Raw genomic sequence first — 144,179 nt, 5'->3', positions numbered from 1 at the left:
GGCATCACTCGCCCCCTTCACACCTCCACCGATCCCCCTCAACTCCACTCACGGTGTCTTCAACAGCCTGGTTGGGCACTGGAACAGTATCCCGGACAGTGCCGGATTAAGCTCGTGCGGGTCCTGTAGCTTATATTATAAAGGTGCCCAGAATAAATGAAAAAAACACAATTATAAAGCACGAAGTTTTTAACTTGCATAGTAAAGTAATTGTAATTTTACTATAGTAATAGAGCAAGTACAGAATCACTGAACGGGGATTTATAGGGTGAGATCATTTAGCGCGGGGCGCTTGAAAGTGCAGGGCCCACAGCTAATGATTATTTTGTTCCGAGGATAATCCGGCACTGATCACGGATTGAGTATGAGGAGCAGTGATGAGATTTAAAGTATTTTTTAACATGTTATTAAAATGTTATGTTTAATAGAAAATATAATGTTGTTTGTCTCTTAGCTGTGATTCGTAAAAACACTGTTGTTACTCAATGGTCTTTCGGTAAAGTCACGTAGAAAAAATAAACAAAATAATAGAATACGACGTTTCGATTGCAACTCAAGCAGTCGTCATCAGGTGAAACTAAACTTGAGAGAGAGAGACCAAACACAGACAGGGAGACACAAAGATCCCCCGTATAGCCTGAACAGACTGTAGGGGCAAGTGCTGTTAGCGAGCACCTGTGAAGGCCGGAACAGTACACGAGGGGGTGGGTGGCCAGCACCACGCCCGACCGCCTTTGTCTCCCTAGTGGCGATGTTTACACACCGCACCAGGTACTCATTTGAGGCTGAGTCGACCTAGGGGAGGCCCGGGACCGGTTCAGATAATCGTCACTGGTGTTGGCCGTGAGCGGGAATCGAACCCGGGTCGCCAGGTTCATAGCGCAGCGTAGCGCTAACAGCTGCACCACCGCTCCCCACACACAGGGAGACACAAGCAGAGAAGGACGGTGATCAACCAGGCAAAGTATTATTTGTTGTGTTGGCCGACTCAATGAGTTGCATTACATTTCTAAGTTTGCTGAGTTTGATCCTCTTTCTATCAGCTTGTACCCTCTGTAAATTTCACCCCCACTATCTCGCCCGTTACGGCAGCCCCTCCGCTCCCACTCCCCCTCGGAGTAGCCGAGGGATTAGCCGGGGTATGCTTGCTCTGCGATCTTACATTTACTTGCAAATCCCACCACAAACGTATATAGTGTAACCTTTGGTTGCAGTAGCTCTCTCGCTACATTTCTTCCTGTCTCAGCAGTCCGCCTGCTGTATTATTTCACCTGAAGACGATTGCTTGTGTTGTGACCACGTGTATACTGTTTACTACAGTACTATGGTGTTGTGACCACGTGTATACTGTTTAATATAGTACTATAGTGTTGTGACCACGTGTATACTGTTTACTATAGTACTATAGTGTTTTGACCACGTGTATACTGTTTACTATAGTACTATAGTGTTGGGACCACGTGTATACTGTTTACTACAGTACTATAGTGTTGTGACCACGTGTATACTGTTTACTATAGTACTATAGTGTTGGGACCACGTGTATACTGTTTACTACAGTACTATAGTGTTGTGACCACGTGTATACTGTTTACTATAGTACTATAGTGTTGGGACCACGTATATAATGTTTACTACAGTACTATAGTGTTGTGACCACGTGTATACTGTTTACTATAGTACTATAGTGTTGTGACCATGTGTATACTGTTTACTATAGTACTATAGTGTTGTGACCACGTCTATACTGTTTACTACAGTACTATAGTGTTGTGACCACGTGCATACTGTTTACTATAGTACTGTAGTGTTGTGACCACGTGTATACTGTATACTACAGTACTATAGTGTTGTGACCACGTGTATACTGTTTACTATAGTACTATAGTGTTGGGACCACGTGTATACTGTTTACTACAGTACTATAGTGTTGTGACCACGTGTATACTGTTTACTATAGTACTATAGTGTTGTGACCATGTGTATACTGTTTACTATAGTACTATAGTGTTGTGACCACGTCTATACTGTTTACTACAGTACTATAGTGTTGTGACCACGTGCATACTGTTTACTATAGTACTGTAGTGTTGTGACCACGTGTATACTGTATACTACAGTACTATAGTGTTGTGACCACGTGTATACTGTTTACTATAGTACTATAGTGTTGGGACCACGTGTATACTGTTTACTACAGTACTATAGTGTTGTGACCACGTGTATACTGTTTCCTATAGTACTATAGTGTTGTGACCATGTGTATACTGTTTACTATAGTACTATAGTGTTGTGACCACGTCTATACTGTTTACTACAGTACTATAGTGTTGTGACCACGTGCATACTGTTTACTATAGTACTGTAGTGTTGTGACCACGTGTATACTGTATACTACAGTACTATAGTGTTGTGACCACGTGTATACTGTTTACTATAGTACTATAGTGTTGGGACCACGTGTATACTGTTTACTACAGTACTATAGTGTTGTGACCACGTGTATACTGTTTACTATAGTACTATAGTGTTGTGACCACGTGTATACTGTTTACTATAGTACTATAGTGTTGTGACCACGTGTATACTGTTTACTATAGTACTATAGTGTTGGGACCACGTGTATACTGTTTACTACAGTACTATAGTGTTGTGACCACGTGTATACTGTTTCCTATAGTACTATAGTGTTGTGACCATGTGTATACTGTTTACTATGGTACTATAGTGTTGTGACCACGTGTATACTGTTTACTACAGTACTATAGTGTTGAGACCAAGTGTATACTGTTTACTATAGTACTGTAGAGTTGTGACCACGTGTATACTGTTTACTATAGTACTATAGTGTTGGGACCACGTGTATACTGTTTACTACAGTACTATAGTGTTGTGACCACGTGTATACTGTTTACTATAGTACTATAGTGTTGGGACCACGTGTATACTGTTTACTACAGTACTATAGTGTTGTGACCACGTGTATACTGTTTACTATAGTACTATAGTTTTGTGACCACGTCTATACTGTTTACTATAGTACTATAGTGTTGTGACCACGTGTATACTGTTTACTATAGTACTATAATGTTGTGACCACGTGTATACTGTTTACTACAGTTCTATAGTGGTGTGACCACGCGTGTACTGTTTACTATAGTACTATAGTGTTGTGACCACGTGTACACTGTTTGCTACAGTACTATAGTGTTGTGACCACGTGTGTAATTTTTACTACAGTACTATAGTGTTGTGATCACGTGTGTAATGTTTACTACAGTACTATAGTGTTGTGACCACGTGTATACTGTTTACTACAGTACTATAGTGTTGTGACCACGTGTATACTGTTTACTATAGTACTATAGTGTGACCACGTGTATACTGTTTACTACAGTACTATAGTGTTGTGACCACGTCTATACTGTTTACTATAGTACTATAGTGTTGTGACCACGTGTATACTGTTTACTATAGTACTATAATGTTGTGACCACGTGTATACTGTTTACTACAGTTCTATAGTGGTGTGACCACGTGTGTACTGTTTACTATAGTACTATAGTGTTGTGACCACGTGTACACTGTTTGCTACAGTACTATAGTGTTGTGACCACGTGTGTAATGTTTACTACAGTACTATAGTGTTGTGATCACGTGTGTAATGTTTACTACAGTACTATAGTGTTGTGACCACGTGTATACTGTTTACTACAGTACTATAGTGTTGTGACCACGTGTATACTGTTTACTATAGTACTATAGTGTGACCACGTGTATACTGTTTACTACAGTACTATAGTGTTGTGACCACGTGTATACTGTTTACTACAGTACTATAGTGTTGTGACCACGTGTATACTGTTTACTACAGTACTATAGTGTTGTGACCACGTGTATACTGTTTACTACAGTACTATAGTGTTGTGACCACGTGTATACTGTTTACTACAGTACTATAGTGTTGTGACCACGTCTATACTGTTTACTACAGTACTATAGTGTTGTGACCACGTGTATACTGTTTACTATAGTACTATAGTGTTGTGACCACGTGTATATTGTTTACTACAGTACTATAGTGTTGTGACCACGTGTATACTGTTTACTATAGTACTATAGTGTTGTGACCACGTGTTTACTGTTTACTATAGTACTATAGTGTTGTGACCACGTGTACACTGTTTACTACAGTACTATAGTGTTGTGACCACGTGTGTAATGTTTACTACATTACTATAGTGTTGGGACCACGTGTATACTGTTTACTACAGTACTATAGTGTTGTGACCACGTGTATACTGTTTCCTATAGTACTATAGTGTTGTGACCATGTGTATACTGTTTACTATAGTACTATAGTGTTGTGACCACGTGTATACTGTTTACTACAGTACTATGGTGTTGTGACCACGTGTATACTGTTTACTATAGTACTATAGTGTTGTGACCATGTGTATACTGTTTACTATAGTACTATAGTGTTGTGACCACGTCTATACTGTTTACTACAGTACTATAGTGTTGTGACCACGTGCATACTGTTTACTATAGTACTGTAGTGTTGTGACCACGTGTATACTGTATACTACAGTACTATAGTGTTGTGACCACGTGTATACTGTTTACTATAGTACTATAGTGTTGGGACCACGTGTATACTGTTTACTACAGTACTATAGTGTTGTGACCACGTGTATACTGTTTGCTATAGTACTATAGTGTTGTGACCATGTGTATACTGTTTACTATAGTACTATAGTGTTGTGACCACGTCTATACTGTTTACTACAGTACTATAGTGTTGTGACCACGTGCATACTGTTTACTATAGTACTGTAGTGTTGTGACCACGTGTATACTGTATACTACAGTACTATAGTCTTGTGACCACGTGTATACTGTTTACTATAGTACTATAGTGTTGGGACCACGTGTATACTGTTTACTACAGTACTATAGTGTTGTGACCACGTGTATACTGTTTCCTATAGTACTATAGTGTTGTGACCATGTGTATACTGTTTACTATAGTACTATAGTGTTGTGACCACGTCTATACTGTTTACTACAGTACTATAGTGTTGTGACCACGTGCATACTGTTTACTATAGTACTGTAGTGTTGTGACCACGTGTATACTGTATACTACAGTACTATAGTCTTGTGACCACGTGTATACTGTTTACTATAGTACTATAGTGTTGGGACCACGTGTATACTGTTTACTACAGTACTATAGTGTTGTGACCACGTGTATACTGTTTACTATAGTACTATAGTGTTGTGACCACGTGTATACTGTTTACTATAGTACTATAGTGTTGTGACCACGTGTATACTGTTTACTATAGTACTATAGTGTTGTGACCACGTGTATACTGTTTACTACAGTACTATAGTGTTGTGACCAAGTGTATACTGTTTACTATAGTACTGTAGTGTTGTGACCACGTGTATACTGTTTACTATAGTACTATAGTGTTGGGACCACGTGTATACTGTTTACTATAGTACTATAGTGTTGGGACCACGTGTATACTGTTTACTACAGTACTATAGTGTTGTGACCACGTGTATACTGTTTACTATAGTACTATAGTATTGTGACCACATCTATACTGTTTACTATAGTACTATAGTGTTGTGACCACGTGTATACTGTTTACTATAGTACTATAATGTTGTGACCACGTGTATACTGTTTACTACAGTACTATAGTGGTGTGACCACGTGTGTACTGTTTACTATAGTACTATAGTGTTGTGTCCACGTGTACACTGTTTGCTACAGTACTATAGTGTTGTGACCACGTGTGTAATGTTTGCTACAGTACTATAGTGTTGTGATCACGTGTGTAATGTTTACTACAGTACTATAGTGTTGTGACCACGTGTATACTGTTTACTACAGTACTATAGTGTTGTGACCACGTGTGTACTGTTTACTATAGTACTATAGTGTGACCACGTGTATACTGTTTACTACAGTACTATAGTGTTGTGACCACGTGTATACTCTTTACTACAGTACTATAGTGTTGTGACCAAGTGTGTACTGTTTACTACAGTACTATAGTGTTGTGACCACGTGTATACTGTTTACTATAGTACTGTACTGTTGTGACCACGTGAATACTGTATTTGCTATAGTACTATAGTGTTGTGACCACGTGTATACTGTTTACTACAGTACTATAGTGTTGTGACCACGTGTGTACTGTTTACTACAGTACTATAGTGTTGTGACCACGTGTATACTGTTTACTATAGTACTATAGTGTTGTGACCACGTGTATACTGCGGGATTGTGGGTAATCGTCTCCCATGCTCGGTCTCAGTCGGTGTGCCTCACTCGTATAGTCAACATCCGTGCGAACCTATCTTGTTTACTATAGTACTATAGTGTTGTGACCACGTGTATACTGTTTACTACAGTACTGTAGTGTTGTGAATACGTGTGTGTGCGTAAAGCATTTTTTTATTTTGTGTCCATGTGTAGTGACTGTTCTTTAGTAACTGTACTGCAAGTGAAAGTCGTCCTACACAATAACCATCCTCTATCTCGTCTCCCTCACACCAGCCACGATTAAATGTAATTAATAAATTTGATTACTTTATATTAAATAATAAAAATATAAAAAGGTATTTTGTATTAATATTTTTTATATGAATACGGTATTTTTGGTTTGTGGAACGAATCATCTGAGTTTCCATTATTTCTTATGGGGGAAATTCGCTTTGATATACGAGTGCTTTAAATTAAGAGCACGTTTCTGGAAGGAATTATGCTCGCAATCCAAGGTTTCACTTTATTAGTTATTTTTCTATCTACGTGATTTTACCGAAAGATACCAAAGAGTATGCTGTTGTTAGTTTAAATGTTTGGTAAGTAAGACTTAGTCTGTGCTGCTCTCCAGTTGCCTGGATAAAAAGTGGCCCAAGTTTTTCCCAATCCTGGCCTCCTGGCTCAAAAACGTAAAAAACAAACTCGCAAGTCTGTCCCCAGGGTCACAACGCACTCACAGACACGGAGCAGGGAGATTCAGCTAATGACGCCGTTGATGTTTTTCGTAACTTTTGCAGAGAGCGATGAGAATGAGGATGAGGACCGGAAGGAGGAAGATTTCCCGGGCGCTGCAGAGAAAGAAAGGTGGAGGTCTCGGCCGAGCACCGAGTCCCTGGGCTCGTATGGCCGCGGCGCGGAGACGAAAGCGGCGGGCGCAGGGGAGGGGAAACAGCCCCGGCACCAAGCAGAGCTGTGCTCCTCACCTGAAGAATCCAGCTCCACTCAGGCCATCGCTCCCACTGGGGCCATCGCCTCCACCTCCACTCGGGCCATTGCCTCCATCTCTACTCAGGCCATCGCCTCCCCCACTGATATCAACTCCACCTCCAATGCTTCCATCGCCTCCACCTCCACTCGGGCCATCGCCTCCACCTCCACTCGGGCCATCGCCTCCACCTCCACTCGGGCCATCGCCTCCACCTCCACTCGGGCCATTGCCTCCATCTCTACTCGGGCCATCGCCTCCACCGCTGCCATCGCCTCCCCCGCTGCCATCGCCTCCACCTCCACTCAGGCCATCGCCTCCATCTCTACTCAGGCCATCGCCTCCCCCACTGATATCAACTCCACCTCCAATGCTTCCATCGCCTCCACCTCCACTCGGGCCATCGCCTCCACCTCCACTCGGGCCATCGCCTCCACCTCCACTCGGGCCATCGCCTCCACCTCTACTCAGGCCATCGCCTCCACCTCTACTCAGGCCATCGCCTCCACCTCCACTCAGGCCATCGTCTCCATCTCTACTCAGGCCATCGCCTCCCCCACTGATATCAACTCCACCTCCACTGCTTCCATCGCCTCCACCTCCACTCAGGCCATCGCCTCCACCTCCACTCGGGCCATCTTCTCCACCTCCACTCGGGCCATCGCCTCCACCTCTACTCAGGCCATCGCCTCCACCTCCACTCAGGCCATCGCCTCCACCTCTACTCAGGCCATCGCCTCCACCTCCACTCAGGCAATCGCCTCTACCTCCACTCGGGCCATCGCCTCCACCTCTACTCAGGCCATCGCCTCCACCTCTACTCAGGCCATCGCCTCCATCTCTACTCAGGCCATCGCCTCCACCTCTACTCATGCCATCGTCTCCACCTCAACTCAGGCCATCGCCTCCACCTCTACTCAGGCCATCGCCTCCACCTCCACTCAGGACATCGTCTCCATCTCTACTCAGGCCATCGCCTCCCCCACTGATATCAACTCCACCTCCACTGCTTCCATCGCCTCCACCTCCACTCAGGCCATCGCCTCCACCTCCACTCGGGCCATCTTCTCCACCTCCACTCGGGCCATCGCCTCCACCTCTACTCAGGCCATCGCCTCCACCTCCACTCAGGCCATCGCCTCCACCTCTACTCAGGCCATCGCCTCCACCTCCACTCAGGCAATCGCCTCTACCTCCACTCATGCCATCGTCTCAACCTCAACTCAGGCCATCGCCTCCACCTCCACTCAGGCCATCGCCTCCACCTCTACTCAGGCCATCGCCTCCATCTCTACTCAGGCCATCGCTACCACCTCTACTCATGCCATCGTCTCCACCTCAACTCAGGCCATCGCCTCTACCTCTACTCAGGCCATCGCCTCCACCTCTACTCAGGCCATCGTCTCCACCTCTACTCAGGCAATCGCCTCCACCTCCACTCGGGCCATCGCCTCCACCTCTACTCAGGCCATCGCCTCCATCTCCACTCAGGCAATCGCCTCCACCTCCACTCGGGCCATCGCCTCCACCTCTACTCGGGCCATCGCCTCCACCTCTACTCAGGCCATCGTCTCCACCTCAACTCAGGCCATCGCCTCCACCTCTACTCAGGCCATCGCCTCTACCTCTACTCAGGCCATCGCCTCCATCTCTACTCAGGACATCGCCCCCACTGCTGCCATCGCCTACACCTCCAATCGGGCCATCGGCTCCACTGCTGCCATCGCCTCCATCTCTACTCAGGCCATTGCCTCCACCACTGATATCAACTCTACCCCCACTGCTGACATCGACTCCACCTTCACTCCTGCCATTGCCTCAACCTTCACTTCTGCCATCGCCTCCACTGCCACTATCGCCACCACCGCCACTCGCACCATCACCTCCACCCATGAGTAATCAAGCTAACCCCCAGGATTGGGAGCTCCCTGCTTTCCACCTGCCTCCACCTCCACCAGAGCCCTGGGCTCCTCCACCCCACCGTGATACCAGACCGGGCCCGGCACACGAGTCTTTTGCTCCCTGTTCTTCACGGCAGCGTTACCGCAAGTCCCGCAACAGCCGCCTTCCTCCCCGCCTCCGCAAACCTCCTCTCGAATCCTCAACTCCACTGCTGCCATCGCCTCCATCTCTACTCAGGCCATTGCCTCCACCACTGATATCAACTCTACCCCCACTGCTGACATCGACTCCACCTTCACTCCTGCCATTGCCTCAACCTCCACTTCTGCCATCGCTTCCACTGCCACTATCGCCACCACCGCCACTCGCACCATCACCTCCACCCATGAGTAATCAAGCTAAACCCCAGGATTGGGAGCTCCCTGCTTTCCACCTGCCTCCACCTCCACCAGAGCCCTGGGTTCTTCCACGCCACCGTGATACCAGACCGGGCCCGGCACACGAGTCTTTTGCTCCCTATTCTTCACGGCAGCGTTACCGCAAGTCCCGCAACAGCCGCCTTCCTCCCCGCCTCCGCAAACCTCCTCTCGAATCCTCAACTCCATCCGCATTGATTCGTCCCATCCACCCGGACCGAGAGCACCTTCCCCCCGGCCTCGCTCCACCTGCAGGGCAGCGGATCCCCCCCCAGCCCAGGTGCAACGGCCGGGGTCCCGCGTACGGAGTCCCAGGTGCCCCTTCTGCCTGGCACCACTCCCACGAGTCGCGCTTCACGCGGCGTCCCGCCCTCCTCCCCACGCCTCCACCGGATCAGTGGATTCCTCCCCACCTTCGTCCCAGCCGAGCGGCTCCTGCTCCACACTGGGCCACCCGTCCCACTTTTGTTCCGTGCCGCTCCACAGATTTCCATGACAGACATCATCATCCGCCCCTTGTCCAACCCACACCACTGCATCACCATAGCCCGGCGACATTCACGGACTGCTCACACACGTGACTCCTGCTGGTCGGGTGACCGTGATGAACTATATGTGTCGCGTTGATGGCCATGTGATGGACATTGCTTTGAGTGGCAGAGCAGGTGGTTGTCATGATTAATACATTTGTGTTGTTATTGGACACTGCAGTGTGCGTGTGAGTTGCTGTGCGGTGCAACAGAGCACGTATTTGGTGTCGATCTTCGCGTGTGTGTGATTGTGTGGAGCGGTAGTGTCATGGTTAACGCTACACCGCGCTTCGAAACCCAGGTTTGACCCGAGTTAGCTTTCCGCACACGGCCACAGCCGGTGCAAGCAGTTGCGCAACTCGGTTGCACACAACTGAAGTCACTCTACACGTGGAAGTCCCTGCAACCAATTTGCTTGGCGATTGGTGGCCAGAACCACGAGCGATCCACACAGCACAGGGTGCTGGTCAGTCTGACCAACCACCCATTTCACCTGACTTTCCACAAAATCACCATTAATGTTCCTTTCCCAGGCAGTGACACCAACTCTGCCAAAGTGTGTTAGGAACTAATGCTGTGTATGTTCGGCAGAAACTCTGCACGATTCTGCTGATAAGACACTTAATTTCGAAACCATTTGAGAATGTCGTATTTATAATAAACGTGCACCATTTTTTAGCTGCTTGCCGCCCCTGTACATAGTACCTCTGTATTGATTACAAGTCCTGTGTGCTCACCATTATACCATGGCATGTGCCTAGGTGGCACTACCGGATGGCTCCCATCCATAGCTGCCAGGCCATCGGCCAGCGCGATAAATATTCGACGCCAACCAACAAATATTTATTCCCACGAGGGGTGACGGGAACCGAACCAGGGATGTCCAGAGCAATCAACTCGTTAATGCGGGAGACTTGAATAGTTCCCGGCGCGTGACACAGTAACGCTGTTCGGCTGGCGACAGCACTCTGCTGCCGTATGCAACAACACACTCCACCCCGTTGACAACCTGGGACAGAACCGCGCCAATGCTGGTGTTGGTTGCGTCAGTATCAAGGACGCACGGCATGGCAAAGTCAGAGTAGCGGAGGGGAATTGCGAAGCGCAACAAATGCGGCTTCCTCCTCCCCCCAATGAAACCTCTGACCCATAACCGTCAAGGCGTGGAGAGGTTTTGCGAAGGTAGCGAACCCAGTGACAAACCGGCGATAATAAGACGCAAAACCAATAAAACTCTGCACCTGCATCATCAACGTGGGGGTCGGCCACGTCCGAACACACGTGGTTTTGTCGGGATCTATCGCAATGCCCGATTTACTGACAATATGACCGAGATACCGCACGGATTTCTGAAGGGGGTAACACTTCTGCGGCTTGAATTTGAGATGGGCCGCTCGCATTTTAAGAAAGACAGCGCGTAACCAATCAAGATGTTCTTTGAACGTACGGCTGAAGACGATGACATCGTCGAGGTATTGTAAGCATGAGTCCCATTGAAGTCCAGCCAGCACCAGCTCCATCAGTCATTGGAACGTAGCCGGTGCTGCGTGGAGTCCCATGGGAAGCTGATTTAATTCAAACAGGCCTTGAGGTGTTCGAAAAGCCGTTTGGGTTTAGAGGCCTCATTTAGTGGCAAATGCCAAAATCCGGACAGGAGATCAAGGGTGGAGAAGTTCTGTGCTCCCGCCAGAGCGTCCAGGGAATCGTCCATCCGAGGGAGAGGATACGCGTCAGCCACCGATATCTTATGAAGCTTCCTAAAGTCGACACACAACTGCAAGCTACCATCGTGCTTCTTAATGTGGTGGGTAATTGTCAGGCGTAATACGCCGCCACCACTACTGGAAAATATGTAGCTGCAGTCAGGGCCCAACAGGCGGCAATAGCGGGTCCGGCCTGTACCAAGTAGGACTCGTAGGTAAGGCAATTTGGAGGGCGGTTTGGAACCGGAGGTGGACACCCCAGGCCCCCAGTGGGGGCTGGGGGATTGCGCCGACATCCCCGGGGCCAGTGGGTCGTCGTCCTCTTCATCTGGAGACCTGGTACGTATTGTTCGCCTAGTCTCCATAATCTATAGTTAATTAACTAACGTTTGGCCACTTCCAACACCAGTTGTAGTGGGCTCAAATGGAGACTCAGGCTTCTATAGGAGACAACACGTTTATTTAACATTAACACGCTAAAACTAGATTCAAAGTTTTCGTGACTGCAGGAATTACTCTTTGGTTTTTTCGGTTAAGTCACGTTGACAGAAAAAAAATTAAATAATAGAATACGCCGTTTTTCTAGTGTCGCTCCTATAATTTTGTTGACGGACAAATGGGCACAATAGCTTAGTGTTTGTGTATGTATATGTTATGTTTTTAAGAGAAGACAAGTTTGTAAATATATTTTTGCCCCGGGAAATGCTGGGTACTTCCCGCTGGTACTGATATTAAAATATATATTTTAAACTGTGCCAAAATCAATCAAAACGAACAACAGTAGATCAGAATTAAATCTACAATGCTTGATATTTTATCATCCGCATAGGCGAGTGATGGTCAGGATGTTGTGTATGTGTAGTCACATAGAATTGGTCACTACGTAGCATAGCGCTGGCTGCTGGCAGGGAAGGGGATCTGCAGAGTGAAGCAGCCCTGATTGACAGCAGACCACGTGATAGACCTGAGAAGGATCTCGGGTAGGACACGTCGAGATCCTGCTAGTAGATTCTAGAAGGGGAGCGTGGCCGGAGGGGAGCGAGGCCGCGCTAAGAGGATTAAAGGGGACCCCGAGCAGGGGATGAGGGCCATCGTTTGGAGTGGGATCGCCGTCGTCGTCGTCGTCGTTGCTGTTGAAGATTGTCGCCTTCGCCGCTGTCGTCATCCACTTGATAATTGTGCTGCTAGCAGTAGTTGCCTGTCTTAGTTCAGCGCCGTCAGTGTCAGATGGCGAGCGTTGTGTTGTAGGCTAGCCACGAGTGAGAGTTGCGTTTAAGCGAGGGACAGAGCGTTGTATTACAGCAGAGAGTGTGTAACAGTATGCTCGGTGTGTAATTAAAGAATTGCCTCGAAGAAGTTACGTCTCCAAGTTAGTCACTATATATTTTTTCATGGGCATGGCTAGAGTTGTCACCTGTCCAGGAATTACCATTTGTGTTTAGGTGGTGGGTATTCATTCTTACGAGATATAGCACCCGCATTGTGTCGTTTACTGTGTAGTTCTGATAATTCTAGACTGAGTGCTGACTGAGAAATCTGTCCAGGCTTGGTCTACAGTCAAAAATGTGGCAATCTCATAGCAGCACCCTCCTGCGTCTCCAGTGTGAATATGCTGTAGAGTAAGTTTTCAACGCAGCGTATGTTTGCATGCTGAACTTCTTTCGCACCGTACGCGGGCAACCATGCTTATTGGCGGTGCGGGGGAATAACAAATTGAACAAAAAGAACAGGGACACAACTTGAAAACATAGAAGTGCATTTATACGTGGGGCGGTTGTTGAAGGGGGAGAGGGATGAAAATTATTAAGAGAGGCGTATCAGGGCAGAGCACAGTGCTGATTGGAATCTGAACTTAAATCATGAAACGTAACAAAGCCATTTTCCTAAAGCAGAACGTTTTTTAATCAGTGGATATGACCTGCAACAACAGATGCATCACAAACATGGCCATTGACGAAGACAATGGAACCAATGTTGAGAAGTGCACAAGGAAGCATAGAGATGCACATGCTAGGAATTAAACTGAGAATGGAAGACGGACACGTCAATTGGACATCATATGCAAATTAAAGGCATAATTTTAGTTTAGAAAGGTGGGGTGAGGCAGGACACACAACTTGAAGAGATGACGGCCAGTGGTCGTGACTAACGTGGGAATGGGAGCTAAAGGAGGGAACACAACCAATAGAGCGTCCACTGCGAAGATGGATCGAATAAATCAACCGGTGGGCAGTAGCCAGACAGATTTTTGCATTGCAAATCCGCAAGAGATGGTGATGGCTTCGGACAGAAGTGGAGAAATCACGGCTGGAGATGGTGACGGCTGCATAAGCAGCTTTGGAAAACATTTACACGATATCACCTTCAAAAACAACCATTCACTAAAACACATTTTCATTAAATGTGTATTCAGAAAGATAAACTAAAACAGTACAGGAATTATATCGTCTTTATTTTGCAAATTTTACAATAAAGGGTATTTTTTTCATTGCACTAGTTTAAGATAAAAACATTTTTTGCCGAAATAATGACATTAATAGGCACATTAATTGAAAGTGCAATTTTAAATAAACCGTGTAATTATTCGATAGTTTTGGTTAGAGTCTGTGCCTGTGTTAGAGTGCCAGAAAAAGTCCTGGCAAGGATTATTCAACATCACCTTGCCAGGCATGCTGAGAAGAGGATTGGGGAGCCCCATTGTGGTTTCAGGCCAGGGCAGCCACAGATGCCACATCTTCCTTCCGTTTGCTACAGCAGAGGAGTGTTGAATTCCGACAGGACTTACAGCTCTGCTTTATTGACCTGGTCAATGCCTATGATACCATCAATAGGTCTGGACTCTGGGTTGTTCTTCATGCTTTCGGAGTCTCTGACTCTCTGCTCACAATAATTAAGGACTTCCATGATATTGAGCAGGGCCGAGTAAAGCTACTTGGCCGGAAGACAAAGCTATTCCCCGTTAACCTTGGGATTCGACAGTAATGTCCTCCGGCTCCGTACACTGTTTAAAATATTTTTGGTCCACGTCGTTCGAGAAACCTTCCATGTCCGTACCGGAGCAATCTATATCTGATATAGATACAATGGGAGGCGGATTGATGCCCGGGTGCGCTTGAGAGCTTGCTCCCGATTTGTCATCCATGTTACGTATGCGAATGATCTAGACCTGGAGCGTGCCACTAGACAGGGGTGGGGAACGTCCGGCCGGCCGGCCATGAGGCCTGCGAAATCATTTGGTCTGGCCCTGCCAAGGCAACCGCAGGCGGGACTCGAAATTCAATCAATCTTGGAGCAAACCTGGAAAAGCAGTTGCGAGTAGCAACATCATCAATACCAGCTAACATCATCAATGCCAGCTAATATCTCCACACGCCTCACCAAAGAGAAGCAGTTCCAGCCATCGCATTAGGGGTGAGTTAACTAAATGTTTGACCAAATATAATAGGCTCATTTTTAAGTTGATGATTTTGTATGGCCCGCGAATGATGTTATAAATATCCAAATGGCCCTTGGCACAAAAAAGGTTCCCCACCCCTGCACTAAGAGGTGGGGTCTTAACCATCAGCCCCACCAAAACTAAGCACCTGCCTCGCTATGTTGTGCCATTAAACAAGGGGTGGGCAATTTTTTTTACTCGCGGGCCACAATGGGTTCTAAAATTTGACAGAGGGGCCGGGCAAGGAACAGATGGATGGAGTGTTTGTGTGAACTAATATAAATGACATGTAAAAATCATTACATGAAAGGATTTGGCCTTTAACAGGTAGCAAAGCATTTATTTGCAAGGCAATTTAACAAATTGCACGAACATGAACAATACAAAAACATGTCGTAACGTGACTGATCAAACATCATGAAAACATCTGAGGCCTGCGCCCAAACCAATTACCACATTCCCGGTCAAAGTGCTCCATCTAATGGGGAAATGAGGGCATTACAGGTGAAAGGTAAAATTTAATTTAATAATATTTGGACAAGTTCGGGGGGCCGGATTAAAAAGCCCAGCCCATGTCTGCATTAAACCCTCCACCCCTTAACTCCCCATTGGTAATGGGGCAGTTGTAAATTGGATGGTTTTCCACATCTGGATAGTGTGCTTATGACCAACTCCGGTTTGACAGAAGAGGTCTCACTCCGAATCAGTCGAGCGGCATTATCTTTTCATCGGTTGCATGACGCTGTGTGGAAGCTACCTGATATCTGTCGCTCCACAGCAGTCTTCGGATCTTCTCGGCCACGGTCATGCCCTTCCTTCTCGATGCTTGCCAAACGTGGACCCCCCTAATGGAACATCTTCGCCGGTAATAAACATTCAGGATGGCCTTCCTACGATCCATCCTGTGTTTAACCAGGCTGGATTGTGTGAGCTCACAATCCTTTACAGATCTGGACAAAGTCCCATCGGTAAGCGCCTCCAGCAGGTAATGCTACATTGGCTGGGTCATGTACCACGCCTCCCTAACCACTACATTAAAGGGGTCTAAACAGGCGCGGCACGGGCTAGAGAAGAGATTAAATGATGTGGTACAAGAGGATGTGGAACTGAATTGACTTGCGAATGACTGGTACCAGCAGTGTAAAGAGCGGCCTATGTGGAGGAGACTCATGATGGACGATACTGGGCAGTTGGAGGTAGTCGCCCTCCAGCAACAACAGAGGGCAGCAGAGAGACGCTCACAACAACGAGCAGAGCCTCAGGCGGGTAAAACACATCAAGTTGGCACAGTAGGGGAGGCACAGCTTACACATCTGCCACTCATCTCAGTCAAACCATGGCAGCTGGATCTGACCCGTGATCACGTGGCCATAAAGTGCACTTAGCCTGGCACAAGTGCCGTGGCAACGTCACCGCCACTTAGTGGCGTTTGTTGTCCGTGTGTGTGTGTGCAATTGTGGTGACTCATTTCGCCCCTTAAGACAAGCCAGCATCAGGATGCAAGGTATTTGAACATAAAATGTTTTTATAAATTTGTATGTATTTTATGTTTCACACAACGATCCCGACAGTCCTCGACTTATGAACTCAATTAGTTCCTGGGACCCGTTCGTGAGTCAAACGGTTTGTAAGTGGGAACACAATAATGTACACACGTGCGCGCACGCACACACGAGCACAAACACTGGAAGCGCGAGGATGACACAACTCGTGGAGGATCGCTCCGCTGAAAAAAGAATAGATCCTCGGTTCAGTTTGCAAGTGCGAGTTCGCGTTGTAATTCTCAATGTTAAAACATGTTTCATGGTAGCTGGTTCCTAAGTGCGGAAATTCGTAAGTCGAGTGTTCGTAAGTCGATGCCTGCATGTATGTGTAATGTTTATTTGTTACTGTAAACGGAAAAATCCGTGTAGCCAGTAACCCAGCTAGTTTCGGTGGAAACAGCTGGAACCCACTAACAGAGTTAATGTTGTGGTGGAGAGAAACCCAGCCAGTAAGGAAACTCGAGGCATAGATTATTGTAATAGTAGTATGACTTACATTGCTATAGCAGCGTTGATGAAAAATACTTGAATAACACATTTAGCATTATCTTATTGCAATATATTAAAGTGTAATGGCAAATTAAAACGACGCGAAACAATTTAGCAATCCTGTACAGCGATACACGTAATCAAATTAAGTTAATTGCAAACGCTGAAACACGTACATATTAGTGAACATATCGTGGATAGAAGAAACTGATTAAACAAAATATCCATACAATTAAAACATCAATGAAGCAGGTTGCTGGAATGGATGCTCCAGGCGCCACTCTACGCGTGAGTGGTGCCAGTGGACTGAGAGGCCGTGCCAGGAGTCGCTGTCGCTGGCTGCTCAATGACCACCACCCTCTCGGCCGCTGCAGGGAGGGCGCGGCGCTGAGCCTTGAACTTCAGCTTCCCGTCTTCAGTCAAGCAGCAGCTCACGCTCTGCGGGTCCACGTCCCTGGGCAGCTGCGTCTCCCTGTGGAACTCCTGGCAGCTGTGGCTGTAGCTGCCGCTGCTGACTTCTCCGCTCTTCACCTCGCGCCGTCCGGCCACCACCAGCTTGTCTCCAGACACCTTCACGGCCAGGTCCTGTGGGGAGAAGTCCTGCACGTCCAGGGACGCGACAAACCCGCCTCCCTGCTCCTGTGGATCTTCAATCTGGAACCCACTGCTCACGGCCGGCTGCTGCAGCAGTGCGTCTCCGAGGCTGCCCGGAGCCCGCGTGTGGCTGCTGAGCTGATCGACTCCACGGAAGATTCTCTCCATCCTCTCAATCTCGCTCCTCATGTCTCGCTGCAGCTGCTGGAAGAGACTTTCACCGCGGGGGTTCCAGACCGGCCAGCCTGGCCAGACGTTCCTCTCCTTCACGTGCATCGCAGGAAAGTAAACACTCAGGGCCATGCTTGTTGATGTGCTAGTTTAGAGAAGACGTCACACAGCTGAACCCCAGGTTTGAGTCACTGCTATTTGCTGTGGATGAGGGAAGCCCTGGGAGCAGCTGCGTCATTCTGGACGCTTCTGGCTCCCCTGGAATCTGCTCGTAGCTACTGCCAGGGCGATAAAAGCAGCTCCTGTAGCTGCACTGGCAGAACATCGGCAGAGGAAGGAGCAGCGCTCACAGCGCTAACAGGTGAAGCGAGCGTCACTGTGAAGCACATCAACAAGCAAGCATAAGATGTCCTTAATTAACGCTAAGACACATATTAATCAAAAACGCTAAGACACCTATTAGCAACATCAGTAAGGATGAGCGTTTTTTGCTTTCTCAATTAAAAAAGAGAGAGGACATCGTCATCATCTCAGCCGACAAGGGCAATTTCACTGTCCTCATGGAAAAAAAAAAACACATACAATAACAAAATTCAGGACCTACTGAATGATGGTAGATTTACCAAAATCAATAGAGATCCCACCAACCGCCTTGTTACAAAAACCAACAATATCATCACTGATTCAACATCTTTAATCGAACCAACCAAGCGGCTTTCCTTAAAACCCTCTGCTGCTAGACCACCCAGACTTTATGGCTTACCAAAAATCATAAAGAAGATACACCCCTTCATCCTATCGTCTTCATTATTGACTCACTCACCTACAAACGGGCCCCATTTCTGTCTCAGACCTTACAACCATTCACTGGTAAGACCACCTCAGCTGTACTTAAATCAGCTCACTTGGTATCGTTAATTAATGACATCTCACTATTTCCAGGTGATTTGCTTGTCAGTTTCGATCTAGTATCGTTGTTTACTAAAGTTCCTGTGCCTTACACCATTGCAATCATTGACGATTTGGTCCAACAAGGATTGAATGCTGATGTACCAGCCCTGGTTGGACACTGCCTCACCAACACTTACTTCACCTCGAATGGAACACTATACAAAGAAGTTGAAGCTACCCCAATGGGTTCGCCCTTATCTCCAGTTGAAGCCAATTTTTAATGGAAACATATTTTGAGACAGATGCCATCCAGGCATCCACCCTACGTCCTTGTCTAAGAGGTACATAGATGACACGTTCCTCATCTGGCCACATGGCCTACCAGCTTTGGGCCAATTCTTCAACCACATCAATTCCATACACCCAGCGATCAAATTCACCATGGAGGTGGAAAAGGATGGCAAATTACCATTCTTGGATGTTTTCATCGTACAGAGACCAGATGGCTCAATGGGACAATCTGTCTACAGGAAAGCCACCCATACGAATGCCTAATAAAACCTGACTCCCACCACCATCCATCCCAGAAGAATTCTCTCATCAAAACTCTACACCATAGAGCTCGATGTATTTCCGACCATCACCACCTAGCCAGTGAACTGGAACACGTACACCAAGCCCTCAAAATGAATGGATATTCAGAATACACAATCCGAAAAGCTATCACCCCAACTGTTGGGAAAGAACCATCTCAGGAACCAATCAAAACCATCACCTTGCCATATATAGCAGGGGTCACCAAAAATATTTCTAAACTCATGAGGAAACACAAGATCCAGGTTCGATTCAACACAGTACATACAATTTGTGATCTGATCCCATCTGTGAAGGATGTGATCCCTGACATGCAATACCCCGGCGTCTAAAAACTAAGCTGTGTCTGCGGCAGTAGTTACATTGGGGAAATTAAGTGACATGTTTCGGACTATGTTCGTGAACATAAGCCAGATCTGAAACACGGTAGGACCAATACCTCAGCCGTGGCTGATCATTGTTTTAATGCTGTGGGCATACACGAAATTGATTTTTCCAAGACGAAGGTACTCTGCAAACCCACTGCCTATCAGCAAAGATTCGTTCATGAAGCAATGCAGATGTGTAAACACAGACACAATTTCAACCGAGAAGATGGGTACAAACTGAGCAATCATTGGAAGGACATTGTTAACCAGTTTAAGTCATAACGGGCCATTATGTTCCCAGCCTACCACCTTCCAATATTAGTTGTTTTTTTCGGCTCTCTGAGTTTTTTACATTAACAGATGTCATTTCTCACTAACACAGCTACCTCGTGTGCCATCCTCGAGGCTGCTGCTTCAGGATCTCCCATTAACATACTAATCTCTCACATTAACATAGCCACCTTGGCGCACTCGCCGTGAAGGAGTCTCGGCGATCTTGCATTGACATGCTAATTTCTGCCTGGCAGCCCTGTGATTGGTGGAAAGCCCACCACCGCCGCGGTCGCTACCCACCACTTGCAATGGCATTGGCTGCTGACATTTGGGCTATGCCCTTTTCAAAGCTTTATAAGCAGTTGTCTTTAGCAGCTAACCCCACTTTTCCTGATGACGACCGCTCATGTTGCGATTGAAACGTCGTGAAATTTTTATTATTTTTTTGGTTATTTTTTCTCTCTACGTGACTTTACCGAAAGACCCAAACAATATGAATTCCTGCAGACATGAACGCTTTAAGTCAAGGTTGATTAAATGGCAAGTATTGGAGATTTAATTCTGATACAATTATGTTCGTTTTTATTGATTTTGGTGCAGTTTATAATAATTATTTTTATATCAGTATTTACGTAACTACACTCATTTCCATTCGGCTGTACTCAGCTCACCATTCCTTTGAACTAATAAAAAACTTCTGCTTAACAATTATTAAACATCCTCAGTTGTGTGTCATTAGGTTCAGTATACAAACTGGACTAACAACATTTGGTTTTATGCAACAAAAACTTTATTTCAAAATGTATTTTTAAAAAAGTGTACTGACGAAAGCAACAAATTTGACGTTCTAAATTATATTGTACGTGTACTGCATACAATGTTAACAGTAAGAGCTCAAAGCAGGAACGTACATGTTCACCAAATAACTATATTCGTGTGTAAACAATAAATTGCTTACAATATTGTACTTAATGTTGCCCGGTGAAATGAAACATTCTAAATCTAATGAGTCGCATTGTAAATAACATCCTACAGGCTGTTAATATTACTGTTTAGATACGACACATTACATGTCTTTAACATTCTCATGAAGACAAATTACAAAATGCATGACATTGTATCACACTGAATTCCAGCACGAATACTGTTAAATAGTTAGACTACTGGAATGGATGCTCCAGGCACCACTCTACGCGTGAGTGGTGCCAGTGGACTGAGAGGCCGTGCCAGGAGTCGCTGTTGCTGGCTGCTCAATGACCACCACCCTCTCGGCCGCTGCAGGGAGGGCGCGGCGCTGAGCCTTGAACTTCAGCTTCCCGTCTTCAGTCAAGCAGCAGCTCACGCTCTGCGGGTCCACGTCCCTGAGCAGCTGCGTCTCCCTGTGGAACTCTTGGCAGCTGTGGCTGTAGCTGCCGCTGCTGACTTCTCCGCTCTTCACCTCGCGCCGTCCGGCCACCACCAGCTTGTCTCCAGACACCTTCACGGCCAGGTCCTGTGGGGAGAAGTCCTGCACGTCCAGGCTGGCCGGTCTGGAACCCCCGCGGTGAAAGTCTCTTCCAGCAGCTGCAGCGAGACATGAGGAGCGAGATCGAGAGGATGGAGAGAATCTTCCGTGGAGTCGATCAGCTCAGCAGCCACACGCGGGCCCCGGGCAGCCACGGAGACGCACTGCTGCAGCAGCCGGCCGTGAGCAGTGGGTTCCAGATTGAAGATCCACAGGAGCAGGGAGGCGGGTTTGTCGCGTCCCTGGACGTGCAGGACTTCTCCCCACAGGACCTGGCCGTGAAGGTGTCTGGAGACAAGCTGGTGGTGGCCGGACGGCGCGAGGTGAAGAGCGGAGAAGTCAGCAGCGGCAGCTACAGCCACAGCTGCCAGGAGTTCCACAGGGAGACGCAGCTGCCCAGGGACGTGGACCCGCAGAGCGTGAGCTGCTGCTTGACTGAAGACGGGAAGCTGAAGTTCAAGGCTCAGCGCCGCGCCCTCCCTGCAGCGGCCGAGAGGGTGGTGGTCATTGAGCAGCCAGCGACAGCGACTCCTGGCACGGCCTCTCAGTCCACTGGCACCACTCACGCGTAGAGTGGTGCCTGGAGCATCCATTCCAGTAGTCTAACTATTTAACAGTATTCGTGCTGGAATTCAGTGTGATACAATGTCATGCATTTTGTAATTTGTCTTCATGAGAATGTTAAAGACATGTAATGTGTCGTATCTAAACAGTAATATTAACAGCCTGTAGGATGTTATTTACAATGCGACTCATTAGATTTAGAATGTTTCATTTCACCAGGCAACATTAAGTACAATATTGTAAGCAATTTATTGTTTACACACGAATATAGTTATCTGGTGTACATGTACGTTCCTGCTTTGAGCTCTTACTGTTAACATTGTATGCAGTACACGTACAATATAATTTAGAACGTTTAATTTGTTGCTTTCGTCAGTACACTTTTTAAAAAATACATTTTGAAATAAAGTTTTTGTTGCATAAAACCAAATGTTGTTAGTCCAGTTTGTATACTGAACCTAATGACACACAACTGAGGATGTTTAATAATTGTTAAGCAGAAGTTTTTTATTAGTTCAAAGGAATGGTGAGCTGAGTACAGCCGAATGTAAACGAGTGTAGTTACGTAAATACTGATATAAAAATAATTATTTGAAACTGCGCCAAAATCAATAAAAACTAACATAATTGTATCAGAATTAAATCTCCAATACTTGACATTTAATCAACCTTGATTCAAAGCTTTCATGACTGCAGGAATTCATATTGTTTGGGTCTTTAGGTAAAGTCACGTAGAGAGAAAAAATAAGAAAACATAATAAAAATATCACGACGTTTCAATCGCAACACGAGCGGTCGTCATCAGGAAAAGTGGGGTTAGCTGCTAAAAACAACTGCTTATAAAGGTATAAAGGTTTGAAAAGGGCGTGGCCCAAATGTCAGCAGCCAATGCCAATGCAAGTGGTGGGTAGCGACCGCGGCGGTGGTGGGCTTTCCACCAATCACAGGGCTGCCAGGCAGAAATTAGCATGTCAATGCAAGATCGCCGAGACTCCTTCACGGCGAGTGCGCCAAGGTGGCTATGTTAATGTGAGAGATTAGCATGTTAATGGGAGATCCTGAAGCAGCAGCCTCGAGGATGGCACACGAGGTAGCTGTGTTAGTGAGAAATGACATCTGTTAATGTAAAAAATCAGAGAGCCGAAAAAAACAACTAATATCAGAAGGTGGTAGGCTGGGAACATCATGGCCCGTCATGACTTAAACTGGTTAATAACGTCCTTCCAATGATTGCTCAGTTTGTACCAAAGTCGGTTGAAATTGTGTCTGTGTTAACCCATCTGGAAGGCTTCATTAACGAATCTTTGCTGATAAGCAGTGGGTTTGCAGAGTAACTTCGTCTTGGAAAAATCAATTTCGTGTATGCCCACAGCATTAAAACAATGATCAGCCATGGCTGAGGTATTGGTCCTACCGTGTTTCAGATCTGCCTTATGTTCACGAACACGGTCCGAGACATGTCACTTAGTTTCCCCAATGTAACTACTGCCGCAGACGCAGCTTAGTTTTTAGACGTCGGGGTATTGCATGTCAGGGATCACATCCTTCACAGATGGGATCAGATCACAAATGTTATGTACTGTGTTGAATCGAACCTGGATCTTGTGTTTGCTCATGATTTTGGAAATATTTTTGGTGACCCCTGCTATGTATGGCAAGGTGATGGTTTTGATTGGGTCCTCAGATGGTTCCTTCCCAATGGTTGGGATGATAGCTTTTCGGATTGTGTAGTCTAAATATCCATTCATCTTGAGGCCTTGGTGTACGTGTTCCAGTTCACTGGCTAGGCGGTGATGGTCGGAAATACATCGAGCTCTATGGTGTAGAGTTATGATGAGAGAATTCTTCTGGGATGGATGGTGGTGGGAGTCAGGTTTTGTTAGGCATTCATATGGGTGGCTTTCCTGTAGACAGAGTGTACCATTGAGCCATCTGGTCTCTGTACGATTAAAACATCCAAGAATGTTAATTTGCCATCCTTTTCCATCTCCATCGTGTATCTGATCGCTGGGTGTATGGAATTGATGTGGTTGAAAAATTGGCCCAGATCTGGTAGGCCATGTGGCCAGATGACGAACGTGTCATCTATGTACCTCTTAGACAAAGACGTAGGGTGGATGCCTGGATGGCATCTGTCTCAAAACATTTTTCCATGAAAACATTGGCTACAACTGGAGATAAGGGCGAATCCATTGGGGTAGCTTCAACTTGTTTGTACAATGTTCCATTCCAGGTGAAGTAAGTGTTGGGCAGTGTCTAACCAGGGCCGGTACATCAGCATTCAATCCTTGTTGGACCACATCTTCAATGATTGTAATGGTGTCAGGCACAGGAACTTTGGTAAACAACGATACTAGATCGAAAGTGACAAGCAAATCACCTGGAGATAGTGAGATGTCCTTAATTAACGATACCAAGTGAGCTGATTTAAGTACAGCTGAGGTGGTCTTACCAGTGAATGGTTGTAAGGTCTCAGACAGAAATCGGGCCAGTTTGTGGGTGGGTGAGTTAATGATGAAGATGATAGAACGAAGTGGTGTATCTTCTTTATGGATTTTTGGTAAGCCATAAAATCTGTGTGGTCTAGCAGCAGAGGGTTTTAAGGAAAGCCGCTTGGTTGGTTCGATTAAAGATGTTGAATCAGTGATGATATTGTTGGTTTTTGTAACAAGGCGGTTGGTGGGATCTCTATTGACTTTGGTATAGCTACAATCATTCAGTAGGTCCTGAATTTTGTTATTGTATGTGTTTTTTTTTCCATGATGACAGTGACATCGCTCTTGTCGGCTGAGAGGATGACGATGTCCTCTCTCTTTTTTAATTGAGGAAGCTCAAAGCGCTCATCCTTACTGATGTTGCTAATAGGTGTTTTAGCGTTTTTGATTAATGTGTCTTAGCGTTAATTAAGGACATCTCATGCTTCCATGTTGATGTGCTTCACAGTGAGGCTCGCTTCAGCTGTTAGCGCTGCTCCCTGCTCTTCCGATGTTCTGCCAGTGCAGCTACAGGAGCTGCTTTTATAGCCCTGGCAGTAGCTACGAGCAGATGCCAGGGGCAGCCAGAAGAATCCAGAATGACGCAGCTGCTCCCAGGGGCTTCCTCCATCCGCACAGAATCAAGAGCGTGACTCGTGTCTCGGGCTGCAGTCTGTGAGCAGTTTACTGCCATGGAATTTGCTCTGCACTGATAATTCACTATGTAACACGATTTTTGTTCCTGGGTAGTAAGTGTTATTTTCTAATTGCTTATGCCTCAAAACTATATAAAATGGGTATTATTATTCCCCATAAACTTTGCTTTTGTGACCAGGACTTTACGTGAAGGAATGACACAAATGCACACCACGTTTTCTCATTGACAATATGTACATTTCAAAATATCACTGTCCTGGTGTACTATAGTGTATTAAAGTTGTGTCTTGCCTGCTTGTTTCCAATGGAAATATCATTTTTAGTTTAGAGAAGGCGTCACACAGCTGAACCCCAGGTTTGAGTCACTGCTATTTTCTGTGGATGAGGGAAGCCCTGGGAGCAGCTGCGTCATTCTGGACGCTTCTGGCTCCCCCTGGCATCTGCTCATAGCTACTGCCAGGGCTATAAAAGCAGCTCCTGTAGCTGCACTGGCAGAACATCGGCGGAGGAGGGAGCACCGCTCACAGCTGAAGCGAGCCTCACTGTGAAGCACATCAACAAGCATGGCCCTCAGTGTTTACTTCCCTGCGATGCACGTGATGGAGAGGAGCGTCTGGCCAGGCTGGCCGGTCTGGAACCCCCGCGGTGAAAGTATTTTCCAGCAGCTGCAGCGAGACATGAGGAGCGAGATCGAGAGGATGGAGAGAATCTTCCGTGGAGTCGATCAGCTCAGCAGCCACACGCGGGCTCCGGGCAGCCTCTGAGACGCACTGCTGCAGCAGCCGGCCGTGAGCAGTGGGTTCCAGATTGAAGATCCACAGGAGCAGGGAGGCGGGTTTGTCGCGTCCCTGGACGTGCAGGACTTCTCCCCACAGGACCTGGCCGTGAAGGTGTCTGGAGACAAGCTGGTGGTGGCCGGACGGCGCGAGGTGAAGAGCGGAGAAGTCAGCAGCGGCAGCTACAGTCACAGCTGCCAGGAGTTCCACAGGGAGACGCAGCTGCCCAGGGACGTGGACCCGCAGAGCGTGAGCTGCTGCTTGACTGAAGACGGGAAGCTGAAGTTCAAGGCTCAGCGCCGCGCCCTCCCTGCAGCGGCCGAGAGGGTGGTGGTCATTGTGCAGCCAGCGACAGCGACTCCTGGCACGGCCTCTCAGTCCACTGGCACCACTCACGCGTAGAGTGGCGCCTGGAGCATCCATTCCAGCAACCTGCTTCATTGATGTTTTAATTGCATGGATATTTTGTTAAATCAGTTTCTTCTATTCACGATATGTTCAGTAATATTTACGTGTTTCAGCGTTCACATTCAACTTCACTGGATTAAGTGTATCGCTGTAAAGGATTGTCAAATCGTATCGCATCGTTTTAATTTGCCATTACACGTTCATATATTGCAATAAGATAATGATAAATGTTATATTCAAGTATTTTTCATCATTACACATGACTATTTTCTACAGTCTAATTTTCGAACTACTATAATACTATACTGTTTGTTTGAATGGTAATGATTTTTGTAATAAAATGCCTTTCAATTTCCTGCAACATTTGCAACTGTTCTTTTTTCTACATTGTGTTTGTTTCATCGTTACTGTGGACCAGAGTTCTGGAGACAGAATTCCCCAAAACTAAGACAACCGGTAACGCGGCCTCATTGCTCCCTGTCCATGACAACTCCCAAGGTGCAGGGCTCACGCCGTCGGCCCTGCCGAGTCACTCCGCACTCAGAATTTGGGATTGGCTTGCAATGATCTAAGATCAATCTTACAACTTCACATTTCACTTGTATCATCCTTCAATTGGTAGTAAATCCTTCGCTAAGGAATTGGCCCTCAAATCGTGGGGACAAGCGTACCACAGAAAAAATTAGTTTCCATTTAATGTTTGCGACACAGAGAATGTAAATAGTTACATGACAACATCGCTGCTGTAGCAGTGTAAGTCACGCTGCTATTAAAATATTCTATGTCTCGAGTTTCCTGGCTGGCTGCTGGCTGTGCTTCTCTCCACCCCAACAATAACTCCGTTGTTAGTGGGTGCAGGAGACAATAGGGACACCAACAAGGTGGGAATAACCAGAACAGTATTTGAAGACTGACACGGTTAATTTAAAAATGCACTTTCAATGTATGCGCCAATTAACGTCATTTTTTTTGACAAAATAACTTGTTTTATCCTAGAGAATTAGAAACTAAACCTTAAGATATTAAACTAGTGCAATTAAAGTGTACGATTAATTATAAAGTCAGAAAAATAAATAAATGATCTAATTCATATACTATATTCTTGGTTCTTTCGGTGAAGTCACGTAGAAGGGAAACAATAAAGTTATATTTTTCGATTTGAAGCTTTCGTGACTGCAAGGATTCATCTTCTTTGGTTCTTTCGGTAAAGTCACGTAGAATGAGAATAAAATAATAAAAAAACACAATAAAATTCTCACGACGTTTTGGCCACAACGCAAGCGGCCGTCTTCAGGTGAAAGGTAAAGAACTGTCGGGACGACAGAGCTTCAATGAACGATGTTAAGATTCGTAGCGACTTTTAAGCTGGTTGGGAGAAGTGAGGCACCTTGACAAAGGGGTTTACATATCAATAGCTGAGGGATTAGCTTGTGACTGGTCACGGAAATGGCTATGTTAAAGTCAAAACCTACACATCGACAGAGGCAACTAGTAATTTAGCATTGAAATAGATAATGGATTCGCTTGTGACTGGTCACAGGAATGGCTATGTTAAAGTCAAAACATACACATCCACAGAGGCAACTAGTAATTTAGCATTGAAATAGCTAAGGGATTAGCTTGTGCAAATAGCTGAGGGATTAGCTTGTGACTGGTGACAGAAATGGCTATGTTAAAGTAAAGACCTACACATCCACAGAGGCAACTAGTAATTTAGCATTGAAATAGCTAAGGGATTAGCTTGTGACTGGTCACAGAATTAGATGTTAAAGTAAAGGCCTACACATCCACAGAGCTTCAATGAACGCTGTTAAAATTCGTAGCGACTATTAAGCTGGTTGGGAGAAGTGAGGCACCTTGACAAAGGGGTTTACATATCAAATAGCTGAGGGATTAGCTTGTGACTGGTCACGGAAATGGCTATGTTAAAGTCAAAACCTACACATCCACAGAGGCAACTAGTAATTTAGCATTGAAATAGCTAAGGGATTAGCTTGTGCAAATAGCTGAGGGATTAGCTTTTGGGTCAGAGGTAGCCGCATTGCACTGGGGCCGTCCATAAATGACGTCACGCACGTGGGGGGGGGGGGGGGGGTCAGACATTTGTGACGATGTGTGACGATGAGGGGGGGGGGGGTTGAGAAATATGACGTCACCTTAAATAAATATAGACAACACGTTCTACTTAATTAAATAGACTTTTTAACAAATCTTTTCTCCCATAACATCAGAGTGCAGCGCCACATTAAATATGCACTACAATGACAATAGTTCAAAGCGATTTGAAGCATGTTTTATATTTTGGGGGGGGGGGGGGGGGGGCGGAGCACAGCTTTGTGACGTCATATTTGAGGGGGGGGTCTGACTTTTTGTGACGCCGCGTGACGATGGGGGGGGGGGAGGGTCAAAAATCGTCCAAAATCGCGTGACGTCATTTATGGACGGCCTCCACAGCGTGAAATAGCGCAACAAACCGAACCCGCGTACAGCGAGGGAAGCCCTGGCTGGTTTATCATTCATTAATCTCCAGTTCAGTCACAAACAAATCTCTTAGAGCCGAAGGGAAATTTAGTTTTTCAGGTCCATACAGCTTACTAGAGCCGTTTCAAAACGGGCAAAACAATGTTTTGTGTTTCTCCCCTTGTGATGGGACTTTGTAAGATGAACGTTGAGATTTGTAAGGGGCACGGGGTGACCAATTTGGCCCCGCGGTGTGGTAGCGGGTAGTTTGTGATAAACTACCTCAGGGCGTGACGACCCTGCCTTACGCGAGTCCCAGGCACAGCTGGCCCGGCTGTCAGTAGCTGGTAAGGGCCCCTCCCAGGGTTACGCAGTTTTCTCACTGCCTTGTGAGTGTCTCGGGAGAGTCAATGGCTAAGGGAGTAAACCCCGACAGAAAATCAGGAGTGGGGCCCCTCAGGCGGTTTTGTGACGCACTGCGGCACATTCCCGGCAGCCCCTGCAGCCAAACTGGTACCAAACGTCGTGCTACGCACTCCTTTGGACATCACCGGCAAGGCCGAGGGGGGATCCTGACGCATGGGTAACCCAGGATTTCCAGAATAACCTGCCCGGGCTTTGCACTAACAAGAGGTGCAAAAATGGGGAGAGGACACTCCTCGGCCACCTAATCGTGGCCAAGAAACACGGATGGCAGCAGTCACGGGTTATAAGCTCATTTTATATTGGCGTAAAAAATGGGCGCCACGGGTTTCCATCGTCGGTGGGAGGGGTCATTGCACCCCAATGGATAGCTACCGCCACCCGCCTCAGGCTGGGCAGCCCCCGGCCAATAAGGTCCTTTCCCGCCACGGCTCACCTGCTCCAATGGGGCTTGGACCTTACGGTTCATCACCAGACAAGTGGGCTGCAAAACTTGCACCAGACAAAAGCAAAACAAAACGAAAGAAGGTTCCAGCCCTTCATTTTGCAAGCTGGAATGTACGCACAATGTGTTCTGGACTCTCCGAAGATCTATTGCAGATTGAGGACATCCGCAAGACTGGAGTTATCGACAGGGAGTTGGCGAGACTCCATGTCGATATTGCAGCACTGCAGGAGACCCGGCTTGCTGGCAGTGGCTCACTACGAGAGAGTGACTACACTTTCTACTGGCAAGGAAAACAGCAGAACGAACCAAGGCAACATGGTGTTGGGTTCGCTGTCAAAAACACACTCCTTGGCATGATAGAACCACCGACTGCAGGCTCCGAGCGGATTCTACTCATGAGATTGCTCACTGCTTCTGGCCATGTAAACATCCTGAGTGTCAACGCCCCAACACTCTACTCACCTCCGGAGATTCATGACCAATTCTATGAAGAGCTTCACAATATTATTCGCAAAATCCCCAGCTCTGAGCACATGTTTCTGTTGGGAGACTTCAATGCAAGGGTTGGGGCTGACCATGACGCGTGGCCCGCATGCCTTGGCTATCATGGCATTGGAAAGATAAATTCCAGTGGCCAAAGACTACTGGAGCTTTGTTCATACCACAATCTCTGTATCACAAACTCAATCTTTCTCACAAAACCATGCCATAAAGTATCATGGAGACATCCAAGGTCTCTTAATTGGCACCAACTGGACCTCGTCATCACCCGACGAGCCCTCCTCAACTCGGTACTCATCACACGCAGCTACCACAGTGCAGTCTGTGACACCGACCACTCGCTGGTATCCAGCAAGGTCAGACTACGCCCCAAAAAGATACACAGACTCAAACAAAAGCGCTACCTACGCATCAACTCTGCCAAGACATCCCTCCCAGAGCTCCCTCGATTTTCCAACACAGCCTTGAGCAGTCCCTACACGACACACCAGATGGAAGCGTGGAGACAAAGTGGGCATACATCAGAGACGCCATCTTTAATGCAGCCATCAATAGCTTCGGCAAGCAGACAAGGCAGAACACAGACTGGTTTGAGGAACACCTGGCTATATTGGAACCCATCCTCCAAGCCAAACGCATGGCGCTCTTGAAGTACAAGCAAGTCCCAAGTACAGGATCGTTAAGGGCACTGAAAGCTGCTCGCAGTGCAGCTCAAACGACCGCCAGACGCTGTGCCAACGACTACTGGGTGAATCTGAGTAGTAGGATCCAACTCGCCTCTGACACTGGCAATATCCGTGCCATGTATGAAGGCATCAAGACAGCCTTTGGTCCAAACATCAGGAGGACTGCCCCCCTTAAATCCAGCACAGGGGCCATCATCACTAATAAACAAGAGCAAATGGCCAGGTGGGTAGAACACTACTCAGAGCTCTACTCACGAGACAACGGTGTAGTAGCTTTAGAACACTTGAGTCTTAAACTGAGGAATAGGGAAGGGGAGTTGTCCCATATCTGGGGCCCCCTCATGAATGCCACTCCAGAGACCCTGAGTTTACTTGACTAAACTGGAAATTAGACTGACTCCCCTCCCTCCCACACACGATAATTCACACCCGCTTAACCAGCCCCATGCATAACCAGCCCCATGCATAACCAGCCCCATGCATAACCAGCCCCATGCATAAGCAGCCCCATGCATAACCAGCCCCATGCATAACCAGCCCCATGCATAACCAGCCCCATGCATAAGCAGCCCCATGCATAAGCAGCCCCATGCATAACCAGCCCCATGCATAACCAGCCCCATGCTTAACCAGCTCCATACACAACCAGCTGCTTCCTGACGTATGTACGAAAAAAACTCACTAACTTGTAAGATTCTTTCATGATTGAAATTATAATTTTGGATGGTCGGTGACATTGTATGCTTGTGCGAGGCAGGACACTAAGTGCATGGCTATGAATAACAGACGTGTCATAACATTCCGCCACCGCAAAGATTGTTCCATTGCAGCAGTTACAGCAAATGATCAGATTCCACTTCAAGAAATCTAATCAGGCACCAATGCTGCTGCGTACCCTGTTTGCAGTAGGTACAACGGAGAAGTGTCATCTCCATGGGTCTCATCACACTGGTTTGGCCTCAAACAGTTACCATTTAAAGATATTGGTCCAAGATTATCAGTAACATTGGGTAAGCATTATTTTTGTCCGTAGATATTTTTTCTAGATGTTTACTTTGAGAGCAGCTGTAAGCAGTGGAGAAGTTCCATAGCCGACTCAGCCAAGCGGATTAAAGAAAAACGTGAGAGAACCCATCGGCATCAACACCAGTAACGGCACAACACAAGTCCCATTCAGCAGACGAGCAACTCTTGCCGACAGTGCGATCGATGCTTCCGCTCAAGTTGCTGGGCTCTTCCCACCAGCGTGCAGGAAAATGCTACGAGCAGCTCTTCTCGGCAGTCATCATCGTTTGCGATGGCCAATCCGAAGATTTTTTTTTCAGCAATCAAATCCCGCTTGTCTAACTTTTCACCCTTAACTGCTGAAACATATCTATCAAACAGAGCATTGCACGCTAGTTGCCACTCGGTCGTGGTGATATCGCAACGGCACTTATGTCAGTCTGAGTGCACTCTGCAAACCGTGCATATAGACAACACAACAAAGATATTTATGGAGCGGAGGGAGCTCACTGGACAGGAACATGGGATGGATTGCCTCCATACCAGATGTTGTGGTTAATGGGAGGATGAATGGCAATTATGACTTCACACAATTACAATGCACCCATCAACTATTTACAATGTTCAGATTTTATTTCACAATAAATATAAAAGTGGCGTATCCAAAACATTTACATGTGCATTTCAATAATATTTCAGATGCACGTGGAAATCCAAAGGAAACAGGGACATAGTTCACCTTTACAAAGCAGCCTCCACTGTCACATCATGAGCTGCCTTAAATTATTTGAGGAAAATCGCATGTGAAGAGGAAATATTTCTGTATGTCTTCCATGGCCTGGGTTTGATATAATTTTCAAAATGCCTCCTCCAAACAATGATTTGAAGTTGGTGATATTCATTTTCCATTTTATGAGATGCTGTTGTCCCATTTATTAAAAAAAAAACATTCATTCACTTTATCATAAATGATTCTGGTTGGGTCCTTCAAAACTGACAACTCTTTTTGCATACAATTTTATTTTCAAAGGTACAAAAAAGGTACGTTTTGCATTGTTGTCACTTTATATATATAATATTCTGATAAATTATAACACGTTTTCAACAACATGCTGCATTTACACGCACGACGAGAAAACAATGTACCATCAACAAATAAAGGTGTTAAAAACTGACAAACACTTAACATTTCCGACCACGAATTCTCTCCAAATAGGCAACAGATCCTCGAAGGCCACAGCAGCAACGCAGTTTCAATCGGTACTTTTGTCAATGCATCCCAAGGCCACTCCCGTTCGTCCAAACAGCAGCAGGGACCGCCCCCACTCGGTGCTGCCCAGGCTGGACAGCAAGCGCATGTCTCCCTCCTCTCCCAGCAAGGCGGCCAGCTCATCGGCCTCCGCGCGGCCGCCACCGCCGCCAGCCCCACGCAGGAGCCGCAGATCCGGCAGGAGGGGGAACTCGGCCAGCCCCAGACGGCGCAGGCGGCGCGCGGCCGCTCGGTAGCACCTCCACGGCTGTGGCTCGACCAACAGGAAGGTGGCGGTGCGCGCGGCGGCCGCGAGGAAACGCCGCAGGCCGGCATCGCCGTGGTGCAGGTGAATCCACATCGTCACCGACATGCACAGGCACAGGTCAAAGCGCGCCCGGCCGTGGCGTCGCAGGAAGGCGTCCAGCGCGGCGTCTCGTGCTGCGGTGTCCATGAAGTCAAACGTCTCGTAGGCGATGACCTCCGGGTGAGGATTGTCGCCCCGTGCACGCTCCACCAGATCGGCGTCCAGGTCGCACGCCAGCACAGACAGCGGCAGCACGCGGGCAACCTGCCCAGAGCGTCCACCCTCGGGCTGGTCCAGCCCCGTCAGGTGCCGATACACAGCCACCGTCAGCTCCTGCGAGAAAACACGAGGACACCGGTGGCGGGTTTGTTTCTTTGCTGGAGAATGTCGTAAAAAAACAGACGTGATGCGAGGATGGAGTACTTCATTATTCATAATGAAAATAAGTTAATACCTCAGTGGGCTTTGCCCGGTAGGATGGGGATGGTTTAGTTTTATTTGTATGTGTTTGGGTGATGTGTTTACCTCTCTTGCACTTTGCACTACTATCATGTTTTGTATTTTTTGTTGTTGTAACGTTCTTACCCTCCTTCTACTGGACGTCTGCGAAAAAGAGCTTTATCGCTCATCGCATTCCTCCAGTATGAATATTTTGATTCTGGCCACAGTATTAGATGCAACTTTATTCAATACAAACCTATGACGCAGTGATTCTAGGTCAAAAAATCCAACGAGACCAAGTTCGATGTTCAGCTACTGACATGAATGCAACTTTAAATATCTAATAAACGCCTCAAACCGGTGATATGTCTGAACCAGTCCTTGACACGCACCTTCAGCAACCTTGATTGCCAAAACCACCCGTGACCAACATGGCATGGCATAGGCCTTCATCCAGCAGTTAATTGACAAAAAGTCTGGAGCTAATGATGAATTTCCATGACTCACGTGTTTGATGAACAACGCGCATATGGGGTAGTGTATTCCATCTGTGGGAGAAAGGTGAAAATGCATTTTTGTAAACATGTCTCAGGCCCATGGCCACCCGCACTACCCCACTGTGACTAGTACACCCCTACACTACCACACAGTGACTAGTACACTACCACACTACCACACAGTGACTAGTACACTACCACACAGTGACTAGTACACTACCACACAGTGACTAGTACACTACCACACTACCACACAATGACTAGTACACCCCCACACTACCACACAGTGACTAGTACACTACCACACTACCACACAGTGACTAGTACACCTTAACACTACCACACAGTGACTAGTACACCTCAACACTACCACACAGTGACTAGTACACTACCACACTACCACACAGTGACTAGTACACCCCCACACTACCACACAGTGACTAGTACACCTCAACACTACCACACAGTGACTAGTACACTACCACACTACCACAGTGACTAGTACACTACCACACAGTGACTAGTACACTACCACACTACCACACAGTGACTAGTACACTACCACACTACCCTACAGTGAATAGTACACTACCACACTACCACACAGTGACTAGTACACCCCCACACAACCACACAGTGACTAGTATACTACCACACTACCCTACAGTGAATAGTACACTACCACACTACCACACAGTGACTAGTACACCCCCACACTACCACACAGTGACTAGTATACTACCACACTACCCTACAGTGACTTGTACACCCCCACACTACCACACAGTGACTAGTACACCCCCACACTACCACACAGTGACTAGTACACCCCCACACTACCACACAGTGACTAGTACACCCCCACACTACCACACAGTGACTAGTACACTACCACACAGTGACTAGTACACCCCCACACTACCACACAGTGACTAGTACACCACCACACAGTGACTAGTACACCAACACACTACCACACAGTGACTAGTACACCCCCACACTACCACACAGTGACTAGTACACCCCCACACTACCACAGTGACTAGTACACTACCACACAGTGACTAGTACACTACCACACTACCACACAGTGACTAGTACACCAACACACTACCACACAGTGACTAGTACACTACCACGCTACCACAGGGACTAGTACACTACCACACTACCACAGTGACTATTACACTACCACACTACCACAGTGACTAGTACACTACCACACAGTGACTAGTACACCCCCACACTACCACACAGTGACTAGTACACCCCCACACTACCTCACAGTGAATAGTACACCCCCACACTACCACACAGTGACTAGTACACTACCACACTACCACAAAGTGACTAGTACACCCCCACACAGTGACTAGTACACTACCACACTACCACACAGTGACTAGTACACTACCACACTACCACACAGTGACTAGTACACTACCACACTACCACACAGTGACTAGTACACTACCACACAGTGACTAGTACACCCCCACACTACCACACAGTGACTAGTACACTACTACACTACCACACAGTGACTAGTACACCCCGACACTACCACACAGTGACTAGTACACGCACACACTACCACACAGTGACTAGTACACCCCCACACTACCGCACAGTGACTAGTACACCCCCACACTACCACACAGTGACTAGTACACAACCACACTACTACACAGTGACTAGTACACTACCACACTACCACACAGTGACTAGTACACCCCCATACTACTACACAGTGACTAGTACACTACCACACTATCACACAGTGACTAGTACACTAACACACTACACAGTGACTAGTACACTACCACACTACCTCACAGTGACTAGTACACTAACACACTACCATAGTGACTAGTACACCCCCACACAGTGACTAGTACACTACCACACAGTGACTAGTACACTACCACACTACCACAGTGACTAGTAAACTACCACACAGTGACTAGTACACTACCACACTACCACACAGTGACTAGTACACTACCACACTACCACAGTGACTAGTACACTACCATAGTGACTAGTACACCCCCACACAGTGACTAGTACACTACCACACAGTGACTAGTACACTACCGCAGTGACTAGTACACTACCACACAGTGACTAGTACACTACCACACAGTGACTAGTACACTACCACACTACCACAGTGACTAGTACACTACCACACTACCATAGTGACTAGTACACCCCCACACAGTGACTAGTACTATACCACACTACTACACAGTGACTAGTACACTACCACACAGTGACTAGTACACTACCACACTACTACACAGTGACTAGTACACTACCACACTACTACACAGTGACTAGTACACTACCACACTACCACACAGTGACTAGTACACCCCCACACTACTACACAATGACTAGTACACTACCACACTATCACACAGTGACTAGTACACTAACACACTACTACACAGTGACTAGTACACTACCACACTACCTCACAGTGACTAGTACACTAACACACTACCATAGTGACTAGTACACCCCCACACAGTGACTAGTACACTACCACACAGTGACTAGTACACTACCACACTACCACAGTGACTAGTACACTACCACACAGTGACTAGTACACTACCACACTACCACACAGTGACTAGTACACTACCACACTACCACACAGTGACTAGTACACTACCACACAGTGACTAGTACACTACCACACAGTGACTAGTACACTACCACACTACCACAGTGAGTAGTACACTACCATAGTGACTAGTACACCCCCACACAGTGACTATTACACTACCACACAGTGACTAGTACACTACCACACAGTGACTAGTACACTACCACACTACCACACAGTGACTAGTACACTACCACACAGTGACTAGTACACTACCACACTACCACAGTGACTAGTACACTACCACACTACCATAGTGACTAGTACACCCCCACAGAGTGACTAGTACACTACCACACAGTGACTAGTACACTACCACACTACTACACAGTGACTAGTACACTACCACACAGTGACTAGTACACTACCACACTACTACACAGTGACTAGTACACTACCACACAGTGACTAGTACACTACCACACTACCACACAGTGACTAGTACACCCCCACACTACCACACAGTGACTAGTACACTACCACACAGTGACTAGTACACTACCACACTACCACACAGTGACTAGTACACTACCACACTACTACACAGTGACTAGTACACTACCACACTACCACACAGTGACTAGTACACTACCACACCGTGACTAGTACACTACCAGACAGTGACTAGTACACTACCACACAGTGACTAGTACACTACCACACTACCACAGTGACTAGTACACTACCACACTACTACACAGTGACTAGTACACTACCACACAGTGACTAGTACACTACCACACAGTGACTAGTACACTACCACACTACCACACAATGACTAGTACACCCCCACACTACCACACAGTGACTAGTACACTACCACACTACCACACAGTGACTAGTACACCTCAACACTACCACACAGTGACTAGTACACCTCAACACTACCACACAGTGACTAGTACACTACCACACTACCAAACAGTGACTAGTACACCCCCACACTACCACACAGTGACTAGTACACCTCAACACTACCACACAGTGATTAGTACACTACCACACTACCACAGTGACTAGTACACTACCACACAGTGACTAGTACACCCCCACACTACCACACAGTGACTAGTACACTACCACACTACCCTACAGTGACTAGTACACTACCACACTACCACACAGTGACTAGTACACCCCCACACTACCACACAGTGACTAGTACACTACCACACTACCCTACAATGACTAGTACACCCCCACACTACCACACTGTGACTAGTACACCCCCACACTACCACACAGTGACTAGTACACCCCCACACTACCACACAGTGACTAGTACACCCCCACACTACCACACAGTGACTAGTACACCCCCACACTACCACACAGTGACTAGTACACTACCACACAGTGACTAGTACACCCCCACACTACCACACAGTGACTAGTGCACCACCACACAGTGACTAGTACACCAACACACTACCACACAGTGACTAGTACACCCCCACACTACCACACAGCGACTAGTACACCCCCACACTACCACAGTGACTAGTACACTACCACACAGTGACTAGTACACTACCACACAGTGACTAGTACACCAACACACTACCACACAGTGACTAGTACACTACCACACTACCACAGTGACTAGTACACTACCACACAGTGACTAGTACACCCCCACACTACCACACAGTGACTAGTACACCCCCACACTACCACACAGTGACTAGTACACCCCCACACTACCTCACAGTGACTAGTACACCCCCACACTACCACACAGTGACTAGTACACCCCCACACTACCACACAGTGACTAGTACACTACCACACCACCACACAGTGACTAGTAAACCCCCACACAGTGACTAGTACACTACCACACCACCACACAGTGACTAGTACACTACCACACAGTGACTAGTACACTACCACACAGTGACTAGTACACTACCACACAGTGACTAGTACACTACCACACAGTGACTAGTACACTACCACACTACCATAGTGACTAGTACACCCCCACACAGTGACTAGTACACTACCACACAGTGACTAGTACACTACCACACAGTGACTAGTACACTACCACACTACCACACAGTGACTAGTACACTACCACACAGTGACTAGTACACTACCACACTACCACAGCGACTAGTACACTACCACACTACCATAGTGACTAGTACACCCCCACACAGTGACTAGTACACTACCACACAGTGACTAGTACACTACCACACTACTACACAGTGACTAGTACACTACCACACAGTGACTAGTACACTACCACACTACTACACAGTGACTAGTACACTACCACACAGTGACTAGTACACTACCACACTACCACAGTGACTAGTACACCCCCACACTACCACACAGTGACTAGTACACCCCCACACTACCACACAGTGACTAGTACACTACCACACTACCACACAGTGACTAGTACACTACCACACTACTACACAGTGACTAGTACAATACCACACTACCACACAGTGACTAGTACACTACCACACCGTGACTAGTACACTACCAGACAGTGACTAGTACACTACCACACAGTGACTAGTACACTACCACACTAGCACACAGTGACTAGTACACTACCACACTACTACACAGTGACTAGTACACTACCACACAGTGACTAGTACACCACCACACAGTGACTAGTACACTACCACACTACCACACAGTGACTAGTACACTACCACACTACTACACAGTGACTAGTACACTACCACACCGTGACTAGTACACTACCACACAGTGACTAGTACACTACCACACTACCACACAGTGACTAGTACACTACCACACAGTGACTAGTACACCCCCACACTACCACACAGTGACTAGTACACTACCACACAGTGACTAGTACACTACCACACTACCACAGTGACTAGTACACTACCACACTACCACAGTGACTAGTACACTACCACAGTGACTAGTACACTACCACACTACCACAGTGACTAGTACACTACCACACTACCACAGTGACTAGTACACTACCATAGTGACTAGTACACTACCACACTACCACACAGTGACTAGTACACTACCACACTACTACACAGTGACTAGTACACTACCACACTACCACAGTGACTAGTACACTACCATAGTGACTAGTACACTATACCACACTGGGACTGGACGAGTCTCACAGCCACGGCTTTGTTCGAGTGAACGTCCCGAGAGTTTCAGAACCTTCCCCAGCGGTCGACGTCCTCAGCCCCGTCCGTGGTAACGTGGAGTTGCGCTCACCCCGCTGTTGCAGCCCATGTCCAGGGCGAGGAACGGCGGCGCGGACTCCGGCAGGAGCCGCCTCAGAAGCTCGCGGGGCAGCAGCGCGACGCGTCGAGCCGGGGGGTTGAAGGCCGCCTAGTTGATGAAGTTCCCGTGGGGAGCCGCGCCTGGCTCCCTCTTCCTCGGGGCCCCGGGCGCTGCCATCTCCTCCCCGCCGTCCTCCTTCTTAATCTCCTCCTCGTCCTCCTCTTTCCTCGCCTCCATCCCTGTGGAGGCCGTAAGCGAGGAGGCTGTCAGGCGGGATCGGCACAAGCAAAAGGAGGGGAGCGGGACGCGCGAGTGTGTGGAGGCACAGTCAGCCATGTTACGTGGGGAATTGAACACCGTAGAGGCACAGTCAGCCATGTTACGTGGGGAAGTAAACACTGTGGAGACAGAGTCAGCCATGTTACGTGGGGAAGTGAACACCGTAGAGGCACAGTCAGCCATGTTACGTGGGGAAGTAAACACTGTGGAGACAGAGTCAGCCATGTTACGTGGGGAAGTGAACACCGTAGAGGCACAGTCAGCCATGTCACGTGGGGAAGTGAACATTGTGGAGGCATTTCGATTTAAAGCTTTCGTGACTGCAATGATCCATCTTCTTTGGTTCTTTCGGTAAAGTCACGTAGAATGAGAATAAAATAATAATATTCTCACGACGTTTCGGCCACAACACAAGCGGCCTTCATCAGGTGAAGGGAGCGAGACTGTCTGGTAGGACAGCGCTGGAGTGAGAGAGCCACGTTCAGATCACGGCTTTTAAGCTGTGTGAGAGGAACAAAGAGCCTTGACGAAGGAATTAGCATAAAATTTAGCATTGAAAAGGCTGAATGATTAGCTTGTGACTGGTCACAGAAATAGCTATGTTAAAAGTTAAAGCATACACATCCGCAGAGGCACCCATTGTTAAAAGGAATTAGCATAGAATTTAGCATTGAAATAGCTAAATTAAGGCATTCGCTTGTAACTGCTACAGAAATAGTTACGTTGAAGTCAGAGCATACACATTCACCGAGGCACTTAGTACAAATCAAAACAGGAGAATTTAGCATTGAAATAACTAGGCGAATTTAGCATTGAAATAACTGGGTGATTTGCTAGTGACTGGTCACAGAAATGACTACAAATCTGAGCTATTCACAGTACTATATAGTGAACCAATAAAAACTAAAATATAAATTACCTTCATGTTATCAATATGGGTAGCTTTCCTGTAGACAGAGTGGCTCATTGAACCATCATGTCTCCTTTTAATTAAGACATCCAGAAAGGGTAGTTTGCCATCTTTTTCGACCTCCATGGTAAATCTGATGGCTGGGTGTATGGAATTGATGTGGTCGCGGAATTGGTCTAGAGCAGGCTGGCCATGTGGCCAGATGACAAAGGTGTCATCAACGTACCTCTTCCATAAGGTCGGGCGTAGAGTGGCAGTCTGGATGGCGTCAGTTTCAAATTTTTCCATGAATACGTTGGCTACAACCGGAGATAGGGGGGAGCCCATTGGGGTGCCCTCAGTTTGTTTGTAGAAAGTTCCATTCCAGGTGAAGTATGTGTTGGTTAAGCAATGTCTCACCAGGGGGGGTACATCAGTATGCAGTCCTTGATGCTTCAATGATAGCGATGGTGTCAGGTACCGGGACTTTGGTGAACAAGGACACCACATCAAAACTGACAAGCAGGTCGTTTGGGGACAGGGAAATGTCTTTGATTGTCGATACCAGGTGAGTCGAATTTAGTACCGCAGAGGTGGTTTTTCCAGTGAAAGGTCGCAGTATATCAGCCAGAAAACGTGCCAGTTTGTAGGTGGGGGAGCTGATAGTAGAGACGATGGGACGAAGGGGTGTATCTTCTTTGTGTATCTTTGGAAGGCCATATAATCTTGGTGGTCTGGCAGCAGAGGGTTTCAACAAGAACTGTTTGTTCTCATCAATTAATGCTGTTGAATCAGAGATAATTTTGTTCGTTTTGGTGACCAGGCTGTTGGTGGGATCTCTTTTTATTTTTGTATAGCTGCCATCGTTGAGTAGTTCTTGAATTTTGTTGTTATATTCTGTTTTGTCCATGATGACAGTGGCATTGCCTTTGTCGGCTGAGAGAACGACAATATCATCCCTCTTTTTTAATTGAGATAATTCAAAACGTTCGTCTTTGCTGATGTTGCTAGGTGGCAACTTAGCGTTTTTGAGGGTTGCAGCGATTTCAGATCTTGCTACGTCTGCAGAGATGTGACTCAAGCCCTTGAGTGCAACGTCGACATGGGCAATGATATCATTAACCGGTAAGTGTCTCGGTGTGACAGCAAAGTTTAGACCTTTAGCTAAAACGGATTTCAGACCATCAGAAATGGAACTGTTACTGCGATTAATTACGACTTTGTTGACGTCTATCTTTTCGGTGTGTGGATCCGATTTTTTGCTGGAGAGGTGATTGAATTTGGAAATCAAATTGTCCCTACATTTGTTCGACATAGTGGCAGCCGAAGAGGTAGTCATATTGTCTACATGTTCCCAATCCGATGTAGACATTGTTGCTGTCAATTTTAAGTGTGATTTGTAGAGTGTCTTGTCTAACTGATCGAGTTCGGTGCGTGTAAGTCTGATTTTTTCCGAGATAAGAGCGAAGCTAGTTCTAGCTAGAATTCGTTTTGCATTGAGAGAAGTTGCAACAGCAGAGGTTAGTGTAAATGCGGTTGGTATTACCTTAGAGTCGCGGCATCTCTTCAGAAAGGTGAGAGACTCGATTAGTTGAGCCTTCTTATCCCGAAGTCTGTTGAATGATCTTAAGGATGTGTGGAATCCCTCCCCGTAGAGGCGGTTAAATTTCGATTTAAAGCTTTCGTGACTGCAATGATCCATCTTCTTTGGTTCTTTCGGTAAAGTCGCTCCCTTCACCTGATGAAGGCCGCTTGTGTTGTGGCCGAAACGTCGTGAGAATATTATTATTTTATTCTCATTCTACGTGACTTTACCGAAAGAACCAAAGAAGATGGATCATTGCAGTCACGAAAGCTTTAAATCGAAATTTAACCGCCTCTACGGGGAGGGATTCCACACATCCTTAGGATCATTCAACAGACTTCGGGATAAGAAGGCTCAACTAATCGAGTCTCTCACCTTTCTGAAGAGATGCCGCGACTCTAAGGTAATACCAACCGCATTTACACTAACCTCTGCTGTTGCAACTTCTCTCAATGCAAAACGAATTCTAGCTAGAACTAGCTTCGCTCTTATCTCGGAAAAAATCAGACTTACACGCACCGAACTCGATCAGTTAGACAAGACACTCTACAAATCACACTTAAAATTGACAGCAACAATGTCTACATCGGATTGGGAACATGTAGACAATATGACTACCTCTTCGGCTGCCACTATGTCGAACAAATGTAGGGACAATTTGATTTCCAAATTCAATCACCTCTCCAGCAAAAAATCGGATCCACACACCGAAAAGATAGACGTCAACAATGTCGTAATTAATCGCAGTAACAGTTCCATTTCTGATGGTCTGAAATCCGTTTTAGCTAAAGGTCTAAACTTTGCTGTCACACCGAGACACTTACCGGTTAATGATATCATTGCCCATGTCGACGTTGCACTCAAGGGCTTGAGTCACATCTCTGCAGACGTAGCAAGATCTGAAATCGCTGCAACCCTCAAAAACGCTAAGTTGCCACCTAGCAACATCAGCAAAGACGAACGTTTTGAATTATCTCAATTAAAAAAGAGGGATGATATTGTCGTTCTCTCAGCCGACAAAGGCAATGCCACTGTCATCATGGACAAAACAGAATATAACAACAAAATTCAAGAACTACTCAACGATGGCAGCTATACAAAAATAAAAAGAGATCCCACCAACAGCCTGGTCACCAAAACGAACAAAATTATCTCTGATTCAACAGCATTAATTGATGAGAACAAACAGTTCTTGTTGAAACCCTCTGCTGCCAGACCACCAAGATTATATGGCCTTCCAAAGATACACAAAGAAGATACACCCCTTCGTCCCATCGTCTCTACTATCAGCTCCCCCACCTACAAACTGGCACGTTTTCTGGCTGATATACTGCGACCTTTCACTGGAAAAACCACCTCTGCGGTACTAAATTCGACTCACCTGGTATCGACAATCAAAGACATTTCCCTGTCCCCAAACGACCTGCTTGTCAGTTTTGATGTGGTGTCCTTGTTCACCAAAGTCCCGTACCTGACACCATCGCTATCATTGAAGCATCAAGGACTGCATACTGATGTACCCCCCCTGGTGAGACATTGCTTAACCAACACATACTTCACCTGGAATGGAACTTTCTACAAACAAACTGAGGGCACCCCAATGGGCTCCCCCCTATCTCCGGTTGTAGCCAACGTATTCATGGAAAAATTTGAAACTGACGCCATCCAGACTGCCACTCTACGCCCGACCTTATGGAAGAGGTACGTTGATGACACCTTTGTCATCTGGCCACATGGCCAGCCTGCTCTAGACCAATTCCGCGACCACATCAATTCCATACACCCAGCCATCAGATTTACCATGGAGGTCGAAAAAGATGGCAAACTACCCTTTCTGGATGTCTTAATTAAAAGGAGACATGATGGTTCAATGAGCCACTCTGTCTACAGGAAAGCTACCCATATTGATAACATGAAGGTAATTTATATTTTAGTTTTTATTGGTTCACTATATAGTACTGTGAATAGCTCAGATTTGTAGTCATTTCTGTGACCAGTCACTAGCAAATCACCCAGTTATTTCAATGCTAAATTCGCCTAGTTATTTCAATGCTAAATTCTCCTGTTTTGATTTGTACTAAGTGCCTCGGTGAATGTGTATGCTCTGACTTCAACGTAACTATTTCTGTAGCAGTTACAAGCGAATGCCTTAATTTAGCTATTTCAATGCTAAATTCTATGCTAATTCCTTTTAACAATGGGTGCCTCTGCGGATGTGTATGCTTTAACTTTTAACATAGCTATTTCTGTGACCAGTCACAAGCTAATCATTCAGCCTTTTCAATGCTAAATTTTATGCTAGTTCCTTCGTCAAGGCTCTTTGTTCCTCTCACACAGCTTAAAAGCCGTGATCTGAACGTGGCTCTCTCACTCCAGCGCTGTCCTACCAGACAGTCTCGCTCCCTTCACCTGATGAAGGCCGCTTGTGTTGTGGCCGAAACGTCGTGAGAATATTATTATTTTATTCTCATTCTACGTGACTTTACCGAAAGAACCAAAGAAGATTGTGGAGGCAGTCAGCCATGTTACGTGGGGAAGTGAACATTGTGGAGGCAGTCAGCCATGTTACGTGGGGAAGTGAACACTGTGGAGGTAGTCAGCCATGTTACGTGGGGAAGTGAACACTGGAGGCAGTCAGCCATGTTACGTGGGGAAGTCAACACTGTGGAGGCACAGTCAGCCATGTTACGTGGGGAAGCGAACACCGCGGAGACAGTCAGCCATGTTACGTGGGGAAGTAAACACCGTGGAGACAGAGTCAGCCATGTTATGTGGGGAAGTCAACGACGTGGATGAACATTCCGCCATGTTACGTCGGGAAGTGAACAACGTGGACACAGTCGGCGACGTTCCAAATACAGACTGTTGGGGCAAGTGCTGTTAGCGAGTGGCAGCACCGATTAAGATCGGCACTGTGGCACACGACGGGGTGGTTGGCCAACACCACGCCCGGCCGCCTTTGTCTCCCCCAGTGGCGATGTTTACTACACACCGCACACCAGGTACTCATTTGAGGCTGAGTCGACCTAGGGGGAAGGGGGGCCCAGGACCGGTTCAGATAATCGCCATCGCCGGTGTTTGTTGGCCGTGAGCGGGATTCGAACTCGTGTAGTCGGGGTTCGTAGGGCAGTGCGCTAACTGCTGCGCCACCGCTCCCCCCACCACACACGCGCACAGCAGCTCCAGAGAGCGACTTTTGGGTCAGAGGTAGCCACATTGCACTGGGGCCGTCCATAAATGACGTCACGCACCTAGGGGGGGGCGGGGGGGGTCAGACATTTGTGACGATGTGTGACGATGGGGGGGGGGGGTTGAGAAATGTGACGTCACCTCAAAATGCGCAACTTTAAATAAATATAGACGACACGTTCTACTTAATTAAATAGACTTTTTAATAAATGTTTTCTCCTACAACATCAGAGTGCAGCGCCACGTTAAATACGCACTACAATGACAATAGTTTAAAGCGATTTGAAACATGTTTTATTTTTTTTAGGGGGTGGGCAAAACTTTGTGACGTCACATTTGATGGGGGGTCTGACTTTTTGTGACGCCGCGTGACGATGGGGGGGGGGGGGGGGGTGAAAAATCGTCAGAAATCTCGTGACGTCATTTATGGACGGCCCCATTGGCACCGTGCGTCGCCGCATCATTGCTCATCGGAGTGTCAGCTGTATGACAACGCGACGTGGCACGCAGTGCCAACGCACACCTGTCAACCCCTAACCATTGCCTCTCTTATTACAGACCAATTCAGACCTTATTGGTCACCCCGTGCCCCTTACAAATCTCAACGTTCATCCTACAAAGTCCCATCACAAGGGGAAAAACACAAAACATTGTTTGCCCGTTATAAAACGGCTGTAGTAAGCCGTATGGACCTGAAAAATCAATTTCCCTGTACACGAATACGGAAATTGAAAGGCATTTTATTACAAAAAACAAACATCATTAAAATTCACACAAACACTATAGTATTATAGTAGTTCGAAAATTAGACTGTGGAAAATAGTCATGTGTAATGATGAAAAATACTTGAAGATAACATTTATCATTATCTTATTGCAATATATGAACGTGTAATGGCAAATTAAAACGATGCGATACAATTTGACAAACCTTTACCGCGATACACTTAATCCAATGAAGTTGAATGTAAACGCTGAAACACGTAAATATTACTGAACATAGCGTGGATAGAAGAAACTGATTTAACTAAATAACCACACAAAACATCAATGAAGCAGGTTGTTGGAATGGATGCTCCAGGCGCCACTCTACGCGTGAGTGGTGCCAGTGGACTGAGAGGCCGTGCCAGGAGTCGTTGTTGCTGGCTGCTCAATGACCACCACCCTCTCGGCCGCTGCAGGGAGGGCGCGGCGCTGAGCCTTGAACTTCAGCTTCCCGTCTTCAGTCAAGCAGCAGCTCACGCTCTGCGGGTCCACGTCCCTGGGCAGCTGCGTCTCCCTGTGGAACTCCTGGCAGCTGTGGCTGTAGCTGCCGCTGCTGACTTCTCCGCTCTTCACCTCGCGCCGTCCGGCCACCACCAGCTTGTCTCCAGACACCTTCACGGCCAGGTCCTGTGGGGAGAAGTCCTGCACGTCCAGGGACGCGACAAACCCGCCTCCCTGCTCCTGTGGATCTTCAATCTGGAACCCACTGCTCACGGCCGGCTGCTGCAGCAGTGCGTCTCCGTGGCTGCCCGGGGCCCGCGTGTGGCTGCTGAGCTGATCGACTCCACGGAAGATTCTCTCCATCCTCTCGATCTCGCTCCTCATGTCTCGCTGCAGCTGCTGGAAGAGACTTTCACCGCGGGGGTTCCAGACCGGCCAGCCTGGCCAGACGCTCCTCTCCATCACGTGCATCGCAGGGAAGTAAACACTCAGGGCCATGCTTGTTGATGTGCTTCACAGTGAGGCTCGCTTCAGCTGTGAGCGCTGCTCCCTCCTCCGCCGATGTTCTGCCAGTGCAGCTACAGGAGCTGCTTTTATAGCCCTGGCAGTAGCTACGAGCAGATGCCAGGGGGAGCCAGAAGCGTCCAGAATGACGCAGCTGCTCCCAGGGGCTTCCTCCATCCGCACAGAATCTAGAGCGTGACTCGTGTCTCAGGGTGCAGTTTGTGAGCAGTTTACTGCCATGGAATTCACTCAGCACTCATAATGAATGTAAAACAGAGTGATGTGCTCTTCTATATTTAACTGAAATTACTACACTTTGAAGGGTGATACAAACCGAAACTTAAATTCTCGCTTACACAGCACAATGACATCATCAGCCTTATCAGGAAAGACTGAGTCACACAAAAACAACGAATGTCCCTTACATTTAACTTAATTAATAAAAAACTATCAATTCTGTACAATGGTTATTTTTAAAATATACGTAATGTTATGGTTTGATACTTACACATTGGCAGGGTGAACTAAATGCTATTGTAGTGAACTTGTCACAAACTGCAGCCTGAGACACGAGTCACGCTCTTGATTCTGGGCGGATGATGTAAGCCCCTGGGAGCAGCTGCGTCAATCTGGACGCTTCTGGCTGCCCCTGGCATCTGCTCGTAGCTACTGCCAGGGAATATGCTATTCTGTAATTGTATTTTATTATTTCTTATTTCTACGTGACTTTACCGAAAAAACCAAAGAGCAGTTTCTTTTATCCACGCTATGTTCAGTAATATTTACGTGTTTCAGCGTTCACATTCAACTTCATTGGATTAAGTGTATCGCTGTAAAGGAGTGTCAAATTGTATCGCATCGTTTTAATTTGCCATTACACGTTCATATATTGCAATAAGATAATGATAAATGTTATCTTTAATTATTTTTCATCATTACATATGACTTTTCCACAGTCTAATTTTCGAACTACTATAATACTATACTGTTTGTGTGAATGGTAAATGATGTTTGTTTTTTGTAATAAAATACCTTTCATTTTCCTGCAAGAGTTGCAACTGTTCTTTTTTTCTACATTGTGTTTGTTTCATCGTTACTGTGGACCAGAGTTCTGGACACAGAATTCCCCAAAACTAAGACAACCGGTAACGCGGCCTCATTGCTCCCTGTCCATGACAACTCCCAAGGTGCCAGGCTCACGCCGTCGGCCCTGCCGAGTCACTCCGCACTCAGAATCTGGGATTGGCTTGCAATGATCTAAGATCAATCTTACAACTTCACATTTCACTTGTATCATCCTTCAATTGGTAGTAAATCCTTCGCTAAGGAATTGGTCCTCAAATCGTGGGGACAAGCGTACAACGGAAAGATTAGTTGCCATTTAATGTTTGCGACACAGAGAATGTAAATAGTTACATGACCACCTCGCTGCTGTAGCAGTGTAAGTCATGCTGCTATTAATATATTCTATGTCTCGAGTTTCCTGGCTGGCTGCTGGCTGTGCTTCTCTCCATCCCAACAATAACTCCGTTGTTAGTGGGTGCAGGAGACAATAGGGACACCAACAAGGTGGGCATAACCAGAACAGTATTTGAAGACTGACACGGTTCATTTAAAATTGCACTTTCAATGTATGCGCCAATTAACGTCATTCTTTTTGACAAAATAACTTGTTTTATCCTAGAGAATTAGAAACTAAACCTGAAGACATTAAACTAGTACAATTAAAATGTACGATTAATTGTAAAGTTAGCAAAATAAATAAATGATCTAATTCATATACTATATTCTTGGTTCTTTCGGTAAAGTCACGTAGAAGGGAAACAATAAAATAATAAAGATAATCCCTCAGCTATTTGCACAAACCAATCCCTTAGCTATTTCAATGCTAAATTACTAGTTGCCTCTGTGGATGTGTAGGTTTTGACTTTAACATAGCCATTCCTGTGACCAGTCACAAGCTAATCCCTTAGCTATTTCAATGCTAAATTACTAGTTGCCTCTGTGGATGTGTAGGTTTTGACTTTAACATAGCCAATTCCGTGACCAGTCACAAGCTAATCCCTCAGCTATTGATATGTAAACCCCTTTGTCAAGGTGCTTCACTTATCCCAACCAGCTTAAAAGTCTCTACGAATCTGAACATCGTTAATTGAAGCTCTGTCGTCCCGACAGTTACCTTTCACCTAAAGACGGCCGCTTGCGTTGTGGCCAAAACGTCGTGAGAATTTTATCGTGTCATTTTATTATTTTATTCTCATTCTACGTGACTTTACCGAAAGAACCAAAGAAAATAAAATAATAAAGATATAAAACAATAAAATTATCCAAATCAAAATTCATATACTGTTGATTTATTCACTCCATATCCGCAGTGGACACTGCCGGTTGTGTTCCTTCCTTAGCTCCCATTCCCACGTTAGTCTCGACCACCGGCCGTCATCACTTCAAGTTGTGTGTCCTGCCTCACCCCACCTTTCTAAACTAAAATTACGTCCTTAATTTGCATATGAAGTCCAATTGACGTGTCCGTCTTCCAGTATCAGTGTTGTTCTTAGGATGTGCATCATCTCTACGCTTCCTTGTGCATTTCTAAACATTGGTTATATTTTCTGTTTGTGATGCATCTGTTTGAAAAAAAACGTTCTGCTTAAGGCATATGGCTCAGTTACGTTTCATTATTAAGTTAAGATAATAATAAGCACTTTGCTCTGCCCTGATACGCCTCTCTTAATCATTTTCATCCCTCTTCCCCTTCAACAACCGCCCTACGTGCAAATGCACTTCTGTGTTTTCAAGGCTGTGTCCCTGTTCTTTTTGCGTTCAGTTTGTCATTCCCCCGCACCTCCATTAAAGCATGGTTGGCAGCGTACGGTGCGAAAGAAGTTCACCATGCAAACATACGCTGCGTTGAAAAATGATTCTACTGATAGCAGACCAAACCTGGACAGATTTCTCAATACGAGTGCAATATCGAGGGTACAGATCAATACGACCTGAACACAGATGCTATTTCTCGGACGGTTGGCAACTCTAGCCATGCCCATACAAACATACACAACATCTTGACCATGAATCGCCTATGCGGCAGATTAAATGTCAAGCATTTTACATTGAATTCCGATCTACTTTTGTTCGTTTTGTTTGATTTTGGAGCAGTTTCAAGTAAGTATTTTTTATACAATTATTGTATTGTCATTTACTGTATAATTATGATAATAGACCAAGCACTGAGACATTGCCCAGGGTTGGTCTACAATCGAAAAGGTGGCAACCCCATAGCACACCCTCATGTGTTCCAGTGTTAACACATCGTATGTTTGTATCTTGAAATTCTTTCGCACCGTACGTAGCCCACCGTGCTAATCGGAGGTATGAGATAAGGACAAGGAACTAAACACAATAAGCAATTACTTAAGAAGAGTTTCAATTGAGTATGGGATGATTGCGAGTGCTGTCAATATGGCGGTGTTGACAACAAGCATCCACTTGAAACGAACGCGCTTCCGAAAATCTGCGATTTTATCATTTCATGCCGATACGTGGAGATGAGCGGGTTCACCGCGGGTCTTAAACAGCCCTTCCCCAGCCAACATGCACTGGGGGAAATTCCATCAATATTCTCATTAATAATCTGCTTTGGAAGACGAAGAAGAAAAAAGCTAATCCTGCAGGCATCGCGGATAATAAGATTAGAATATTACTTCGCCCCACATCACGGCGGATACGCACGAATGTTGAACGTCTTTGGGGCCGTCCATAAATGACGTCACGCACCTGGGGGGGGGGGCGATCAGACATTTGTGACGATGTGTGACGAGGGGGGGGGGGGGGTGAGAAATGTGACGTCACATCAAAATGCGCAACTTTAAGTAAATATAGACGACACGTTCTACTTAATTAAATATACTTTTTAATAAATGTTTTCTCCTACAACATCAGAGTGCAGCGCCACATTAAATACGCACTACAATGACAATAGTTTAAAGCGATTTGAAGCATGTTTTATTTGGTGGGAGGGGGGCCAGAGCTTTGTGACGTCATATTTGAGGGGGGGGTCTGACTTTTTGTGACGCCGTGTGACAATGGGGGGGTGGGGTCAAAAATCGTCAGAAGTCGCGTGACGTCATTTATGGACGGCCCCTTTGGCACCGTGCGTCGCCGAATCATTGCTCATCGGAGTGTCAGCTGTATGACAACGCGACGTGGCACGCAGTGCCAACGCACACCTGTCAACCCCTAACCATTGCCTCTCTTATTACAGACCAATTCAGACCTTATTGGCCACCCCCGTGCCCCTTACAAATCTCAACGTTCATCCTACAAAATCCCATCACAAGGGGAGAAACACAAAACATTGTTTTGCCCGTTTTGAAACGGCTCTAGTAAGCCGTATGGACCTGAGAACTCAATCTCCCTGTACACCAATACGGGGTAACCCCGTACGGGTTGACACGGCATGCCAACGTGATACTGAATCGCGCCTTCGGCTCTAAGAGATTCGTTTGTGACTGAACTGGAGATTAATGAATGATAAACCAGCCAGGGCTTCCCTCGCTGTACGCGGGTTCGGTTTGTTGCGCTATTTCACGCTGTGGGGGCCGTCCATAAATGACGTCACGCGATTTTAGACGATTTTTGACCCCCCCTCCCATCGTCACGCGGCGTCACAAAGAGTCAGAGCCCCCCCTCAAATATGACGGTACAAAGCTGTGCCCCCCCCCCCAAAATAAAGCATGCTTCATATCGCTTTAAACTATTGTCATCGTGGTGCTTATTTAATGTGGCGCTGCACTCTGATGTTGTAGGAGAAAATATTTATTAAAAAGTCTATTTAATTACGTAGAACGTGTTGTCTATATTTATTTAAAGTTGCGCATTTTGATGTGACGTCACATTTCTCACCCCCCCCCCCTCATTTATGGACGGCCCCATTACAATGCGGCTACCTCTGACCCAAAAGTCGCTCTCTGGAGCTGCTGTGCACGTGTGTGGTGGGGGGAGCGGTGGGCTACGTACGGTGCGAAAGAATTTCAAGATACAAACATACGATGTGTTAACACTGGAACACATGAGGGTGTGCTATGGGGTTGCCACCTTTTCGATTGTAGACCAACCCTGGGCAATGTCTCAGTGCTTGGTCTATTATCACAATTATACAGTAAATGGCAATAAATAATTCTATTAAAAATACTTACTTGAAACTGCGCCAAAATAAATCAAAACGAACAAAAGTAGATCGAAATTCAATGTATAATGCTTGACATTTAATCTGCCGCATAGGCGATTCATGGTCAAGATGTTGTGTATGTTTGCATGGGCATGGCTAGAGTTGCCACCCGTCCATGAATTAGCATCTGTGTTCAGTTGGTATTGATCTGTACCCTCGATATTGCACTCGTATTGAGAAATCTGTCCAGGATTGGTCTGCAGTCAGTAGAATCATTTTTCAACGCAGCGTATGTTTGCATGGTGAACTTCTTTCGCACCGTACGCAGCCAACCATGCTTTACTGGAGGTGCGGGGGAATAACAAACTGAACGCAAAAAGAACAGGGACACAGCCTTGAAAACACAGAAGTGCATCTACACGTAGGGCGGTTGTTGAAGGGGAAGACGGATGAAAATGATTAAGAGAGGTGTATCAGGGCAGAACAAAGTGCTTATTGTTATCTTAACTTAATAATGAAACGTAACTGAGCCATATGCCTTAAGCAGAACGTTTTTTTTTCAAACAGATGCATCACAAACGGAAAATAGAACCAATGTTTAGAAATGCACAAGGAAGCGTAGAGATGATGCACATCCTAAGAATTACACTGATACTGGAAGACGGACACGTCAATTGGACTTCATATGACTTCATATAATTAAGGACGTAATTTTAGTTTAGAAAGGTGGGGTGAGGCAGGACACACAACTTGAAGTGATGACGGCCGGTGGTCGAGACTAACGTGGGAATGGGAGCTAAGGAAGGAACACAACCGGCAGTGTCCACTGCGGAGATGGAGTGAATAAATCAACAGTATATGAATTTTGATTTGGGGAATTTTATTGTTTTATATCTTTATTATTTTATTTTCTTTGGTTCTTTCGGTAAAGTCACGTAGAATGAGAATAAAATAATAAAAAAACACAATAAAATTCTCACGACGTTTGGGCCACAACGCAAGCGGCCGTCTTTAGGTGAAAGGTACAGTACTGTCGGGACGACAGAGCTTCAATTAACGATGTTAAGATTCGTAGCGACTTTTAAGCTGGTTGGGAGAAGTAAGGCACCTTGACAAAGGGGTTTACATATCAATAGCTGAGGGATTAGCTTGTGACTGGTCACGGAATTGGCTATGTTAAAGTCAAAACCGACACATCCACAGAGGCAACTAGTAATTTAGCATTGAAATAGCTAAGGGATTAGCTTGTGACTGGTCACAGGAATGGCTATGTTAAAGTCAAAACCTACACATCCACAGAGGCAACTAGTAATTTAGCATTGAAATAGCTAAGGGATTAGCTTGTGCAAATAGCTGAGGGATTAGCTTGTGACTGGTCACGGAAATGGCTATGTTAAAGTAAAAACCTACATCTTCTTTGGTTCTTTCGGTAAAGTCACGTAGAATGAGAATAAAATAATAAATTTATAAAATAAAATAACACAATAATATTCTCACGACGTTTCGGCCACAACACAAGCGGCCTTCATCAGGTGAAGGGGGCGAGACTGTCTGGTAGGACAGCGCTGGAGTGAGAGAGCCACGTTCAGATCACGGCTTTTAAGCTGTGTGAGAGGAACAAAGAGCCTTGACGAAGGAATTAGCATAAAATTTAGCATTGAAATGGCTGAATGATTAGCTTGTGACTGGTCACAGAAATAGCTATGTTAAAAGTTAAAGCGTACACATCCGCAGAGGCCCCCATTGTTAAAAGGAATTAGCATAGAATTTAGCATTGAAATAGCTAAGTTAAGGCATACACATCCGCAGAGGCACCCCTTGACAATGGGATTAGCATAGAATTTAGCATTGAAATGGCTGAGTGACTCGCTTGTAACTGCTACAGAAATAGTTACGTTGAAGTCAGAGCATACACATTCACCGAGGCACTTAGTACAAATCAAAACAGGAGAATTTAGCATTGAAATAACTAGGCGATTTTAGCATTGAAATAACTGGGTGATTTGCTAGTGACTGGTCACAGAAATATATGTTAAAGTAAGGCCTACACATCCACAGAGCTTCAATGAACGCTGTTAAGATTCGTAGCGACTTTTAAGCTGGTTGGGAGAAGTGAGGAGTGAGGCTCCCTCCTCTGCCGATGTTCTGTCTCAGATGTGAATAATTAGTATTGTATTACAATTCTATAAACAATACAGTGTTGTAGTGCATCACGTGTTGATGTTCCATTGCACAGCCACGTTCCAAATGCTATAATGACGTAAGAGCCGTGGAAACCTCTGACGTCACGGTGACGTCATGGCCCGGTGACGTCACGGCAGAGGTCAGAGTGGAGTCGGCTCCTGGAGAGGAAACCACCTCACCCCACGCTGCTCCTCCACTTCGAGTTCTTCAGAGACCTTCGCCACCACCACCACCATGGCGATCTTCACGGCTGTCCTCACTGTGGTTCTGCTGCTCACGCAGCCGATGGTGGAGCTCCTCGGAGGATCTCGGCGTGGGGGTTCGGACATTAACGCCTCCAACACCACCACCACCACGATCAACTACTCGGGACTCGTGAAGAACGTCTCTGCATCAGCAGGGGTCGCCACCTGGGGACCGATGTTCAGTAGCCACAGTGAGGACATTGTGGACAGCGTGCTCCCTGCCCTCCTGCAGGCTATGGGTGAGCTGAGCAGCAGCTGCCAGGCCATAGTGGACAGCGCGCTCCCTGCTCTGCTCCACGCTGTAGGTCAGCTGTACAGCGGCTGCAAGGAGGCCATCAGCTCCACCGTGCTGCTGAACACCCTGCACATCGCCGTGCATCTCTGGCGTTTCATACGTCGCCAAGTGAGTGAGCAACATCCATCATCCTCACCACCATCAGCCATGGTCAATCCACTAGTGGGTAGAGACCTCCACGATCCGTCGCCACCTCCCACGATGCCGCTGTGCAGTAATCCACCCAGCACCTGCACGTGGAGCGATTTCATTGCTTCATCTCCCCACTGGGCACCCTCTCGGATGACCCCCTCGCAGCCCGTCGGCATCACTCGCCCCCTTCACACCTCCACCGATCCCCCTCAACTCCACTCACGGTGTCTTCAACAGCCTGGTTGGGCACTGGAACAGTATCCCGGACAGTGCCGGATTAAGCTCGTGCGGGTCCTGTAGCTTATATTATAAAGGTGCCCAGAATAAATAAAAAACACAATTATAAAGCACGAAGTTTTTAACTTGCATAGTAAAGTAATTGTAATTTTACTATAGTAATAGAGCAAGTACAGAATCACTGAACGGGGATTTATAGGGTGAGATCATTTAGCGCGGGGCGCTTGAAAGTGCGGGGCCCACAGCTAATGATTATTTTGTTCCGAGGATAATCCGGCACTGATCACGGATTGAGTATGAGGAGCAGTGATGAGATGTAAAGTATTTTTTAACATGTTATTAAAATGTTATGTTTAATAGAAAATATAATGTTGTTTATCTCTTAGCTGTGATTCGTAAAAACACTGTTGTTACTCAATGGTCTTTCGGTAAAGTCACGTAGAAAAAATAAACAAAATAATAGAATACGACGTTTCGATTGCAACTCAAGCAGTCGTCATCAGGTGAAACTAAAGTTGAGAGAGAGAGACCAAACACAGACAGGGAGACACAAAGATCCCCCGTATAGCCTGAACAGACTGTAGGGGCAAGTGCTGTTAGCGAGCACCTGTGAAGGCCGGAACAGTACACGAGGGGGTGGGTGGCCAGCACCACGCCCGACCGCCTTTGTCTCCCTAGTGGCGATGTTTACACACCGCACCAGGTACTCATTTGAGGCTGAGTCGACCTAGGGGAGGCCCGGGACCGGTTCAGATAATCGTCACTGGTGTTGGCCGTGAGCGGGAATCGAACCCGGGTCGCCAGGTTCATAGCGCAGCGTAGCGCTAACAGCTGCACCACCGCTCCCCACACACAGGGAGACACACAAGCAGAGAAGGACGGTGATCAACCAGGCAAAGTATTATTTGTTGTGTTGGCCGACTCAATGAGTTGCATTACATTTCTAAGTTTGCTGAGTTTGATCCTCTTTCTATCAGCTTGTACCCTCTGTAAATTTCACCCCCACTAGCTCGCCCGTTACGGCAGCCCCTCCGCTCCCACTCCCCCTCGGAGTAGCCGAGGGATTAGCCGGGGTATGCTTGCTCTGCGATCTTACATTTACTTGCAAATCCCACCACAAACGTATATAGTGTAACCTTTGGTTGCAGTAGCTCTCTCGCTACATTTCTTCCTGTCTCAGCAGTCCGCCTGCTGTATTATTTCACCTGAAGACGATTGCTTGTGTTGTGACCACGTGTATACTGTTTACTACAGTACTATGGTGTTGTGACCACGTGTATACTGTTTAATATAGTACTATAGTGTTGTGACCACGTGTATACTGTTTACTATAGTACTATAGTGTTTTGACCACGTGTATACTGTTTACTATAGTACTATAGTGTTGGGACCACGTGTATACTGTTTACTACAGTACTATAGTGTTGTGACCACGTGTATACGGTTTACTATAGTACTATAGTGTTGGGACCACGTGTATACTGTTTACTACAGTACTATAGTGTTGTGACCACGTGTATACTGTTTACTATAGTACTATAGTGTTGGGACCACGTATATACTGTTTACTACAGTACTATAGTGTTGTGACCACGTGTATACTGTTTACTATAGTACTATAGTGTTGTGACCATGTGTATACTGTTTACTATAGTACTATAGTGTTTTGACCACGTGTATACTGTTTACTATAGTACTATAGTGTTGGGACCACGTGTATACTGTTTACTATAGTACTGTAGTGTTGTGACCACGTGTATACTGTATACTACAGTACTATAGTGTTGTGACCACGTGTATACTGTTTACTATAGTACTATAGTGTTGGGACCACGTGTATCCTGTTTACTACAGTACTATAGTGTTGTGACCACGTGTATACTGTTTCCTATAGTACTATAGTGTTGTGACCATGTGTATACTGTTTACTATAGTACTATAGTGTTGTGACCACGTCTATACTGTTTACTACAGTACTATAGTGTTGTGACCACGTGCATACTGTTTACTATAGTACTGTAGTGTTGTGACCACGTGTATACTGTATACTACAGTACTATAGTGTTGTGACCACGTGTATACTGTTTACTATAGTACTATAGTGTTGGGACCACGTGTATACTGTTTACTACAGTACTATAGTGTTGTGACCACGTGTATACTGTTTACTATAGTACTATAGTGTTGTGACCACGTGTATACTGTTTACTATAGTACTATAGTGTTGTGACCACGTGTATACTGTTTACTATAGTACTATAGTGTTGGGACCACGTGTATACTGTTTACTACAGTACTATAGTGTTGTGACCACGTGTATACTGTTTCCTATAGTACTATAGTGTTGTGACCATGTGTATACTGTTTACTATGGTACTATAGTGTTGTGACCACGTGTATACTGTTTACTACAGTACTATAGTGTTGAGACCAAGTGTATACTGTTTACTATAGTACTGTAGAGTTGTGACCACGTGTATACTGTTTACTATAGTACTATAGTGTTGTGACCACGTGTATACTGTTTACTATAGTACTATAATGTTGTGACCACGTGTATACTGTTTACTACAGTACTATAGTGGTGTGACCACGTGTGTACTGTTTACTATAGTACTATAGTGTTGTGACCACGTGTATACTGTTTACTATAGTACTATAGTTTTGTGACCACGTGTGTAATGTTTACTACAGTACTATAGTGTTGTGATCACGTGTGTAATGTTTACTACAGTACTATAGTGTTGTGACCACGTGTATACTGTTTACTACAGTTCTATAGTGGTGTGACCACGTGTGTACTGTTTACTATAGTACTATAGTGTTGTGACCACGTGTACACTGTTTGCTACAGTACTATAGTGTTGTGACCACGTGTGTAATGTTTACTACAGTACTATAGTGTTGTGATCACGTGTGTAATGTTTACTACAGTACTATAGTGTTGTGACCACGTGTATACTGTTTACTACAGTACTATAGTGTTGTGACCACGTGTATACTGTTTACTATAGTACTATAGTGTGACCACGTGTATACTGTTTACTACAGTACTATAGTGTTGTGACCACGTCTATACTGTTTACTATAGTACTATAGTGTTGTGACCACGTGTATACTGTTTACTATAGTACTATAATGTTGTGACCACGGGTATACTGTTTACTACAGTTCTATAGTGGTGTGACCACGTGTGTACTGTTTACTATAGTACTATAGTGTTGTGACCACGTGTACACTGTTTGCTACAGTACTATAGTGTTGTGACCACGTGTGTAATGTTTACTACAGTACTATAGTGTTGTGATCACGTGTGTAATGTTTACTACAGTACTATAGTGTTGTGACCACGTGTATACTGTTTACTACAGTACTATAGTGTTGTGACCACGTGTATACTGTTTACTATAGTACTATAGTGTTTTGACCACGTGTATACTGTTTACTATAGTACTATAGTGTTGGGACCACGTGTATACTGTTTACTATAGTACTGTAGTGTTGTGACCACGTGTATACTGTATACTACAGTACTATAGTGTTGTGATCACGTGTATACTGTTTACTATAGTACTATAGTGTTGGGACCACGTGTATACTGTTTACTACAGTACTATAGTGTTGTGACCACGTGTATACTGTTTCCTATAGTACTATAGTGTTGTGACCATGTGTATACTGTTTACTATAGTACTATAGTGTTGTGACCACGTCTATACTGTTTACTACAGTACTATAGTGTTGTGACCACGTGCATACTGTTTACTATAGTACTGTAGTGTTGTGACCACGTGTATACTGTTTACTATAGTACTATAGTTTTGTGACCACGTCTATACTGTTTACTATAGTACTATAGTGTTGTGACCACGTGTATACTGTTTACTATAGTACTATAATGTTGTGACCACGTGTATACTGTTTACTACAGTTCTATAGTGGTGTGACCACGTGTGTACTGTTTACTATAGTACTATAGTGTTGTGACCACGTGTACACTGTTTGCTACAGTACTATAGTGTTGTGACCACGTGTGTAATGTTTACTACAGTACTATAGTGTTGTGATCACGTGTGTAATGTTTACTACAGTACTATAGTGTTGTGACCACGTGTATACTGTTTACTACAGTACTATAGTGTTGTGACCACGTGTATACTGTTTACTATAGTACTATAGTGTGACCACGTGTATACTGTTTACTACAGTACTATAGTGTTGTGACCACGTCTATACTGTTTACTATAGTACTATAGTGTTGTGACCACGTGTATACTGTTTACTATAGTACTATAATGTTGTGACCACGTGTATACTGTTTACTACAGTTCTATAGTGGTGTGACCACGTGTGTACTGTTTACTATAGTACTATAGTGTTGTGACCACGTGTACACTGTTTCCTACAGTACTATAGTGTTGTGACCACGTGTGTAATGTTTACTACAGTACTATAGTGTTGTGATCACGTGTGTAATGTTTACTACAGTACTATAGTGTTGTGACCACGTGTATACTGTTTACTACAGTACTATAGTGTTGTGACCACGTGTATACTGTTTACTATAGTACTATAGTGTGACCACGTGTATACTGTTTACTACAGTACTATAGTGTTGTGACCACGTGTATACTGTTTACTACAGTACTATAGTGTTGTGACCACGTGTATACTGTTTACTACAGTACTATGGTGTTGTGACCACGTGTATACTGTTTACTACAGTACTATAGTGTTGTGACCACGTGTATACTGTTTACTACAGTACTATAGTGTTGTGACCACGTCTATACTGTTTACTACAGTACTATAGTGTTGTGACCACGTGTATACTGTTTACTATAGTACTATAGTGTTGTGACCACGTGTATATTGTTTACTACAGTACTATAGTGTTGTGACCACGTGTATACTGTTTACTATAGTACTATAGTGTTGTGACCGCGTGTTTACTGTTTACTATAGTACTATAGTGTTGTGACCACGTGTACACTGTTTACTACAGTACTATAGTGTTGTGACCACGTGTGTAATGTTTACTACATTACTATAGTGTTGGGACCACGTGTATACTGTTTACTACAGTACTATAGTGTTGTGACCACGTGTATACTGTTTCCTATAGTACTATAGTGTTGTGACCATGTGTATACTGTTTACTATAGTACTATAGTGTTGTGACCACGTGTATACTGTTTACTACAGTACTATAGTGTTGTGACCACGTGTATACTGTTTACTATAGTACTATAGTGTTGTGACCATGTGTATACTGTTTACTATAGTACTATAGTGTTGTGACCACGTCTATACTGTTTACTACAGTACTATAGTGTTGTGACCACGTGCATACTGTTTACTATAGTTCTGTAGTGTTGTGACCACGTGTATACTGTATACTACAGTAATATAGTGTTGTGACCACGTGTATACTGTTTACTATAGTACTATAGTGTTGGGACCACGTGTATACTGTTTACTACAGTACTATAGTGTTGTGACCACGTGTATACTGTTTACTATAGTACTATAGTGTTGTGACCATGTGTATACTGTTTACTATAGTACTATAGTGTTGTGACCACGTCTATACTGTTTACTACAGTACTATAGTGTTGTGACCACGTGCATACTGTTTACTATAGTACTGTAGTGTTGTGACCACGTGTATACTGTATACTACAGTACTATAGTCTTGTGACCACGTGTATACTGTTTACTATAGTACTATAGTGTTGGGACCACGTGTATACTGTTTACTACAGTACTATAGTGTTGTGACCACGTGTATACTGTTTCCTATAGTACTATAGTGTTGTGACCATGTGTATACTGTTTACTATAGTACTATAGTGTTGTGACCACGTCTATACTGTTTACTACAGTACTATAGTGTTGTGACCACGTGCATACTGTTTACTATAGTACTGTAGTGTTGTGACCACGTGTATACTGTATACTACAGTACTATAGTCTTGTGACCACGTGTATACTGTTTACTATAGTACTATAGTGTTGGGACCACGTGTATACTGTTTACTACAGTACTATAGTATTGTGACCACGTGTATACTGTTTACTATAGTACTATAGTGTTGTGACCACGTGTATACTGTTTACTATAGTACTATAGTGTTGTGACCACGTGTATACTGTTTACTATAGTACTATAGTGTTGTGACCACGTGTATACTGTTTACTACAGTACTATAGTGTTGTGACCAAGTGTATACTGTTTACTATAGTACTGTAGTGTTGTGACCACGTGTATACTGTTTACTATAGTACTATAGTGTTGGGACCACGTGTATACTGTTTACTATAGTACTATAGTGTTGGGACCACGTGTATACTGTTTACTACAGTACTATAGTGTTGTGACCACGTGTATACTGTTTACTATAGTACTATAGTGTTGTGACCACGTCTATACTGTTTACTATAGTACTATAGTGTTGTGACCACGTGTATACTGTTTACTATAGTACTATAATGTTGTGACCACGTGTATACTGTTTACTACAGTACTATAGTGGTGTGACCACGTGTGTACTGTTTACTATAGTACTATAGTGTTGTGACCACGTGTACACTGTTTGCTACAGTACTATAGTGTTGTGACCACGTGTGTAATGTTTACTACAGTACTATAGTGTTGTGATCACGTGTGTAATGTTTACTACAGTACTATAGTGTTGTGACCACGTGTATACTGTTTACTACAGTACTATAGTGTTGTGACCACGTGTGTACTGTTTACTATAGTGTGACCACGTGTATACTGTTTACTACAGTACTATAGTGTTGTGACCACGTGTATACTCTTTACTACAGTACTATAGTGTTGTGACCAAGTGTGTACTGTTTACTACAGTACTATAGTGTTGTGACCACGTGTATACTGTTTACTATAGTACTGTAGTGTTGTGACCACGTGTATACTGTATTTTTTATAGTACTCTAGTGTTGTGACCACGTGTATACTGTTTACTACAGTACTATAGTGTTGTGACCACGTATGTACTGTTTACTACAGTACTATAGTGTTGTGACCACGTGTATACTGTTTACTATAGTACTATAGTGTTGTGACCACGTGTATACTGCGGGATTGTGGGTAATCGTCTCCCATGCTCGGTCTCAGTCGGTGTGCCTCACTCGTATAGTCAACATCCGTGCGAACCTATCTTGTTTACTATAGTACTATAGTGTTGTGACCACGTGTATACTGTTTACTACAGTACTATAGTGTTGTGACTACGTGTATACTGTTTACTACAGTACTGTAGTGTTGTGAATACGTGTGTGCGTAAAGCATTTTTTTATTTTGTGTCCATGTGTAGTGACTGTTCTTTAGTAACTGTACTGCAAGTGAAAGTCGTCCTACACAATAACCATCCTCTATCTCGTCTCCCTCACACCAGCCACGATTAAATGTAATTAATAAATTTGATTACTTTATATTAAATAATAAAAATATAAAAAGGTATTTTGTATTAATATTTTTTATATGAATACGGTATTTTTGGTTTGTGGAACGAATCATCTGAGTTTCCATTATTTCTTATGGGGGAAATTCGCTTTGATATACGAGTGCTTTGGATTAAGAGCACGTTTCCAGAAGGAATTATGCTCGCAATCCAAGGTTTCACTTTATTAGTTATTTTTCTATCTACGTGATTTTACCGAAAGATACCAAAGAGTATGCTGTTGTTAGTTTAAATGTTTGGTAAGTAAGACTTAGTCTGTGCTGCTCTCCAGTTGCCTGGATGAAAAGTGGCCCAAGTTTTTCCCAATCCTGGCCTCCTGGCTCAAAAACGTAAAAAACAAACTCGCAAGTCTGTCCCCAGGGTCACAACGCACTCACAGACACGGAGCAGGGAGATTCAGCTAATGACGCCGTTGATGTTTTTCGTAACTTTTGCAGAGAGCGATGAGAATGAGGATGAGGACCGGAAGGAGGAAGATTTCCCGGGCGTTGCAGAGAAAGAAAGGTGGAGGTCTCGGCCGAGCACCGAGTCCCTGGGCTCGTATGGCCGCGGCGCGGAGACGAAAGCGGCGGGCGCAGGGGAGGGGAAACAGCCCCGGCACCAAGCAGAGCTGTGCTCCTCACCTGAAGAATCCAGCTCCACTCAGGCCATCGCTCCCACTGGGGCCATCGCCTCCACCTCCACTCGGGCCATTGCCTCCATCTCTACTCGGGCCATCGCCTCCACCGCTGCCATCGCCTCCCCCGCTGCCATCGCCTCCACCTCCACTCAGGCCATCGCCTCCATCTCTACTCAGGCCATCGCCTCCCCCACTGATATCAACTCCACCTCCAATGCTTCCATCGCCTCCACCTCCACTCGGGCCATCGCCTCCACCTCCACTTGGGCCATCGCCTCCACCTCCACTCGGGCCATCGCCTCCACCTCTACTCAGGCCATCGCCTCCACCTCTACTCAGGCCATCGCCTCCACCTCCACTCAGGACATCGTCTCCATCTCTACTCAGGCCATCGCCTCCCCCACTGATATCAACTGCACCTCCACTGCTTCCATCGCCTCCACCTCCACTCAGGCCATCGCCTCCACCTCCACTCGGGCCATCTTCTCCACCTCCACTCGGGCCATCGCCTCCACCTCTACTCAGGCCATCGCCTCCACCTCCACTCAGGCCATCGCCTCCACCTCTACTCAGGCCATCGCCTCCACCTCCACTCAGGCAATCGCCTCTACCTCCACTCGGGCCATCGCCTCCACCTCTACTCAGGCCATCGCCTCCACCTCTACTCAGGCCATCGCCTCCATCTCTACTCAGGCCATCGCCTCCACCTCTACTCATGCCATCGTCTCCACCTCAACTCAGGCCATCGCCTCCACCTCTACTCAGGCCATCGCCTCCACCTCCACTCAGGACATCGTCTCCATCTCTACTCAGGCCATCGCCTCCCCCACTGATATCAACTCCACCTCCACTGCTTCCATCGCCTCCACCTCCACTCAGGCCATCGCCTCCAACTCCACTCGGGCCATCTTCTCCACCTCCACTCGGGCCATCGCCTCCACCTCTACTCAGGCCATCGCCTCCACCTCCACTCAGGCCATCGCCTCCACCTCTACTCAGGCCATCGCCTCCACCTCCACTCAGGCAATCGCCTCTACCTCCACTCATGCCATCGTCTCCACCTCAACTCAGGCCATCGCCTCCACCTCCACTCAGGCCATCGCCTCCACCTCTACTCAGGCCATCGCCTCCATCTCTACTCAGGCCATTGCCTCCACCTCTACTCATGCCATCGTCTCCACCTCAACTCAGGCCATCGCCTCTACCTCTACTCAGGCCATCGCCTCCACCTCTACTCAGGCCATCGTCTCCACCTCTACTCAGGCAATCGCCTCCATCTCTACTCAGGCCATTGCCTCCACCACTGATATCAACTCTACCCCCACTGCTGACATCGACTCCACCTTCACTCCTGCCATTGCCTCAACCTTCACTTCTGCCATCGCCTCCACTGCCACTATCGCCACCACCGCCACTCGCACCATCACCTCCACCCATGAGTAATCAAGCTAACCCCCAGGATTGGGAGCTCCCTGCTTTTCACCTGCCTCCACCTCCACCAGAGCCCTGGGCTCCTCCACCCCACCGTGATACCAGACCGGGCCCGGCACACGAGTCTTTTGCTCCCTGTTCTTCACGGCAGCGTTACCGCAAGTCCCGCAACAGCCGCCTTCCTCCCCGCCTCCGCAAACCTCCTCTCGAATCCTCAACTCCACTGCTGCCATCGCCTCCATCTCTACTCAGGCCATTGCCTCCACCACTTATATCAACTCTACCCCCACTGCTGACATCGACTCCACCTTCACTCCTGCCATTGCCTCAACCTCCACTTCTGCCATCGCTTCCACTGCCACTATCGCCACCACCGCCACTCGCACCATCACCTCCACCCATGAGTAATCAAGCTAAACCCCAGGATTGGGAGCTCCCTGCTTTCCACCTGCCTTCACCTCCACCAGAGCCCTGGGTTCTTCCACGCCACCGTGATACCAGACCGGGCCCGGCACACGAGTCTTTTGCTCCCTATTCTTCACGGCAGCGTTACCGCAAGTCCCGCAACAGCCGCCTTCCTCCCCGCCTCCGCAAACCTCCTCTCGAATCCTCAACTCCATCCGCATTGATTCGTCCCATCCACCCGGACCGAGAGCACCTTCCCCCCGGCCTCGCTCCACCTGCAGGGCAGCGGATCCCCCCCCAGCCCAGGTGCAACGGCCGGGGTCCCGCGTACGGAGTCCCAGGTGCCCCTTCTGCCTGGCACCACTCCCACGAGTCGCGCTTCACGCGGCGTCCCGCCCTCCTCCCCACGCCTCCACCGGATCAGTGGATTCCTCCCCACCTTCGTCCCAGCCGAGCGGCTCCTGCTCCACACTGGGCCACCCGTCCCACTTTTGTTCCGTGCCGCTCCACAGATTTCCATGACAGACATCATCATCCGCCCCTTGTCCAACCCACACCACTGCATCACCATAGCCCGGCGACATTCACGGACTGCTCACACACGTGACTCCTGCTGGTCGGGTGACCGTGATGAACTATATGTGTCGCGTTGATGGCCATGTGATGGACATTGCTTTGAGTGGCAGAGCAGGTGGTTGTCATGATTAATACATTTGTGTTGTTATTGGACACTGCAGTGTGCGTGTGAGTTGCTGTGCGGTGCAACAGAGCACGTATTTGGTGTCGATCTTCACGTGTGTGTGATTGTGTGGAGCAGTAGTGTCATGGTTAACGCTACACCGCGCTTCGAAACCCAGGTTTGACCCGAGTTAGCTTTCCGCACACGGCCACAGCCGGTGCAAGCAGTTGCGCAACTCGGTTGCACACAACTGAAGTCACTCTACACGTGGAAGTCTCTGCAACCAATTTGCTTGGCGATTGGTGGCCAGAACCACGAGCGATCCACACAGCACAGGGTGCTGGTCAGTCTGACCAACCACCCATTTCACCTGACTTTCCACAAAATCACCATTAATGTTCCTTTCCCAGGCAGTGACACCAACTCTGCCAAAGTGTGTTAGGAACTAATGCTGTGTATGTTCGGCAGAAACTCTGCACGATTCTGCTGATAAGACACTTAATTTCGAAACCATTTGAGAATGTCGTATTTATAATAAACGTGCACCATTTTTTAGCTGCTTGCCGCCCCTGTACATAGTACCTCTGTATTGATTACAAGTCCTGTGTGCTCACCATTGTACCATGGCATGTGCCTAGGTGGCACTACCGGATGGCTCCCATCCATAGCTGCCAGGCCATCGGCCAGCGCGATAAATATTCGACGCCAACCAACAAATATTTATTCCCACGAGGGGTGACGGGAACCGAACCAGGGATGTCCAGAGCAATCAACTCGTTAATGCGGGAGACCTGAATAGTTCCCGGCGCGTGACACAGTAACGCTGTTCGGCTGGCGACAGCACTCTGCTGCCGTATGCAACAACACACTCCACCCCGTTGACAACCTGGGACAGAACCGCGCCAATGCTGGTGTTGGTTGCGTCAGTATCAAGGACGCACGGCATGGCAAAGTCAGAGTAGCGGAGGGGAATTGCGAAGCGCAACAAATGCGGCTTCCTCCTCCCCCCAATGAAACCTCTGACCCATAACCGTCAAGGCGTGGAGAGGTTTTGCGAAGGTAGCGAACCCAGTGACAAACCGGCGATAATAAGACGCAAAACCAATAAAACTCTGCACCTGCATCATCAACGTGGGGGTCGGCCACGTCCGAACACACGTGGTTTTGTCGGGATCTATCGCAATGCCCGATTTACTGACAATATGACCGAGATACCGCACGGATTTCTGAAGGGGGTAACACTTCTGCGGCTTGAATTTGAGATGGGCCGCTCGCATTTTAAGAAAGACAGCGCGTAACCAATCAAGATGTTCTTTGAACGTACGGCTGAAGACGATGACATCGTCGAGGTATTGTAAGCATGAGTCCCATTGAAGTCCAGCCAGCACCAGCTCCATCAGTCATTGGAACGTAGCCGGTGCTGCGTGGAGTCCCATGGGAAGCTGATTTAATTCAAACAGGCCTTGAGGTGTTCGAAAAGCCGTTTGGGTTTAGAGGCCTCATTTAGTGGCAAATGCCAAAATCCGGACAGGAGATCAAGGGTGGAGAAGTTCTGTGCTCCCGCCAGAGCGTCCAGGGAATCGTCCATCCGAGGGAGAGGATACGCGTCAGCCACCGATATCTTATGAAGCTTCCTAAAGTCGACACACAACTGCAAGCTACCATCGTGCTTCTTAATGTGGTGGGTAATTGTCAGGCGTAATACGCCGCCACCACTACTGGAAAATATGTAGCTGCAGTCAGGGCCCAACAGGCGGCAATAGCGGGTCCGGCCTGTACCAAGTAGGACTCGTAGGTAAGGCAATTTGGAGGGCGGTTTGGAACCGGAGGTGGACACCCCAGGCCCCCAGTGGGGGCTGGGGGATTGCGCCGACATCCCCGGGGCCGGTGGGTCGTCGTCCTCTTCATCTGGAGACCTGGTACGTATTGTTCGCCTAGTCTCCATAATCTATAGTTAATTAACTAACGTTTGGCCACTTCCAACACCAGTTGTAGTGGGCTCAAATGGAGACTGAGGCTTCTATAGGAGACAACACGTTTATTTAACATTAACACGCTAAAACTAGATTCAAAGTTTTCGTGACTGCAGGAATTACTCTTTGGTTTTTTCGGTTAAGTCACGTTGACAGAAAAAAAATTAAATAATAGAATACGCCGTTTTTCTAGTGTCGCTCCTATAATTTTGTTGACGGACAAATGGACAAATGGCACAATAGCTTAGTGTTTGTGTATGTATATGTTATGTTTTTAAGAGAAGACAAGTTTGTAAATATATTTTTGCCCCGGGAAACGCTGGGTACTTCCCGCTGGTACTGATATTAAAATATATATTTTAAACTGTGCCAAAATCAATCAAAACGAACAACAGTAGATCAGAATTAAATCTACAATGCTTGATATTTTATCATCCGCATAGGCGAGTGATGGTCAGGATGTTGTGTATGTGTAGTCACATAGAATTGGTCACTACGTAGCATAGCGCTGGCTGCTGGCAGGGAAGGGGATCTGCAGAGTGAAGCAGCCCTGATTGACAGCAGACCACGTGATAGACCTGAGAAGGATCTCGGGTAGGACACGTCGAGATCCTGCTAGTAGATTCTAGAAGGGGAGCGTGGCCGGAGGGGAGCGAGGCCGCGCTAAGAGGATTAAAGGGGACCCCGAGCAGGGGATGAGGGCCATCGTTTGGAGTGGGATCGCCGTCGTCGTCGTCGTCGTTGCTGTTGAAGATCGTCGCCTTCGCCGCTGTCGTCATCCACTTGATAATTGTGCTGCTAGCAGTAGTTGCCTGTCTTAGTTCAGCGCCGTCAGTGTCAGATGGCGAGCGTTGTGTTGTAGGCTAGCCACGAGTGAGAGTTGCGTTTAAGCGAGGGACAGAGCGTTGTATTACAGCAGAGAGTGTGTAACAGTATGCTCGGTGTGTAATTAAAGAATTGCCTCGAAGAAGTTACGTCTCCAAGTTAGTCACTATATATTTTTTCATGGGCATGGCTAGAGTTGTCACCTGTCCAGGAATTACCATTTGTGTTTAGGTGGTGGGTATTCATTCTTACGAGATATAGCACCCGCATTGTGTCGTTTACTGTGTAGTTCTGATAATTCTAGACTGAGTGCTGACTGAGAAATCTGTCCAGGCTTGGTCTACAGTCAAAAATGTGGCAATCTCATAGCAGCACCCTCCTGCGTCTCCAGTGTGAATATGCTGTAGAGTAAGTTTTCAACGCAGCGTATGTTTGCATGCTGAACTTCTTTCGCACCGTACGCAGGCAACCATGCTTATTGGCGGTGCGGGGGAATAACAAATTGAACAAAAAGAACAGGGACACAACTTGAAAACATAGAAGTGCATTTATACGTGGGGCGGTTGTTGAAGGGGGAGAGGGATGAAAATTATTAAGAGAGGCGTATCAGGGCAGAGCACAGTGCTGATTGGAATCTGAACTTAAATCATGAAACGTAACAAAGCCATTTTCCTAAAGCAGAACGTTTTTTAATCAGTGGATATGACCTGCAACAACAGATGCATCACAAACATGGCCATTGACGAAGACAATGGAACCAATGTTGAGAAGTGCACAAGGAAGCATAGAGATGCACATGCTAGGAATTAAACTGAGAATGGAAGACGGACACGTCAATTGGACATCATATGCAAATTAAAGGAATAATTTTAGTTTAGAAAGGTGGGGTGAGTCAGGACACACAACTTGAAGAGATGACGGCCGGTGTTCGTGACTAACGTGGGAATGGGAGCTAAAGGAGGGAACACAACCAATAGAGCGTCCACTGCGAAGATGGATCGAATAAATCAACCGGTGGGCAGTAGCCAGACAGATTTTTGCATTGCAAATCCGCAAGAGATGGTGATGGCTTCGGACAGAAGTGGAGAAATCACGGCTGGAGATGGTGACGGCTGCATAAGCAGCTTTGGAAAACATATCACCTTCAAAAACAACCATTCACTAAAACACATTTTCATTAAATGTGTATTCAGAAAGATAAACTAAAACAGTACAGGAATTATATCGTCTTTATTTTGCAAATTTTACAATAAAGGGTATGTTTTTTCATTGCACTAGTTTAAGATAAAAACATTTTTTGCCGAAATAATGACATTAATAGGCACATTAATTGAAAGTGCAATTTTAAATAAACCGTGTAATTATTCGATAGTTTTGGTTAGAGTCTGTGCCTGTGTTAGAGTGCCAGAAAAAGTCCTGGCAAGGATTATTCAACATCACCTTGCCAGGCATGCTGAGAAGAGGATTGGGGAGCCCCATTGTGGTTTCAGGCCAGGGCAGCCACAGATGCCACATCTTCCTTCCGTTTGCTACAGCAGAGGAGTGTTGAATTCCGACAGGACTTACAGCTCTGCTTTATTGACCTGGTCAATGCCTATGATACCATCAATAGGTCTGGACTCTGGGTTGTTCTTCATGCTTTCGGAGTCTCTGACTCTCTGCTCACAATAATTAAGGACTTCCATGATATTGAGCAGGGCCGAGTAAAGCTACTTGGCCGGAAGACAAAGCTATTCCCCGTTAACCTTGGGATTCGACAGTAATGTCCTCTGGCTCCGTACACTGTTTAAAATATTTTTGGTCCACGTCGTTCGAGAAACCTTCCATGTCCGTACCGGAGCAATCTATATCTGATATAGATACAATGGGAGGCGGATTGATGCCCGGGTGCGCTTGAGAGCTTGCTCCCGATTTGTCATCCATGTTACGTATGCGAATGATCTAGACCTGGAGCGTGCCACTAGACAGGGGTGGGGAACGTCCGGCCGGCCGGCCATGAGGCCTGCGAAATCATTTGGTCTGGCCCTGCCAAGGCAACCGCAGGCGGGACTCGAAATTCAATCAATCTTGGAGCAAACCTGGAAAAGCAGTTGCGAGTAGCAACATCATCAATACCAGCTAACATCATCAATGCCAGCTAACATCATCAATACCAGCTAACATCATCAATGCCAGCTAATATCTCCACACGCCTCACCAAAGAGAAGCAGTTCCAGCCATCGCATTAGGGGTGAGTTAACTAAATGTTTGACCAAATATAATAGGCTCATTTTTAAGTTGATGATTTTGTATGGCCCGCGAATGATGTTATAAATATCCAAATGGCCCTTGGCACAAAAAAGGTTCCCCACCCCTGCACTAAGAGGTGGGGCCTTAACCATCAGCCCCACCAAAACTAAGCACCTGCCTCGCTATGTTGTGCCATTAAACAAGGGGTGGGCAATTTTTTTTACTCGCGGGCCACAATGGGTTCTAAAATTTGACAGAGGGGCCGGGCAAGGAACAGATGGATGGAGTGTTTGTGTGAACTAATATAAATGACATGTAAAAATCATTACATGAAAGGATTTGGCCTTTAACAGGTAGCAAAGCATTTATTTGCAAGGCAATTTAACAAATTGCACGAACATGAACAATACAAAAACATGTCGTAACATGACTGATCAAACATCATGAAAACATCTGAGGCCTGCGCCCAAACCAATTACCACATTCCCGGACAAAGTGCTCCATCTAATGGGGAAATGAGGGCATTACAGGTGAAAGGTAAAATTTAATTTAATAATATTTGGACAAGTTCGGGGGGCCGGATTAAAAAGCCCAGCCCATGTCTGCATTAAACCCTCCACCCCTTAACTCCCCATTGGTAATGGGGCAGTTGTAAATTGGATGGTTTTCCACATCTGGATAGTGTGCTTATGACCAACTCCGGTTTGACAGAAGAGGTCTCACTCCGAATCAGTCCAGCGGCATTATCTTTTCATCGGTTGCATGACGCTGTGTGGAAGCTACCTGATATCTGTCGCTCCACAGCAGTCTTCGGATCTTCTCGGCCACGGTCATGCCCTTCCTTCTCGATGCTTGCCAAACGTGGACCCCCCTAATGGAACATCTTCGCCGGTAATAAACATTCAGGATGGCCTTCCTACGATCCATCCTGGGTTTAACCAGGCTGGATTGTGTGAGCTCACAATCCTTTACAGATCTGGACAAAGTCCCATCGGTAAGCGCCTCCAGCAGGTAATGCTACATTGGCTGGGTCATGTACCACGCCTCCCTAACCACTGCATTAAAGGGGTCTAAACAGGCGCGGCACGGGCTAGAGAAGAGATTAAATGATGTGGTACAAGAGGATGTGGAACTGAATTGACTTGCGAATGACTGGTACCAGCAGTGTAAAGAGCGGCCTATGTGGAGGAGACTCATGATGGACGATACTGGGCAGTTGGAGGTAGTCGCCCTCCAGCAACAACAGAGGGCAGCAGAGAGACGCTCACAACAACGAGCAGAGCCTCAGGCGGATAAAACACATCAAGTTGGCACAGTAGGGGAGGCACAGCTTACACATCTGCCACTCATCTCAGTCAAACCATGGCAGCTGGATCTGACCCGTGATCACGTGGCCATAAAGTGCACTTAGCCTGGCACAAGTGCCGTGGCAACGTCACCGCCACTTAGTGGCGTTTGTTGTCCGTGTGTGTGTGTGCAATTGTGGTGACTCATTTCGCCCCTTACGACAAGCCAGCATCAGGATGCAAGGTATTTGAACATAAAATGTTTTTATAAATTTGTATGTATTTTATGTTTCACACAACGATCCCGACAGTCCTCGACTTATGAACTCAATTAGTTCCTGGGACCCGTTCGTGAGTCAAACGGTTTGTAAGTGGGAACACAATAATGTACACACGTGCGCGCACGCACACACGAGCACAAACACTGGAAGCGCGAGGATGACACAACTCGTGGAGGATCGCTCCGCTGAAAAAAGAATAGATCCTCGGTTCAGTTTGCAAGTGCGAGTTCGCGTTGTAATTCTCAATGTTAAAACATGTTTCATGGTAGCTGGTTCCTAAGTGCGGAAATTCGTAAGTCGAGTGTTCGTAAGTCGATGCCTGCATGTATGTGTAATGTTTATTTGTTACTGTAAACGGAAAAATCCGTCCAGGCTGGCCGGTCTGGAACCCCCGCGGTGAAAGTCTCTTCCAGCAGCTGCAGCGAGACATGAGGAGCGAGATCGAGAGGATGGAGAGAATCTTCCGTGGAGTCGATCAGCTCAGCAGCCACACGCGGGCCCCGGGCAGCCACGGAGACGCACTGCTGCAGCAGCCGGCCGTGAGCAGTGGGTTCCAGATTGAAGATCCACAGGAGCAGGGAGGCGGGTTTGTCGCGTCCCTGGACGTGCAGGACTTCTCCCCACAGGACCTGGCCGTGAAGGTGTCTGGAGACAAGCTGGTGGTGGCCGGACGGCGCGAGGTGAAGAGCGGAGAAGTCAGCAGCGGCAGCTACAGCCACAGCTGCCAGGAGTTCCACAGGGAGACGCAGCTGCCCAGGGACGTGGACCCGCAGAGCGTGAGCTGCTGCTTGACTGAAGACGGGAAGCTGAAGTTCAAGGCTCAGCGCCGCGCCCTCCCTGCAGCGGCCGAGAGGGTGGTGGTCATTGAGCAGCCAGCGACAGCGACTCCTGGCACGGCCTCTCAGTCCACTGGCACCACTCACGCGTAGAGTGGTGCCTGGAGCATCCATTCCAGTAGTCTAACTATTTAACAGTATTCGTGCTGGAATTCAGTGTGATACAATGTCATGCATTTTGTAATTTGTCTTCATGAGAATGTTAAAGACATGTAATGTGTCGTATCTAAACAGTAATATTAACAGCCTGTAGGATGTTATTTACAATGCGACTCATTAGATTTAGAATGTTTCATTTCACCGGGCAACATTAAGTACAATATTGTAAGCAATTTATTGTTTACACACGAATATAGTTATTTGGTGAACATGTACGTTCCTGCTTTGAGCTCTTACTGTTAACATTGTATGCAGTACACGTACAATATAATTTAGAACGTTTAATTTGTTGCTTTCGTCAGTACACTTTTTAAAAAATACATTTTGAAATAAAGTTTTTGTTGCATAAAACCAAATGTTGTTAGTCCAGTTTGTATACTGAACCTAATGACACACAACTGAGGATGTTTAATAATTGTTAAGCAGAAGTTTTTTATTAGTTCAAAGGAATGGTGAGCTGAGTACAGCCGAATGGAAATGAGTGTAGTTACGTAAATACTGATATAAAAATAATTATTATAAACTGCACCAAAATCAATAAAAACGAACATAATTGTATCAGAATTAAATCTCCAATACTTGCCATTTAATCAACCTTGACTTAAAGCGTTCATGTCTGCAGGAATTCATATTGTTTGGGTCTTTCGGTAAAGTCACGTAGAGAGAAAAAATAACCAAAAAAATAATAAAAATTTCACGACGTTTCAATCGCAACATGAGCGGTCGTCATCAGGAAAAGTGGGGTTAGCTGCTAAAGACAACTGCTTATAAAGCTTTGAAAAGGGCATAGCCCAAATGTCAGCAGCCAATGCCATTGCAAGTGGTGGGTAGCGACCGCGGCGGTGGTGGGCTTTCCACCAATCACAGGGCTGCCAGGCAGAAATTAGCATGTCAATGCAAGATCGCCGAGACTCCTTCACGGCGAGTGCGCCAAGGTGGCTATGTTAATGTGAGAGATTAGTATGTTAATGGGAGATCCTGAAGCAGCAGCCTCGAGGATGGCACACGAGGTAGCTGTGTTAGTGAGAAATGACATCTGTTAATGTAAAAAACTCAGAGAGCCGAAAAAAACAACTAATATTGGAAGGTGGTAGGCTGGGAACATAATGGCCCGTTATGACTTAAACTGGTTAACAATGTCCTTCCAATGATTGCTCAGTTTGTACCCATCTTCTCGGTTGAAATTGTGTCTGTGTTTACACATCTGCATTGCTTCATGAACGAATCTTTTGCTGATAGGCAGTGGGTTTGCAGAGTACCTTCGTCTTGGAAAAATCAATTTCGTGTATGCCCACAGCATTAAAACAATGATCAGCCACGGCTGAGGTATTGGTCCTACCGTGTTTCAGATCTGGCTTATGTTCACGAACATAGTCCGAAACATGTCACTTAATTTCCCCAATGTAACTACTGCCGCAGACACAGCTTAGTTTTTAGACGCCGGGGTATTGCATGTCAGGGATCATATCCTTCACAGATGGGATCAGATCACAAATTGTATGTACTGTGTTGAATCGAACCTGGATCTTGTGTTTGCTCATGATTTTGGAAATATTTTTGGTGACCCCTGCTATATATGGCAAGGTGATGGTTTTGATTGGTTCCTGAGATGGTTCTTTCCCAACAGTTGGGGTGATAGCTTTTCGGATTGTGTATTCTGAATATCCATTCATTTTGAGGGCTTGGTGTACGTGTTCCAGTTCACTGGCTAGGTGGTGATGGTCGGAAATACATCGAGCTCTATGGTGTAGAGTTTTGATGAGAGAATTCTTCTGGGATGGATGGTGGTGGGAGTCAGGTTTTGTTAGGCATTCATATGGGTGGCTTTCCTGTAGACAGAGTGTACCATTGAGCCATCTGGTCTCTGTACGATTAAAACATCCAAGAATGTTAATTTGCCATCCTTTTCCATCTCCATCGTGTATCTGATCGCTGGGTGTATGGAATTGATGTGGTTGAAAAATTGGCCCAGATCTGGTAGGCCATGTGGCCAGATGACGAACGTGTCATCTATGTACCTCTTAGACAAAGACGTAGGGTGGATGCCTGGATGGCATCTGTCTCAAAACATGTTTCCATGAAAACATTGGCTATAACTGGAGATAAGGGAGAACCAATTGGGGTAACTTCACCTTGTTTATAGAATGTTCCATTCCAGGTGAAGTAAGTGTTGGTGAGGCAGTGTCTAACCAGGGCCGGTACATCAGCATTCAATTCCAGTTTGGAGCAAATCTTCAATGATTGCAATGGTGTCAGGCACAGGAACTTTGGTAAACAACGATACTAGATCGAAACTGACAAGCAAATCACCTGGAAATGGTGAGATGTCCTTAAATAACGATACCAAGTGAGCTGATTTAAGTACAGCTGAGGTGGTCTTACCAGTGAATGGTTGTAAGGTCTGATACAGAAATGGGGCCAGTTTGCAGGTGGGTGAGTTAATGATGAAGACGATAGGATGAAGGGGTGTATCTTCTATATGGATTTTTGGTAAGCCATAAAATCTGGGTGGTCTAACAGCAGAGGGTTTTAAGGAAAGCTGCTTGGTTGGTTCGATTAAAGATGTTGAATCAGTGATGATATTGTTGGTTTTTGTAACAAGGCGGTTGGTGGGATCTCTATTGATTTTGGTACAGCTACCATCATTCAGTAGATCCTGAATTTTGTTATTTTATGGGGTTTTTTCCATGATGACAGTGACATTGCCCTTGTCGGCTGAGAGGATGACGATGCCCTCTCTCTTTTTTAATTGAGAAAGCTCAAAGCGCACATACTTACTGATGTTGCTAATAGGTGTCTTAGCGTTTTTGATTAATATGTGTCTTAGCGTTAATTAAGGACATTTTTCGATTTGAAGCTTTCGTGACTGCAAGGATTCATCTTATTTGGTTCTTTCAGTAAAATCACGTAGAATGAGAATAAAATAATAAAATATAACAATTAAATTCTCACGACGTTTCGGCCACAACACAATTGGCCTTCTTCAGGTGAAGGAACAAAAAACTGTCGGGACGACAGAGCTCCAATGAACGCTGCTAAGATTCGTAGCGTCTTTTAAGCTGGTTGAGAGAAGAGAGGCACCTTGACAAAGGGGTTAACATATCAAACAGGAGAATTTATCATTGAAATAGCTGATGTATTTAGCTTGTGACTGGTCACAGAAATAGCTATGTTAAAGTCAAAGCCTACACATCCACAGAGGCACCTAGTACAAATCAAACGGGAGAATTTAGCATTGAATAGCTGAGGGATTAGCTTGTGACTGTCGGGACGACAGAGCTCCAATGAACGCTGCTAAGATTCGTAGCGTCTTTTAAGTTGGTTGAGAGAAGAGAGGCACCTTGACAAAGGGGTTAACATATCAAACAGGAGAATTTATCATTGAAATAGCTGACGGATTTAGCTTGTGACTGGTCACAAAAATAGATATGTTAAATTCAAAGCCTACACATCAACAGAGGCACCTAGTACAAATCAAACAAGAGATTTTAGCATTGAATAGCTGAGGGATTAGCTTGTGACTGGTCAACGAAATAGCTATGTTAAAGTCAAAGCCTACACATCCACCGAGGCACCTCGTACAAGGATGCAAAAAGGGGGATGCAACAACTCAAATATCATACAGTAAACCGATGTGAAAAAACCTGAGTCCAAATTACATCAATATAATAAATGTACTCAATATATTCTTCAATAAGCAGAGCTCATAACAGCAACTGGGTATGCACTACACTATATAATGAATACCATATAGTAAACAGATAAAAAAAAACTAAAATATAATCTACCTCAATGTTAACAATAAACTCTATATATTCTCCAATCAGCTGAGCTACCAACAATAAGTCGTTATATATCACGATGCTATATGGCGAAAAAATGGGTGGATTCTTACCCTCCACATCAGCACCACGGACAGCTACCAGCCCCGTTCAGACGGATGAGTCCATCCATGGTCGGTACAGACGGAGGAGAGAAACAGCTGCGAGGCGCTGTTATAATCATGTTATAAACCATACCATTAACCGTGGTGTGAGAAGTATTAAGAGTCAATGCCAGTGAAAGAGCTGCCGTCTGAAGATCACCATAAAATTATTAATTAAGAACCGCAATGGTTTAAAACATCTTTCCAATGGTTACTAAGCCAGAATCCATCTTCTCGGTTGAAATTGTCTCTGTGCTTGTATATGTGGATAGCCTCATGAACGAATCTCTCATGGTAGCCGGTTGGCTTGCACAGAACCTCCGTCTTTGAGAAGTCAATGTCATGTGAGCCCACTGAATTATAACAGTGATCTGCCACGGCGGAGGAGTTCGTTCTAATGTGTTTCAAGTCTGCATTATGTTCGCGGATGCGGTCCGAGATATGTCGTTTGGTTTCTCCAATGTAGCTACTACCACAGAGGCACTTTAGTTTGTAAACACCCGGGTACTGTATGTCTGGAACAGCATCTTTTACAGATGGAACCAGATCACGGATTTTATGTACTGTGTTGAATCGGACCTGGATCTTGTGTTTATTCAGGATTTTGGAGATCGTTTTAGTGACCCCTGCAATGTAGGGTAAGGTGATGGTTTTGAGTGGCTCCACAAGAGGATCCTTCTTCATGACTGGAGTGATGGCTTTGCGGATTGTGTAGTCGGAGTAACCATTAGCCCTGAGAGCCTGGTGTACGTGTTTGAGTTCACTGGTAATGTGTTCCTGGTCGGAATGCATTGGGCTCCATGGTATAGAGTCTTGATGAGGGAGTTCTTCTGGGATGGATGGTGTGGGAATCCGGTTTCAAGTAAGCATCTGTATGGGTAGCTTTCCTGTAGACAGAGTGGCTCATTGAACCGTCAGGTCTCCTTTTAATTAAGATATCCAAAAAGGGTAGCTTTCCATCTTTTTCCACCTCCATGGTAAATCTGATGGCTGGGTGTATGGAATTGATGTGGTTGAAGAATTGGCCCAGAGCTGGTAGGCCATGTGGCCAGATGACGAACGTGTCATCTATGTACCTCTTAGACAAGGACGTAGGGTGGATGCCTGGATGGCATCCGTCTCAAAACATTTTTCCATGAAAACATTGGCTACAACTGGAGATAAGGGCGAATCCATTGGGGTAGCTTCAACTTGTTTGTACAATGTTCCATTCCAGGTGAAGTAAGTGTTGGTGAGGCAGTGTCTAACCAGGGCCGGTACATCAGCATTCAATCCTTGTTGGACCACATCTTCAATGATTGTAATGGTGTCAGGCACAGGAACTTTGGTAAACAACGATACTAGATCGAAAGTGACAAGCAAATCACCTGGAGATAGTGAGATGTCCTTAATTAACGATACCAAGTGAGCTGATTTAAGTACAGCTGAGGTGGTCTTACCAGTGAATGGTTGTAAGGTCTCAGACAGAAATCGGGCCAGTTTGTGGGTGGGTGAGTTAATGATGAAGATGATAGAACGAAGTGGTGTATCTTCTTTATGGATTTTTGGTAAGCCATAAAATCTGTGTGGTCTAGCAGCAGAGGGTTTTAAGGAAAGCCGCTTGGTTGGTTCGATTAAAGATGTTGAATCAGTGATGATATTGTTGGTTTTTGTAACAAGGCGGTTGGTGGGATCTCTATTGACTTTGGTATAGCTACAATCATTCAGTAGGTCCTGAATTTTGTTATTGTATGTGTTTTTTTTTCCATGATGACAGTGACATCGCCCTTGTCGGCTGAGAGGATGACGATGTCCTCTCTCTTTTTTAATTGAGGAAGCTCAAAGCGCTCATCCTTACTGATGTTGCTAATAGGTGTTTTAGCGTTTTTGATTAATCTGTCTTAGCGTTAATTAAGGACATCTCATGCTTCCATGTTGATGTGCTTCACAGTGAGGCTCGCTTCAGCTGTTAGCGCTGCTCCCTGCTCTTCCGATGTTCTGCCAGTGCAGCTACAGGAGCTGCTTTTATAGCCCTGGCAGTAGCTACGAGCAGATGCCAGGGGCAGCCAGAAGCGTCCAGAATGACGCAGCTGCTCCCAGGGGCTTCCTCCATCCGCACAGAATCAAGAGCGTGACTCGTGTCTCGGGCTGCAGTCTGTGAGCAGTTTACTGCCATGGAATTCGCTCTGCACTGATAATTCACTATGTAACACGATTTTTGTTCCTGGGTAGTAAGTGTTATTTTCTAATTGCTTATGCCTCAAAACTATATAAAATGGGTATTATTATTCCCCATAAACTTTGCTTTTGTGACCAGGACTTTACGTGAAGGAATTACACAAATGCACACCACGTTTTCTCATTGACAATATGTACATTTCAAAATATCACTGTCCTGGTGTACTATAGTGTATTAAAGTTGTGTCTTGCCTGCTTGTTTCCAATGGAAATATCATTTTTAGTTTAGAGAAGACGTCACACAGCTGAACCCCAGGTTTGAGTCACTGCTATTTGCTGTGGATGAGGGAAGCCCTGGGAGCAGCTGCGTCATTCTGGACGCTTCTGGCTCCCCCTGGCATCTGCTCATAGCTACTGCCAGGGCTATAAAAGCAGCTCCTATAGCTGCACTGGCAGAACATCGGCGGAGGAGGGAGCAGCGCTCACAGCTGAAGCGAGCCTCACTGTGAAGCACATCAACAAGCATGGCCCTCAGTGTTTACTTCCCTGCGATGCACGTGATGGAGAGGAGCGTCTGGCCAGGCTGGCCGGTCTGGAACCCCCGCGGTGAAAGTATTTTCCAGCAGCTGCAGCGAGACATGAGGAGCGAGATCGAGAGGATGGAGAGAATCTTCCGTGGAGTCGATCAGCTCAGCAGCCACACGCGGGCTCCGGGCAGCCTCGGAGACGCACTGCTGCAGCAGCCGGCCGTGAGCAGTGGGTTCCAGATTGAAGATCCACAGAAGCAGGGAGGCGGGTATGTCGCGTCCTTGGACGTGCAGGACTTCTCCCCACAGGACCTGGCCGTGAAGGTGTCTGGAGACAAGCTGGTGGTGGCCGGACGGCGCGAGGTGAAGAGCGGAGAAGTCAGCAGCGGCAGCTACAGCCACAGCTGCCAGGAGTTCCACAGGGAGACGCAGCTGCCCAGGGACGTGGACCCGCAGAGCGTGAGCTGCTGCATGACTGAAGACGGGAAGCTGAAGTTCAAGGCTCAGCGCCGCGCCCTCCCTGCAGCGGCCGAGAGGGTGGTGGTCATTGAGCAGCCAGCGACAGCGACTCCTGGCACGGCCTCTCAGTCCACTGGCACCACTCACGCGTAGAGTGGCGCCTGGAGCATCCATTCCAGCAACCTGCTTCATTGATGTTTTAATTGTATGGATATTTTGTTAAATCAGTTTCTTCTATTCACGATATGTTCAGTAATATTTACGTGTTTCAGCGTTCACATTCAACTTCACTGGATTAAGTGTATCGCTGTAAAGGATTGTCAAATCGTATCGCATCGTTTTAATTTGCCATTACACGTTCATATATTCTAATAAGATAATGATAAATGTTATATTCAAGTATTTTTCATCATTACACATGACTATTTTCTACAGTCTAATTTTCGAACTACTATAATACTATACTGTTTGTGTGAATGGTAATGATTTTTGTAATAAAATGCCTTTCAATTTCCTGCAACATTTGCAACTGTTCTTTTTTCTACATTGTGTTTGTTTCATCGTTACTGTGGATCAGAGTTCTGGAGACAGAATTCCCCAAAACTAAGACAACCGGTAACGCGGCCTCATTGCTCCCTGACCATGACAACTCCCAAGGTGCCAGGCTCACGCCGTCGGCCCTGCCGAGTCACTCCGCACTCAGAATCTGGGATTGGCTTGCAATGATCTAAGATCAATCTTACCACTTCACATTTCACTTGTATCATCCTTCAATTGGTAGTAAATCCTTCGCTAAGGAATTGGTCCTCAAATCGTGGGGACAAGCGTACCACGGAAAGATTAGTTGCCATTTAATGTTTGCGACACAGAGAATGTAAATAGTTACATGACCACCTCGCTGCTGTAGCAGTGTAAGTCATGCTGCTATTAATATATTCTATGTCTCGAGTTTCCTGGCTGGCTGCTGGCTGTGCTTCTCTCCATCCCAACAATAACTCCGTTGTTAGTGGGTGCAGGAGACAATAGGGACACCAACAAGGTGGGAATAACCAGAACAGTATTTGAAGACTGACACGGTTCATTTAAAATTGCACTTTCAATGTATGCGCCAATTAACGTCATTCTTTTTGACAAAATAACTTGTTTTATCCTAGAGAATTAGAAACTAAACCTGAAGACATTAAACTAGTACAATTAAAATGTACGATTAATTGTAAAGTTAGCAAAATAAATAAATGATCTAATTCATATACTATATTCTTGGTTCTTTCGGTAAAGTCACGTAGAAGGGAAACAATAAAATAATAAAGATAATCCCTCAGCTATTTGCACAAACCAATCCCTTAGCTATTTCAATGCTAAATTACTAGTTGCCTCTGTGGATGTGTAGGTTTTGACTTTAACATAGCCATTCCTGTGACCAGTCACAAGCTAATCCCTTAGCTATTTCAATGCTAAATTACTAGTTGCCTCTGTGGATGTGTAGGTTTTGACTTTAACATAGCCAATTCCGTGACCAGTCACAAGCTAATCCCTCAGCTATTGATATGTAAACCCCTTTGTCAAGGTGCTTCACTTATCCCAACCAGCTTAAAAGTCTCTACGAATCTTAACATCGTTAATTGAAGCTCTGTCGTCCCGACAGTTACCTTTCACCTAAAGACGGCCGCTTGCGTTGTGGCCAAAACGTCGTGAGAATTTTATCGTGTCATTTTATTATTTTATTCTCATTCTACGTGACTTTACCGAAAGAACCAAAGAAAATAAAATAATAAAGATATAAAACAATAAAATTATCCAAATCAAAATTCATATACTGTTGATTTATTCACTCCATATCCGCAGTGGACACTGCCGGTTGTGTTCCTTCCTTAGCTCCCATTCCCACGTTAGTCTCGACCACCGGCCGTCATCACTTCAAGTTGTGTGTCCTGCCTCACCCCACCTTTCTAAACTAAAATTACGTCCTTAATTTGCATATGAAGTCCAATTGACGTGTCCGTCTTCCAGTATCAGTGTTGTTCTTAGGATGCGCATCATCTCTACGCTTCCTTGTGCATTTCTAAACATTGGTTATATTTTCTGTTTGTGATGCATCTGTTTGAAAAAAACGTTCTGCTTAAGGCATATGGCTCAGTTACGTTTCATTATTAAGTTAAGATAAAAATAAGCACTTTGCTCTGCCCTGATACGCCTCTCTTAATCATTTTCATCCCTCTTCCCCTTCAACAACCGCCCTACGTGCAAATGCACTTCTGTGTTTTCAAGGCTGTGTCCCTGTTCTCTTTGCGTTCAGTTTGTCATTCCCCCGCACCTCCATTAAAGCATGGTTGGCAGCGTACGGTGCGAAAGAAGTTCACCATGCAAACATACGCTGCGTTGAAAAATGATTCTACTGATAGCAGACCAAACCTGGACAGATTTCTCAATACGAGTGCAATATCGAGGGTACAGATCAATACGACCTGAACACAGATGCTATTTCTCGGACGGTTGGCAACTCTAGCCATGCCCATACAAACATACACAACATCTTGACCATGAATCGCCTATGCGGCAGATTAAATGTCAAGCATTTTACATTGAATTCCGATCTACTTTTGTTCGTTTTGATTGATTTTGGAGCAGTTTCAAGTAAGTATTTTTTATACAATTATTGTATTGTCATTTACTGTATAATTATGATAATAGACCAAGCACTGAGACATTGCCCAGGGTTGGTCTACAATCGAAAAGGTGGCAACCCCATAGCACACCCTCATGTGTTCCAGTGTTAACACATCGTATGTTTGTATCTTGAAATTCTTTCGCACCGTACGTAGCCCACCGTGCTAATCGGAGGTATGAGATAAGGACAAGGAACTAAACACAATAAGCAATTACTTAAGAAGAGTTTCAATTGAGTATGGGATGATTGCGAGTGCTGTCAATATGGCGGTGTTGACAACAAGCATCCACTTGAAACGAACGCGCTTCCGAAAATCTGCGATTTTATCATTTCATGCCGATACGTGGAGATGAGCGGGTTCACCGCGGGTCTTAAACAGCCCTTCCCCAGCCAACATGCACTGGGGGAAATTCCATCAATATTCTCATTAATAATCTGCTTTGGAAGACGAAGAAGAAAAAAGCTAATCCTGCAGGCATCGCGGATAATAAGATTAGAATATTACTTCGCCCCACATCACGGCGGATACGCACGAATGTTGAACGTCTTTGGGGCCGTCCATAAATGACGTCACGCACCTGGGGGGGGGGGCGATCAGACATTTGTGACGATGTGTGACGAGGGGGGGGGTGAGAAATGTGACGTCACATCAAAATGCGCAACTTTAAGTAAATATAGACGACACGTTCTACTTAATTAAATATACTTTTTAATAAATGTTTTCTCCTACAACATCAGAGTGCAGCGCCACATTAAATACGCACTACAATGACAATAGTTTAAAGCGATTTGAAGCATGTTTTATTTGGTGGGAGGGGGGCCAGAGCTTTGTGACGTCATATTTGAGGGGGGGGTCTGACTTTTTGTGACGCCGTGTGACAATGGGGGGGTGGGGTCAAAAATCGTCAGAAGTCGCGTGACGTCATTTATGGACGGCCCCTTTGGCACCGTGCGTCGCCGAATCATTGCTCATCGGAGTGTCAGCTGTATGACAACGCGACGTGGCACGCAGTGCCAACGCACACCTGTCAACCCCTAACCATTGCCTCTCTTATTACAGACCAATTCAGACCTTATTGGTCACCCCGTGCCCCTTACAAATCTCAACGTTCATCCTACAAAATCCCATCACAAGGGGAGAAACACAAAACATTGTTTTGCCCGTTTTGAAACGGCTCTAGTAAGCCGTATGGACCTGAGAACTCAATCTCCCTGTACACCAATACGGGGTAACCCCGTACGGGTTGACACGGCATGCCAACGTGATACTGGATCGCGCCTTCGGCTCTAAGAGATTCGTTTGTGACTGAACTGGAGATTAATGAATGATAAACCAGCCAGGGCTTCCCTCGCTGTACGCGGGTTCGATTTGTTGCGCTATTTCACGCTGTGGGGGCCGTCCATAAATGACGTCACGCGATTTTAGACGATTTTTGACCCCCCCTCCCATCGTCACGCGGCGTCACAAAGAGTCAGAGCCCCCCCTCAAATATGACGGTACAAAGCTGTGCCCCCCCCCCCCCAAAATAAAGCATGCTTCATATCGCTTTAAACTATTGTCATCGTGGTGCTTATTTAATGTGGCGCTGCACTCTGATGTTGTAGGAGAAAATATTTATTAAAAAGTCTATTTAATTACGTAGAACGTGTTGTCTATATTTATTTAAAGTTGCGCATTTTGATGTGACGTCACATTTCTCACCCCCCCCCCCCTCATTTATGGACGGCCCCAGTACAATGCGGCTACCTCTGACCCAAAAGTCGCTCTCTGGAGCTGCTGTGCACGTGTGTGGTGGGGGGAGCGGTGGGCTACGTACGGTGCGAAAGAATTTCAAGATACAAACATACGATGTGTTAACACTGGAACACATGAGGGTGTGCTATGGGGTTGCCACCTTTTCGATTGTAGACCAACCCTGGGCAATGTCTCAGTGCTTGGTCTATTATCACAATTATACAGTAAATGGCAATACAATAATTCTATTAAAAATACTTACTTGAAACTGCGCCAAAATAAATCAAAACGAACAAAAGTAGATCGAAATTCAATGTATAATGCTTGACATTTAATCTGCCGCATAGGCGATTCATGGTCAAGATGTTGTGTATGTTTGCATGGGCATGGCTAGAGTTGCCACCCGTCCATGAATTAGCATCTGTGTTCAGTTGGTATTGATCTGTACCCTCGATATTGCACTCGTATTGAGAAATCTGTCCAGGATTGGTCTGCAGTCAGTAGAATCATTTTTCAACGCAGCGTATGTTTGCATGGTGAACTTCTTTCGCACCGTACGCAGCCAACCATGCTTTACTGGAGGTGCGGGGGAATAACAAACTGAACGCAAAAAGAACAGGGACACAGCCTTGAAAACACAGAAGTGCATCTACACGTAGGGCGGTTGTTGAAGGGGAAGACGGATGAAAATGATTAAGAGAGGTGTATCAGGGCAGAACAAAGTGCTTATTGTTATCTTAACTTAATAATGAAACGTAACTGAGCCATATGCCTTAAGCAGAACGTTTTTTTCAAACAGATGCATCACAAACGGAAAATAGAACCAATGTTTAGAAATGCACAAGGAAGGGTAGAGATGATGCACATCCTAACAATTACACTGATACTGGAAGACGGACACGTCAATTGGACTTCATATGACTTCATATAATTAAGGACGTAATTTTAGTTTAGAAAGGTGGGGTGAGGCAGGACACACAACTTGAAGTGATGACGGCCGGTGGTCGAGACTAACGTGGGAATGGGAGCTAAGGAAGGAACACAACCGGCAGTGTCCACTGCGGAGATGGAGTGAATAAATCAACAGTATATGAATTTTGATTTGGGGAATTTTATTGTTTTATATCTTTATTATTTTATTTTCTTTGGTTCTTTCGGTAAAGTCACGTAGAATGAGAATAAAATAATAAAAAAACACAATAAAATTCTCACGACGTTTTGGCCACAACGCAAGCGGCCGTCTTTAGGTGAAAGGTACAGTACTGTCGGGACGACAGAGCTTCAATTAACGATGTTAAGATTCGTAGCGACTTTTAAGCTGGTTGGGAGAAGTAAGGCACCTTGACAAAGGGGTTTACATATCAATAGCTGAGGGATTAGCTTGTGACTGGTCACGGAATTGGCTATGTTAAAGTCAAAACCGACACATCCACAGAGGCAACTAGTAATTTAGCATTGAAATAGCTAAGGGATTAGCTTGTGACTGGTCACAGGAATGGCTATGTTAAAGTCAAAACCTACACATCCACAGAGGCAACTAGTAATTTAGCATTGAAATAGCTAAGGGATTAGCTTGTGCAAATAGCTGAGGGATTAGCTTGTGACTGGTCACGGAAATGGCTATGTTAAAGTAAAAACCTACATCTTCTTTGGTTCTTTCGGTAAAGTCACGTAGAATGAGAATAAAATAATAAATTTATAAAATAAAATAACACAATAATATTCTCACGACGTTTCGGCCACAACACAAGCGGCCTTCATCAGGTGAAGGGGGCGAGACTGTCTGGTAGGACAGCGCTGGAGTGAGAGAGCCACGTTCAGATCACGGCTTTTAAGCTGTGTGAGAGGAACAAAGAGCCTTGACGAAGGAATTAGCATAAAATTTAGCATTGAAATGGCTGAATGATTATCTTGTGACTGGTCACAGAAATAGCTATGTTAAAAGTTAAAGCATACACATCCGCAGAGGCCCCCATTGTTAAAAGGAATTAGCATAGAATTTAGCATTGAAATAGCTAAGTTAAGGCATACACATCCGCAGAGGCACCCCTTGACAATGGGATTAGCATAGAATTTAGCATTGAAATGGCTGAGTGACTCGCTTGTAACTGCTACAGAAATAGTTACGTTGAAGTCAGAGCATACACATTCACCGAGGCACTTACTTCAACGTAACTATTTCTGTAGCAGTTACAAGCGAGTCACTCAGCCATTTCAATGCTAAATTCTATGCTAATCCCATTGTCAAGGGGTGCCTCTGCGGATGTGTATGCCTTAACTTAGCTATTTCAATGCTAAATTCTATGCTAATTCCTTTTAACAATGGGGGCCTCTGCGGATGTGTATGCTTTAACTTTTAACATAGCTATTTCTGTGACCAGTCACAAGCTAATCATTCAGCCATTTCAATGCTAAATTTTATGCTTATTCCTTCGTCAAGGCTCTTTGTTCCTCTCACACAGCTTAAAAGCCGTGATCTGAACGTGGCTCTCTCACTCCAGCGCTGTCCTACCAGACAGTCTCGCCCCCTTCACCTGATGAAGGCCGCTTGTGTTGTGGCCGAAACGTCGTGAGAATATTATTGTGTTATTTTATTTTATAAATTTATTATTTTATTCTCATTCTACGTGACTTTACCGAAAGAACCAAAGAAGATGAATAATTGCAGTCACGAAAGCTTTAAATCGAAAAATAAAAACCTACACATCCACGGAGGCAACTAGTAATTTAGCATTGAAATAGCTAAGGGATTAGCTTGTGACTGGTCACAGAAATATATGTTAAAGTAAGGCCTACACATCCACAGAGCTTCAATGAACGCTGTTAAGATTCGTAGCGACTTTTAAGCTGGTTGGGAGAAGTGAGGAGTGAGGCTCCCTCCTCTGCCGATGTTCTGTCTCAGATGTGAATAATTAGTATTGTATTACAATTCTATAAACAATACAGTGTTGTAGTGCATCACGTGTTGATGTTCCATTGCACAGCCACGTTCCAAATGCTATAATGATGTAAGAGCCGTGGAAACCTCTGACGTCACGGTGACGTCATGGCCCGGTGACGTCACGGCAGAGGTCAGAGTGGAGTCGGCTCCTGGAGAGGAAACCACCTCGCCCCACGCTGCTCCTCCACTTCGAGTTCTTCAGAGACCTTCGCCACCACCACCACCATGGCGATCTTCACGGCTGTCCTCACTGTGGTTCTGCTGCTCACGCAGCCGATGGTGGAGCTCCTCGGAGGATCTCGGCGTGGGGGTTCGGACATTAACGCCTCCAACACCACCACCACCACGATCAACTACTCGGGACTCGTGAAGAACGTCTCTGCATCAGCAGGGGTCGCCACCTGGGGACCGATGTTCAGTAGCCACAGTGAGGACATTGTGGACAGCGTGCTCCCTGCCCTCCTGCAGGCTATGGGTGAGCTGAGCAGCAGCTGCCAGGCCATAGTGGACAGCGCGCTCCCTGCTCTGCTCCACGCTGTGGGTCAACTGTACAGCGGCTGCAAGGAGGCCATCAGCTCCACCGTGCTGCTGAACACCCTGCACATCGCCGTGCATCTCTGGCGTTTCATACGTCGCCAAGTGAGTGAGCAACATCCATCATCATCACCACCATCAGCCATGGTCAATCCACTAGTGGGTAGAGACCTCCACGAGCCGTCGCCACCTCCCACGATGCCGCTGTGCAGTAATCCACCCAGCACCTGCACGTGGAGCGATTTCATTGCTTCATCTCCCCACTGGGCACCCTCTCGGATGACCCCCTCGCAGCCCGTCGGCATCACTCGCCCCCTTCACACCTCCACCGATCCCCCTCAACTCCACTCACGGTGTCTTCAACAGCCTGGTTGGGCACTGGAACAGTATCCCGGACAGTGCCGGATTAAGCTCGTGCGGGTCCTGTAGCTTATATTATAAAGGTGCCCAGAATAAATAAAAAACACAATTATAAAGCACGAAGTTTTTAACTTGCATAGTAAAGTAATTGTAATTTTACTATAGTAATAGAGCAAGTACAGAATCACTGAACGGGGATTTATAGGGTGAGATCATTTAGCGCGGGGCGCTTGAAAGTGCGGGGCCCACAGCTAATGATTATTTTGTTCCGAGGATAATCCGGCACTGATCACGGATTGAGTATGAGGAGCAGTGATGAGATTTAAAGTATTTTTTAACATGTTATTAAAATGTTATGTTTAATAGAAAATATAATGTTGTTTGTCTCTTAGCTGTGATTCGTAAAAACACTGTTGTTACTCAATGGTCTTTCGGTAAAGTCACGTAGAAAAAATAAACAAAATAATAGAATACGACGTTTCGATTGCAACTCAAGCAGTCGTCATCAGGTGAAACTAAATTTGAGAGAGAGAGACCAAACACAGACAGGGAGACACAAAGATCCCCCGTATAGCCTGAACAGACTGTAGGGGCAAGTGCTGTTAGCGAGCACCTGTGAAGGCCGGAACAGTACACGAGGGGGTGGGTGGCCAGCACCACGCCCGACCGCCTTTGTCTCCCTAGTGGCGATGTTTACACACCGCACCAGGTACTCATTTGAGGCTGAGTCGACCTAGGGGAGGCCCGGGACCGGTTCAGATAATCGTCACTGGTGTTGGCCGTGAGCGGGAATCGAACCCGGGTCGCCAGGTTCATAGCGCAGCGTAGCGCTAACAGCTGCACCACCGCTCCCCACACACAGGGAGACACACAAGCAGAGAAGGACGGTGATCAACCAGGCAAAGTATTATTTGTTGTGTTGGCCGACTCAATGAGTTGCATTACATTTCTAAGTTTGCTGAGTTTGATCCTCTTTCTATCAGCTTGTACCCTCTGTAAATTTCACCCCCACTATCTCGCCCGTTACGGCAGCCCCTCCGCTCCCACTCCCCCTCGGAGTAGCCGAGGGATTAGCCGGGGTATGCTTGCTCTGCGATCTTACATTTACTTGCAAATCCCACCACAAACGTATATAGTGTAACCTTTGGTTGCAGTAGCTCTCTCGCTACATTTCTTCCTGTCTCAGCAGTCCGCCTGCTGTATTATTTCACCTGAAGACGATTGCTTGTGTTGTGACCACGTGTATACTGTTTACTACAGTACTATGGTGTTGTGACCACGTGTATACTGTTTAATATAGTACTATAGTGTTGTGACCACGTGTATACTGTTTACTATAGTACTATAGTGTTTTGACCACGTGTATACTGTTTACTATAGTACTATAGTGTTGGGACCACGTGTATACTGTATACTACAGTACTATAGTGTTATGACCACGTGTATACTGTTTACTATAGTGTTGGGACCACGTGTATACTGTTTACTACAGTACTATAGTGTTGTGACCACGTGTATACTGTTTCCTATAGTACTATAGTGTTGTGACCATGTGTATACTGTTTACTATAGTACTGTAGTGTTGTGACCACGTGTATACTGTTTACTACAGTACTATAGTGTTGTGACCACGTGCATACTGTTTACTATAGTACTATAGTGTTGTGACCATGTGTATACTGTTTACTATGGTACTATAGTGTTGTGACCACGTGTATACTGTTTACTACAGTACTATAGTGTTGTGACCACGTGTATACTGTTTACTATAGTACTATAGTGTTGGGACCACGTGTATACTGTTTACTACAGTACTATAGTGTTGTGACCACGTGTATACTGTTTACTATAGTACTATAGTGTTGGGACCACGTGTATACTGTTTACTACAGTACTATCGTGTTGTGACCACGTGTATACTGTTTACTATAGTACTATAGTTTTGTGACCACGTCTATACTGTTTACTATAGTACTATAGTGTTGTGACCACGTGTATACTGTTTACTATAGTACTATAATGTTGTGACCACGTGTATACTGTTTACTACAGTTCTATAGTGGTGTGACCACGTGTGTACTGTTTACTATAGTACTATAGTGTTGTGACCACGTGTACACTGTTTGCTACAGTACTATAGTGTTGTGACCACGTGTGTAATGTTTACTACAGTCCTATAGTGTTGTGATCACGTGTGTAATGTTTACTACAGTACTATAGTGTTGTGACCACGTGTATACTGTTTACTACAGTACTATAGTGTTGTGACCACGTGTATACTGTTTACTACAGTACTATAGTGTTGTGACCAGGTGTATACTGTTTACTACAGTACTATAGTGTTGTGACCACGTGTATACTGTTTACTATAGTACTATAGTGTTGTGACCACGTGTTTACTGTTTACTATAGTACTATAGTGTTGTGACCACGTGTATATTGTTTACTACAGTACTATAGTGTTGTGACCACGTGTATACTGTTTACTATAGTACTATAGTGTTGTGACCACGTGTTTACTGTTTACTATAGTACTATAGTGTTGTGACCATGTGTATACTGTTTACTATAGTACTATAGTGTTGTGACCACGTCTATACTGTTTACTACAGTACTATAGTGTTGTGACCATGTGCATACTGTTTACTATAGTACTGTAGTGTTGTGACCACGTGTATACTGTATACTACAGTACTATAGTGTTGTGACCACGTGTATACTGTTTACTATAGTACTATAGTGTTGGGACCACGTGTATACTGTTTACTACCGTACTATACTGTTGTGACCACGTGTATACTGTTTCCTATAGTACTATAGTGTTGTGACCATGTGTATACTGTTTACTATAGTACTATAGTGTTGTGACCACGTCTATACTGTTTACTACAGTACTATAGTGTTGTGACCACGTGCATACTGTTTACTATAGTACTGTAGTGTTGTGACCACGTGTATACTGTATACTACAGTACTATAGTCTTGTGACCACGTGTATACTGTTTACTATAGTACTATAGTGTTGGGACCACGTGTATACTGTTTACTACAGTACTATAGTGTTGTGACCACGTGTATACTGTTTACTATAGTACTATAGTGTTGTGACCACGTGTATACTGTTTACTATAGTACTATAGTGTTGTGACCACGTGTACTGTTTACTATAGTACTATAGTGTTGGGACCACGTGTATACTGTTTACTACAGTACTATAGTGTTGTGACCACGTGTATACTGTTTCCTATAGTACTATAGTGTTGTGACCATGTGTATACTGTTTACTATGGTACTATATTGTTGTGACCACGTGTATACTGTTTACTACAGTACTATAGTGTTGTGACCAAGTGTATACTGTTTACTATAGTACTGTAGTGTTGTGACCACGTGTATACTGTTTACTATAGTACTATAGTGTTGGGACCACGTTTATACTGTTTACTATAGTACTATAGTGTTGGGACCACGTGTATACTGTTTACTACAGTACTATAGTGTTGTGACCACGTGTATACTGTTTACTATAGTACTATAGTGTTGTGACCACGTCTATACTGTTTACTATAGTACTATAGTGTTGTGACCACGTGTATACTGTTTACTATAGTACTATAATGTTGTGACCACGTGTATACTGTTTACTACAGTACTATAGTGGTGTTACCACGTGTGTACTGTTTACTATAGTACTATTGTGTTGTGACCACGTGTACACTGTTTGCTACAGTACTATAGTGTTGTGACCACGTGTGTAATGTTTACTACAGTACTATAGTGTTGTGATCACGTGTGTAATGTTTACTACAGTACTATAGTGTTGTGACCACGTGTATACTGTTTACTACAGTACTATAGTGTTGTGACCACGTGTGTACTGTTTACTATAGTACTATAGTGTGACCACGTGTATACTGTTTACTACAGTACTATAGTGTTGTGACCACGTGTATACTCTTTACTACAGTACTATAGTGTTGTGACCAAGTGTGTACTGTTTACTACAGTACTATAGTGTTGTGACCACGTGTATACTGTTTACTATAGTACTGTAGTGTTGTGACCACGTGTATACTGTATTTGCTATAGTACTATAGTGTTGTGACCACGTGTATACTGTTTACTACAGTACTATAGTGTTGTGACCATGTGTATACTGTTTACTATAGTACTATAGTGTTGTGACCACGTGTATACTGTTTACTACAGTACTATAGTGTTGTGACCACGTGTATACTGTTTACTATAGTACTATAGTGTTGTGACCATGTGTATACTGTTTACTATAGTACTATAGTGTTGTGACCACGTCTATACTGTTTACTACAGTACTATAGTGTTGTGACCACGTGCATACTGTGTACTATAGTACTGTAGTGTTGTGACCACGTGTATACTGTATACTACAGTACTATAGTGTTGTGACCACGTGTATACTGTTTACTACAGTACTATAGTGTTGTGACCACGTGTATACTGTTTACTATAGTACTATAGTGTTGTGACCATGTGTATACTGTTTACTATAGTACTATAGTGTTGTGACCACGTCTATACTGTTTACTACAGTACTATAGTGTTGTGACCACGTGCATACTGTTTACTATAGTACTGTAGTGTTGTGACCACGTGTATACTGTATACTACAGTACTATAGTGTTGTGACCACGTGTATACTGTTTACTATAGTACTATAGTGTTGGGACCACGTGTATACTGTTTACTACCGTACTATACTGTTGTGACCACGTGTATACTGTTTCCTATAGTACTATAGTGTTGTGACCATGTGTATACTGTTTACTATAGTACTATAGTGTTGTGACCACGTCTATACTGTTTACTACAGTACTATAGTGTTGTGACCACGTGCATACTGTTTACTATAGTACTGTAGTGTTGTGACCACGTGTATACTGTATACTACAGTACTATAGTCTTGTGACCACGTGTATACTGTTTACTATAGTACTATAGTGTTGGGACCACGTGTATACTGTTTACTACAGTACTATAGTGTTGTGACCACGTGTATACTGTTTACTATAGTACTATAGTGTTGTGACCACGTGTATACTGTTTACTATAGTACTATAGTGTTGTGACCACGTGTACTGTTTACTATAGTACTATAGTGTTGGGACCACGTGTATACTGTTTACTACAGTACTATAGTGTTGTGACCACGTGTATACTGTTTCCTATAGTACTATAGTGTTGTGACCATGTGTATACTGTTTACTATGGTACTATAGTGTTGTGACCACGTGTATACTGTTTACTACAGTACTATAGTGTTGTGACCAAGTGTATACTGTTTACTATAGTACTGTAGTGTTGTGACCACGTGTATACTGTTTACTATAGTACTATAGTGTTGGGACCACGTTTATACTGTTTACTATAGTACTATAGTGTTGGGACCACGTGTATACTGTTTACTACAGTACTATAGTGTTGTGACCACGTGTATACTGTTTACTATAGTACTATAGTGTTGTGACCACGTCTATACTGTTTACTATAGTGCTATAGTGTTGTGACCACGTGTATACTGTTTACTATAGTACTATAATGTTGTGACCACGTGTATACTGTTTACTACAGTACTATAGTGGTGTTACCACGTGTGTACTGTTTACTATAGTACTATTGTGTTGTGACCACGTGTACACTGTTTGCTACAGTACTATAGTGTTGTGACCACGTGTGTAATGTTTACTACAGTACTATAGTGTTGTGATCACGTGTGTAATGTTTACTACAGTACTATAGTGTTGTGACCACGTGTATACTGTTTACTACAGTACTATAGTGTTGTGACCACGTGTGTACTGTTTACTATAGTACTATAGTGTGACCACGTGTATACTGTTTACTACAGTACTATAGTGTTGTGACCACGTGTATACTCTTTACTACAGTACTATAGTGTTGTGACCAAGTGTGTACTGTTTACTACAGTACTATAGTGTTGTGACCACGTGTATACTGTTTACTATAGTACTGTAGTGTTGTGACCACGTGTATACTGTATTTGCTATAGTACTATAGTGTTGTGACCACGTGTATACTGTTTACTACAGTACTATAGTGTTGTGACCACGTGTGTACTGTTTACTACAGTACTATAGTGTTGTGACCACGTGTACACTGTTTACTACAGTACTATAGTGTTGTGACCACGTGTTTACTGTTTACTATAGTACTATAGTGTTGTGACCACGTGTACACTGTTTACTACAGTACTATAGTGTTGTGACCACGTGTGTAATGTTTACTACATTACTATAGTGTTGGGACCACGTGTATACTGGTTACTACAGTACTATAGTGTTGTGACCACGTGTTTACTGTTTCCTATAGTACTATAGTGTTGTGACCATGTGTATACTGTTTACTATAGTGTTGTGACCACGTGTATACTGTTTACTACAGTACTATAGTGTTGTGACCACGTGTATACTGTTTACTATAGTACTATAGTGTTGTGACCATGTGTATACTGTTTACTATAGTACTATAGTGTTGGGACCACTTCTATACTGTTTACTACAGTACTATAGTGTTGTGACCACGTGCATACTGTTTACTATAGTACTGTAGTGTTGTGACCACGTGTATACTGTATACTACAGTACTATAGTGTTGTGACCACGTGTATTCTGTTTACTATAGTACTATAGTGTTGGGACCACGTGTATACTGTTTACTACAGTACTATAGTGTTGTGACCACGTGTATACTGTTTACTATAGTACTATAGTGTTGTGACCATGTGTATACTGTTTACTATAGTACTATAGTGTTGTGACCACGTCTATACTGTTTACTACAGTACTATAGTGTTGTGACCACGTGCATACTGTTTACTATAGTACTGTAGTGTTGTGACCACGTGTATACTGTATACTACAGTACTATAGTGTTGTGACCACGTGTATACTGTTTACTATAGTACTATAGTGTTGGGACCACGTGTATACTGTTTACTACAGTACTATAGTGTTGTGACCACGTTCTATACTGTTTCCTATAGTACTATAGTGTTGTGACCATGTGTATACTGTTTACTATAGTACTATAGTGTTGTGACCACGTCTATACTGTTTACTACAGTACTATAGTGTTGTGACCACGTGCATACTGTTTACTATAGTACTGTAGTGTTGTGACCACGTGTATACTGTATACAACAGTACTATAGTCTTGTGACCACGTGTATACTGTTTACTATAGTACTATAGTGTTGGGACCACGTGTATACTGTTTACTACAGTACTATAGTGTTGTGGCCACGTGTATACTGTTTACTATAGTACTATAGTGTTGTGACCACGTGTATACTGTTTACTATAGTACTATAGTGTTGTGACCACGTGTATACTGTTTACTACAGTACTATAGTGTTGTGACCACGTGTATATTGTTTCCTATAGTACTATAGTGTTGTGACCATGTGTATACTGTTTACTATGGTACTATAGTGTTGTGACCACGTGTATACTGTTTACTACAGTACTATAGTGTTGTGACCAAGTGTATACTGTTTACTATAGTACTGTAGTGTTGTGACCACGTGTATACTGTTTACTATAGTACTATAGTGTTGGGACCACGTGTATACTGTTTACTATAGTACTATAGTGTTGGGACCACGTGTATACTGTTTACTACAGTACTATAGTGTTGTGACCACGTGTATACTGTTTACTATAGTACTATAGTGTTGTGACCACGTCTATACTGTTTACTATAGTACTATAGTGTTGTGACCACGTGTATACTGTTTACTATAGTACTATAATGTTGTGACCACGTGTATACTGTTTACTACAGTACTATAGTGGTGTTACCACGTGTGTACTGTTTACTATAGTACTATAGTGTTGTGACCACGTGTACACTGTTTGCTACAGTACTATAGTGTTGTGACCACGTGTGTAATGTTTACTACAGTACTATAGTGTTGTGATCACGTGTGTAATGTTTACTACAGTACTATAGTGTTGTGACCACGTGTATACTGTTTACTACAGTACTATAGTGTTGTGACCACGTGTGTACTGTTTACTATAGTACTATAGTGTGACCACGTGTATACTGTTTACTACAGTACTATAGTGTTGTGACCACGTGTATACTCTTTACTACAGTACTATAGTGTTGTGACCAAGTGTGTACTGTTTTACTACAGTACTATAGTGTTGTGACCACGTGTATACTGTTTACTATAGTACTGTAGTGTTGTGACCACGTGTATACTGTATTTGCTATAGTACTATAGGGTTGTGACCACGTGTATACTGTTTACTACAGTACTATAGTGTTGTGACCACGTGTGTACTGTTTACTACAGTACTATAGTGTTGTGACCACGTGTATACTGTTTACTATAGTACTATAGTGTTGTGACCACGTGTATACTGCGGGATTGTGGGTAATCGTCTCCCATGCTCGGTCTCAGTCGGTGTGCCTCACTCGTATAGTCAACATCCGTGCGAACCTATCTTGTTTACTATAGTACTATAGTGTTGTGACCACGTGTATACTGTTTACTACAGTACTATAGTGTTGTGACTACGTGTATACTGTTTACTACAGTACTGTAGTGTTGTGAATACGTGTGTGTGCGTAAAGCATTTTTTTATTTTGTGTCCATGTGTAGTGACTGTTCTTTAGTAACTGTACTGCAAGTGAAAGTCGTCCTACACAATAACCATCCTCTATCTCCTCTCCCTCACACCAGCCACGATTAAATGTAATTAATAAATTTGATTACTTTATATTAAATAATGAAAATATAAAAAGGTATTTTGTATTAATATTTTTTATATGAATACGGTATTTTTGGTTTGTGGAACGAATCATCTGAGTTTCCATTATTTCTTATGGGGGAAATTCGCTTTGATATACGAGTGCTTTGGATTAAGAGCACGTTTCCAGAAGGAATTATGCTCGCAATCCAAGGTTTCACTTTATTAGTTATTTTTCTATCTACGTGATTTTACCGAAAGAAACCAAAGAGTATGCTGTTGTTAGTTTAAATGTTTGGTAAGTAAGACTTAGTCTGTGCTGCTCTTCAGTTGCCTGGATGAAAAGTGGCCCAAGTTTTTCCCAATCCTGGCCTCCTGGCTCAAAAACGTAAAAAACAAACTCGCAAGTCTGTCCCCAGGGTCACAACGCACTCACAGACACGGAGCAGGGAGATTCAGCTAATGACGCCGTTGATGTTTTTCGTAACTTTTGCAGAGAGCGATGAGAATGAGGATGAGGACCGGAAGGAGGAAGATTTCCCGGGCGCTGCAGAGAAAGAAAGGTGGAGGTCTCGGCCGAGCACCGAGTCCCTGGGCTCGTATGGCCGCGGCGCGGAGACGAAAGCGGCGGGCGCAGGGGAGGGGAAACAGCCCCGGCACCAAGCAGAGCTGTGCTCCTCACCTGAAGAATCCAGCTCCACTCAGGCCATCGCTCCCACTGGGGCCATCGCCTCCACCTCCACTCGGGCCATTGCCTCCATCTCTACTCGGGCCATCGCCTCCACCGCTGCCATCGCCTCCCCCGCTGCCATCGCCTCCACCTCCACTCAGGCCATCGCCTCCATCTCTACTCAGGCCATCGCCTCCCCCACTGATATCAACTCCACCTCCAATGCTTCCATCGCCTCCACCTCCACTCGGGCCATCGCCTCCACCTCCACTCGGGCCATCGCCTCCACCTCCACTCGGGCCATCGCCTCCACCTCTACTCAGGCCATCGCCTCCACCTCTACTCAGGCCATCGCCTCCACCTCCACGCAGGCCATCGTCTCCATCTCTACTCAGGCCATCGCCTCCCCCACTGATATCAACTCCACCTCCACTGCTTCCATCGCCTCCACCTCCACTCAGGCCATCGCCTCCACCTCCACTCAGGCCATCTTCTCCACCTCCACTCAGGCCATCGCCTCCACCTCTACTCAGGCCATCGCCTCCACCTCCACTCAGGCCATCGCCTCCACCTCTACTCAGGCCATCGCCTCCACCTCCACTCAGGCAATCGCCTCTACCTCCACTCGGGCCATCGCCTCCACCTCTACTCAGGCCATCGCCTCCACCTCTACTCAGGCCATCGCCTCCATCTCTACTCAGGCCATCGCCTCCACCTCTACTCATGCCATCGTCTCCACCTCAACTCAGGCCATCGCCTCTACCTCTACTCAGGCCATCGCCTCCACCTCTACTCAGGCCATCGCCTCCATCTCCACTCAGGCAATCGCCTCCACCTCCACTCGGGCCATCGCCTCCACCTCTACTCGGGCCATCGCCTCCACCTCTACTCAGGCCATCGTCTCCACCTCAACTCAGGCCATCGCCTCCACCTCTACTCAGGCCATCGCCTCTACCTCTACTCAGGCCATCGCCTCCATCTCTACTCAGGACATCGCCCCCACTGCTGCCATCTCCTACACCTCCAATCGGGCCATCGGCTCCACTGCTGCCATCGCCTCCATCTCTACTCAGGCCATTGCCTCCACCACTGATATCAACTCTACCCCCACTGCTGACATCGACTCCACCTTCACTCCTGCCATTGCCTCAACCTTCACTTCTGCCATCGCCTCCACTGCCACTATCGCCACCACCGCCACTCGCACCATCACCTCCACCCATGAGTAATCAAGCTAACCCCCAGGATTGGGAGCTCCCTGCTTTCCACCTGCCTCCACCTCCACCAGAGCCCTGGGCTCCTCCACCCCACCGTGATACCAGACCGGGCCCGGCACACGAGTCTTTTGCTCCCTGTTCTTCACGGCAGCGTTACCGCAAGTCCCGCAACAGCCGCCTTCCTCCCCGCCTCCGCAAACCTCCTCTCGAATCCTCAACTCCACTGCTGCCATCGCCTCCATCTCTACTCAGGCCATTGTCTCCACCACTGATATCAACTCTACCCCCACTGCTGACATCGACTCCACCTTCACTCCTGCCATTGCCTCAACCTCCACTTCTGCCATCGCTTCCACTGCCACTATCGCCACCACCGCCACTCGCACCATCACCTCCACCCATGAGTAATCAAGCTAACCCCCAGGATTGGGAGCTCCCTGCTTTCCACCTGCCTCCACCTCCACCAGAGCCCTGGGTTCCTCCACGCCACCTTGATACCAGACCGGGCCCGGCACACGAGTCTTTTGCTCCCTATTCTTCACGGCAGCGTTACCGCAAGTCCCGCAACAGCCGCCTTCCTCCCCGCCTCCGCAAACCTCCTCTCGAATCCTCAACTCCATCCGCATTGATTCGTCCCATCCACCCGGACCGAGAGCACCTTCCCCCCGGCCTCGCTCCACCTGCAGGGCAGCGGATCCCCCCCCAGCCCAGGTGCAACGGCCGGGGTCCCGCGTACGGAGTCCCAGGTGCCCCTTCTGCCTGGCACCACTCCCACGAGTCGCGCTTCACGCGGCGTCCCGCCCTCCTCCCCACGCCTCCACCGGATCAGTGGATTCCTCCCCACCTTCGTCCCAGCCGAGCGGCTCCTGCTCCACACTGGGCCACCCGTCCCACTTTTGTTCCATGCCGCTCCACAGATTTCCACGACAGACATCATCATCCGCCCCTTGTCCAACCCACACCACTTCATCACCATAGCCCGGCGACATTCACGGACTGCTCACACACGTGACTCCTGCTGGTCGGGTGACCGTGATGAACTATATGTGTCGCGTTGATGGCCATGTGATGGACATTGCTTTGAGTGGCAGAGCAGGTGGTTGTCATGATTAATACATTTGTGTTGTTATTGGACACTGCAGTGTGCGTGTGAGTTGCTGTGCGGTGCAACAGAGCACGTATTTGGTGTCGATCTTCGCGTGTGTGTGATTGTGTGGAGCGGTAGTGTCATGGTTAACGCTACACCGCGCTTCGAAACCCAGGTTTGACCCGAGTTAGCTTTCCGCACACGGCCACAGCCGGTGCAAGCAGTTGCGCAACTCGGTTGCACACAACTGAAGTCACTCTACACGTGGAAGTCTCTGCAACCAATTTGCTTGGCGATTGGTGGCCAGAACCACGAGCGATCCACACAGCACAGGGTGCTGGTCAGTCTGACCAACCACCCATTTCACCTGACTTTCCACAAAATCACCATTAATGTTCCTTTCCCGGGCAGTGACACCAACTCTGCCAAAGTGTGTTAGGAACTAATGCTGTGTATGTTCGGCAGAAACTCTGCACGATTCTGCTGATAAGACACTTAATTTCGAAACCATTTGAGAATGTCGTATTTATAATAAACGTGCACCATTGTTTAGCTGCTTGCCGCCCCTGTACATAGTACCTCTGTATTGATTACAAGTCCTGTGTGCTCACCATTGTACCATGGCATGTGCCTAGGTGGCACTACCGGATGGCTCCCATCCATAGCTGCCAGGCCATCGGCCAGCGCGATAAATATTCGACGCCAACCAACAAATATTTATTCCCACGAGGGGTGACGGGAACCGAACCAGGGATGTCCAGAGCAATCAACTCGTTAATGCGGGAGACCTGAATAGTTCCCGGCGCGTGACACAGTAACGCTGTTCGGCTGGCGACAGCACTCTGCTGCCGTATGCAACAACACACTCCACCCCGTTGACAACCTGGGACAGAACCGCGCCAATGCTGGTGTTGGTTGCGTCAGTATCAAGGACGCACGGCATGGCAAAGTCAGAGTAGCGGAGGGGAATTGCGAAGCGCAACAAATGCGGCTTCCTCCTCCCCCCAATGAAACCTCTGACCCATAACCGTCAAGGCGTGGAGAGGTTTTGCGAAGGTAGCGAACCCAGTGACAAACCGGCGATAATAAGACGCAAAACCAATAAAACTCTGCACCTGCATCATCAACGTGGGGGTCGGCCACGTCCGAACACACGTGGTTTTGTCGGGATCTATCGCAATGCCCGATTTACTGACAATATGACCGAGATACCGCACGGATTTCTGAAGGGGGTAACACTTCTGCGGCTTGAATTTGAGATGGGCCACTCACATTTTAAGAAAGACAGCGCGTAACCAATCAAGATGTTCTTTGAACGTACGGCTGAAGACGATGACATCGTCGAGGTATTGTAAGCATGAGTCCCATTGAAGTCCAGCCAGCACCAGCTCCATCAGTCATTGGAACGTAGCCGGTGCTGCGTGGAGTCCCATGGGAAGCTGATTTAATTCAAACAGGCCTTGAGGTGTTCGAAAAGCCGTTTGGGTTTAGAGGCCTCATTTAGTGGCAAATGCCAAAATCCGGACAGGAGATCAAGGGTGGAGAAGTTCTGTGCTCCCGCCAGAGCGTCCAGGGAATCGTCCATCCGAGGGAGAGGATACGCGTCAGCCACCGATATCTTATGAAGCTTCCTAAAGTCGACACACAACTGCAAGCTACCATCGTGCTTCTTAATGTGGTGGGTAATTGTCAGGCGTAATACGCCGCCACCACTACTGGAAAATATGTAGCTGCAGTCAGGGCCCAACAGGCGGCAATAGCGGGTCCGGCCTGTACCAAGTAGGACTTGTAGGTAAGGCAATTTGGAGGGCGGTTTGGAACCGGAGGTGGACACCCCAGGCCCCCAGTGGGGGCTGGGGGATTGCGCCGACATCCCCGGGGCCGGTGGGTCGTCGTCCTCTTCATCTGGAGACCTGGTACGTATTGTTCGCCTAGTCTCCATAATCTATAGTTAATTAACTAACGTTTGGCCACTTCCAACACCAGTTGTAGTGGGCTCAAATGGAGACTCAGGCTTCTATAGGAGACAACACGTTTATTTAACATTAACACGCTAAAACTAGATTCAAAGTTTTCGTGACTGCAGGAATTACTCTTTGGTTTTTTCGGTTAAGTCACGTTGACAGAAAAAAAATTAAATAATAGAATACGCCGTTTTTCTAGTGTCGCTCCTCCTATAATTTTGTTGACGGACAAATGGACAAAGGGCACAATAGCTTAGTGTTTGTGTATGTATATGTTATGTTTTTAAGAGAAGACAAGTTTGTAAATATATTTTTGCCCCGGGAAACGCTGGGTACTTCCCGCTGGTACTGATATTAAAATATATATTTTAAACTGTGCCAAAATCAATCAAAACGAACAACAGTAGATCAGAATTAAATCTACAATGCTTGATATTTTATCATCCGCATAGGCGAGTGATGGTCAGGATGTTGTGTATGTGTAGTCACATAGAATTGGTCACTACATAGCATAGCGCTGGCTGCTGGCAGGGAAGGGGATCTGCAGAGTGAAGCAGCCCTGATTGACAGCAGACCACGTGATAGACCTGAGAAGGATCTCGGGTAGGACACGTCGAGATCCTGCTAGTAGATTCTAGAAGGGGAGCGTGGCCGGAGGGGAGCGAGGCCGCGCTAAGAGGATTAAAGGGGACCCCGAGCAGGGGATGAGGGCCATCGTTTGGAGTGGGATCGCCGTCGTCGTCGTCGTCGTTGCTGTTGAAGATCGTCGCCTTCGCCGCTGTCGTCATCCACTTGATAATTGTGCTGCTAGCAGTAGTTGCCTGTCTTAGTTCAGCGCCGTCAGTGTCAGATGGCGAGCGTTGTGTTGTAGGCTAGCCACGAGTGAGAGTTGCGTTTAAGCGAGGGACAGAGCGTTGTATTACAGCAGAGAGTGTGTAACAGTATGCTCGGTGTGTAATTAAAGAATTGCCTCGAAGAAGTTACGTCTCCAAGTTAGTCACTATATATGTTTTCATGGGCATGGCTAGAGTTGTCACCTGTCCAGGAATTACCATTTGTGTTTAGGTGGTGGGTATTCATTCTTACGAGATATAGCACCCGCATTGTGTCGTTTACTGTGTAGTTCTGATAATTCTAGACTGAGTGCTGACTGAGAAATCTGTCCAGGCTTGGTCTACAGTCAAAAATGTGGCAATCTCATAGCAGCACCCTCCTGCGTCTCCAGTGTGAATATGCTGTAGAGTAAGTTTTCAACGCAGCGTATGTTTGCATGCTGAACTTCTTTCGCACCGTACGCAGGCAACCATGCTTATTGGAGGTGCGGGGGAATAACAAATTGAACAAAAAGAACAGGGACACAACTTGAAAACATAGAAGTGCATTTATACGTGGGGCGGTTGTTGAAGGGGGAGAGGGATGAAAATTATTAAGAGAGGCGTATCAGGGCAGAGCACAGTGCTGATTGGAATCTGAACTTAAATCATGAAACTTAACAAAGCCATTTTCCTAAAGCAGAACGTTTTTTAATCAGTGGATATGACCTGCAACAACAGATGCATCACAAACATGGCCATTGACGAAGACAATGGAACCAATGTTGAGAAGTGCACAAGGAAGCATAGAGATGCACATGCTAGGAATTAAACTGAGAATGGAAGACGGACACGTCAATTGGACATCATATAATTTTAGTTTAGAAAGGTGGGGTGAGGCAGGACACACAACTTGAAGAGATGACGGCCGGTGGTCGTGACTAACGTGGGAATGGGAGCTAAAGGAGGGAACACAACCAATAGAGCGTCCACTGCGAAGATGGATCGAATAAATCAACCGGTGGGCAGTAGCCAGACAGATTTTTGCATTGCAAATCCGCAAGAGATGGTGATGGCTTCGGACAGAAGTGGAGAAATCACGGCTGGAGATGGTGACGGCTGCATAAGCAGCTTTGGAAAACATTTACACGATATCACCTTCAAAAACAACCATTCACTAAAACACATTTTCATTAAATGTGTATTCAGAAAGATAAACTAAAACAGTACAGGAATTATATCGTCTTTATTTTGCAAATTTTACAATAAAGGGTATGTTTTTTCATTGCACTAGTTTAAGATAAAAACATTTTTTGCCGAAATAATGACATTAATAGGCACATTAATTGAAAGTGCAATTTTAAATAAACCGTGTAATTATTCGATAGTTTTGGTTAGAGTCTGTGCCTGTGTTAGAGTGCCAGAAAAAGTCCTGGCAAGGATTATTCAACATCACCTTGCCAGGCATGCTGAGAAGAGGATTGGGGAGCCCCATTGTGGTTTCAGGCCAGGGCAGCCACAGATGCCACATCTTCCTTCCGTTTGCTACAGCAGAGGAGTGTTGAATTCCGACAGGACTTACATCTCTGCTTTATTGACCTGGTCAATGCCTATGATACCATCAATAGGTCTGGACTCTGGGTTGTTCTTCATGCTTTCGGAGTCTCTGACTCTCTGCTCACAATAATTAAGGACTTCCATGATATTGAGCAGGGCCGAGTAAAGCTACTTGGCCGGAAGACAAAGCTATTCCCCGTTAACCTTGGGGTTCGACAGTAATGTCCTCTGGCTCCGTACACTGTTTAAAATATTTTTGGTCCACGTCGTTCGAGAAACCTTCCATGTCCGTACCGGAGCAATCTATATCTGATATAGATACAATGGGAGGCGGATTGATGCCCGGGTGCGCTTGAGAGCTTGCTCCCGATTTGTCATCCATGTTACGTATGCGAATGATCTAGACCTGGAGTGTGCCACTAGACAGGGGTGGGGAACGTCCGGCCGGCCGGCCATGAGGCCTGCGAAATCATTTGGTCTGGCCCTGCCAAGGCAACCGCAGGCGGGACTCGAAATTCAATCAATCTTGGAGCAAACCTGGAAAAGCAGTTGCGAGTAGCAACATCATCAATACCAGCTAACATCATCAATGCCAGCTAATATCTCCACACGCCTCACCAAAGAGAAGCAGTTCCAGCCATCGCATTAGGGGTGAGTTAACTAAATGTTTGACCAAATATAATAGGCTCATTTTTAAGTTGATGATTTTGTATGGCCCGCGAATGATGTTATAAATATCCAAATGGCCCTTGGCACAAAAAAGGTTCCCCACCCCTGCACTAAGAGGTGGGGTCTTAACCATCAGCCCCACCAAAACTAAGCACCTGCCTCGCTATGTTGTGCCATTAAACAAGGGGTGGGCAATTTTTTTTACTCGCGGGCCACAATGGGTTCTAAAATTTGACAGAGGGGCCGGACAAGGAACAGATGGATGGAGTGTTTGTGTGAACTAATATAAATGACATGTAAAAATCATTACATGAAAGGATTTGGCCTTTAACAGGTAGCAAAGCATTTATTTGCAAGGCAATTTAACAAATTGCACGAACATGAACAATACAAAAACATGTCGTAACGTGACTGATCAAACATCATGAAAACATCTGAGGCCTGCGCCCAAACCAATTACCACATTCCCGGACAAAGTGCTCCATCTAATGGGGAAATGAGGGCATTACAGGTGAAAGGTAAAATTTAATTTAATAATATTTGGACAAGTTCGGGGGGCCGGATTAAAAAGCCCAGCCCATGTCTGCATTAAATCCTCCACCCCTTAACTCCCCATTGGTAATGGGGCAGTTGTAAATTGGATGGTTTTCCACATCTGGATAGTGTGCTTATGACCAACTCCGGTTTGACAGAAGAGGTCTCACTCCGAATCAGTCGAGCGGCATTATCTTTTCATCGGTTGCATGACGCTGTGTGGAAGCTACCTGATATCTGTCGCTCCACAGCAGTCTTCGGATCTTCTCGGCCACGGTCATGCCCTTCCTTCTCGATGCTTGCCAAACGTGGACCCCCCTAATGGAACATCTTCGCCGGTAATAAACATTCAGGATGGCCTTCCTACGATCCATCCTGGGTTTAACCAGGCTGGATTGTGTGAGCTCACAATCCTTTACAGATCTGGACAAAGTCCCATCGGTAAGCGCCTCCAGCAGGTAATGCTACATTGGCTGGGTCATGTACCACGCCTCCCTAACCACTGCATTAAAGGGGTCTAAACAGGCGCGGCACGGGCTAGAGAAGAGATTAAATGATGTGGTACAAGAGGATGTGGAACTGAATTGACTTGCGAATGACTGGTACCAGCAGTGTAAAGAGCGGCCTATGTGGAGGAGACTCATGATGGACGATACTGGGCAGTTGGAGGTAGTCGCCCTCCAGCAACAACAGAGGGCAGCAGAGAGACACTCACAACAACGAGCAGAGCCTCAGGCGGATAAAACACATCAAGTTGGCACAGTAGGGGAGGCACAGCTTACACATCTGCCACTCATCTCAGTCAAACCATGGCAGCTGGATCTGACCCGTGATCACGTGGCCATAAAGTGCACTTAGCCTGGCACAAGTGCCGTGGCAACGTCACCGCCACTTAGTGGCGTTTGTTGTCCGTGTGTGTGTGTGCAATTGTGGTGACTCATTTCGCCCCTTACGACAAGCCAGCATCAGGATGCAAGGTATTTGAACATAAAATGTTTTTATAAATTTGTATGTATTTTATGTTTCACACAACGATCCCGACAGTCCTCGACTTATGAACTCAATTAGTTCCTGGGACCCGTTCGTGAGTCAAACGGTTTGTAAGTGGGAACACAATAATGTACACACGTGCGCGCACGCACACACGAGCACAAACACTGGAAGCGCGAGGATGACACAACTCGTGGAGGATCGCTCCGCTGAAAAAAGAATAGATCCTCGGTTCAGTTTGCAAGTGCGAGTTCGCGTTGTAATTCTCAATGTTAAAACATGTTTCATGGTAGCTGGTTCCTAAGTGCGGAAATTCGTAAGTCGAGTGTTCGTAAGTCGATGCCTGCATGTATGTGTAATGTTTATTTGTTACTGTAAACGGAAAAATCCGTGTAGCCAGTAACCCAGCTAGTTTCGGTGGAAACAGCTGGAACCCACTAACAGAGTTAATGTTGTGGTGGAGAGAAACCCAGCCAGTAAGGAAACTCGAGGCATAGATTATTGTAATAGTAGTATGACTTACATTGCTATAGCAGCGTTGATGAAAAATACTTGAATAACACATTTAGCATTATCTTATTGCAATATATTAAAGTGTAATGGCAAATTAAAACGACGCGAAACAATTTAGCAATCCTGTACAGCGATACACGTAATCAAATTAAGTTAATTGCAAACGCTGAAACACGTACATATTAGTGAACATATCGTGGATAGAAGAAACTGATTAAACAAAATATCCATACAATTAAAACATCAATGAAGCAGGTTGCTGGAATGGATGCTCCAGGCGCCACTCTACGCGTGAGTGGTGCCAGTGGACTGAGAGGCCGTGCCAGGAGTCGCTGTCGCTGGCTGCTCAATGACCACCACCCTCTCGGCCGCTGCAGGGAGGGCGCGGCGCTGAGCCTTGAACTTCAGCTTCCCGTCTTCAGTCAAGCAGCAGCTCACGCTCTGCGGGTCCACGTCCCTGGGCAGCTGCGTCTCCCTGTGGAACTCCTGGCAGCTGTGGCTGTAGCTGCCGCTGCTGACTTCTCCGCTCTTCACCTCGCGCCGTCCGGCCACCACCAGCTTGTCTCCAGACACCTTCACGGCCAGGTCCTGTGGGGAGAAGTCCTGCACGTCCAGGGACGCGACAAACCCGCCTCCCTGCTCCTGTGGATCTTCAATCTGGAACCCACTGCTCACGGCCGGCTGCTGCAACAGTGCGTCTCCGAGGCTGCCCGGAGCCCGCGTGTGGCTGCTGAGCTGATCGACTCCACGGAAGATTCTCTCCATCCTCTCAATCTCGCTCATGTCTCGCTGCAGCTGCTGGAAGAGACTTTCACCGCGGGGGTTCCAGACCGGCCAGCCTGGCCAGACGTTCCTCTCCTTCACGTGCATCGCAGGAAAGTAAACACTCAGGGCCATGCTTGTTGATGTGCTAGTTTAGAGAAGACGTCACACAGCTGAACCCCAGGTTTGAGTCACTGCTATTTGCTGTGGATGAGGGAAGCCCTGGGAGCAGCTGCGTCATTCTGGACGCTTCTGGCTCCCCTGGAATCTGCTCGTAGCTACTGCCAGGGCGATAAAAGCAGCTCCTGTAGCTGCACTGGCAGAACATCGGCAGAGGAAGGAGCAGCGCTCACAGCGCTAACAGGTGAAGCGAGCGTCACTGTGAAGCACATCAACAAGCAAGCATAAGATGTCCTTAATTAACGCTAAGACACATATTAATCAAAAACGCTAAGACACCTATTAGCAACATAAGTAAGGATGAGCGTTTTTTGCTTTCTCAATTAAAAAAGAGAGAGGACATCGTCATCATCTCAGCCGACAAGGGCAATTTCACTGTCCTCATGGAAAAAAAAAATACAATAACAAAATTCAGGACCTACTGAATGATGGTAGATTTACCAAAATCAATAGAGATCCCACCAACCGCCTTGTTACAAAAACCAACAATATCATCACTGATTCAACATCTTTAATCGAACCAACCAAGCGGCTTTCCTTAAAACCCTCTGCTGCTAGACCACCCAGACTTTATGGCTTACCAAAAATCATAAAGAAGATACACCCCTTCATCCTATCGTCTTCATTATTGACTCACTCACCTACAAACGGGCCCCATTTCTGTCTCAGACCTTACAACCATTCACTGGTAAGACCACCTCAGCTGTACTTAAATCAGCTCACTTGGTATCGTTAATTAATGACATCTCACTATTTCCAGGTGATTTGCTTGTCAGTTTCGATCTAGTATCGTTGTTTACTAAAGTTCCTGTGCCTTACACCGTTGCAATCATTGACGATTTGGTCCAACAAGGATTGAATGCTGATGTACCGGCCCTGGTTGGACACTGCCTCACCAACACTTACTTCACCTGGAATGGAACACTATACAAAGAAGTTGAAGGTACCCCAATGGGTTCGCCCTTATCTCCAGTTGAAGCCAATTTTTAATGGAAACATATTTTGAGACAGATGCCATCCAGGCATCCACCCTACGTCCTTGTCTAAGAGGTACATAGATGACACGTTCCTCATCTGGCCACATGGCCTACCAGCTTTGGGCCAATTCTTCAACCACATCAATTCCATACACCCAGCGATCAAATTCACCATGGAGGTGGAAAAGGATGGCAAATTACCATTCTTGGATGTTTTCATCGTACAGAGACCAGATGGCTCAATGGGACAATCTGTCTACAGGAAAGCCACCCATACGAATGCCTAACAAAACCTGACTCCCACCACCATCCATCCCAGAAGAATTCTCTCATCAAAACTCTACACCATAGAGCTCGATGTATTTCCGACCATCACCACCTAGCCAGTGAACTGGAACACGTACACCAAGCCCTCAAAATGAATGGATATTCAGAATACACAATCCGAAAAGCTATCACCCCAACTGTTGGGAAAGAACCATCTCAGTAACCAATCAAAACCATCACCTTGCCATATATAGCAGGGGTCACCAAAATATTTCTAAACTCATGAGGAAACACAAGATCCAGGTTCGATTCAACACAGTACATACAATTTGTGATCTGATCCCATCTGTGAAGGATGTGATCCCTGACATGCAATACCCCGGCGTCTAAAAACTAAGCTGTGTCTGCGGCAGTAGTTACATTGGGGAAATTAAGTGACATGTTTCGGACTATGTTCGTGAACATAAGCCAGATCTGAAACACGGTAGGACCAATACCTCAGCCGTGGCTGATCATTGTTTTAATGCTGTGGGCATACACGAAATTGATTTTTCCAAGACGAAGGTACTCTGCAAACCCACTGCCTATCAGCAAAGATTCGTTCATGAAGCAATGCAGATGTGTAAACACAGACACAATTTCAACCGAGAAGATGGGTACAAACTGAGCAATCATTGGAAGGACATTGTTAACCAGTTTAAGTCATAACGGGCCATTATGTTCTCAGCCTACCACCTTCCAATATTAGTTGTTTTTTTCGGCTCTCTGAGTTTTTTACATTAACAGATGTCATTTCTCACTAACACAGCTACCTCGTGTGCCATCCTCGAGGCTGCTGCTTCAGGATCTCCCATTAACATACTAATCTCTCACATTAACATAGCCACCTTGGCGCACTCGCCGTGAAGGAGTCTCGGCGATCTTGCATTGACATGCTAATTTCTGCCTGGCAGCCCTGTGATTGGTGGAAAGCCCACCACCGCCGCGGTCGCTACCCACCACTTGCAATGGCATTGGCTGCTGACATTTGGGCTATGCCCTTTTCAAAGCTTTATAAGCAGTTGTCTTTAGCAGCTAACCCCACTTTTCCTGATGACGACCGCTCATGTTGCGATTGAAACGTCGTGAAATTTTTATTATTTTTTTGGTTATTTTTTCTCTCTACGTGACTTTACCGAAAGACCCAAACAATATGAATTCCTGCAGACATGAACGCTTTAAGTCAAGGTTGATTAAATGGCAAGTATTGGAGATTTAATTCTGATACAATTATGTTCGTTTTTATTGATTTTGGTGCAGTTTATAATAATTATTTTTATATCAGTATTTACGTAACTACACTCATTTCCATTCGGCTGTACTCAGCTCACCATTCCTTTGAACTAATAAAAAACTTCTGCTTAACAATTATTAAACATCCTCAGTTGTGTGTCATTAGGTTCAGTATACAAACTGGACTAACAACATTTGGTTTTATGCAACAAAAACTTTATTTCAAAATGTATTTAAAAAAAAGTGTACTGACGAAAGCAACAAATTTGACGTTCTAAATTATATTGTACGTGTACTGCATACAATGTTAACAGTAAGAGCTCAAAGCAGGAACGTACATGTTCACCAAATAACTATATTCGTGTGTAAACAATAAATTGCTTACAATATTGTACTTAATGTTGCCCGGTGAAATGAATTCTAAATCTAATGAGTCGCATTGAAAATAACATCCTACAGGCTGTTAATATTACTGTTTAGATACGACACATTACATGTCTTTAACATTCTCATGAAGACAAATTACAAAATGCATGACATTGTATCACACTGAATTCCAGCACGAATACTGTTAAATAGTTAGACTACTGGAATGGATGCTCCAGGCACCACTCTACGCGTGAGTGGTGCCAGTGGACTGAGAGGCCGTGCCAGGAGTCGCTGTCGCTGGCTGCTCAATGACCACCACCCTCTCGGCCGCTGCAGGGAGGGCGCGGCGCTGAGCCTTGAACTTCAGCTTCCCGTCTTCAGTCAAGCAGCAGCTCACGCTCTGCGGGTCCACGTCCCTGGGCAGCTGCGTCTCCCTGTGGAACTCCTGGCAGCTGTGGCTGTAGCTGCCGCTGCTGACTTCTCCGCTCTTCACCTCGCGCCGTCCGGCCACCACCAGCTTGTCTCCAGACACCTTCACGGCCAGGTCCTGTGGGGAGAAGTCCTGCACGTCCAGGCTGGCCGGTCTGGAACCCCCGCGGTGAAAGTCTCTTCCAGCAGCTGCAGCGAGACATGAGGAGCGAGATCGAGAGGATGGAGAGAATCTTCCGTGGAGTCGATCAGCTCAGCAGCCACACGCGGGCCCCGGGCAGCCACGGAGACGCACTGCTGCAGCAGCCGGCCGTGAGCAGTGGGTTCCAGATTGAAGATCCACAGGAGCAGGGAGGCGGGTTTGTCGCGTCCCTGGACGTGCAGGACTTCTCCCCACAGGACCTGGCCGTGAAGGTGTCTGGAGACAAGCTGGTGGTGGCCGGACGGCGCGAGGTGAAGAGCGGAGAAGTCAGCAGCGGCAGCTACAGCCACAGCTGCCAGGAGTTCCACAGGGAGACGCAGCTGCCCAGGGACGTGGACCCGCAGAGCGTGAGCTGCTGCTTGACTGAAGACGGGAAGCTGAAGTTCAAGGCTCAGCGCCGCGCCCTCCCTGCAGCGGCCGAGAGGGTGGTGGTCATTGAGCAGCCAGCGACAGCGACTCCTGGCACGGCCTCTCAGTCCACTGGCACCACTCACGCGTAGAGTGGTGCCTGGAGCATCCATTCCAGTAGTCTAACTATTTAACAGTATTCGTGCTGGAATTCAGTGTGATACAATGTCATGCATTTTGTAATTTGTCTTCATGAGAATGTTAAAGACATGTAATGTGTCGTATCTAAACAGTAATATTAACAGCCTGTAGGATGTTATTTTCAATGTGACTCATTAGATTTAGAATGTTTCATTTCACCGGGCAACATTAAGTACAATATTGTAAGCAATTTATTGTTTACACACGAATATAGTTATCTGGTGTACATGTACGTTCCTGCTTTGAGCTCTTACTGTTAACATTGTATGCAGTACACGTACAATATAATTTAGAACGTTTAATTTGTTGCTTTCGTCAGTACACTTTTTAAAAAATACATTTTGAAATAAAGTTTTTGTTGCATAAAACCAAATGTTGTTAGTCCAGTTTGTATACTGAACCTAATGACACACAACTGAGGATGTTTAATAATTGTTAAGCAGAAGTTTTTTATTAGTTCAAAGGAATGGTGAGCTGAGTACAGCCGAATGTAAACGAGTGTAGTTACGTAAATACTGATATAAAAATAATTATTTGAAACTGCGCCAAAATCAATAAAAACTAACATAATTGTATCAGAATTAAATCTCCAATACTTGACATTTAATCAATCTTGATTCAAAGCTTTCATGACTGCAGGAATTCATATTGTTTGGGTCTGTAGGTAAAGTCACGTAGAGAGAAAAAATAAGAAAACATAATAAAAATATCACGACGTTTCAATCGCAACACGAGCGGTCGTCATCAGGAAAAGTGGGGTTAGCTGCTAAAAACAACTGCTTATAAAGGTATAAAGGTTTGAAAAGGGCGTGGCCCAAATGTCAGCAGCCAATGCCAATGCAAGTGGTGGGTAGCGACCGCGGCGGTGGTGGGCTTTCCACCAATCACAGGGCTGCCAGGCAGAAATTAGCATGTCAATGCAAGATCGCCGAGACTCCTTCACGGCGAGTGCGCCAAGGTGGCTATGTTAATGTGAGAGATTAGCATGTTAATGGGAGATCCTGAAGCAGCAGCCTCGAGGATGGCACACGAGGTAGCTGTGTTAGTGAGAAATGACATCTGTTAATGTAAAAAATCAGAGAGCCGAAAAAAACAACTAATATCAGAAGGTGGTAGGCTGGGAACATCATGGCCCGTCATGACTTAAACTGGTTAATAACGTCCTTCCAATGATTGCTCAGTTTGTACCCAAGTCTGTTGAAATTGTGTCTGTGTTAACCCATCTGGACGGCTTCATTAACGAATCTTTGCTGATAAGCAGTGGGTTTGCAGAGTAACTTCGTCTTGGAAAAATCAATTTCGTGTATGCCCACAGCATTAAAACAATGATCAGCCATGGCTGAGGTATTGGTCCTACCGTGTTTCAGATCTGCCTTATGTTCACGAACACGGTCCGAGACATGTCACTTAGTTTCCCCAATGTAACTACTGCCGCAGACGCAGCTTAGTTTTTAGACGTCGGGGTATTGCATGTCAGGGATCACATCCTTCACAGATGGGATCAGATCACAAATGTTATGTACTGTGTTGAATCGAACCTGGATCTTGTGTTTGCTCATGATTTTGGAAATATTTTTGGTGACCCCTGCTATGTATGGCAAGGTGATGGTTTTTATTGGGTCCTCAGATGGTTCCTTCCCAATGGTTGGGGTGATAGCTTTTCGGATTGTGTAGTCTAAATATCCATTCATCTTGAGGCCTTGGTGTACGTGTTCCAGTTCACTGGCTAGGCGGTGATGGTCGGAAATACATCGAGCTCTATGGTGTAGAGTTATGTTGAGAGAATTCTTCTGGGATGGATGGTGGTGGGAGTCAGGTTTTGTTAGGCATTCATATGGGTGGCTTTCCTGTAGACATAGTGTACCATTGAGCCATCTGGTCTCTGTACGATTAAAACATCCAAGAATGTTAATTTGCCATCCTTTTCCATCTCCATCGTGAATCTGATCGCTGGGTGTATGGAATTGATGTGGTTGAAAAATTGGCCCAGATCTGGTAGGCCATGTGGCCAGATGACGAACGTGTCATCTATGTACCTCTTAGACAAAGCCGTAGGGTGGATGCCTGGATGGCATCTGTCTCAAAACATTTTTCCATGAAAACATTGGCTATAACTGGAGATAAGGGAGAACCAATTGGGGTAACTTCACCTTGTTTATAGAATGTTCCATTCCAGGTGAAGTAAGTGTTGGTGAGGCAGTGTCTAACCAGGGCCGGTACATCAGCATTCAATTCCAGTTTGGAGCAAATCTTCAATGATTGCAATGGTGTCAGGCACAGGAACTTTGGTAAACAACGATACTAGATCGAAACTGACAAGCAAATCACCTGGAAATGGTGAGATGTCCTTAAATAACGATACCAAGTGAGCTGATTTAAGTACAGCTGAGGTGGTCTTACCAGTGAATGGTTGTAAGGTCTGATACAGAAATGGGGCCAGTTTGCAGGTGGGTGAGTTAATGATGAAGACGATAGGATGAAGAGGTGTATCTTCTTTATGGATTTTTGGTAAGCCATAAAATCTGGGTGGTCTAACAGCAGAGGGTTTTAAGGAAAGCTGCTTGGTTGGTTCGATTAAAGATGTTGAATCAGTGATGATATTGTTGGTTTTTGTAACAAGGCAGTTGGTTGGATCTCTATTGATTTTGGTACAGCTACCATCATTCAGTAGATCCTGAATTTTGTTATTGTATGGTTTTTTTTCCATGATGACAGTGACATTGCCCTTGTCGGCTGAGAAGATGACGATGCCCTCTCTCTTTTTTAATTGAGAAAGCTCAAAGCGCACATACTTACTGATGTTGCTAATAGGTGTCTTAGCGTTTTTGATTAATATGTGTCTTAGCGTTAATTAAGGACATTTTTCGATTTGAAGCTTTCGTGACTGCAAGGATTCATCTTATTTGGTTCTTTCAGTAAAATCACGTAGAATGAGAATAAAATAATAAAATATAACAATTAAATTCTCACGACGTTTTGGCCACTACACAATTGGCCTTCTTCAGGTGAAGGAACAAAAAACTGTCGGGACGACAGAGCTCCAATGAACGCTGCTAAGATTCGTAGCGTCTTTTAAGCTGGTTGAGAGAAGAGAGGCACCTTGACAAAGGGGTGAACATATCAAACAGGAGAATTTATCATTGAAATAGCTGATGGATTTAGCTTGTGACTGGTCACAGAAATAGCTATGTTAAAGTCAAAGCCTACACATCCACAGAGGCACCTAGTACAAATCAAACGGGAGAATTTAGCATTGAATAGCTGAGGGATTAGCTTGTGACTGTCGGGACGACAGAGCTCCAATGAACGCTGCTAAGATTCGTAGCGTCTTTTAAGTTGGTTGAGAGAAGAGAGGCACCTTGACAAAGGGGTTAACATATCAAACAGGAGAATTTATCATTGAAATAGCTGACGGATTTAGCTTGTGACTGGTCACAAAAATAGATATGTTAAATTCAAAGCCTACACATCAACAGAGGCACCTAGTACAAATCAAACAAGAGATTTTAGCATTGAATAGCTGAGGGATTAGCTTGTGACTGGTCAACGAAATAGCTATGTTAAAGTCAAAGCCTACACATCCACCGAGGCACCTCGTACAAGGATGCAAAAAGGGGGATGCAACAACTCAAATATCATACAGTAAACCGATGTGAAAAAACCTGAGTCCAAATTACATCAATATAATAAATGTACTCAATATATTCTTCAATAAGCAGAGCTCATAACAGCAACTGGGTATGCACTACACTATATAATGAATACCATATAGTAAACAGATGAAAAAAAACTAAAATATAAACTACCTCAATGTTAACAATAAACTCTATATATTCTCCAATCAGCTGAGCTACCAACAATAAGTCGTTATATATCACGATGCTATATGGCGAAAAAATGGGTGGATTCTTACCCTCCACATCAGCACCACGGACAGCTACCAGCCCCGTTCAGACTGATGTGTCCATCCATGGTCGGAACAGAGGGAGGAGAGAAACAGCTGCGAGGCGCTGTTATAATCATGTTATAAACCATACCATTAACCGTGGTGTGAGAAGTATTAAGAGTCAATGCCAGTGAAAGAGCTGCCGTCTGAAGATCACCATAAAATTATTAATTAAGAACCGCAATGGTTTAAAACATCTTTCCAATGGTTACTAAGCCAGAATCCATCTTCTCGGTTGAAATTGTCTCTGTGCTTGTATATGTGGATAGCCTCATGAACGAATCTCTCATGGTAGCCGGTTGGCTTGCACAGAACCTCCGTCTTTGAGAAGTCAATGTCATGTGAGCCCACTGAATTATAACAGTGATCTGCCACGGCGGAGGAGTTCGTTCTAATGTGTTTCAAGTCTGCTTTATGTTCGCGGATGCGGTCCGAGATATGTCGTTTGGTTTCTCCAATGTAGCTACTACCACAGAGGCACTTTAGTTTGTAAACACCCGGGTACTGTATGTCTGGAACAGCATCTTTTACAGATGGAACCAGATCACGGATTTTATGTACTGTGTTGAATCGGACCTGGATCTTGTGTTTATTCAGGATTTTGTAGATCGTTTTAGTGACCCCTGCAATGTAGGGTAAGGTGATGGTTTTGAGTGGCTCCACAAGAGGATCCTTCTTCATAACTGGAGTGATGGCTTTGCGGATTGTGTAGTCGGAGTAACCATTAGCCCTGAGAGCCTGGTGTACGTGTTTGAGTTCACTGGTAATGTGTTCCTGGTCGGAATGCATTGGGCTCCATGGTATAGAGTCTTGATGAGGGAGTTCTTCTGGGATGGATGGTGGTGGGAATCCGGTTTCAAGTAAGCATCTGTATGGGTAGCTTTCCTGTAGACAGAGTGGCTCATTGAACCGCCAGGTCTCCTTTTAATTAAGATATCCAAAAAGGGTAGCTTTCCATCTTTTTCCACCTCCATGGTAAATCTGATGGCTGGGTGTATGGAATTGATGTGGTTGAAGAATTGGCCCAGAGCTGGTAGGCCATGTGGCCAGATGACGAACGTGTCATCTATGTATCTCTTAGACAAAGCCGTAGGGTGGATGCCTGGATGGCATCCGTCTCAAAACATTTTTCCATGAAAACAGTGGCTACAACTGGAGATAAGGGCGAATCCATCGGGGTAGCTTCAACTTGTTTGTACAATGTTCCATTCCAGGTGAAGTAAGTGTTGGTGAGGCAGTGTCTAACCAGGGCCGGTACATCAGCATTCAATCCTTGTTGGACCACATCTTCAATGATTGTAATGGTGTCAGGCACAGGAACTTTGGTAAACAACGATACTAGATCGAAAGTGACAAGCAAATCACCTGGAGATAGTGAGATGTCCTTAATTAACGATACCAAGTGAGCTGATTTAAGTACAGCTGAGGTGGTCTTACCAGTGAATGGTTGTAAGGTCTCAGACAGAAATCGGGCCAGTTTGTGGGTGGGTGAGTTAATGATGAAGATGATAGAACGAAGTGGTGTATCTTCTTTATGGATTTTTGGTAAGCCATAAAATCTGTGTGGTCTAGCAGCAGAGGGTTTTAAGGAAAGCCGCTTGGTTGGTTCGATTAAAGATGTTGAATCAGTGATGATATTGTTGGTTTTTGTAACAAGGCGGTTGGTGGGATCTCTATTGACTTTGGTATAGCTACAATCATTCAGTAGGTCCTGAATTTTGTTATTGTATGTGTTTTTTTTTCCATGATGACAGTGACATTGCCCTTGTCGGCTGAGAGGATGACGATGTCCTCTCTTTTTTTTTAATTGAGGAAGCTCAAAGCGCTCATCCTTACTGATGTTGCTAATAGGTGTTTTAGCGTTTTTGATTAATGTGTCTTAGCGTTAATTAAGGACATCTCATGCTTCCATGTTGATGTGCTTCACAGTGAGGCTCGCTTCAGCTGTTAGCGCTGCTCCCTGCTCTTCCGATGTTCTGCCAGTGCAGCTACAGGAGCTGCTTTTATAGCCCTGGCAGTAGCTACGAGCAGATGCCAGGGGCAGCCAGAAGAATCCAGAATGACGCAGCTGCTCCCAAGAGCGTGACTCGTGTCTCGGGCTGCAGTCTGTGAGCAGTTTACTGCCATGGAATTCGCTCTGCACTGATAATTCACTATGTAACACGATTTTTGTTCCTGGGTAGTAAGTGTTATTTTCTAATTGCTTATGCCTCAAAACTATATAAAATGGGTATTATTATTCCCCATAAACTTTGCTTTTGTGACCAGGACTTTACGTGAAGGAATGACACAAATGCACACCACGTTTTCTCATTGACAATATGTACATTTCAAAATATCACTGTCCTGGTGTACTATAGTGTATTAAAGTTGTGTCTTGCCTGCTTGTTTCCAATGGAAATATCATTTTTAGTTTAGAGAAGGCGTCACACAGCTGAACCCCAGGTATGAGTCACTGCTATTTGCTGTGGATGAGGGAAGCCCTGGGAGCAGCTGCGTCATTCTGGACGCTTCTGGCTCCCCCTGGCATCTGCTCATAGCTACTGCCAGGGCTATAAAAGCAGCTCCTGTAGCTGCACTGGCAGAACATCGGCGGAGGAGGGAGCAGCGCTCACAACTGAAGCGAGCCTCACTGTGAAGCACATCAACAAGCATGGCCCTCAGTGTTTACTTCCCTGCGATGCACGTGATGGAGAGGAGCGTCTGGCCAGGCTGGCCGGTCTGGAACCCCCGCGGTCAAAGTATTTTCCAGCAGCTGCAGCGAGACATGAGGAGCGAGATCGAGAGGATGGAGAGAATCTTCCGTGGAGTCGATCAGCTCAGCAGCCACACGCGGGCTCCGGGCAGCCTCGGAGATGCACTGCTGCAGCAGCCGGCCGTGAGCAGTGGGTTCCAGATTAAGATCCACAGGAGCAGGGAGGCGGGTTTGTCGCGTCCCTGGACGTGCAGGACTTCTCCCCACAGGACCTGGCCGTGAAGGTGTCTGGAGACAAGCTGGCGGTGGCCGGACGGCGCAAGGTGAAGAGCGGAGAAGTCAGCATCGGCAGCTACAGTCACAGCTGCCAGGAGTTCCACAGGGAGACGCAGCTGCCCAGGGACGTGGACCCGCAGAGCGTGAGCTGCTGCTTGACTGAAGATGGGAAGCTGAAGTTCAAGGCTCAGCGCCGCGCCCTCCCTGCAGCGGCCGAGAGGGTGGTGGTCATTGAGCAGCCAGCAACAGCGACTCCTGGCACGGCCTCTCAGTCCACTGGCACCACTCACGCGTAGAGTGGCGCCTGGAGCATCCATTCCAGCAACCTGCTTCATTGATGTTTTAATTGCATGGATATTTTGTTAAATCAGTTTTTTTCTATTCACGATATGTTCAGTAATATTTACGTGTTTCAGCGTTCACATTCAACTTCACTGGATTAAGTGTATCGCTGTAAAGGATTGTCAAATCGTATCGCATCGTTTTAATTTGCCATTACACGTTCATATATTCTAATAAGATAATGATAAATGTTATATTCAAGTATTTTTCATCATTACACATGACTATTTTCTACAGTCTAATTTTCGAACTACTATAATACTATACTGTTTGTGTGAATGGTAATGATTTTTGTAATAAAATGCCTTTCAATTTCCTGCAACATTTGCAACTGTTCTTTTTTCTACATTGTGTTTGTTTCATCGTTACTGTGGATCAGAGTTCTGGAGACAGAATTCCCCAAAACTAAGACAACCGGTAACGCGGCCTCATTGCTCCCTGACCATGACAACTCCCAAGGTGCCAGGCTCACGCCGTCGGCCCTGCCGAGTCACTCCGCACTCAGAATCTGGGATTGGCTTGCAATGATCTAAGATCAATCTTACCACTTCACATTTCACTTGTATCATCCTTCAATTGGTAGTAAATCCTTCGCTAAGGAATTGGTCCTCAAATCGTGGGGACAAGCGTACCACGGAAAGATTAGTTGCCATTTAATGTTTGCGACACAGAGAATGTAAATAGTTACATGACCACCTCGCTGCTGTAGCAGTGTAAGTCATGCTGCTATTAATATATTCTATGTCTCGAGTTTCCTGGCTGGCTGCTGGCTGTGCTTCTCTCCATCCCAACAATAACTCCGTTGTTAGTGGGTGCAGGAGACAATAGGGACACCAACAAGGTGGGAATAACCAGAACAGTATTTGAAGACTGACACGGTTCATTTAAAATTGCACTTTCAATGTATGCGCCAATTAACGTCATTCTTTTTGACAAAATAACTTGTTTTATCCTAGAGAATTAGAAACTAAACCTGAAGACATTAAACTAGTACAATTAAAATGTACGATTAATTGTAAAGTTAGCAAAATAAATAAATGATCTAATTCATATACTATATTCTTGGTTCTTTCGGTAAAGTCACGTAGAAGGGAAACAATAAAATAATAAAGATAATCCCTCAGCTATTTGCACAAACCAATCCCTTAGCTATTTCAATGCTAAATTACTAGTTGCCTCTGTGGATGTGTAGGTTTTGACTTTAACATAGCCATTCCTGTGACCAGTCACAAGCTAATCCCTTAGCTATTTCAATGCTAAATTACTAGTTGCCTCTGTGGATGTGTAGGTTTTGACTTTAACATAGCCAATTCCGTGACCAGTCACAAGCTAATCCCTCAGCTATTGATATGTAAACCCCTTTGTCAAGGTGCTTCACTTATCCCAACCAGCTTAAAAGTCTCTACGAATCTTAACATCGTTAATTGAAGCTCTGTCGTCCCGACAGTTACCTTTCACCTAAAGACGGCCGCTTGCGTTGTGGCCAAAACGTCGTGAGAATTTTATCGTGTCATTTTATTATTTTATTCTCATTCTACGTGACTTTACCGAAAGAACCAAAGAAAATAAAATAATAAAGATATAAAACAATAAAATTATCCAAATCAAAATTCATATACTGTTGATTTATTCACTCCATATCCGCAGTGGACACTGCCGGTTGTGTTCCTTCCTTAGCTCCCATTCCCACGTTAGTCTCGACCACCGGCCGTCATCACTTCAAGTTGTGTGTCCTGCCTCACCCCACCTTTCTAAACTAAAATTACGTCCTTAATTTGCATATGAAGTCCAATTGACGTGTCCGTCTTCCAGTATCAGTGGTGTTCTTAGGATGCGCATCATCTCTACGCTTCCTTGTGCATTTCTAAACATTGGTTATATTTTCTGTTTGTGATGCATCTGTTTGAAAAAAACGTTCTGCTTAAGGCATATGGCTCAGTTACGTTTCATTATTAAGTTAAGATAATAATAAGCACTTTGCTCTGCCCTGATACGCCTCTCTTAATCATTTTCATCCCTCTTCCCCTTCAACAACCGCCCTACGTGCAAATGCACTTCTGTGTTTTCAAGGCTGTGTCCCTGTTCTTTTTGCGTTCAGTTTGTCATTCCCCCGCACCTCCATTAAAGCATGGTTGGCAGCGTACGGTGCGAAAGAAGTTCACCATGCAAACATACGCTGCGTTGAAAAATGATTCTACTGATAGCAGACCAAACCTGGACAGATTTCTCAATACGAGTGCAATATCGAGGGTACAGATCAATACGACCTGAACACAGATGCTATTTCTCGGACGGTTGGCAACTCTAGCCATGCCCATACAAACATACACAACATCTTGACCATGAATCGCCTATGCGGCAGATTAAATGTCAAGCATTTTACATTGAATTCCGATCTACTTTTGTTCGTTTTGATTGATTTTGGAGCAGTTTCAAGTAAGTATTTTTTATACAATTATTGTATTGTCATTTACTGTATAATTATGATAATAGCCCAAGCACTGAGACATTGCCCAGGGTTGGTCTACAATCGAAAAGGTGGCAACCCCATAGCACACCCTCATGTGTTCCAGTGTTAACACATCGTATGTTTGTATCTTGAAATTCTTTCGCACCATACGTAGCCCACCGTGCTAATCGGAGGTATGAGATAAGGACAAGGAACTAAACACAATAAGCAATTACTTAAGAAGAGTTTCAATTGAGTATGGGATGATTGCGAGTGCTGTCAATATGGCGGTGTTGACAACAAGCATCCACTTGAAACGAACGCGCTTCCGAAAATCTGCGATTTTATCATTTCATGCCGATACGTGGAGATGAGCGGGTTCACCGCGGGTCTTAAACAGCCCTTCCCCAGCCAACATGCACTGGGGGAAATTCCATCAATATTCTCATTAATAATCTGCTTTGGAAGACGAAGAAGAAAAAAGCTAATCCTGCAGGCATCGCGGATAATAAGATTAGAATATTACTTCGCCCCACATCACGGCGGATACGCACGAATGTTGAACGTCTTTGGGGCCGTCCATAAATGACGTCACGCACCTGGGGGGGGGGGCGATCAGACATTTGTGACGATGTGTGACGAGGGGGGGGGTGAGAAATGTGACGTCACATCAAAATGCGCAACTTTAAGTAAATATAGACGACACGTTCTACTTAATTAAATATACTTTTTTATAAATGTTTTCTCCTACAACATCAGAGTGCAGCGCCACATTAAATACGCACAACAATGACAATAGTTTAAAGCGATTTGAAGCATGTTTTATTTGGTGGGAGGGGGGCCAGAGCTTTGTGACGTCATATTTGAGGGGGGGGTCTGACTTTTTGTGAAGCCGTGTGACAATGGGGGGGTGGGGTCAAAAATCGTCAGAAGTTGCGTGACGTCATTTATGGACGGCCCCTTTGGCACCGTGCGTCGCCGAATCATTGCTCATCGGAGTGTCAGCTGTATGACAACGCGACGTGGCACGCAGTGCCAACGCACACCTGTCACCCCCTAACCATTGCCTCTCTTATTACAGACCAATTCAGACCTTATTGGTCACCCCGTGCCCCTTACAAATCTCAACGTTCATCCTACAAAATCCCATCACAAGGGGAGAAACACAAAACATTGTTTTGCCCGTTTTGAAACGGCTCTAGTAAGCCGTATGGACCTGAGAACTCAATCTCCCTGTACACCAATACGGGGTAACCCCGTACGGGTTGACACGGCATGCCAACGTGATACTGAATCGCGCCTTCGGCTCTAAGAGATTCGTTTGTGACTGAACTGGAGATTAATGAATGATAAACCAGCCACGGCTTCCCTCGCTGTACGCGGGTTCGGTTTGTTGCGCTATTTCACGCTGTGGGGGCCGTCCATAAATGACGTCACGCGATTTTAGACGATTTTTGACCCCCCCTCCCATCGTCACGCGGCGTCACAAAGAGTCAGAGCCCCCCCTCAAATATGACGGTACAAAGCTGTGCCCCCCCCCAAAATAAAGCATGCTTCATATCGCTTTAAACTATTGTCATCGTGGTGCTTATTTAATGTGGCGCTGCACTCTGATGTTGTAGGAGAAAATATTTATTAAAAAGTCTATTTAATTACGTAGAACGTGTTGTCTATAGTTATTTAAAGTTGCGCATTTTGATGTGACGTCACATTTCTCAACCCCCCCCCCCCCTCATTTATGGACGGCCCCAGTACAATGCGGCTACCTCTGACCCAAAAGTCGCTCTCTGGAGCTGCTGTGCACGTGTGTGGTGGGGGGAGCGGTGGGCTACGTACGGTGCGAAAGAATTTCAAGATACAAACATACGATGTGTTAACACTGGAACACATGAGGGTGTGCTATGGGGTTGCAACCTTTTCGATTGTAGACCAACCCTGGGCAATGTCTCAGTGCTTGGTCTATTATCACAATTATACAGTAAATGGCAATACAATAATTCTATTAAAAATACTTACTTGAAACTGCGCCAAAATAAATCAAAACGAACAAAAGTAGATCGAAATTCAATGTATAATGCTTGACATTTAATCTGCCGCATAGGCGATTCATGGTCAAGATGTTGTGTATGTTTGCATGGGCATGGCTAGAGTTGCCACCCGTCCATGAATTAGCATCTGTGTTCAGTTGGTATTGATCTGTACCCTCGATATTGCACTCGTATTGAGAACTCTGTCCAGGATTGGTCTGCAGTCAGTAGAATCATTTTTCAACGCAGCGTATGTTTGCATGGTGAACTTCTTTCGCACCGTACGCAGCCAACCATGCTTTACTGGAGGTGCGGGGGAATAACAAACTGAACGCAAAAAGAACAGGGACACAGCCTTGAAAACACAGAAGTGCATCTACACGTAGGGCGGTTGTTGAAGGGGAAGACGGATGAAAATGATTAAGAGAGGTGTATCAGGGCAGAACAAAGTGCTTATTGTTATCTTAACTTAATAATGAAACGTAACTGAGCCATATGCCTTAAGCAGAACGTTTTTTTTCAAACAGATGCATCACAAACGGAAAATAGAACCAATGTTTAGAAATGCACAAGGAAGCGTAGAGATGATGCACATCCTAAGAATTACACTGATACTGGAAGACGGACAAGTCAATTGGACTTCATATGACTTCATATAATTAAGGACGTAATTTTAGTTTAGAAAGGTGGGGTGAGGCAGGACACACAACTTGAAGTGATGACGGCCGGTGGTCGAGACTAACGTGGGAATGGGAGCTAAGGAAGGAACACAATCGGCAGTGTCCACTGCGGAGATGGAGTGAATAAATCAACAGTATATGAATTTTGATTTGGGGAATTTTATTGTTTTATATCTTTATTATTTTATTTTCTTTGGTTCTTTCGGTAAAGTCACGTAGAATGAGAATAAAATAATAAAAAAACACAATAAAATTCTCACGACGTTTTGGCCACAACGCAAGCGGCCGTCTTTAGGTGAAAGGTACAGTACTGTCGGGACGACAGAGCTTCAATTAACGATGTTAAGATTCGTAGCGACTTTTAAGCTGGTTGGGAGAAGTAAGGCACCTTGACAAAGGGGTTTACATATCAATAGCTGAGGGATTAGCTTGTGACTGGTCACGGAATTGGCTATGTTAAAGTCAAAACCGACACATCCACAGAGGCAACTAGTAATTTAGCATTGAAATAGCTAAGGGATTAGCTTGTGACTGGTCACAGGAATGGCTATGTTAAAGTCAAAACCTACACATCCACAGAGGCAACTAGTAATTTAGCATTGAAATAGCTAAGGGATTAACTTGTGCAAATAGCTGAGGGATTAGCTTGTGACTGGTCACGGAAATGGCTATGTTAAAGTAAAAACCTACACATCCACGGAGGCAACTAGTAATTTAGCATTGAAATAGCTAAGGGATTAGCTTGTGACTGGTCACAGAAATATATGTTAAAGTAAGGCCTACACATCCACAGAGCTTCAATGAACGCTGTTAAGATTCGTAGCGACTTTTAAGCTGGTTGGGAGAAGTGAGGAGTGAGGCTCCCTCCTCTGCCGATGTTCTGTCTCAGATGTGAATAATTAGTATTGTATTACAATTCTATAAACAATACAGTGTTGTAGTGCATCACGTGTTGATGTTCCATTGCACAGCCACGTTCCAAATGCTATAATGACGTAAGAGCCGTGGAAACCTCTGACGTCACGGTGACGTCATGGCCCGGTGACGTCACGGCAGAGGTCAGAGTGGAGTCGGCTCCTGGAGAGGCAACCACCTCGCCCCACGCTGCTCCTCCACTTCGAGTTCTTCAGAGACCTTCGCCACCACCACCACCACCATGGCGATCTTCACGGCTGTCCTCACTGTGGTTCTGCTGCTCACGCAGCCGATGGTGGAGCTCCTCGGAGGATCTCGGCGTGGGGGTTCGGACATTAACGGCTCCAACACCACCACGATCAACTACTCGGGACTCGTGAAGAACGTCTCTGCATCAGCAGGGGTCGCCACCTGGGGACCGATGTTCAGTAGCCACAGTGAGGACATTGTGGACAGCGTGCTCCCTGCCCTCCTGCAGGCTATGGGTGAGCTGAGCAGCAGCTGCCAGGCCATAGTGGACAGCGCGCTCCCTGCTCTGCTCCACGCTGTAGGTCAGCTGTACAGCGGCTGCAAGGAGGCCATCAGCTCCACCATGCTGCTGAACACCCTGCACATCGCCGTGCATCTCTGGCGTTTCATACGTCGCCAAGTGAGTGAGCAACATCCATCATCATCACCACCATCAGCCATGGTCAATCCACTAGTGGGTAGAGACCTCCACGAGCCGTCGCCACCTCCCACGATGCCGCTGTGCAGTAATCCACCCAGCACCTGCACGTGGAGCGATTTCATTGCTTCATCTCCCCACTGGGCACCCTCTCGGATGACCCCCTCGCAGCCCGTCGGCATCACTCACCCCCTTCACACCTCCACCGATCCCCCTCAACTCCACTCACGGTGTCTTCAACAGCCTGGTTGGGCACTGGAACAGTATCCCGGACAGTGCCGGATTAAGCTCGTGCGGGTCCTGTAGCTTATATTATAAAGGTGCCCAGAATAAGTGAAAAAAACACAATTATAAAGCACGAAGTTTTTAACTTGCATAGTAAAGTAATTGTAATTTTACTATAGTAATAGAGCAAGTACAGAATCACTGAACGGGGATTTATAGGGTGAGATCATTTAGCGCGGGGCGCTTGAAAGTGCGGGGCCCACAGCTAATGATTATTTTGTTCCGAGGATAATCCGGCACTGATCACGGATTGAGTATGAGGAGCAGTGATGAGATTTAAAGTATTTTTTAACATGTTATTAAAATGTTATGTTTAATAGAAAATATAATGTTGTTTGTCTCTTAGCTGTGATTCGTAAAAACACTGTTGTTACTCAATGGTCTTTCGGTAAAGTCACGTAGAAAAAATAAACAAAATAATAGAATACGACGTTTCGATTGCAACTCAAGCAGTCGTCATCAGGTGAAACTAAATTTGAGAGAGAGAGACCAAACACAGACAGGGAGACACAAAGATCCCCCGTATAGCCTGAACAGACTGTAGGGGCAAGTGCTGTTAGCGAGCACCTGTGAAGGCCGGAACAGTACACGAGGGGGTGGGTGGCCAGCACCACGCCCGACCGCCTTTGTCTCCCTAGTGGCGATGTTTACACACCGCACCAGGTACTCATTTGAGGCTGAGTCGACCTAGGGGAGGCCCGGGACCGGTTCAGATAATCGTCACTGGTGTTGGCCGTGAGCGGGAATCGAACCCGGGTCGCCAGGTTCATAGCGCAGCGTAGCGCTAACAGCTGCACCACCGCTCCCCACACACAGGGAGACACACAAGCAGAGAAGGACGGTGATCAACCAGGCAAAGTATTATTTGTTGTGTTGGCCGACTCAATGAGTTGCATTACATTTCTAAGTTTGCTGAGTTTGATCCTCTTTCTATCAGCTTGTACCCTCTGTAAATTTCACCCCCACTATCTCGCCCGTTACGGCAGCTCCTCCGCTCCCACTCCCCCTCGGAGTAGCCGAGGGATTAGCCGGGGTATGCTTGCTCTGCGATCTTACATTTACTTGCAAATCCCACCACAAACGTATATAGTGTAACCTTTGGTTGCAGTAGCTCTCTCGCTACATTTCTTCCTGTCTCAGCAGTCCGCCTGCTGTATTATTTCACCTGAAGACGATTGCTTGTGTTGTGACCACGTGTATACTGTTTACTACAGTACTATGGTGTTGTGACCACGTGTATACTGTTTAATATAGTACTATAGTGTTGTGACCACGTGTATACTGTTTACTATAGTACTATAGTGTTTTGACCACGTGTATACTGTTTACTATAGTACTATAGTGTTGGTACCACGTGTATACTGTATACTACAGTACTATAGTGTTATGACCACGTGTATACTGTTTACTATAGTGTTGGGACCACGTGTATACTGTTTACTACAGTACTATAGTGTTGTGACCACGTGTATACTGTTTCCTATAGTACTATAGTGTTGTGACCATGTGTATACTGTTTACTATAGTACTATAGTGTTGTGACCACGTCTATACTGTTTACTACAGTACTATAGTGTTGTGACCACGTGCATACTGATTACTATAGTACTGTAGTGTTGTGACCACGTGTATACTGTATACTACAGTACTATAGTGTTGTGACCACGTGTATACTGTTTACTATAGTACTATAGTGTTGGGACCACGTGTATACTGTTTACTACAGCACTATAGTGTTGTGACCACGTGTATACTGTTTACTACAGTACTATAGTGTTGTGACCACGTGCATACTGTTTACTATAGTACTGTAGTGTTGTGACCACGTGTATACTGTTTACTACAGTACTATAGTGTTGTGACCACGTGTATACTGTTTCCTATAGTACTATAGTGTTGTGACCATGTGTATACTGTTTACTATGGTACTATAGTGTTGTGACCACGTGTATACTGTTTACTACAGTACTATAGTGTTGTGACCACGTGTATACTGTTTACTATAGTACTATAGTGTTGTGACCACGTGTATACTGTTTACTATAGTACTATAGTGTTGGGACCACGTGTATACTGTTTCCTATAGTACTATAGTGTTGTGACCATGTGTATACTGTTTACTGTGGTACTATAGTGTTGTGACCACGTGTATACTGTTTACTACAGTACTATAGTGTTGAGACCAAGTGTATACTGTTTACTATAGTACTGTAGAGTTGTGACCACGTGTATACTGTTTACTATAGTACTATAGTGTTGGGACCACGTGTATACTGTTTACTACAGTACTATAGTGTTGTGACCACGTGTATACTGTTTACTATAGTACTATAGTGTTGGGACCACGTGTATACTGTTTACTACAGTACTATCGTGTTGTGACCACGTGTATACTGTTTACTATAGTACTATAGTTTTGTGACCACGTCTATACTGTTTACTATAGTACTATAGTGTTGTGACCACGTGTATACTGTTTACTATAGTACTATAATGTTGTGACCACGTGTATACTGTTTACTACAGTTCTATAGTGGTGTGACCACGTGTGTACTGTTTACTATAGTACTATAGTGTTGTGACCACGTGTACACTGTTTGCTACAGTACTATAGTGTTGTGACCACGTGTGTAATGTTTACTACAGTCCTATAGTGTTGTGATCACGTGTGTAATGTTTACTACAGTACTATAGTGTTGTGACCACGTGTATACTGTTTACTACAGTACTATAGTGTTGTGACCACGTGTATACTGTTTACTACAGTACTATAGTGTTGTGACCACGTGTATACTGTTTACTACAGTACTATAGTGTTGTGACCACGTGTATACTGTTTACTACAGTACTATAGTGTTGTGACCACGTGTATACTGTTTACTACAGTACTATAGTGTTGTGACCACGTGTATACTGTTTACTATAGTACTATAGTGTTGTGACCACGTGTTTACTGTTTACTATAGTACTATAGTGTTGTGACCACGTGTATATTGTTTACTACAGTACTATAGTGTTGTGACCACGTGTATACTGTTTACTATAGTACTATAGTGTTGTGACCACGTGTTTACTGTTTACTATAGTACTATAGTGTTGTGACCACGTGTACACTGTTTACTACAGTACTATAGTGTTGTGACCACGTGTGTAATGTTTACTACATTACTATAGTGTTGGGACCACGTGTATACTGTTTACTACAGTACTATAGTGTTGTGACCACGTGTATACTGTTTCCTATAGTACTATAGTGTTGTGACCATGTGTATACTGTTTACTATAGTACTATAGTGTTGTGACCACGTGTATACTGTTTACTACAGTACTATAGTGTTGTGACCACGTGTATACTGTTTACTATAGTACTATAGTGTTGTGACCATGTGTATACTGTTTACTATAGTACTATAGTGTTGTGACCACGTCTATACTGTTTACTACAGTACTATAGTGTTGTGACCACGTGCATACTGTTTACTATAGTACTGTAGTGTTGTGACCACGTGTATACTGTATACTACAGTACTATAGTGTTGTGACCACGTGTATACTGTTTACTACAGTACTATAGTGTTGTGACCACGTGTATACTGTTTACTATAGTACTATAGTGTTGTGACCATGTGTATACTGTTTACTATAGTACTATAGTGTTGTGACCACGTCTATACTGTTTACTACAGTACTATAGTGTTGTGACCACGTGCATACTGTTTACTATAGTACTGTAGTGTTGTGACCACGTGTATACTGTATACTACAGTACTATAGTGTTGTGACCACGTGTATACTGTTTACTATAGTACTATAGTGTTGGGACCACGTGTATACTGTTTACTACCGTACTATAGTGTTGTGACCACGTGTATACTGTTTCCTATAGTACTATAGTGTTGTGACCATGTGTATACTGTTTACTATAGTACTATAGTGTTGTGACCACGTCTATACTGTTTACTACAGTACTATAGTGTTGTGACCACGTGCATACTGTTTACTATAGTACTGTAGTGTTGTGACCACGTGTATACTGTATACTACAGTACTATAGTCTTGTGACCACGTGTATACTGTTTACTATAGTACTATAGTGTTGGGACCACGTGTATACTGTTTACTACAGTACTATAGTGTTGTGACCACGTGTATACTGTTTACTATAGTACTATAGTGTTGTGACCACGTGTATACTGTTTACTATAGTACTATAGTGTTGTGACCACGTGTACTGTTTACTATAGTACTATAGTGTTGGGACCACGTGTATACTGTTTACTACAGTACTATAGTGTTGTGACCACGTGTATACTGTTTCCTATAGTACTATAGTGTTGTGACCACGTGTTTACTGTTTACTATAGTACTATAGTGTTGTGACCACGTGTACACTGTTTACTACAGTACTATAGTGTTGTGACCACGTGTGTAATGTTTACTACATTACTATAGTGTTGGGACCACGTGTATACTGGTTACTACAGTACTATAGTGTTGTGACCACGTGTTTACTGTTTTCTATAGTACTATAGTGTTGTGACCATGTGTATACTGTTTACTATAGTACTATAGTGTTGGGACCACTTCTATACTGTTTACTACAGTACTATAGTGTTGTGACCACGTGCATACTGTTTACTATAGTACTGTAGTGTTGTGACCACGTGTATACTGTATACTACAGTACTATAGTGTTGTGACCACGTGTATTCTGTGTACTATAGTACTATAGTGTTGGGACCACGTGTATACTGTTTACTACAGTACTATAGTGTTGTGACCACGTGTATACTGTTTACTATAGTACTATAGTGTTGTGACCATGTGTATACTGTTTACTATAGTACTATAGTGTTGTGACCACGTCTATACTGTTTACTACAGTACTATAGTGTTGTGACCACGTGCATACTGTTTACTATAGTACTGTAGTGTTGTGACCACGTGTATACTGTATACTACAGTACTATAGTGTTGTGACCACGTGTATACTGTTTACTACAGTACTATAGTGTTGTGACCACGTGTATACTGTTTACTATAGTACTATAGTGTTGTGACCATGTGTATACTGTTTACTATAGTACTATAGTGTTGTGACCACGTCTATACTGTTTACTACAGTACTATAGTGTTGTGACCACGTGCATACTGTTTACTATAGTACTGTAGTGTTGTGACCACGTGTATACTGTATACTACAGTACTATAGTGTTGTGACCACGTGTATACTGTTTACTATAGTACTATAGTGTTGGGACCACGTGTATACTGTTTACTACCGTACTATAGTGTTGTGACCACGTGTATACTGTTTCCTATAGTACTATAGTGTTGTGACCATGTGTATACTGTTTACTATAGTACTATAGTGTTGTGACCACGTCTATACTGTTTACTACAGTACTATAGTGTTGTGACCACGTGCATACTGTTTACTATAGTACTGTAGTGTTGTGACCACGTGTATACTGTATACTACAGTACTATAGTCTTGTGACCACGTGTATACTGTTTACTATAGTACTATAGTGTTGGGACCACGTGTATACTGTTTACTACAGTACTATAGTGTTGTGACCACGTGTATACTGTTTACTATAGTACTATAGTGTTGTGACCACGTGTATACTGTTTACTATAGTACTATAGTGTTGTGACCACGTGTACTGTTTACTATAGTACTATAGTGTTGGGACCACGTGTATACTGTTTACTACAGTACTATAGTGTTGTGACCACGTGTATACTGTTTCCTATAGTACTATAGTGTTGTGACCACGTGTTTACTGTTTACTATAGTACTATAGTGTTGTGACCACGTGTACACTGTTTACTACAGTACTATAGTGTTGTGACCACGTGTGTAATGTTTACTACATTACTATAGTGTTGGGACCACGTGTATACTGGTTACTACAGTACTATAGTGTTGTGACCACGTGTTTACTGTTTTCTATAGTACTATAGTGTTGTGACCATGTGTATACTGTTTACTATAGTGTTGTGACCACGTGTATACTGTTTACTACAGTACTATAGTGTTGTGACCACGTGTATACTGTTTACTATAGTACTATAGTGTTGTGACCATGTGTATACTGTTTACTATAGTACTATAGTGTTGGGACCACTTCTATACTGTTTACTACAGTACTATAGTGTTGTGACCACGTGCATACTGTTTACTATAGTACTGTAGTGTTGTGACCACGTGTATACTGTATACTACAGTACTATAGTGTTGTGACCACGTGTATTCTGTGTACTATAGTACTATAGTGTTGGGACCACGTGTATACTGTTTACTACAGTACTATAGTGTTGTGACCACGTGTATACTGTTTACTATAGTACTATAGTGTTGTGACCATGTGTATACTGTTTACTATAGTACTATAGTGTTGTGACCACGTCTATACTGTTTACTACAGTACTATAGTGTTGTGACCACGTGCATACTGTTTACTATAGTACTGTAGTGTTGTGACCACGTGTATACTGTATACTACAGTACTATAGTGTTGTGACCACGTGTATACTGTTTACTATAGTACTATACTGTTGGGACCACGTGTATACTGTTTACTACAGTACTATAGTGTTGTGACCACGTTCTATACTGTTTCCTATAGTACTATAGTGTTGTGACCATGTGTATACTGTTTACTATAGTACTATAGTGTTGTGACCACGTCTATACTGTTTACTACAGTACTATAGTGTTGTGACCACGTGCATACTGTTTACTATAGTACTGTAGTGTTGTGACCACGTGTATACTGTATACTACAGTACTATAGTCTTGTGACCACGTGTATACTGTTTACTATAGTACTATAGTGTTGGGACCACGTGTATACTGTTTACTACAGTACTATAGTGTTGTGGCCACGTGTATACTGTTTACTATAGTATTATAGTGTTGTGACCACGTGTATACTGTTTACTATAGTACTATAGTGTTGTGACCACGTGTATACTGTTTACTATAGTACTATAGTGTTGGGACCACGTGTATACTGTTTACTACAGTACTATAGTGTTGTGACCACGTGTATACTGTTTCCTATAGTACTATAGTGTTGTGACCATGTGTATACTGTTTACTATGGTACTATAGTGTTGTGACCACGTGTATACTGTTTACTACAGTACTATAGTGTTGTGACCAAGTGTATACTGTTTACTATAGTACTGTAGTGTTGTGACCACGTGTATACTGTTTACTATAGTACTATAGTGTTGGGACCACGTGTATACTGTTTACTATAGTACTATAGTGTTGGGACCACGTGTATACTGTTTACTACAGTACTATAGTGTTGTGACCACGTGTATACTGTTTACTATAGTACTATAGTGTTGTGACCACGTCTATACTGTTTACTATAGTACTATAGTGTTGTGACCACGTGTATACTGTTTACTATAGTACTATAATGTTGTGACCACGTGTATACTGTTTACTACAGTACTATAGTGGTGTTACCACGTGTGTACTGTTTACTATAGTACTATAGTGTTGTGACCACGTGTACACTGTTTGCTACAGTACTATAGTGTTGTGACCACGTGTGTAATGTTTACTACAGTACTATAGTGTTGTGATCACGTGTGTAATGTTTACTACAGTACTATAGTGTTGTGACCACGTGTATACTGTTTACTACAGTACTATAGTGTTGTGACCACGTGTGTACTGTTTACTATAGTACTATAGTGTGACCACGTGTATACTGTTTACTACAGTACTATAGTGTTGTGACCACGTGTATACTCTTTACTACAGTACTATAGTGTTGTGACCAAGTGTGTACTGTTTACTACAGTACTATAGTGTTGTGACCACGTGTATACTGTTTACTATAGTATTATAGTGTTGTGACCACGTGTATACTGTTTACTATAGTACTATAGTGTTGTGACCACGTGTATACTGTTTACTATAGTACTATAGTGTTGGGACCACTTCTATACTGTTTACTACAGTACTATAGTGTTGTGACCACGTGCATACTGTTTACTATAGTACTGTAGTGTTGTGACCACGTGTATACTGTATACTACAGTACTATAGTGTTGTGACCACGTGTATTCTGTGTACTATAGTACTATAGTGTTGGGACCACGTGTATACTGTTTACTACAGTACTATAGTGTTGTGACCACGTGTATACTGTTTACTATAGTACTATAGTGTTGTGACCATGTGTATACTGTTTACTATAGTACTATAGTGTTGTGACCACGTCTATACTGTTTACTACAGTACTATAGTGTTGTGACCACGTGCATACTGTTTACTATAGTACTGTAGTGTTGTGACCACGTGTATACTGTATACTACAGTACTATAGTGTTGTGACCACGTGTATACTGTTTACTATAGTACTATACTGTTGGGACCACGTGTATACTGTTTACTACAGTACTATAGTGTTGTGACCACGTTCTATACTGTTTCCTATAGTACTATAGTGTTGTGACCATGTGTATACTGTTTACTATAGTACTATAGTGTTGTGACCACGTCTATACTGTTTACTACAGTACTATAGTGTTGTGACCACGTGCATACTGTTTACTATAGTACTGTAGTGTTGTGACCACGTGTATACTGTATACTACAGTACTATAGTCTTGTGACCACGTGTATACTGTTTACTATAGTACTATAGTGTTGGGACCACGTGTATACTGTTTACTACAGTACTATAGTGTTGTGGCCACGTGTATACTGTTTACTATAGTATTATAGTGTTGTGACCACGTGTATACTGTTTACTATAGTACTATAGTGTTGTGACCACGTGTATACTGTTTACTATAGTACTATAGTGTTGGGACCACGTGTATACTGTTTACTACAGTACTATAGTGTTGTGACCACGTGTATACTGTTTCCTATAGTACTATAGTGTTGTGACCATGTGTATACTGTTTACTATGGTACTATAGTGTTGTGACCACGTGTATACTGTTTACTACAGTACTATAGTGTTGTGACCAAGTGTATACTGTTTACTATAGTACTGTAGTGTTGTGACCACGTGTATACTGTTTACTATAGTACTATAGTGTTGGGACCACGTGTATACTGTTTACTATAGTACTATAGTGTTGGGACCACGTGTATACTGTTTACTACAGTACTATAGTGTTGTGACCACGTGTATACTGTTTACTATAGTACTATAGTGTTGTGACCACGTCTATACTGTTTACTATAGTACTATAGTGTTGTGACCACGTGTATACTGTTTACTATAGTACTATAATGTTGTGACCACGTGTATACTGTTTACTACAGTACTATAGTGGTGTTACCACGTGTGTACTGTTTACTATAGTACTATAGTGTTGTGACCACGTGTACACTGTTTGCTACAGTACTATAGTGTTGTGACCACGTGTGTAATGTTTACTACAGTACTATAGTGTTGTGATCACGTGTGTAATGTTTACTACAGTACTATAGTGTTGTGACCACGTGTATACTGTTTACTACAGTACTATAGTGTTGTGACCACGTGTGTACTGTTTACTATAGTACTATAGTGTGACCACGTGTATACTGTTTACTACAGTACTATAGTGTTGTGACCACGTGTATACTCTTTACTACAGTACTATAGTGTTGTGACCAAGTGTGTACTGTTTACTACAGTACTATAGTGTTGTGACCACGTGTATACTGTTTACTATAGTACTGTAGTGTTGTGACCACGTGTATACTGTATTTGCTATAGTACTATAGGGTTGTGACCACGTGTATACTGTTTACTACAGTACTATAGTGTTTTGACCACGTGTGTACTGTTTACTACAGTACTATAGTGTTGTGACCACGTGTATACTGTTTACTATAGTACTATAGTGTTGTGACCACGTGTATCATGCGGGATTGTGGGTAATCGTCTCCCATGCTCGGTCTCAGTCGGTGTGCCTCACTCGTATAGTCAACATCCGTGCGAACCTATCTTGTTTACTATAGTACTATAGTGTTGTGACCACGTGTATACTGTTTACTACAGTACTATAGTGTTGTGACTACGTGTATACTGTTTACTACAGTACTGTAGTGTTGTGAATACGTGTGTGTGCGTAAAGCATTTTTTTATTTTGTGTCCATGTGTAGTGACTGTTCTTTAGTAACTGTACTGCAAGTGAAAGTCGTCCTACACAATAACCATCCTCTATCTCCTCTCCCTCACACCAGCCACGATTAAATGTAATTAATAAATTTGATTACTTTATATTAAATAATAAAAATATAAAAAGGTATTTTGTATTAATATTTTTTATATGAATACGGTATTTTTGGTTTGTGGAACGAATCATCTGAGTTTCCATTATTTCTTATGGGGGAAATTCGCTTTGATATACGAGTGCTTTGGATTAAGAGCACGTTTCCAGAAGGAATTATGCTCGCAATCCAAGGTTTCACTTTATTAGTTATTTTTCTATCTACGTGATTTTACCGAAAGAAACCAAAGAGTATGCTGTTGTTAGTTTAAATGTTTGGTAAGTAAGACTTAGTCTGTGCTGCTCTTCAGTTGCCTGGATGAAAAGTGGCCCAAGTTTTTCCCAATCCTGGCCTCCTGGCTCAAAAACGTAAAAAACAAACTCGCAAGTCTGTCCCCAGGGTCACAACGCACTCACAGACACGGAGCAGGGAGATTCAGCTAATGACGCCGTTGATGTTTTTCGTAACTTTTGCAGAGAGCGATGAGAATGAGGATGAGGACCGGAAGGAGGAAGATTTCCCGGGCGCTGCAGAGAAAGAAAGGTGGAGGTCTCGGCCGAGCACCGAGTCCCTGGGCTCGTATGGCCGCGGCGCGGAGACGAAAGCGGCGGGCGCAGGGGAGGGGAAACAGCCCCGGCACCAAGCAGAGCTGTGCTCCTCACCTGAAGAATCCAGCTCCACTCAGGCCATCGCTCCCACTGGGGCCATCGCCTCCACCTCCACTCGGGCCATTGCCTCCATCTCTACTCGGGCCATCGCCTCCACCGCTGCCATCGCCTCCCCCGCTGCCATCGCCTCCACCTCCACTCAGGCCATCGCCTCCATCTCTACTCAGGCCATCGCCTCCCCCACTGATATCAACTCCACCTCCAATGCTTCCATCGCCTCCACCTCCACTCGGGCCATCGCCTCCACCTCCACTCGGGCCATCGCCTCCACCTCCACTCGGGCCATCGCCTCCACCTCTACTCAGGCCATCGCCTCCACCTCTACTCAGGCCATCGCCTCCACCTCCACGCAGGCCATCGTCTCCATCTCTACTCAGGCCATCGCCTCCCCCACTGATATCAACTCCACCTCCACTGCTTCCATCGCCTCCACCTCCACTCAGGCCATCGCCTCCACCTCCACTCGGGCCATCTTCTCCACCTCCACTCAGGCCATCGCCTCCACCTCTACTCAGGCCATCGCCTCCACCTCCACTCAGGCCATCGCCTCCACCTCTACTCAGGCCATCGCCTCCACCTCCACTCAGGCAATCGCCTCTACCTCCACTCGGGCCATCGCCTCCACCTCTACTCAGGCCATCGCCTCCACCTCTACTCAGGCCATCGCCTCCATCTCTACTCAGGCCATCGCCTCCACCTCTACTCATGCCATCGTCTCCACCTCAACTCAGGCCATCGCCTCTACCTCTACTCAGGCCATCGCCTCCACCTCTACTCAGGCCATCGCCTCCATCTCCACTCAGGCAATCGCCTCCACCTCCACTCGGGCCATCGCCTCCACCTCTACTCAGGCCATCGCCTCCACCTCTACTCAGGCCATCGCCTCCACCTCCACGCAGGCCATCGTCTCCATCTCTACTCAGGCCATCGCCTCCCCCACTGATATCAACTCCACCTCCACTGCTTCCATCGCCTCCACCTCCACTCAGGCCATCGCCTCCACCTCCACTCGGGCCATCTTCTCCACCTCCACTCAGGCCATCGCCTCCACCTCTACTCAGGCCATCGCCTCCACCTCCACTCAGGCCATCGCCTCCACCTCTACTCAGGCCATCGCCTCCACCTCCACTCAGGCAATCGCCTCTACCTCCACTCGGGCCATCGCCTCCACCTCTACTCAGGCCATCGCCTCCACCTCTACTCAGGCCATCGCCTCCATCTCTACTCAGGCCATCGCCTCCACCTCTACTCATGCCATCGTCTCCACCTCAACTCAGGCCATCGCCTCTACCTCTACTCAGGCCATCGCCTCCACCTCTACTCAGGCCATCGCCTCCATCTCCACTCAGGCAATCGCCTCCACCTCCACTCGGGCCATCGCCTCCACCTCTACTCGGGCCATCGCCTCCACCTCTACTCAGGCCATCGTCTCCACCTCAACTCAGGCCATCGCCTCCACCTCTACTCAGGCCATCGCCTCTACCTCTACTCAGGCCATCGCCTCCATCTCTACTCAGGACATCGCCCCCACTGCTGCCATCGCCTACACCTCCAATCGGGCCATCGGCTCCACTGCTGCCATCGCCTCCATCTCTACTCAGGCCATTGCCTCCACCACTGATATCAACTCTACCCCCACTGCTGACATCGACTCCACCTTCACTCCTGCCATTGCCTCAACCTTCACTTCTGCCATCGCCTCCACTGCCACTATCGCCACCACCGCCACTCGCACCATCACCTCCACCCATGAGTAATCAAGCTAACCCCCAGGATTGGGAGCTCCCTGCTTTCCACCTGCCTCCACCTCCACCAGAGCCCTGGGCTCCTCCACCCCACCGTGATACCAGACCGGGCCCGGCACACGAGTCTTTTGCTCCCTGTTCTTCACGGCAGCGTTACCGCAAGTCCCGCAACAGCCGCCTTCCTCCCCGCCTCCGCAAACCTCCTCTCGAATCCTCAACTCCACTGCTGCCATCGCCTCCATCTCTACTCAGGCCATTGTCTCCACCACTGATATCAACTCTACCCCCACTGCTGACATCGACTCCACCTTCACTCCTGCCATTGCCTCAACCTCCACTTCTGCCATCGCTTCCACTGCCACTATCGCCACCACCGCCACTCGCACCATCACCTCCACCCATGAGTAATCAAGCTAACCCCCAGGATTGGGAGCTCCCTGCTTTCCACCTGCCTCCACCTCCACCAGAGCCCTGGGTTCCTCCACGCCACCTTGATACCAGACCGGGCCCGGCACACGAGTCTTTTGCTCCCTATTCTTCACGGCAGCGTTACCGCAAGTCCCGCAACAGCCGCCTTCCTCCCCGCCTCCGCAAACCTCCTCTCGAATCCTCAACTCCATCCGCATTGATTCGTCCCATCCACCCGGACCGAGAGCACCTTCCCCCCCGCCTCGCTCCACCTGCAGGGCAGCGGATCCCCCCCCAGCCCAGGTGCAACGGCCGGGGTCCCGCGTACGGAGTCCCAGGTGCCCCTTCTGCCTGGCACCACTCCCACGAGTCGCGCTTCACGCGGCGTCCCGCCCTCCTCCCCACGCCTCCACCGGATCAGTGGATTCCTCCCCACCTTCGTCCCAGCCGAGCGGCTCCTGCTCCACACTGGGCCACCCGTCCCACTTTTGTTCCGTGCCGCTCCACAGATTTCCACGACAGACATCATCATCCGCCCCTTGTCCAACCCACACCACTGCATCACCATAGCCCGGCGACATTCACGGACTGCTCACACACGTGACTCCTGCTGGTCGGGTGACCGTGATGAACTATATGTGTCGCGTTGATGGCCATGTGATGGACATTGCTTTGAGTGGCAGAGCAGGTGGTTGTCATGATTAATACATTTGTGTTGTTATTGGACACTGCAATGTGCGTGTGAGTTGCTGTGCGGTGCAACAGAGCACGTATTTGGTGTCGATCTTCGCGTGTGTGTGATTGTGTGGAGCGGTAGTGTCATGGTTAACGCTACACCGCGCTTCGAAACCCAGGTTTGACCCGAGTTAGCTTTCCGCACACGGCCACAGCCGGTGCAAGCAGTTGCGCAACTCGGTTGCACACAACTGAAGTCACTCTACACGTGGAAGTCTCTGCAACCAATTTGCTTGGCGATTGGTGGCCAGAACCACGAGCGATCCACACAGCACAGGGTGCTGGTCAGTCTGACCAACCACCCATTTCACCTGACTTTCCACAAAATCACCATTAATGTTCCTTTCCCGGGCAGTGACACCAACTCTGCCAAAGTGTGTTAGGAACTAATGCTGTGTATGTTCGGCAGAAACTCTGCACGATTCTGCTGATAAGACACTTAATTTCGAAACCATTTGAGAATGTCGTATTTATAATAAACGTGCACCATTTTTTAGCTGCTTGCCGCCCCTGTACATAGTACCTCTGTATTGATTACAAGTCCTGTGTGCTCACCATTGTACCATGGCATGTGCCTAGGTGGCACTACCGGATGGCTCCCATCCATAGCTGCCAGGCCATCGGCCAGCGCGATAAATATTCGACGCCAACCAACAAATATTTATTCCCACGAGGGGTGACGGGAACCGAACCAGGGATGTCCAGAGCAATCAACTCGTTAATGCGGGAGACCTGAATAGTTCCCGGCGCGTGACACAGTAACGCTGTTCGGCTGGCGACAGCACTCTGCTGCCGTATGCAACAACACACTCCACCCCGTTGACAACCTGGGACAGAACCGCGCCAATGCTGGTGTTGGTTGCGTCAGTATCAAGGACGCACGGCATGGCAAAGTCAGAGTAGCGGAGGGGAATTGCGAAGCGCAACAAATGCGGCTTCCTCCTCCCCCCAATGAAACCTCTGACCCATAACCGTCAAGGCGTGGAGAGGTTTTGCGAAGGTAGCGAACCCAGTGACAAACCGGCGATAATAAGACGCAAAACCAATAAAACTCTGCACCTGCATCATCAACGTGGGGGTCGGCCACGTCCGAACACACGTGGTTTTGTCGGGATCTATCGCAATGCCCGATTTACTGACAATATGACCGAGATACCGCACGGATTTCTGAAGGGGGTAACACTTCTGCGGCTTGAATTTGAGATGGGCCGCTCACATTTTAAGAAAGACAGCGCGTAACCAATCAAGATGTTCTTTGAACGTACGGCTGAAGACGATGACATCGTCGAGGTATTGTAAGCATGAGTCCCATTGAAGTCCAGCCAGCACCAGCTCCATCAGTCATTGGAACGTAGCCGGTGCTGTGTGGAGTCCCATGGGAAGCTGATTTAATTCAAACAGGCCTTGAGGTGTTCGAAAAGCCGTTTGGGTTTAGAGGCCTCATTTAGTGGCAAATGCCAAAATCCGGACAGGAGATCAAGGGTGGAGAAGTTCTGTGCTCCCGCCAGAGCGTCCAGGGAATTGTCCATCCGAGGGAGAGGATACGCGTCAGCCACCGATATCTTATGAAGCTTCCTAAAGTCGACACACAACTGCAAGCTACCATCGTGCTTCTTAATGTGGTGGGTAATTGTCAGGCGTAATACGCCGCCACCACTACTGGAAAATATGTAGCTGCAGTCAGGGCCCAACAGGCGGCAATAGCGGGTCCGGCCTGTACCAAGTAGGACTCGTAGGTAAGGCAATTTGGAGGGCGGTTTGGAACCGGAGGTGGACACCCCAGGCCCCCAGTGGGGGCTGGGGGATTGCGCCGACATCCCCGGGGCCGGTGGGTCGTCGTCCTCTTCATCTGGAGACCTGGTACGTATTGTTCGCCTAGTCTCCATAATCTATAGTTAATTAACTAACGTTTGGCCACTTCCAACACCAGTTGTAGTGGGCTCAAATGGAGACTCAGGCTTCTATAGGAGACAACACGTTTATTTAACATTAACACGCTAAAACTAGATTCAAAGTTTTCGTGACTGCAGGAATTACTCTTTGGTTTTTTCGGTTAAGTCACGTTGACAGAAAAAAAATTAAATAATAGAATACGCCGTTTTTCTAGTGTCGCTCCTCCTATAATTTTGTTGACGGACAAATGGACAAAGGGCACAATAGCTTAGTGTTTGTGTATGTATATGTTATGTTTTTAAGAGAAGACAAGTTTGTAAATATATTTTTGCCCCGGGAAACGCTGGGTACTTCCCGCTGGTACTGATATTAAAATATATATTTTAAACTGTGCCAAAATCAATCAAAACGAACAACAGTAGATCAGAATTAAATCTACAATGCTTGATATTTTATCATCCGCATAGGCG

General features: G+C 45.5%; 3 protein-coding genes across 3 annotated transcripts; 2 read left to right on the top strand and 1 right to left on the bottom strand.

Moving 5' to 3' along the window:
* The first annotated feature begins 7,044 nt into the window (after window positions 1-7,044).
* Window positions 7,045-10,295, top strand: LOC142906440 (uncharacterized). The gene has a single exon (XM_076054175.1). It carries the CDS (start codon window positions 7,053-7,055, stop codon window positions 9,171-9,173), a length of 2,121 nt encoding a protein of 706 aa, XP_075910290.1. The 5' UTR covers window positions 7,045-7,052; the 3' UTR covers window positions 9,174-10,295.
* A 22,408-nt stretch (window positions 10,296-32,703) lies between these two features.
* Window positions 32,704-40,719, bottom strand: LOC142906388 (pre-miRNA 5'-monophosphate methyltransferase-like; the record flags this gene model as incomplete). The annotated part of the gene is made up of 3 exons (XM_076054045.1): window positions 32,704-33,980; window positions 34,596-34,636; window positions 40,455-40,719. Coding segments are annotated over 3 exons (942 nt in total), but the record flags the coding sequence as incomplete, so codon positions are not given.
* A 5,318-nt stretch (window positions 40,720-46,037) lies between these two features.
* On the top strand, window positions 46,038-141,807 carry LOC142906387 (uncharacterized). The gene is made up of 3 exons (XM_076054044.1): window positions 46,038-46,112; window positions 127,558-127,708; window positions 138,737-141,807. The coding sequence occupies exons 1-3, from the start codon at window positions 46,038-46,040 to the stop codon at window positions 140,683-140,685; spliced, it is 2,175 nt and encodes a 724-aa protein (XP_075910159.1). The 3' UTR covers window positions 140,686-141,807.
* Window positions 141,808-144,179: the final 2,372 nt, after the last annotated feature.

This window comes from Petromyzon marinus, chromosome 64 (assembly GCF_048934315.1).
Source record: "Petromyzon marinus isolate PM22_M1 ecotype Great Lakes invasive population chromosome 64, UKy_Petmar_22M1.pri1.0, whole genome shotgun sequence".
Taxonomy (NCBI): domain Eukaryota; kingdom Metazoa; phylum Chordata; class Hyperoartia; order Petromyzontiformes; family Petromyzontidae; genus Petromyzon; species Petromyzon marinus.
The sequence above is the reverse complement of the archived record's forward strand: the minus strand, read 5'-3'. Positions and strand labels throughout refer to the sequence as shown.

Excerpts from the sequence above, each read along its gene's own strand:
- LOC142906440 (XM_076054175.1), top strand. The coding sequence starts at position 7,053 with ATGACGCCGTTGATGTTTTTCGTAACTTTTGCAGAGAGCGATGAGAAT.
- LOC142906387 (XM_076054044.1), top strand. The coding sequence starts at position 46,038 with ATGTTATGTGGGGAAGTCAACGACGTGGATGAACATTCCGCCATGTTA. Across the intron at positions 46,113-127,557 it reads AAGTGAACAACGTGGACACA|CAGCTGCCAGGCCATAGTGG; the intron begins GTCGGCGACGTT and ends TGAGCTGAGCAG. Across the intron at positions 127,709-138,736 it reads GGCGTTTCATACGTCGCCAA|AGAGCGATGAGAATGAGGAT; the intron begins GTGAGTGAGCAA and ends TAACTTTTGCAG.